We start from the raw sequence: 105,495 nt of genomic DNA, 5'->3' as shown, positions 1-105,495 counted from the left end.
TTATATATAATAAAATATACCCTTACTCTTTTATTGGAAGCAAATTAAAAAAATTTAAACTAATTAGGCTAAAGGATAAAAAAAACTTTAGTAATAAATTTAAAAAATCAATTAAACCCTTTTAAAATTTAAAATTTATTAAAAATTATAAATAAAGTTATAAAAGAAAGTTCGTATAATTTTAAAATTTTTTATTAAAAATAACAATATTAATAGATTAAAATCTAATGGTTATAAAATTTTTAAAAAATTGACTCCTATTTTTTACTAGATCGATATTGTTATTTTTTAATAAAGATTTTATAATTTTATAATTTTTGAAGCTTTTTTTAATGAATTTTGTTTATAACTTTATGGTTTTTTAATAATTTTAAAATTTTAAAAGGACTTAATTGATTTTTTAAAATCTGTTATCAAGGCCTTTTTTACCATTACTTTCATTAGTTTTAAAAATTTCTAATTTACTTCCAATAAAAGAATAGGGGTCAAATTGAATAAACAGATAGATGACTAAATTTATTACTATATTTTATATGTAAATACCAAATTTAACAGAGGGGCTATTTTGCTTATTCATCTAACAGACATAGAATAATTTACCTATTTTTTTCCTGGAGGAATTAAAATACAATTTATGATATAATACATGGGGAGTTTTATAATATTTTCATTATCTTTTATGTAAGTTGATATTACACATCAATTATGAATTTATCAAAATTGTTAATATACTGAATTGTAAGTTTTAAAATATTTATTTTACAAAATAATAAATATTTTAAATTGATATCACTCATCAAACTCAAACGTGAATTTATTGAAAACTCGATGGATTTTATATTTTGACAGTGATGTATAAAAATTAATATTTTAGAAAGGAAAGGAGAGGATTGTTAGAAAAATAGGCAAATAAAATTTAAAACTTGTGCCAGAATTTTCAAACTAAAATGAAAAGCAATTAATGTAAGGAGAGAGAAGCAAAACTACCAGAAGAGAAGAAAAGCCTTAACTGCTAATGAGAAAAGATGTGGACACGTCACCTGCCTTGCCTCCCTTAAAAGCTCCTCCTTTTCTATACCCAACCCAACCCTTCCCTTTATACACCTACATTTTACTCTCCCCCACGCGCCACTCCCCTCTTCTCTTCTCTTCTCTTGTTTTTTTTTCTTTATTTTTACCCAAAGTAGACTTTTTTTATCGAATAATTCTTTTAATAAAAGAATACTTAAAACTTTTTTATTTATGGATTTATATGTTTTCCATATCACGTCTCAGCTTAACAATATGATTAATTAATGAAGTTTGTTGGTAAAAAGGCAATAACGGAGTTTTTTTAATAAAAATTGAGAATTTAATTAAAATTTTTAAATATTTCGTGAGATTAATAAGGATTTTTAGAAAATTGAAGAGATTTTAATTAAATTTTTTTAAAAAAATTAAAAAGTATAACGAGAAATTTCAAATATTTGAAAGAGTGTAATTAAAATTTTAAGGAAAAAAAATCAAAATTTTGGATGGAACAAAACCACTTACGCCCGGTCCGCCTATGTAGAAAGGTATTTTCAGTTTTTTTATAAACCAAATGGAATTTAAATATTAAATAAATAAATTGAAATAGATTCAATATTAAAAAATCTAGGATTTAAAATTTTGAATTTTTTAAAAGTTTGTTGGTTTTCTTGACTTTAAAATTAACAAAAAAAAATATTTAGTCTTATTTTGCGGGGGGTGGTAATTAATAAATAGGAAAATAAAGCAAGATCTGCTACGAGGTTACCATCTCATAATTAGCCTTTACAACTTGTTCAGTGGGTGAGGAGTAAAGTATTAACCCAATGTATGACCTAATTACAAGTCTTACAATTATCATTGATTCAGAGAAATGTTGTTGAAAATGTTAATCAAACATCTTTTGAACTTGGCTAATCCAGTCATATTATCCTATTAATTTCAATAGCTGCTAATTATTTTTATAGGTTTTAACGTATAATATTAAAGAAAAAATCATTATATTTGAAAAATAATACAACTTGGATCGGAACCACGTCATTAACTTAAGCTTTCACCTATATATATCACGATCTTTTAAAAGTTATTTTAATTCCAAAATCCACAAAAAAATGATTATTCTAAGTAATTTGTATTTAAAAAAAACTAGTTTTTTTATGTAAGAAGATAAATTTTAATTCGGTTATTTTTTATTTGCATGTTAATACTAGATCCCATAATACATGCTTTTATTTATATATTTTTTTGTGTTTTAATTTATGTTAAAAAGTTTTAAAAATTTATATAAAATTTGATATATTTATATATTCATATTATAATCTTATTTTTAATAAAGTCATCATATCTGATTGAAAAATATCTCTGTACCAATGACATGATAATACATGAAATTTCATGCAAGAAAAACAAGAGCTATTATTAAATTAACTCTTTAGAGACATGCGCCAAAATCATATATATAAGAGCTAAATTAATAACTAAAAATAATATTAAAGGAGAACCTTGACTCATTTACTAAAGAATTATATATTAAAGTCCACTAAAGTTAATTAAATATATTTTTATAGATAATTTTTAATTTTTATAAAAAAATAACTACATACTAAATTATGATATGCTTATTATATTTTTTATATGATGTTCAGAATTAAGTATAATTCCTTCTCACTTATAAATAAAATGATAAGTGTGCTTCAATATATTTAATTCCACTTTCTCATTCTTTGATAATAATATCAATAGCAACTAAATTAAAACTTAATTGAGAAAATTAAAATTATATAATAAATATATTTATAAAAAGAATAATATAAATAATAGTTAAACAAAAATATATAAATATTAAAATTATAAAGATTTAGAGTGAAAATTAAAAAATTATTATATAATATCAAATAAGAATAACACCCTCAACATAATATAATCGATTTAAAATAAAAAAGAATTATTTGAGTCGTGAATGGTGATAGCGAATTTAAAATGGTTTAGTAGAGATCGAATGAAAATTAAAGAGACAGAATAAAAGAGAAGGAAAGAGAAAGCTGAACTGCACGCACTGAAACAGCGTGTACACAAAGTTGATAAACGAAAAGCAACTTCCTTTTAAGTACCGTTTCTCTTATTTTCTTTCTCTGCCCGCCTTCTTAATTTCATTACTTCACTTTCTTCTTCTTCTTCTTCTTCTTCTTCTTCTTCTTCGTCTTCTTCTTCTCCTATCTCTCTCCTTGTCTGGAAACTGACACAAAACGCAGGCAGATGAGTCGTTTGGCCCCCTTATCAGAAGAGCCAATAAACGAAGACGACTCTGCAAACTGTTCGAAGAAAGGCCTGTCATGGAAAAACTGGCTCAAAACTCATCTCTCTCTTGTCTTTAACAAGAAGTCTGACCTTAAAATCCTCTTAAGCGTTTTGGGTTGCCCTCTTTTCCCTGTTTCCGCCCTTTCCAAACCACCCATCAATGAGGTAAACTAACACCCTGCTTCTTTTCCTTTTTAACATTTTGCTTGAATGCATGAATTTTATTGGCATTTGGATCACTTGATATTGGATTCATGCTTTAAGGTTCTAGTCTCATTGGAGCTTGTTTTTTTGCCTCCTTTTTCCTTCTTCTTTAAAAACCATATGTTGTAAACGAGTATTTGTTTACTCTTTAATTTGGAATCTATGAAAAGTAACCAATGGCTTTGTGTTTGTGCCTTTGTGGTAAAGTGTTACTGGCAAAGAGAACAAGGTTGGGTTGGTTTCTGTAGTGCCTCTCCACTGATATGGTGGCCTCAAAGTCCCCACTGGCTTCCCACCATGAAAGCATCCAAAAGGAAAAAAAAGTAACATTTCTTTTGTGGGTCCTTTTTTTTTTAATATCAAGTTGAGTTTGTGTGAAAAGCTAGGTGATTTTTTTTAATTAATCAAAAAGTCTTTCAAATATTTTATTCTTTTACTTTTTCTTTTCCTCAAAGTGAACACATTCAACATGGAATTACTTATATAAAATGTTGGATCTTGATCCTTTCAATTATCTATTCGAGGATGTTTTTGCGAGGAATCATTGTAACAGCATCCAAATTGCCTTTGGCATCCTCTAATTAATTGCCTTCTTTTTATGAATGGACCCCCTTGACTTGTTAGGTTTCAAGTATATTTTGTTTGAAGATGTAATGAAAAAAAAAAAGATTCCAAAATTTGTAGGGCCAAAGAAAATGAAAAACAATGCAGTACTGATAAGTGTGTCTAGTTTTGCTCATGTATAACTTGAAATTAAAATTACTGAAGGAAATTTCAGATTCAACTCAAAATAATCGTCTTTAATTGAGAATCAAAACTTTTGTGCATAACAGGTATCATCTTCAGCTCAATACATTATACAACATTTTACAGCAGCAACAGGATGCCGGAAATCGGAAGGAACAGTGAAGAACATTTTTGTGACCGGGAAAGTAACAATGGCAATGGTAGATGAGCTGGGTGCCACGGTAGGCTCGGTGGCTGGAGCTGCCGGAGTTGCGCAAAAAGGCTGTTTTGTTATGTGGCAAATGGTACCTAATAAATGGCTAATAGAATTGGTTGTGGGTGGTCACAAGGTTATAGCAGGTAGTGATGGCAATGTGGCTTGGCGGCGCACGCCTTGGCTAGGAGCACATGCAGCCAAAGGTGGTGTTCGTCCTCTACGCCGAGCTCTTCAGGCAAGTAATCTTTGTTTGATTTACTTATCTTAGCTATAGGAAAGTAGTTGTCCCTTTTCTTAGCTTAAAACTATTATTGGTCCCATTTGTTGGTATAAACAATAACTGGGGCAGGGTTCCTTTTACTTTTTTTATAATTTATGAGTTAAGTTAGATCTATGGTATCTTGTGATGTTTGAGGTGTAGTGTGAAAGCTGCTTTACATGTAACTATGGATGAATTCTCAAAATGGGTTGTTTACTTATTTTCTTTGGAGGATTAATGTGCATGGCATCAATATATGAGTGTTGAAATCATTGTCTCAATGGCCAATCTAAACCTGTTTATTCTGTAAATGGATCTTACCTTAAACCAGATCCAACAACCCAAGATATCGGATCTGGTTTCCCTGACACGTTCTAGGATTTGAAATCAGTTGAATTAATTTTATTATTCATTCACATTTCACCGAGTGATATTTTCCTGCTCTGAATTATGAAATACCAAAACACATTTTGCTTTGGAAGTTGAAAAGAGTACTCTATTGTTTTGACTATCAACAGCCAGTACCTAAATGTTTCATTTGGAGATGGTCCCATTTTATAATCAGAGTATGGAATAATTCATGTAGGGACTGGACCCTATGGCAATATCAGCTGTATTTTCCTCAGCCCAGTACATGGGAGAGAAAAGAATCTCCAGCACTGATTGCTTCGTGTTGAAACTATCTGCTGATCAAGTGGACTTGGCTGATCGGAGCGATAGCACCGCGGAGATGATCAAGCATGTCATATTTGGGTACTTCAGCCAAAGAAGTGGGCTGCTGGTGTTTCTAGAAGACTCTTACTTGACCAGGATTCAGTCACCTGGAACATACCCTACATATTGGGAAACCACAATGGCTACCAAAATTGAAGACTATAGGTTAGTAGAAGGTGTCATGGTCGCACATTCCGGTCAATCTAATGTCATCATCACGAGATTCGGTGACAATTTAAAGGCAGGCCTCTCTGTTACTCGCATGGAGGAGACGTGGACCATCGACGATGTTGCATTCAACGTCCCGGGACTCTCCCTCGATTGCTTCATTCCTCCAAAAGAAGTCCAGAAAGATTTCCCCGATGAGAACTTGGATTGGAGGTCGCCTTTGCATCGGTGATAAAAAGCCGATGGTACATGGTTGCTGATTGCTTTCAATTAAAAAAAAAAAACCAATGGATTTCAATGTCATTTTAACTTTTTGACTGGAGTAGGCACTCAGATTAAGCATGTATATATATAAAATCAGATTATATATATTTGAGTCCAAGTGTTTAGGAACTAAAGAAGGCTTTCACATTCATTGAACTCATTGTGGGAATCTTTTTGTATCACTTAAAAAAAAAAAGAGAGGGTATATTTCTGCAATTCATAGTAGCTCAGATCTGTTGAATGTCACATTGTGAAGATGACTTGCATAAACTGATTAAAAACATTTTGCTATTAGTTTTCTTATATTTTAGTTAAAGAGTAGGTAAGAATGATTTGCATCGAGAATTTGGACATACGTTTGGTGAATCGACTGACAATCCAGCACCTAACAAAGCCTTTAAGTCAATATATTAATTATTTCTTTTAGTTCATATTATTTTGTGTATGTAAGAGCATTAAAAGTAGACTTAGAACGTTGTAATCTATGAATCTGAAGCTTCCAGATTAAAATATATGATATGTATTTGGCTTTCATATATTAATACTTCAATGTTGGTGTAGCTTATTATTAAGCAGCGGAAGGTGCAATAAGTTTTTACCATCATTGAGTTTATATTTGGTTGGGAATTTTTTATATGGTTTTATGCAGTAAATTTGTGAGGGGTAAATGTAAAGGATTTATGGGTCATCTATCCATTTAGATCAAAACAAATTTGGGAATTATGATACGTGAAATGGGCGAATTTTTGGCCATTGAAATTAATCTCTTCAACCTCACTTAATCTCCTACACATCGGAACCATTTTCACAAACATTTCATCACTGCAAAACATAATTCTACAGGTTGTAATGTTGGTAAGATTGATTGGGTTATTTCTTAGGTTATACCTCAACAAACAATTACTCAATTATTTAGTGGGATCATATTATTGATTGTTGAATCATGGAAGGAAGTTCAGGCTCTAAATTGATGGCTTGAATTATTCCTATTAAAAGGCACGTATAACAGCCTTTATAAAATCGATTTATGACAAGGCATGAAAAGTTATATTAATTAATTAGGAACCTTCTATTATTGAAACAAATAGCTCTCAAACCTAAAATAAGATAATGAATTGAGGAAGACAGAATAGCAAATTATAACTCAAAAGCCTTGATTTTATTTTCAATAATGTAGACCACCAAGATTTTAGGTGCCTCTCCAAGTGTTTTCTTATTTGTGAGGCTTGGACAATACTTCAAACCACAATGGAGGAATCACTAGTGTGAAACAATCAAAGCTACAAATGTAGCTACTCAGTTCTTTAAGATCCTTGATAATTTTTAAGTAAATTTACGTGACATATCTAATTAATTTTTTGTCCTTAACAAGACGTATTCAAATTAACAGTTGATGTGTAAGGTTTTAAGATAAATCCCAGGAAAAATAGTATGAGAGATGAAACTTATAGTCATCGGTTTCTATCGTTCAATCAATGTAGATATTAATGATGACACGGAATTTTTTTTTTCAATTTAGCAAGCATGATAGAAAGTGATTTGCTTTGATTGAGGAATGATTCTATCATCAAACAAATCTAAACTCATTACTTCGAGTTCAAGCTACAAGAAAACAGTCCAATGTTGCTGTATATTTTCAAATATGTTATAAATTTTTTAAAAATTATTAATCATAACTCAACACTAATGGATGTCATATTCCGAGTTAAATGTTATCTTTCACAATTTCAAAATTTAATTTATATTATTACTGTTTAAATTTTAAATATCACACAGATACCTAAAAAATTTAATTTATATTAGTACCGTTTAAATTTTAAATATCACACAGATACCTAAAAATATTAAGATACTATAATCGTATCATAATAATTATATTGATTCCAATTAATTGCAAATAACTTAACAACATAAACATCTTCACTAAACTCTCGACATCAATGAGTTTCAAAGTATCCTCCATAAATAAATATCACGAGAAATAACCCCTTTACAAACTTATACTAACAAATAATATTAAAATTTGCTATTATGAAGTTAAAAAACACACACCATATTGTACTATATATATTTTGCAGATATTATATATATCATATTTTTCATAAATTTGAAAATTTAATTATATATTTTTATTTTATTTATTTTTTAGATTTTAAAATTTATATTTATTTATTAACATGGTTAATTTTTAGAATTAAAAGTGAAAGAATTAAATTCTAAATTTATTAAAATTAAGAGGAGTTATGACAAATTTTAACCATGTAAATTCACAAACTGAAAACCAGAGAAGGAAAATGTGCAGTCGGGGATTGTTACAGATGGTACAGAAAGTAGGTTGAAGAAGGTCATATTGTTTGGTCAATGGAATCCATAGCCATGGCGTTGAGAAAAGGAGCAGTATAAGTAGAAAGGCGATTGTTTACAGATACATTACAATTTACAACCATAGTCATTTCCTCTCGCCATTTCTCTTAATCTCAGTCTTTTAAGGTTCAAACAACACATAAGAATGTCGCCTTTGGCTTTTGTTTTGACTTTGAGCTGTTATAGACGTTGGCCATCCCGCTTCAGCACCCCCTATTCTCACAACCTTCTCGTTTTATTCTCTTCAACCGCCACCACCATTACCCCACCTAACGGAAAAGAGTCGCCGTCGAGTGGACCCGCTCCGCCTCCTATCCGAGTCGCACTCACCGAGTCAACAGGTCGAGCCGTGTTCGCCACTCGGAGAATTGGTGCTGGAGACACCATCCACACTGCTAAACCCATCGTATCTCATCCTTCTCTCTCTGCCATTACCACTGTCTGTTACTTTTGCCTCAAAAAGATCAACGCTGTTACTGCGTCTCAATCTCAAGGCGTTTCCTTTTGCTCTGAAAATTGCAAAGAAAGCTCCAAGGTTAAATGGGTTTGCTCTTATTGTTATTGTTCTTATCTGGGATTTTGATATAGTAACCAATTAGTTGATGATTGAGTCTGGGCAAGTCTTTTGAGTTAGGGAGCCTATCAAATGTTTGATTATTTAGCTTCAAGAATCAAAGCTAATCAGAAGCTGGAAACTTCAAGAATGAAAATTCAAATTGTACTAATTTTATTTTGTTTTAAACTTTGGAGTATGAAATAAATAACGATATATTCCAAAAACAATTGAGTATGCTTCTTTTTGGTCTTATGCTATTAATTTGGGGTTTACTTGACATTGATTTTAGGTTTTTTATGATGTGGAGAAGAAAGCAGATTGGCTAGCTTTTGATGATTATTGCAGGTAAGAAAGTTTGCTTATTGTTGACTAGAGTGTCACTTAGATTTCCTTCATTTTGTATATGCATTGTATGCTTCATTTTTTTTTTCTTGTTTTCCCTTAGATTGAATAATTTTCCAGTAATCACTTTGCTGGGTTAGGCCATGAAAAGTTGAAAATTGTTCTGTTTATAGAAGACTGGGGTTTAGGGTTTAAGGATTTTAATAATTTAACAAACTAGCAACATCCCATGGGGAGTTGATTTCAGCAAGATTCTTGTTATGAATGGGATTAAAAGGGAAAGATATAGTGATTCCAGTGGATTTTTACAAGGTTTTAGGATTGATTTGATAGAAGTAGAGTGGTTGAGGGAGAGAGTGCAAGATATTCTTGCCTTGATTTGTTTTATATTCCTCTCTGTTAAAATCAATGCCCTGAATTTGCTTATTTTCGTCCCAAGGAGGTTTCAGGCTGATCATTGCAATCTGCTCTGCAATCATTCCTTTCAATAATTTACTATATATTCATGCTATCTTCTACCATTAAAAAGAACAATTTCCCTTTTTTTTTTTTGTCTTTTGGGCATCCAGCTCTTCCCTTTTTCTTATAATTGTTCTAATGCTTAAAATGCAACATTAAAAGATGGCAGTAGTGTTTTTGAGGACACAGAAGTTTACGTACAATGATACATATTCTACAGTAAATTTATTTTGGTGTGCTGTTTCCACACTTTCTTCTGAAAGCTGTGTTAGATTTACTTTTATCTGAAAGAAGAAAATTTTCTATCTAGAACGTGTTATTCAAATGAATGTTTCTACAATATATTTATTAAGTATTTCTTGTTTGTTGTGCTTAGAAGTTAGAACCCTGCTATTCATGCTGGTGATAAACCCTAAAGCATGATATGATATATCATAGCATTTACTTTCTTATTTCCAATTTTCTCTTTGTTAAGGACCCAAGGTCTGAAATATCCCCTTTTGGTAAAGCGGTTAGCTTGTATGGTCATATCAGGAGCTGCACCTGCTGGTATTCTCGACATACTTCAACCAGCTAACTTAACTCAAGGGATGATTTTAAAGGTGAGAAACATCCATCTATTTTGTAACAATGGTGATTTTGTTGATGTCCAAATGACAAGCATATACTGGCAGATCAACTACTGTAGTAGCATATTTGTTAACTGGTTACTAGTCCATCAAAATTATTAAAATGGCTTTGAAAAGCTATTGTTCTTTCCATCCTAAACAAACTAATTATCCATGTTTTTTTCTATTTTTAGTGCTTCCTTTTCCTTCATCCTTCAAGGAGATTCTGATATTTATTTCTTTCTGGCCTTCTCTGCTGTTTCCAACTTCATTGTGAAAAGGACTCTTTTTGAGATCATCCTATCTTGATCCATATATACTACAAAATGGTTAACAGGTATGTACTAATTTTTATGTGTGTATTGATAATTTCAGATGGAAGAGGGATTCCATTTGCTAAGAAATGCTTTGGTGAAGGCAAATATCGGAGATGAACATATGTCTTGTATCCTCCACTTACAAGAATACATGAGAATCTTTTTCCTGTATGTCTTTATTTACATGGTCCTATGCTAATTGTCTTCTTAGAGAACAGTTTTCTTTGACAGCAGGAAGTCTTAACGAAACAATGGTACACTGATGTGCTTGCACGAATTCGTATCAATGCTTTCCGTATTGAATTGGCTGCAGGTGTATATGAAGATCTTCTTTCATTAGCTTCAGCCTCCATCGAAGCTGAAGCTGCAGTTGGAAATGCTATTTACATGCTTCCATCCTTTTACAACCATGATTGTGGTAAGTTTTCTTGTTTCTCTACTAGTGATTATTGTTTACCATGGTTACTTATCGAAGTAAGGACGAGCTTTTTTCACTTATTTTAAGGAAAATGTCTATTGATAGGGATAGATAATTAGTAAGTATAACTCTCTCAACTATAACCTTAATTCTGCCGGTTGGATTTTAAGAAATGTTGCCACTGTCTCTTCTAGGAGGTCCGAAGTTCAATAACCTTCATATCAATTTGACTATCAAAAAGGGGTAAAAGAGCTTCGGATAATGAATATGTAATGAGGTCAAATAAATAGAAATGAAGCCTCTTTTAAAGTTTATTCAAACAAAAGACCTTAAATATGGTATGGGAATCAGTGAAGGTATATTGTTGTTGTGAGATGGTTAGGGTGTTTAAAAACAAAATTTGCTAATATTGAATTACAGATCCAAACACACACATTGTTTGGATAGAGAATGCTGATGCAAAATTGAAGGCACTCCGTGACATTGATGAAGGTACGCCTTCTACTGCTGGCTTTCGATATTTCTTTCTATCCTGGTCATTGGAAGTCATTTAGTTGTCCTGACTAATGGCTCCAAAAAACTGCACCAAAGGTATCCCGAGGTTACGAATGAAATTGGTGGTTGGGAATGTTGTAGGTGAAGAGCTTCGGATATGCTACATTGATGCCAGTATGAGTTGTGATGCCAGAGAAAGTCTCTTGTCTCAAGGTTTTGGTTTCAAGTGCAATTGTCTGAGATGCATGTCTGGTGATTAAGAGATCTATGATGTTCAGTCTCCTAGGATTAGAAGGATGTACTGTATTTGTATGTCAATAGTTTCTTCGACATTAGTAAGAGGTGGTAAAAGAACATAGTCCATTTTTGGTAGAAGGCTGCTTGTAATTTAGGAGCTTTTTTAGTAGTACCTAAATTGAAACAATAAATATGCAAGTTCCAAAGGAAAGAAAATGGTGGAACCTGAGTTCATTATTCAGGGTGCTGGATGGGTTTGATATATAGAACTGGAAGTGGGTCAGTCAGATTTGAGAGCCCAAATTACTTTTCAGTAATAATATTTAGATTTGCTATTTCCTTTGTAAGAATGTTTGTCTAGAGTGCAGCCTATATAATTTTGATTACATAAACATAATTAATTATTTTATATTTTATAAATGATGTGAGGTCAGTGAAGGACAACGTTGTATAAAATCAATTTTCTTACTAATATTTATTCATTATAATTATGATAAATAATAAATATTTTTGGTTCATTAGTTTATTTTTATTTCTTTCCGGGGGTTTGTTATTTTATAATATCATAATCATACCTATGCTAATAATTTGTATTATATATATATTGATGCATTCTTGTATTAATGCCCAATTCATTTTATTTTCCTATTATATCATGTTTTATATTGTGCTTTAGTTAATAGTTTGAATTACATAATTTTGGGAAAAAATGTATGTATCTGTATCAGGTTAGTGTTATCATTGTAACGTATCCATTAAAAGATATATGAAAAACAATCTATACCTATATATCAAAACAATCCCGTTGAGGGGCTTTTTTTTCATTTCATGTTTTCTTGGAAAATTACGGAATAGGTATATCATTATAATAAATAATTGTTAATAAAGAGTTTAAATATTATATTATAGTTGATTCTAAGTCAAATTCAAAACATCCAACTTGAGCTTCAACTCGCTTAGACTCAATTTGTCCAAATGGTTCATTCCATTGTTTAAAAAATAATGGAAATATGTAGAACGTGTCATTAACACTATTATATATATATGATTAATGTACACTTTAATCCCTAAAGTATATCATTTTCCTTATTTGATCTTTAAACTTTTTTTTGGCTTACTTTAGTCCCTAACATTATCAGACCTTTTCAATTTAGTCCTTTTAAACGCTAAAAACTAATGTTAGGCTATTCAACCAATCATATGATGACATGATGTCATAATAATGTCATCATCCGAAAAACTTAAAAATCTTTAAAAAATGCAAAAAAAAATATAAAAAGTCCTAAAAATGTTAAAATTATAAAAAAAAGTTAATTTCTTTTAAAATATTACAAAATTTAAAATTTATTATTTTTAAAATTTTCTAAATCAAATCTACTAGAGCTTGAACATGAGATTGTTGTCTCTTGGAAGAATATAACTTTCTATAATTGTTTTATGATTCAATCGATCGAAATTTATAATTAAAATGTATTTTTAAATGATAAATTTGGATAATTTTTTTTCAAATCATTTAAACAAAAAAATGTTAATTTATTTCAAATAATTTTTTTTAAGTATTCCAAATATTTTTTTACTGTATTGATTTGTCTCTAAACCAATATCCTATATTCGCAAATAAATTTTTTAAAAGTGAAATGTATATCTAAATATTAACATACGCATCTCTTGCCTTAAAATCTTTGAATCCAAATATTTTTTAAATTCTTAATATTTATATCACAATTACAAATCAAATGCCCACATATATCCGAATGCGCCTTCATTCTCCCTGACTCTATCACTATTAAATGTTTGACCATTCTAAAGAACTACGGCACAAACCAAAGAAAACATGTGCATGATGATGGATGAAGGAAGTTTAATCTAGACATTAATTAGGGAGTCGAGTCAAATAAACATGATACCAATATTGTAGAGAAAGTACTAAAAATTAATGTATTTTGAAATATTAAAAAATTGATATAAAGAGTGATTCAATTTTTATTAATCTATTTTTAAAATGTGGTTTTTATAAAAAGAAATATCGGATTTTTAGCTAAATACAATTTTATATCAAAATTTTAATATTTTAAATGCGTTTAGTGACCGTATACTTTATTCCAAGATATTTTTAAAATTTTTAAATTTTTACAATATTTTATAATTTCTATTATATTTTAAATTCTTAAAAAAATATAACATATTTTAAATATATATATATATTTGCATTTTTTAAAATATTGTTTAGGTTTTTTTGTGTTGATGAAATTCAATGAGATGTGGCAATTAATGGTTAACCCGATATCCCGACAATATATTTTTTTTAATGTTGAAAAGACTAAACCAAGTAGGGACTAACTGGGAACATTTGATATAGTTAGAGGATTAAGCCATAGCCTGAATCTGCGGGCAGTTGTAATACGGAAGAGAAAGAAAAATAGAAATTTGAGGATTTAAATTTCATAACTTGTTGAATTTAAAAGTTAGGGTTTTCAACAAAGCATGTAGGGATAGGGATCTATCCCAAATCTACAGTCCCACACCCTTTCTTTCCATACATATTTAAATCCGAAGTAGCAAAGATGAAGAAATAAAGAAGTCCCCGCCATGTTAGCCTCCTTGATAAGAAGCGTGAATTTTTTTTTTTTGTTGAAAGAAATGACATAAAGAGAGCCTTTGCATGAGAAGTGTCTTTAAATAACATGGAAAAGAAAATTAATATTAAACTATACCTAATTCTCATCTCATCTCATCCCTCCCTTAAATTCACCCCATTCTGCTTCTTTCTTTTATAATACTCCTTTCAATCTCATATTTATGATCCCAAACCCAACTTTTTCTTTTTTGCTCCATTAAATATTTGAATTATTTTTGGTGTTGTTGTGGTTTCTTTGGTTAGTTTACTAGTGTTAAGTTGTTAAGCCAACCATTTTATTTTGAACCAACCAAAAATGCTTTAATTTGTTGATCATACATTTCTTTCTTCTCAACTTCTCCGTTTTCTTGGAACTTGATGGGGGCCTTGTTCCTCAATTGTTTCTCTGTACCACCAACTGCTTTCAATAAAGGTGGGTCGGGGAGGAAGAAGCGCAGCAACTGTAGCAGTTTCGTACATTGCCAAGGGAGTGGTGGGAAAGCAATCAAAACTGCTGGGGTTTATTCTGTTGTGAAGGAAAGGTCCAAAATGGTTAATGGTGGTGATCGTAGTGCGGCGCTTATGGATGCTGGAAGCCTAATTGTGTCGCCAAATCAAGCTGATATTGCAGTTAAAGATTTGGTGCCTTATGGAGGATCAACTACTAGCTTAGTGGAGTTGCAAGATGGTATTGGCATTGTCAAGTTCCTTAGAGGGAAGGAGTTTTTCATTACTGGTTCTACAGGATTTCTTGCCAAAGGTACGTACCTGTTTTTCTTCCCCGACCGGGCCGGGCCAAACATAGACTTAGATAAGAAAAATAACATGTTTTCAATGTTTGTTTTCTTATATTAATTATACGCAGTTCTTATTGAGAAGATTTTACGAACTGTGCCTGATGTTGGGAAGATATTTGTGTTGGTGAAGGCTAAAAGCAAAGAAGCAGCAATGGAAAGATTGAAAACTGAAGTATGTTATGTAGAGTTCTGTCTTGCTTGCGTTATATAACATGTTTGAACCAATATTCTTTTTCCTGCTATTGAATCAAACTTTAGTCTTTGGTTTTGGTTTTGGTTTTTTTGGTTTTGTTTTAGATAATAAATGCAGAGCTTTTCAACTGTCTACAACAAACATATGGGAATAGTTACCAAAGTTTCATGTTGAGCAAACTTGTCCCTGTGGTAGGAAATGTTTGTGAATCTGATCTTGGATTGGATGATGAATTAGCTAACTTGATTTCAAAAGAAGTCGACATTATTGTGAATTCTGCAGCTAATACAACTTTTGATGAAAGGTTAATTACTTTTATTATTAAATTTAAAATAAGATTGTGTAACCTTTAAGATTATAAAATTTAATTGAAAACAATTTGCAGATATGATGTGGCCATGGATATAAATACAAAAGGAGCATCCCATCTCATGGGTTTTGCCAAGAAGTGCAAAAAACTTAAACTCTTTTTACAAGTGTCAACAGGCAAGCAATTAAACCCAACATTTCTACACATATATAATTTGAAGGATATGTAGATTTTAGCTGATAAGCAGAATATTACATGTGCAGCATACGTGAATGGCCAAAGACAAGGAAGAGTTATGGAAAAGCCATTTGACATAGGAGATTGTATTGCAAGGGAAAATTTAATTGCTGAAACCACGCCAAGATCTATACCCGAGTTAGATATCGAAGAAGAGTTTGGATTGGCTCGCGATACCAAGGAAGGTTGTCATGAACGTGAACTGGCTCAGAAAATGAAAGAATTGGGTCTACAAAGGTGAGTATTCTCATTCTCTTCTTTCCATAGTGGTTTTCTTTAAGCTTGTGAATGTGCACAATATATCATGAACATTTGGAATCATACTCGTAACTTAGAAAGTTTAATATTGCAAATCATTACTTGTCTGCTCCTCTGTGATTGGTACTACTTTTCTGTTTCTTTTATGCATTGACGTGATGATTTAACACCTGATCAGGGCTAGAAAATATGGATGGCAAGACACCTATGTGTTCACCAAGGCTATGGGAGAGATGATGATCAATAATATGAGAGGAGAAATACCGGTAGTGATAATACGACCAAGTGTCATCGAGAGCACCTGCAAAGAACCATTTCCTGGATGGATGGAAGGAAATAGGTATCTCTTGCTTTAAGTTCATATATATAATGCAATCGTTTCTAGCAAAAAATTTGAGCGTTGCGGTTTTGTTTCTGTCTTAGGATGATGGACCCAATAGTATTATGCTATGGGAAAGGGCAGCTAACAGGTTTCTTGGTTGATCCCAATGGAGTTCTTGATGTTGTAAGCTATTGTTGTCTGATTTATTCATAAATTCTGATACATTGTTTTTGATGAACTAACAATAGCGAAATCTCGGAGTACAGGTTCCAGCAGATATGGTTGTGAATGCAACCTTGGCAGCCATTGCAAGACATGGAATGACCCCAAAATCAGATATTAACATCTACCACATCGCATCATCAGTTGTGAATCCACTGGTTTTCCAGGATTTAGCCAGAATGCTCCATGAGCACTACAATTCAAGGCCTTTTCTCGACTCGAAGGGTACCCCAATCCACGTTCCGTCAATGAAGCTGTTCAGTTCCATGGAGGATTTCTCAGCTCACCTCTGGAGAGATGCTATGCACCAAACTGGATTGCCAGCATTGGCATCTTGGAGCGGAAAACTGTCGCAGAAGCTCGAAGCGGTGTGCAGAAAGTCTGTGGAGCAAGCAAAGTACTTGGCTAACATATACGAGCCATACACATTCTATGGAGGAAGGTAAGTCAATTTTTACATTAAATCTCAGTTTCAGCCATGGATTTCTCATTTGCATATAATCTTCAAATCTTGGTCAACTGACAGAGAAAAAAAAACATTAAATCAAACAAATGTTAGGTTTGACAACAGCAACACCAAGAGACTACTGGAGACCATGTCTGAAGAAGAGAAGGTAAGCTTTGGATTTGATGTGGAAACCATAGATTGGAAAGATTATATAAAAAATGTGCATATTCCTGGGTTAAGGAGGCATGTAATGAAGGGCAGAGGGATGTGTTCTTCACCTATTAGCTAGATTTTACAGTAATTATGTATGAAATAAATGCTTATACATTTTCTTTATGTTACAAAAAACCAAAGAAGGCAGAGAAGTCTAGCCTTCTTATTCGTGATGTAATTTAACTCTCTTGGGGGTTTTTATCATTAAAGTTCATCTTTCTCTTCTTCTTCCTTATATATATATATATATTAATCCATCCAACGACACAATCTAAACAAAATAGCTAATAAAATCCATTGCAACATTGAATCAAATCCTACTTTTCAATTACAAAATAAACTTAAGTTTCTTTACCGTACAATCACCACCTATACCAATCTGCCACACAAATGCAATTAATACAAAGATTAAATCAAAGGGAAATATAAACAAATGATTTTGGATGATTATTTTCTAAATCTTACTTGTGGTGGGGTAAGGACTAAAAGCTGGAGAAGCAAACGCGAGGAAATCAGAATCATGTTCCAAAATGTCCACTGCTTTTGCATCTAAAGTAATCACGGCTTTAATGGCTTTACCCTAGTCAATCGCTTTTGAAACGAAGGCATTGGCAAAGGAATAATAGCGACTCTCACTCCACCCCACACTCGACGAAGTTGGCTGTCCCCACCGAAATCAGCTTCGTTTCCGTCGAGAGTATTGGACTTCAACCAACTGGTGCAATCGAAGAACTCCACTTCGCCTTGTGGGGCAATCTTGTGGGGCAATGTCCGCCACCTGATTGTGTTGAACCGTCATGAATTTCAACGCGTCCCCACTTTGCAATACGGAAACTTAATTGTTGAAAATGTCCATTGCTTCTCTCACCAACTCTATGTCTCTTTCAGTCGAGTTATATGTCGAAATGGCGGCGCAATACAGGGTCGGGTAATCTCGGCTTCATTCTGGTTCGTAAATTCACTGACTGGGTTAAGACCGACGGTTTTGAACGTCCCGATCCGGCTCAAGAAGTCAACATGCAGGGCGAACTCAGAACATTTTTTCTGGAAATTTTAATTTTTTATGCTCTATATCTTTATCATTTTTAAGGAATTAAATTGAATTTTTATGATTTTAGTGGTGGCCAAAGTTTAATTTTAACTTTACTAATTTTAAATTTTAAATTTTTTTAAAAGGCTAAATAATAGTTTTTCATTTTAAGAGAGGTCGGGGCCCTGCGAGCCCCCCTAAATTTGCCTCAGCCAACATGGCGTCATGCCGTATTTCCATAGAAATGCAGTGAGAGTTACGGTTCAAGTGGGATGCTTGAGACGTTTGCTTTTGGTCTTGAGCTTTAGAGTGGTCGTGGCATGGTTTCTGAACATGAATCTCCTTGTGATATGCCACCGTTCTTGGAATCAAAGGCTTTCGATTAAAGGTAAGTAGTTTTGTGGGGTAGACTCTAGTGGCAGAAACAACCGTGATCCCACGTCTAACATATATGGGTTCGTAATTCTCCATTGGAATCTCGATTGAAAGCCACCCAACTTTTGAAGAAAGCCGAAATCGTTATCCCATCGATGCCCTTGTGGGAACCACACAAGGCAATGGCGATCTCGACAGAGTCGAATGAGTTGACTTGAATGGCAATATGGGGCGGTGTTGAAGTTGGGATACTGCAAAAGCTTTGGCATGGAAGCAATTGTTTCAATGACTCTAGCACCGTTTGCGCCATGCAATCAGCTAAGCAACCCTTGACCCTAGCTTCAACATCTGACACTCCTTTATTGTAGGAACTAATATATAGGTTTTCGATTATCCAACCAGACAAAAGGTGTATTTAGTTTTAGTTCTAAAAAATACTTTTGGGATAAAAAACACTTTTTAGACAAAAATATTCCTAAACAAGCTATTTTTTGGAAAAAAATACTTCTTTTAAGTGAAAAATTAGCACAAAAGTACTTTTTTGAAAAGTTAGAAATTTTAACTTCTCACTAAAAATGTTTTTTTTTCCTCAAAAGCACTTTTTAGCTACACTAAGCCAAAGTGTAAGATTTAGAGTATGAATGAGACCAGGGTCTTTGAGATGGAGAAAACCCAAATTCTAAGGCTTCCTAATCCTAGATAGGGTTGGATTCTTTTAAAAAATCGATTTCGAATGGGTGAAATTATAAAAATAATTTGGTCAAGTACAATTTGAAAAGTAAATTAATCTAATTTTGAGATATTTACAAAAATGACTTTCAATAAATAAAAAATAAATGTAGTAAGATTTAAGTTTAAACTCAAAAAAATTAATTTTATTTGCTTCAAAATAAAAAAAAATAAAAGAGTTAATGTAATCTTATTTGTTTAAAAAAACAATTAAATTAAACTTGAGGTGGGGTGAAATCGAGTCAAATCTTCTATTAAATTTTGAGTTTGTGTTAAAGGTGAATTTTATTTTCTTAAGAGTCGGAGTTGGATAGATTAATCAAGCTTTTGGTTGGGGTTGGGGTGGGCAAAAATTTGCCCCGTACCGTTGCCATCCTAATATGAATTCACATCTCCAAGTCAACATGCTCTGTTAGTACACTTAATTTTTTAATTCTTTTATTGATGTGGCATGTCATATCAATATTATTAATGATCAAATTAGTCAATTGACGATTTTTGTTAACAAAATAACTAAATAAATTTTTTTGTGTGATTAATATTCCAGATCATATCCTTCAAATTTTCAATAAAATTATGCAACTTTTTATTCCTTTTGAAAATTTGTAAGTTAAGACATCATTATGCCAGTTCTTTGATGATACGACCCTGCCCTGGAAACATTTCTTGGCTCGACTCACGAGCGAGGCTCGTTATTCTCACAAGCTCGTCCCAGCTCAATTTGGGCGGATTCTAGCTTATGGAGCTAGAATGCAATTTATTAAGTTTGCATTTAGATGATGGAATAAATAAGTTGCTGATTAGTTAATTAAATAAGTTAATTAATTTGTTTAAAAATCTGGACATTTTTATTTTAATGTGTCTTAGTTTATTACCTATTAAATAGATGTCTAATAGTTAATTAAGTGTGTCTAAATTTAAGACAAATTTAATTCATGTTGTCAATTAATTTTTCCAGACGAATTTAATGTGCAGGATATTGTGTACTTTGGACGAATTTAATGCTGTTAATTAATGTGTTTTGCTGCTGTTGTTTAATGCTGCTGTTGTTTAAATGCAGAATGTTAAACATGTCATGGTTCAGCCGAATTAATGTGTGAGATTTAAGCTAAGTAAATTTGTTGAATTTGCTAGGACAATGTACATGGACGGCAAAGAAGAGGTGGACAACATCATGCATAATTTGTGGAACAAATTAAGGAAGCATTTGACCAACATCATGCATAAGTCATGGAAGAATTTGAGGAAGCATTTGGCCAACATCATGCATATGAGGAAGCATTTGACCAACATCATGCATAATTCATGGAAGAATTTAAGGAAGCATTTGGCCAACATCATGCATAATTTACATGATGTGATCCTGATCGCATCATGTAATGTCACAACCCAACGCCGTCGAGATTGGCCTAAACACGAGGGCCCCAAGTGCAAGATGAAGCTAATTTTTAGCTCATTTGAATTTCTTTTCGTGTGGTTCAACTCATTCGAGGTCAAGTTAGCTCATTCGTGCTCAAGTCAGCTCATTCAAGCTCAGTTTAACTCGTTGAGCTCGTTATTAGCTCTTTAGCTCTTTTAATTTAATTTGCCGGAATAAATTAATTAGTTGAGTTAGTTATTTCAGCTCAAATAATTACTAAGTGTTTAATTAAGAAATCTGGACATTTTAATTATGTTTGTTTATTGCATGTTTAAATTGTTTTAATTATTACCTAGCATAAATGTGTTTGCCTTATTACAATTATTTAATGTGTGCGATGATGATACCAATGAAATTTAACACATATTTATAGGCAAAACAAAAGGGTAGCCGAATGGGTAAAATTGGAAGCCAAATTCGGCCATGGTGCTTCCTCAATTTGTTCCTTAAATTATGCATGATGTTGGCCAAATGTTTCCTTAAATTCTTCCATGAATTATGCATGATGTTGGTCAAATGCTTCCTCAAATTCTTCCATGAATTATGCATGATGTTGGCCAAATGCTTCCTCAAATTCTTCCATGAATTATGCATGATGTTGGTCAAATGCTTCCTTAATTTGTTCTGGAAGAATTTGAGGAAGCATTTGGCCAACATCATGCATAATTCATTGGAAGAATTTGAGGAAGCATTTGACCAACATCATGCATAATTCATGGAAGAATTTGAGGAAGCATCACGGCCGAATTTGGCTTCCAATTTTACCCATTCGGCTACCCTTTTGTTTTACTTATAAATATGTGTTAAATTTCATTGTAAGGGGGGAGAAGAACCTTGAATTAATGTTTTTACATTTTGTGAGATTGTTTACAACTCTCATTGTTCTCCAAAGACTCGTTTGACTTATCAAGTAACCCTTGTGGCGTCAACCCATTCTTCTTATCCGAACTTATCTTAGCTTAAATCTCACACATTAATTCGGCTGAACCATGACATGTTTAACATTCTGCATTTAAACAACAGCAGCATTAAACAACAGCAGCAAAACACATTAATTAACAGCATTAAATTCGTCCAAAGTACACAATATCCTGCACATTAAATTCGTCTGGAAAAATTAATTGACAACATGAATTAAATTTGTCTTAAATTTAGACACACTTAATTAACTATTAGACATCTATTTAATAGGTAATAAACTAAGACACATTAAAATAAAAATGTCCAGATTTTTAAACAAATTAATTAACTTATTTAATTAACTAATCAGCAACTTATTTATTCCATCATCTAAATGCAAACTTAATAAATTGCATTCTAGCTCCATAAGCTAGAATCTGCCCGAATACTTAGGAAAGGTTAAATGTTGTATGGATGGAAAACGAATAAAATGGAACTTTGACCCACTATCAAAGATGATAGGAACCTCGGTATAACTTGAACGCCACACTTTGGATGCAAAGTGATAAGTTCGGATAAGAAGAATGGGTTGACGCCACAAGGGTTACTTGATAAGTCAAACGAGTCTTTGGAGAACAATGAGAGTTGTAAACAATCTCACAAAATGTAAAAACATTAATTCAAGGTTCTTCTCCCCTTACAATGAAATTTAACACATATTTATAGGCAAAACAAAAGGGTAGCCGAATGGGTAAAATTGGAAGCCAAATTCGGCCATGGTGCTTCCTCAATTTGTTCCTTAAATTATGCATGATGTTGGCCAAATGCTTTCTTAAATTCTTCCATGAATTATGCATGATGTTGGTCAAATGCTTCCTCAAATTCTTCCATGAATTATGCATGATGTTGGCCAAATGCTTCCTCAAATTCTTCCATGAATTATGCATGATGTTGGTCAAATGCTTCCTATTCACCTATCATCCTCAATACACTTCATAACCCCTTTTGAACTAAATTTGAGCCTTTATCCCTTCTTTCTTAACCTATCTTCGACAAACCTTGATATTACTCCAATTCACGATCGGGTACATCAACGACTCGACTCTCATCACCGAGGCCGGGGCGTATCATTTTAGTGCATGGACAATTTATGAGCAATTTAATTTTTCATTATTTATCAGACTAAATAAATGGATATGAATAAAAACAATTTCTACGCAACGTGCTTATAATCCATCATTTGTCTTTATATTATTCTACCATATGTAATTATTTATCATATTTTTAATAAAATTAATTAAAAGTAAATTCCTTATTAATATATACTACCAAATTTGGAATAAAAGAAATTCGTTAGTAATCTTATTCAAAACTAAAAATTAATAAATTATATTTTTTAATATTTTTTTTGGCAAAGTTCTGAGATTCTCCACTTTTTATTTTTATTTTTTGAAAATGCATTTTTATTAATTACATTTAGCAGTATAATAAAAAATTACAAATCTAATAATTTAAGTACGCTGTAGTAAATTTGATTTGAATATAAGTAATACTTTGAATATACCAATAAATTTAAAAAAAAATGTATAGGTAATTTAAACAAATGTAAGATCAGTAAATTAAATTAAATTTGAATTTTTTTAATTTTAAAAAAATAATATTATGTTGAAAAATGAAAATATGATATTATCTAATAAAAAGTGAAAAAATTAATTAATATATGAACTTTTAAAGTATTAAATTTATTTACTTTTTTTACACAAAATATAGATTTCAAAATAAAATTGATTTTTTTTTAAACCTCAACATTACATCGAATAGCGGTTCATATATCAAGGGTTTTAAATGACAATAATCCCTACCATATTTGTTCTAAACATTGGTTACAAGAAAATATATTTCAATTTAGAATTTAAATTTAATTTTGTTTGCTATAGAATTATATAAAATTTAGTAATTATAAAAACGTGGGAATAATATTTTTAATATGGCAGGGTTTTATATAGAAATGATTTTACATGACAATAATCTCAACTATATTTTGTTTAAATTAATTATGGCCACATGCCACATAGTCGAAGACACGATGATTTAAAATAGTGGTTGGTTTTTTTGGGAAAAGGAAGAATTTTAGAGAAAATAAATATTTTTTTAAAGAAAGAAAAAATAATAAAAATGAAAAAATGTAAATATTAAAATCTAGATTTTGGGTTAATTTTGTTTTAGGATACACGGTCATGTTCAATACTTTAAATCGTTATTTCATTTATGCAATATTTTATTTTATTTTATTTACACAATTATATTTAATTCATTTTCTATGATATATTTTAAAATTAAAAATAAATTTAGTTTTAATGGAGATACCATTAAAAGCCTAAGGGTGATATACCAGATTTTAATGGAGATTGGTTAAGAAACTGACACATTATATCACATAAAATAATATAATAATAAAATTTGAAGTTGACAACTCTGCATGTAATAATAGCTTAATTAATTTAAAACAATGTCAAAATCAATATTACATGAACCAAGTAGAAGATGGAATAATATATTTTTTGTTTCGATATTCATCCCAGGACTCATTCTCCTTTTTCTTTTCTAATTTGGTTGAAATTTAGATTAAATTAATTGAATATGACGACAACAAAAATTAATTGATTAAATATATATATTTTTTTGTAAATATAAGGAAATACGTTATTTTTAGAGAAAGTGTTAAAACGCATCTAGCTAAACGAGCTTTTTTACTGATATGTTAGATAAAACGTATTTAGTTAGACTCTCTTTTTTCGTAATTATCAAAAAACGTGTCTAATTAAATGTACTTTTCTTGACATTTTAACAGGTAGGAGTCTCGACCCCCTAAAATAAAATGTTTTCTATTTAGACCCTTTAAAAATTTTAAATTAATAAATATAAAATTACACTTTGAGTCTCCTAAAAATGATAAAATTTTAATTTAATCTTTTAAAAATTATAAAGATATAGTCTATTAAAATGGTGAAATTATATTTTTATTATCGTAAAAATTATAATTTAATTTCGGTCCATTAAATTTTTTTTTTCACTTTGCCCCTATTAGCAGAAAAACTCATCTACTTAAGTGTGTTTTCACTCTCTTTTTAAAAAAAAAACTTAAATTTCTAAATTTAAAAATAAAGAAACCTATTTTATCAATTAATATTTTTCAATATATTTAACTAATTTAACCTGAAATTTAATACCATTCAAGTACACCGTTTCATTTCTATTTTATATCTCAAATTTTATTGTGAATAATCAAACGAAAATAACTCATTAATAACTTAAATTTGGAACTTATGAATACACCGGGAACCTAAATGGTAGAAACAGCTATGCAAAGCAATTTTTATTTTTAAAAGTTAAAACACTTCTGTTTTTAATAAATTTAAAATTTAATCATTATATTTTTACTTTTAAGAATTTAATTCTTTTATTTTTTAGATTTTTAAAATTAAAGGTTAATTGTTAATATTGTTAAAATTGTTTTATTAAAATTAAGTTTATTACAACTTCATATTTTTTGATTTCATTACTATCAAATAAGTATTTTTTATTTTAAAATATTACATTAATAAATTTAATAAAAAATTATAACATTAACAATTTCACTTAAATTTTAGAATAAAAAAAAATCGAAATCTACTTATATCTATGATTTTAAACTTATTTAGAATGTTCTAACTTTGAAGTTTTACTCCGCGTGTGGTTGCTGACCGTTCTAGTGCCAGACAGCCGGCCAAAGTCCAACAAAGAAAATTCATGGACCTAAAAAATCTCAAATTAAAAAAAAAGAAGAAAATCAAACAGAAAATGAACAAAACTATTAATGGCTCATAGATTAGATTTATATTTTCTTTATGTACGGAAATTTGGAAAGGAACAAAAAGATTTAGCCAATTTCCTCAAAGTTTCCTCCCAAGTCGAAGAAGAAGTCCTAATAATTTAGGACTGTTGGGGTGGTTTTCGTTTCCGTTTTGTTTCCTTCATTTCTGCTTCTGATCCCCCGTTTGTAGGAGGGAAAAGAAGAGAGATTGAATGGAGAGTGTAGTATGGCAAGGGTTGGCTTTATCTGGAATTTTCTCTTGGATTGTAATTACTTGTTATTTCGATGTAACGAAAAAGATTAGATCTTTGCTGCAACCTTGGGTGTCTCACCATGTTGTCTCTGGCACTTCTATCATCCTCAAGATCCAGGTTTGCACCAAAATAAACAATACCCAGATTCTCATTTTTCCTTTTTCTTTCATCATTTGTGTTCTTTTTCCTCTCTAAGCTTTTCTGATTATACTAATTGTTTTTTTTAATATTTTCTTAATTCTTTTGTCAGAAACATCAGCATAAATTCTTGGATGCTCTCTTTTCAGGGTTGTCTTGTATAGTTTCTGTGCCCTTTTACACTGCGTTTCTTCCTTTGCTTTTCTGGGTATGTTTTCTATTTTGCTTTCTCTTCGCGGATAATTTTGATTTGTAATTTTTCTCATTGGTTATTTCCTTTTATGATGTCTCCAGAGTGGGCATGGGAAACTGGCTAGGCAGATGACCCTGTTGATGGCTCTCTGCGATTATTTAGGGAACTGCATAAAGGTTTTTGTTTTAAACATGGTTTCATCATTTCTTTTTGGGTAATGTGTTGAATGAAGTCTTAGAGTTAATATTGATTTGGTTTTCTGATTGTGGAGTCTGTGGTTTTAGGATGTGGTTTCAGCTCCTAGACCAAATTGCCCTCCTGTTAGAAGGATAACAGCTACCAAAGATGAAGAAGAAAATGCTTTGGAATATGGGTTGCCTTCTTCTCATACTCTGAATACAGTGTGCTTATCAGGGTATGGATGTTTCCTACTTACATATAACTTTTGATTGGTAGCTTTTCTAGATTTTGTGGTCCTTATTTTATTAATAAGTTTTTCTCTAAATGACTTTGAGAAAATTAGTTATGTAGACGCAAATATTAAGCCATGTAGGAAGTGCGTCGAGGGTATCTACTAGGTGTGACTGATTTGCTTATTACCCTTCAATATTTCAAGATACCTAGCTCACGATAATTATGAACGTAGAAACTTCATAATTCTCATGAGTTGAGAATCGGAAAACAAGTTGAAAACTTAAAGAAAAGCCATAGGTCTGATGGATTGTCTGCCCTTTACAATAAATTAAGTGCCCTTATATTTTTCCTTGTCAATTTATTGGCTGGTATTTTCCAGATTCCTTGTATGCTATGTGCTATCCTACACACAGTGTGAAGATGCTTTTGTGAAACTTGGTGCAGTCACCCTTGCTTGCTTGCTTGTGGGTTTCATTGGCTTTGGTAGGTTAATTTTGTTCAAAAGTTCTTGATTTTACTCTTGGCTTTCCTTATTGCAAATATTAAGCTGAATTTGGTTTCATTGGTAGGAAGGATATACCTTGGCATGCACAGCTTGATTGATATAATTGGTGGTCTTGTCTTCGGGTTTATGATTCTTGCAATCTGGCTAACAGTCCATGAATATGTGGATGCCTTTATTGTCTCTGGACAAAATGGTAAGTAGACCTACAGTCGGCAAATTTTTGCTTCATAGGCTGAAAGAGTCTGTCCAAGCAGGTTGAATTATTATCAGTCCAATTAGGTGAATAGAGATCTAAACCAAGGACTATTTTCTGCATGAAGAGGAGATGCGTGCCACAACAGAGGCTAGCTTGTAGTTCCTGTGATGATGTGAATAGTTTAGTCAGTCTTCTATTTCCCTACCTTTGGTTCTGTTGATTAAAATGACCAGCAGCCTTCTTTACTTACTAAATATGATTGGTAATCTTAATGCTTGAGACATAATTATGCTTCTGGTTCTAGTTAAATTTTTTAATGTTGAAACATAATACATTTTTTCTATATTGTTTATGCTTACTTTTCTGTTGTAGTTACATCATTTTGGGCTGCCCTGAGCTTCCTCTTACTTTTTGCTTATCCCACTCCTGAGTTTCCAACTCCAAGTTTTGAGTATCATACTGCCTTCGACGGCATTGTGTTTGGAATTGTAAGTAATTTATCACCCATATGGCATTGATACAATTCTTAGCTACTCTGTTATCGCCAGAATTGTTGTAGGAATGCATCTTTGATGAATTACTGCCTCTAAAGTTAAATTAGCAATATTGAATGCATACAGATGAAGAACAGAGGCATGAAAAAACATGAAATTGGTATTCGTGAGAACTTAGATGCATGGCTTTCATTTAAGAGAAGGAAATTAACTGTTTCTGGGGCAGATGCTGTATCATCCTGTTTTGATAACATAGCTGATAATGTTTGGGCCTTGACAATGTCAAAGTTGGCCTGTACTGCTTTTGTTTCAAATCATTTGCTTATACAAACTTCATTCTTGTCAAACAACTAGTATATGTTTACAGTTAGAAATATTTAGAGGTGAATTTATGGTATACAATATAGCTTATAGAATTCCCACATTAGACTCCTATCCGTTGAGTACAAGAAAGTTAGCTTTGATATGTCAGGCTCTTTCAGGAACTTAGGATTTGCATGATTTACCACACCAAAGAGAATTTCCCCTTGCTTCTTTCCAAAAAGCCTATGGTTAGATAGGAAATCACCATTTCTCAGCATTTTCTCTCTTGACAGCATTAGGGGAGTGCCAGTTGCTGTATCAAAGATACTTTCTGAAGCTGTTGGGATCATTTAGAAGATGCATCAGGAGAAATTTTAAGCTAGGGTTCTGCATTTTGACTAGTATTATTGGTATGAATACATGGATATCAACATACATTCCAACACAAAAAAGATGATGAAAATTTATCAGTTAGAAGGAAAGTAACTAAGAAGTTATGAAGGTAGATGTGGTTGGTGTTCTTCAAACATACTGTACGGTGTTTGGTACTATTATAATTGTAAACTACCACATCTTGGAAATTTACCCGGAGTGCAATTCTGCACCTTGTTATTGGAATTGAATATGGAATAGAGATAGTATTCATTGTTTCTATGAAATGCTTCCTATTCAACCTATTGTGGTTCCTTTACATCTAGTGACGGAGATAACGTCTCCGTCATCCAAGTGGTATTGTATTCAGTTCTTCTATTTCAGTGGCAGTTTGGCACCCTACCTTGTTGATGAAACAGATCAACTACTCTACTGGTATCGTAACCTAGTCCTTTGCTTTAAAGCATGTATTTATAGGAGCTGAAAGGTAATTCATTCAACTGCAAAGACATGCATGTTACTTCATAAGTGAGCATCATTCATTGAGATAATAAAATTGTTTAGTAACTTTCTCTTATGGAAACAAAAAATGTAGAATATTTGCATCGACATTCATCTATTTGACCTGAAGTGTTAATGTTGAGCAGGTGACCGGGATTCAACAGACATATCACCAGTTCCACCATGAAGCTGTTCCACGAATATTTACCTCGCAACTCACGATCCCTACGTTTTTGGGAAGAATGCTAGTTGGGATACCGACAATCCTGATTGTCAAGTTCTGCAGCAAGGCTCTTGCGAAATGGATTCTCCCAGTAGTGTCAAACACATTGGGAATCCCAATAAAATCAACCAGCTACATCCCAATGCTTAATGGTTCAGCTACAGACAAGAAATCCAGTGAGATAAAGCAATCAAGTTATATCCACAAGATGTTATTCTTCTCTCAACAAGATTTATTTGATGTCGACACTGGTATCCGATTCCTTCAATATGCAGGCCTTGCGTGGTCCGTGGTAGATCTTGTCCCCTCCCTCTTCTGTCACCTGAGGTTGTGATGCTTCTCCTTGGGATTGGATCTACTTGATTAGCCTGTTTTAGTGGCAGCTTACAGCTTATTTGTAAATTTACATTTTTTTTTTTTGGCTTTGCTTTTGTTTGGTACTGAATTTGCCCATTATCTTTATGTTAATGAAATGGTCTCCAAGGGTAGTTAAGCAAATTATTTGCCTCATCTTCCGACTGATCTGCCCTTTGGAAATATTTTTAGTCCTTGGCTTCATTCCAAATTGACGATATCAATCCTTTCTCTGTTGCCCATAATTTCATAGCACTTCCTGGAGGCCATTTGCCAATCACAAATTATATCATTCGTCACCCAATTATTAGCTTTTCAATTTTGTAACTACCATTTTCGGTTAAAGTTTGTTTTTTCTTAATTGGTATAATATCAGATTTAGTACCTTTTTATTATTATAAATTTTAATTTTAATTTTAAATAATTCAAATTGATCAAAGATAATATTTCCTTTTGAATAAAATTGTAAATCCAGGTTTCATAGTTTTTGGTCAGAATCTCTCTACTTAGCCGTCTTCATTTCTTACTAATTTAAGATCACTGTTAAGTGAAAATCAGAATTTTGATTTAAAAAAGAAAAAACTTTGGGTTGGCTTGATTTTGGAGGAATTTTGGGTGTGATAAGTCAATTAGTTTCCCCCAATCCTCTTCATATTGATCTACACCAACATCTGTTTCCAGAGTAAGCTTGATCTCTTTGGATTTCTTATTTTACTTACATATATGCTTCTTCTTTATTCTTCAAAGCCTCTTGCATATTTGCTATTGGTACGAGTTGAGGTTTATTTTTTTAAAAATAGGTTCTTATTTAAAATTAGTATTAGAAGGCACATTTTTTTTTGATAGAAATTAGAAGGCACATTTTGTATGCAATGGAAGGAGGTTGAATTGCCATAAATTAACCATTTTTTTTCACTGCTTAATCCATTTGCATAGTGTAAACAGCATGTTTGAATTTACTCCCTATAAGATTCGATCAATAAATACAACCAACACCAACTCCGTATAAACATCATGCCAACACAACAACAAAAAACCCAATCAATAAGTACAACCAACATAATAACAACAAAAGTTGTTTCGAAGAAGCTAAATTGAGCCCGCAAACAGAAAAGAGAAAAGCTAGTATTCAAAAAAGAAATTGAAAAAGAAAGAGAAGGGGACTTATCTCTGTTTGAGTTCGGGCTTGGAGCTTTGGGATTCTATTCGGCCAAGAAGAGCCACATATCTCATACCCAAGACGATTAAACGACGGATGTGGTAGATAGAGTGAAGATAAGTTCAAAACTGACTTGTTATTTTTGTGATTTACAAGTGGGTTTCAAGATCTGAATCGTTAGATTGAAAGAAAAAGGAAAGGAGCATTGCATGGTGGCTTTTGAGACAAGTAGTGCTGTTGGAGTGCGGTGGTTAAGAAGAGTAGCACAAGGAAAGAGACGAGAAAATATAAAAGGAACAAAATATAAGGGCGGAAGAAATGAATTCAATAGTGGAGTAATTAAATTACATTGGACAAATCAACGAAATAAAAATAAAAATTTAAGAAATACTCTAAATATAATTCATCCTTTAGATAAACGACTTGACACAAAATCCCTCTTAAAAAAAAAAGAAATGTAAAAAACTATTTTATGATTAAGTAGATGTTTTGATTCATTATTAGTTATAACTATTTTGATTAATTTTTTTTTATTTCCATATTATTTTGAGGAGGGTGAAAGATTTTATCTCTATCATTGATTTCGATTCTTGACTAAGTAAAATTTAAATAAGTATACAACTTCAATCATTTAGTCACATTAATTTTTCATATTTGAATAATATATTAATTTGATTAATAATCGGTATGTTTCTAATTTATTGAAAATATTGAATCAAATCGAATCTAATCCGCCAACAATAACATAGAATCTAAACTCATTAAAGTTACTAAAAAGCAATTAAAAAAACTACCATGGGTATTTTATGTAAGAAGTTTTATTTTTATAATAATAACTACTTTGACGGTTTAGGAAAAAGAATAATAAATATTTAGAATGACACTTGAATAAAAATGGATTTTCATCATTGCTATTTATTTATTTTTAAGTGATTTTTGATGAAATTAATCACACTCGAATATAAAGAGAAATAAGTTTCTCTTAAATAATGTAATACTTTCAAAAAAATAATAAAAAGTTATCAAAATAACTCTTCAAAAGGTAGATATAACTTATCTTAACAACGTGACATGAAAGATCATTGGTCACACACATGTCATATACCCAAACATTTTGTTTCTATTTATATTCTTTAAAGAATATATATACGCCTCGTTGACAATGTAGCAATGAATACTATCTTATTCGGTATTAAAACAAATCAATATTATTATAATATTTGGTTTACAAGCGCAGCAAAAAAGTTGCTAAAGACAACGCCTCCAAAAAACATGACTTTTAGCGGCATTTTTGAGAAAGCGTCGTTAAAAAACGTGACCTTTAGCGGCACTTTCCATACAAACGCCGCTAAAGAACGTGACTTTTAGCGCCACTTTTCATACAAACACCATTAAAGAATATGACCTTTAGCGGTGCTTTTACAAAAACGCCGCTAAATATCATGTTCTTTTGCAGCGTTTTTTGTAAAAAGGCCACTAATTTTAGCAGATTTCTAATATCCTATTTTATTCATAGACAACCCTTCTTGTAACATTAAATTCAACCAATAACAGCAAATCTAAATGATACTTCAAAAATCCAACAAAAGATATATTATATAAATTAATAAATGAAATAACAAAATATTCTTACAATAATGTTAAAAGTTATATTGTTAAAACATTCTTACAATAAGAAAATAAATGTCTAAGATGGTGGATTCTGTGACTGCTGAAACATCTTCATCATATTCTAAAGCTGTAGCTGGAGTTCGTTGTATTTTCTGCTTCCCTTGTTGTTGCCTCATTTTTAAGGTGTAGCTGGAGTTCTTCATATTTCCTTTGAACCTCTGCTTTTCTCGATGCTGCCTCCGCTTTAAGTTGAACAATTTGCTCAACTGTGCTCGCTTGCATCTGAGCCATCTGATCTCTTAACCTCTGAACTTCAGATTGAGCTTGACTCCCCGAAGGCATATATTGTTGCGAGCTGAATCCAAAATATTGGGTTGGGTTAACACCAGATCCTTGAAATCGAACCCGACCATACCTTTCAAGACCCAAAACTTCAGTAATAATTTTGTTATCAATGTCCTCAAGATTAACAGAACTATCACTCGAAGCAATCGCTTCATACTCCGCCTTTTTATCTTTTAGTTTCTCCTAATAAATCAATTAAAGAGTTAGAAATGAAATATATGATAAAAACAAATGCAACATAACTTAACATTATTTAAAACTACTAACGGAGAATTAAACCATTATAATTAAACATTATAAATATTTAAAATAAATCAAATTTTATTAAATAAATATACCATAATTTCTCTAGCTTCAAAAGTCATTGGAGATCCATCTTTCTTCCTATGTGTAATGTCAAAAAGCTGAAGGCGTCCAACTTTTTGACCAGACGAGAGTTCCTACAATATAGTAGTGAAAATATTATTTAATAGAAAGTAATTAATATTTGACACAATTAATAAATTCAAAATACCTCAGTCTCAGTACACAAGCAAAACTTTTCGACCCTACTTTGTGCGTGAATTTTTGTTTTTGCCTGCTGCTTGTTCCAACTCGCTCACGGTCCTACATTATGAAATTATTATTACGTATATAGTAAATACTATAAACCGAAATAATTATTAGAGTTTGGAAGTACGTAATACCTCTCTTTTCTTTGAATTCTAGAATCTAACCACATTTTCCCATTGGTACCTCATCATTCCTGGTGAGACATTTTGTAATTTCTCTTCGAGGCTTATATCTTTCTTAAAATATTCTTCTTTTAAAGTGTTTTTATGGTCTCTTCATTTTTTTCCCAATGCCTTCTTGATATAAGTATCCGAGACCTCTAAAGCAAACCTCTCCTAAAAAAACACAAGTTTAGAAAGTAAATATAAATGAAACTTAAACCAAAGTATTATAAATTACATTCATGTTTTGTTACCTTAATACTATTGAGAGCTTGATTTTTGTTACTATCAGGCATTTGATGCCATGATTCGTAGTTGATATTGTAACACCCTTAACCCGTATCCATCGCCGGAACAGGGTTTCAGAGCATTACCAAAATTTACAGATCATTTAACAGAAATTTCGCTTCACATAACATTCATACCTGTAATTAATCAAATTTAATCATAGTGTCCCTTATGTGAGCCATCGAGGCTCAAAATATATATCGGGACTTAACCAAAAACTCGAAAATTTTTTCAAAAATATTTAAAATTTTTCAACACTGCAGGGGTCACATGGCTGTGTGGCCAAGCCGTGTGGTTCAAATAATACTCATGAAGCTATATTCATCAATTTACAAGGTGAATAAATCCACAGCATCACTTGTACATATCATCTCTAGCGTAGTAAGATTTTAAATAATTTTAACTCTTCCTAGTTTCTTTATTTTCATATGTATCTCTTTAATTTCCACACTCATTCCTTATGTATAACACACCGGTCATAAGCATACTATACCATTATAACCACAAGCTAGTGCAGTTGAACATAACTCTTTTCAATTAATCATATGATAAGCCATTTCATAAAATATTGCACAACTTAAAACTTGCCATTCTCTCACGATCACAAGTATATTTTCATTTGAGTACTTGCCCTTTCAACACATCATATAAATAAGCATATTACCATTTAACCAATAGCTTGGAACTTGTCTAAGCATCAACAGTAACACTTGTTAGCATACTTAAACATATTCATATAAATTCAACATAGATAAACTTATTTTCTCATCATATTACACTTGAGTTTATTGCTCATATTAACATACATAATTTCTTTATAGCATATCAAAGATAATCACATTTTTACATGTCATGATACCTATCATTCTTTTGCTGTTTCTTTATAAACATATATCATTCATTTCATTATATCAATATTTCACGCACCATCATTTCTATATATTTCAGGTATATACCTATGATAATTCATTTCAAACTCATGTTATCTCATATCAGAACTTTACCCATTGAATCATTTAAATATCAATGGTACACTTATTTTAGATCAATATCAATAATAACCATAAGTCTTCCAATACTATTTTCATATGTCATTTACCAATCTTTGTCAAATTAGAGAACGTCTTGCGGATTTGAGTCTGTCGTTTGCTCAGTGCCACGATTCGCAACACAGTATGGAAACACCATACCTACATTTCACAGCTTGGTATGGAAATACCATACCTACGTTTCACACTTTGCCATGAATCAACCATGGTCTTATCCGTCAATTCATCACTGATCACTGAACACTTTGCTATGTTTGGCACACTATATCATTTTTCCATGATTGGCACACTTTATCACTTTTCCATAGTTCAACTATGGACTTGCACTTCCACACTTTTCACTTGTCACTGATCAGATAAGTGTAGCTAAAGTTGCCACTTATCACTTGTCACTTGTAGCCGAAGCTATCACTATTCACTGATCAGGTAGCTGGAGCTACTACTTTTCACTAATCAGGTAGCCGAAGCTACCACTTTTCACATTGTACACACAAGGCGTACATTTCCTTTTCAAGTGTACACACAAAGTGTACGTTTCTTTTTTAAGTTGTACACACACAGTGTACATTTCCTTTTCCAGTTGTACATTTTAGGTACATGTATCCTTTTCAAGTATCACCCTTTCAGGTGAAATTCCTTTTCATAATGAGATCATAAGATTACTCCTTTTGGAATAACCTTTACTGCAACACATGCAAGACCTCATTTATAAGGGTAATCACCTGTCCAATCGGAATTCAATATTCGAACGGATTCTTGTACCCTTTTTATCAATCACATATATCATATGTTAACATTTTCTTGCTACATATTCATGTCATTTACATATCATAATTCTCACAAGTCAATAATCAAATCAATACATTTTCATACTTAATTAAGTTATATGAGCTTACCTAGCTAAATTACAGAAATATCAAGATTTAAGAGTATTTTGGTAATTTTTTATTTTTCCTGATTTTTCACTCGATCTTGATCTAAATTAATAATTTCATTCAATTTATTAATTTAAATGCTAAAACAATTCATTTTCTTCAATTTGGTAATTTTTTGATATTTTTACAAAATTATGCCTAAAGTTTTACTCTTATTCAATTTAGTCCATGAACCTAAAACATGAAAATTAGCCATTTTTAAAGTAAACCCATACTAACTGAATATTCATATAATTTCCTCCTCCTCTCCATTCCACATCCTTAATTTATACATAATTCCACTATTTACTTATATGTTCACATCAAGCTGTCTACTTGAGTCATAGTCACTAAATTATTTATATCTTGAGCTACAGAACTCAAAATTAAAATCTGCTAATCTTTCCTGAAACTAGATTTACATATCTTGTTACCATAAAATTTTTAAAATTTTTGGTTTAGCCAATAAGTACAGTTTATTCTTTAAAATCATCTCTGTTCTACTGTCTGACAGTTCTGACCCTTTTTCACTAAAAATTAATTATCTCCTCATACAAGATTCGAATGATGTTCCTGTTTGTTTCTTTGAAAATAGACTCATTTAGGATTCTAAACATATCAATTTAAGCCTGTAATTATTTTTATCCAATTTTTGATGATTTTCCAAAGTCAGAATAGGGGAACCCAAAATCAATCTGATCTTGTCTAACTAAATTTGTTATATCTCATAATTTACTATTCCATTGCTTACACCATTTCTTCTATGAAAAACTAGACTCAGTAAAATTTAATTTCATATTTTATTAAACTTCTAATACAATTTTCAGAATTTTTGGTGATTTTTCAAAGTTAGACCACTGCTGCTGTCCAAAACTGTTTTAGTGCAAGATATTAATTACCATGTTTATAACACCTTTATTTTCTTTCTCTACACTATTTCTCATCACTTTCTCTTGTTTTCTCTTCATTAACATATCAAGAACATAGGACCATATGTAAGGAAACTCTACATTAACATCAATCCCATGCTTTTTCAATAATATCAAACTTAAAAATATATTGATATCATGATGTTCTTACCCTTCATCTTGATTTTCTCTTTCCTCTAGCTTCTATTCCTTGAATCCAATTTGATATTCTAACTCCCCATAGTCTCCTTAACATTTTTCTCTCTTGATAGCTATGAAAATTCTTTTGATTTCTAGGTGAAAATAGTAAATTTTTGGTGGAAGGACTAAATTGTAAAGAAAAGAAAACTTTCTTTCTTTTTCTTCTCTTCTAACGTTTGCATGCATGGAAAGATGATGAGAATTATTCATCTTTCCTTCCTTATATACTAAATAAATAAAAATAATAATAAATATCTCATTAAAATATTAATAAAATAATATTTATCTAATTAACTAATTTAAAATATCATCAACATAATCATTACATTCTAGAATTCTCTCTCTTACTAATTGACCATTTTTCCCTTCATGATCTTTTAGGATTTCATCCTTGAGTCATCACTTAATTTGGTAAAATTATCATTTAGTCCCTCATAATTTTTTACCTATTCAATTTGGTCCTAATTCATCTATTTTCCTTAATTTTTATATCATTCCACCCTTAAAATATTTTCACTATTGGTCTTTTAACTTTTTCATATTTACACTTTTACCCCTCAAATTTTGAGTATTTACTTTTGTGCAACAAGACTATTCTCATCTTTACAATTTAATCCTTTCTTGAATTAATATATCATAATATACTTCCCAAGGTTGACACAACTCAAAATTTTCCTTTTTGTCACTTTATTTTCTTATTTTACTATATCAACGATAATATCTTATTGTAAAAATTTTCGGGGTATTACATTTAGGCAACATATTGGCATTTCGTGCTCTAATGCCCAAATATCCTGCTAAAAGTTGAGCTTTTGATCCAACAGGCTGACCAAGATTATTTCTAGATACTTTGACACGCTCAACAGGATTTAACTCGTATAAATCTTTAAGTAGCGTAGGTCTTCGACCTCTGCGCGTCCCACAACTTTCAGCTGAAAGATGGTATATTATAATATAAGAATTTGAAAAAGAAATCAATAATAAAATTCAACATGCATGAAAATTAAATTTAACATTACTTTGAATTTTTGCAGGCTCATCGGATTACTTTGAATTTTTGCAGGCTCATCAGGTGTTTCCGAAACATTCGAAGATCCAATAGCAGTCTGTTGTTCACTATTTGTTTCTTCCGAATTTGGAGTATTCTGAACAATACTTAGATCTCGTAATCTTCTTCTAGGCATTTTTTTGTAATACATAAAATAGTTTAAATTTTAGTAACTAATTACAACAATAATAATACATATAAAATAGTTGAAATATTTAACAAGACTAAGATTTAAATTATAATATTATATATAATTAACAAATTGTAAAATCTTACTACATAATTCGTAAATATCTTCATCCACATCCTGGCGAACCCATTAAAATAGTCTACTAGTACTAGGGATATTTTCTTTTAAGTTTTGTTCTGGAAAAAGAAAAGTTTCTGATCTTTCGACGATGTCATCTCTACTTCCATTGCCCATGTCAAACAAGTCTCTAGGGGTATTTTGGAGTACAACGTACCAACCCCATCAGTTGGATCTTTCGAATAAAAAACTTGTTTCACTTGAGAAGAAAATACATATAGCTTGTCTATCAATTGTTGTCCAGTGTGAATCAAGCGAGAGAAATTCACCATTGTAAAACCAAATTGATCTTTTTTAATTCAGCGAGTAGTATTAACATCAGCCCAATCACATTGAAATAAGAAAATTTTCCATTTGCTATAGTAATCCAACTCAATAATGTCAGTAAGAAGTCCCTAATACTCCACATTTCCCTCAACAGGATTACTGTCCCTAATATTAGCATAACTTGTAATTGAAGAATTAACAACAATTCCATAATTTTGAGTTCTCTTCAATCTCTAGCGATACTTTGTATGAAATCTGAATCTATTGATGAGGAAGACACTATATCTTTTTACTACTCTATTCGGACCTTGGGAAAACCATTTAACTTCGTCATTGACGTCCTTCCCACTACAAACCTATTGAATCGAAAGTAAATTGAGTAATTATAAATGTTACGAGAGAACATTATTATTTGATACAAAATATCGTGATTATGTGTAACTTATTAACTTCAGTTGCATACTCTTTGGCTTAACCATTCATGAAAAGATCCTGTGAATAACTTAGTAATCTCTCGATGTTGTAATCTTCGGGAGCATGAACGAGATCTCAAGATTTGTTTGTACTCACTATGTTAAAAAGAGGTTTAATTGGTTAGAAGATAAACAAATAAAAAAGATGAATATTTATCAAATTCTATAACTTACTCCCGTAATGGTTCAAATGAATCGTGGTGAAAAAGAACATATCGATGTGCTTGTATCCAAGATCTATCATCTAATTCTACAATTTCAACTTTACCGATTGGTTCTCTATAACTTTGAAATAAATAAGTTTCGGACAAGTTATGATCAGTGAGCCCAGCATTTCTACTTGGTCTATTCAGTCTTGTTTCAACATCTTCTAAATATCTAGAACAGAAAGTCATACACTCCTCTGCAAAGTAACCTTCAGCAATTGATCCTTCTGGATAACGCTTATTACGATAATAAGACTTCAATTTGCATAGGAACCTAAACACGATATACAACATTTTCCAAAGTTGTAACTAAAGGTATAGAGGTGAATGAATGAATACTTTACAAATAAATTAACATCTTTCTATAGGATACATCTATCGATAGAAAACTGGTCCACCAAGTATTGCTTCATGAGGGAGATGGATTAGAAAGTGCACCATAATAGTGAAGAAGGAAGGTGGAAAGATATTCTCCAAATTGCATAAAGTCAAAGCGGCTCGATCTTGTACTTTCTTAAGTTCTTCAACATTCAAAACTTTACCACAAATAGCTTTCATTATATTGGATAGTTCAATTATACAGGACGTCACCCTTTTTAACATACAACACCGTAAAGCAACTGGCAGTAAATCTTGCATCAAAATGCGATAATCATGTGATTTTAAAAGATATAGTCTTTGATCTTTAAGACTCATGCATCGAGATATATTTGATGCATACGCATCTGGGACCTTTATATCCTTCAACACCATGCAGAACACTTCTTTTCTTTCTTCGACATTACAAAAATAGAAGATGACAATCGATATTTCCCATTTAGAAGTACTTGGGGATGAATATCACGCCGAATTCCCATGTCAACCAAATCAAGTCGACTCTGAAGATTATCTTTCGATTTTCCATCAACATTCAAAATTGTCCCAATGATGTTCTCACAAACATTCTTCGCAATATGCATGACATCAAGATTGTGTCATAAAATGTGATGTTCCCAATAAGGCAACTAAAAAAAATATTTCTTTTTTTCCATAAGTCTGTCTCATTAGGATCATCCTCTTCATCAGATTCATTCCTCGATTTTCTCTTTGTTTGCGCGTTGGGTGGTTGATTCATCTTTCCATAACTGAATTTATATCTTTCAACATGAACAAGATTTTAGATCCAATGGTCTGCTCAAGAGCTTCTCTGAACTCTTCAGTACCGTCAAATAGAGTCCTCTGAAATCTAAATCTATGATTTCCATCTAACCACCGACGATACCCCATATAAGAGATCACATTATATAACTACTTCGAACATGTTTGCGCAGCACAACAAGAACAAGCATAACGTTCTTTGGTACTTCAACCATATAAATTGGCATACGCAGAGAAATCATTAATAGTCCACAACAAAGCTGGACGTAAATAAAAGTTCTCCTTTCTCAGTACATCATATGTCTCAACACCCACCCATAACTGTTCTAACTCTTCAATAAATGACCACAAATAAATATTAATATCATTTCCGGGACCTTTCTCTCCAGGGATAATCATAGATAAAATAAAAGAAGATTGCTTCATGCAAAGCCATGGAGGCAAATTGTAAGGAACAAACACTACAGACCAAGTACTATACAAATTGCTTATAATTTTATAAGGATTAAATCCATATAGATGCTAGCCCAAGCCTCACACTCCGCGGATCACTTGCAAAGCTTGGAAATTTACTGTCAAATGATTTCCAAGCTAAAGAATCCACAGGATGCCTTAATAATCCGTCATCAGTTCATTGATCATGATGCCATGTCATAGACTCGGCTGTCTTTGATGACATGAAAAGGTTTTGAAGCAATGGTATTAACAAAAAATATCGCAAAATCTTTATTGGCTTCTTTCTTGACTGTGCCCTATATTCATCCTCATTCACATCTTCTGTATTTCAATTTATCCAATGATATTTACTGCAAACTTGACAAGACTGTTGGTTTTTCTGATCACCCTAGTACAACATGCAGTCATTTGGGCAACTATGAATTTTGTTGTACCCAAGGCTTAAATGTTTTATCAATTTTTTCATATCTTTGCATGAATGAGAGATTTTTGCAAACGGAAACATATCTCTCAAAAACTCTAACAGCATTGTCAAAGAGTTTTCGATCCACCTTCCCAAACATTTTAAGTGAAAGAGGCAAATGCAGAAGGACATTTTTGAAAATTTTGATCCCTCATAGAGTTGTTCATTCATTTCATTAAGTAACATGTAGAACTTCGCCGCTTATTCATTTGGCTCTTCATCAGGTACACTTCTTTCCCTTTAATTATACTCTTTCAATTTATAAATTTATAAATTTTATTTAAAATTCAAGGTCATTGTGTATTTGACAATCAAGCAGTGCAATTTCATTAAGTATACAACCAAGTATACAATAGTATCATATGAATTGAGACAATATATAATACAAACATACAAATTATTTTTTAAATAGAGTTGCTACAACACTGCAAAAACGACAAAATATAAAAAAATGCCGTGCATTAAAAAGCGTGTCAAATTTAATATATTTTTAAATAAAAATAAAATTTTGAATCAATATAATAGAAAATTTAAATTTATTTAAAATTTACATGATAGATGAAATTATATTAATAATTTTAATGGTTGGATTGTAAAAATACTAACCTTACAAAAAAGAAATAAAATATATAAAATTTTAGTTTTACACTAATATAAGTAAATCATTTTAAAATTGACAAATAATGAAATACGTTAAAACAAAAAAATAAAAAAAATAAAAGATCTAAAATCTGATAATATTTAATTAAAAATTTATAAGTAAACAAATATCATATTATAATATACCTTAATTGTTTTATATTACATGAAATAGTAATATATTATTAAATAAATAAAAATAACTAATTGTATATCTTTGAATAATAATCATTTATATTAATAAAAATAAAATTTTAAAATCAAAACTAATTTAAATAATAAAAATTGGATTAAATAATCAAAACTTCTAAGTAGAGTTGGGAAAACATGCTTGAGCTAGAAAATTCGTTTGTATCAATTCGAGTCCGTAATAATCTAAGTTCGAGAAAACCCGAACCTGTAACAAATCCGAATCAGAAAAAATCCAAGCTCGTAATAGATTCGAGTCCGAGATCAATTTGACTCGAGCATAAGATAAACCCAATCCTGTAACATGAAAAAACTTGATTTTATAACTCAATGAGTCTAATAGATATGGTTTGATGATAACTTAAGTTTAAAATTAAAAAAAAAAAGAATAAAAATTAAAAATGATTAAAATAAAATATAATGCTTAAATCTATATCTCCAGTAACTAACAACAGAGTTTAATTTTATTTTATTTTAAATTTATAAACCCTAAACAATGTAAATTGTAATTTGAAACACATTAATTAATACAGTTTTGTAGTGAGAGAATGGATACTACTAAAAATAAAATTTCAATATTTTAGTTTAGTTTTTCATTTTGGAACTTGAAAAGAATGCAGGATTGTTGAAATTTATTGAATTTGAATTTTTATTATTTATAGTGGAAGTTTATAATCGTTCTACCTTAAGTTTACTCTAAAATTAGAATCTACATTCACTTATTAAAAATGTATTATAGCGCTTATTAATTGAATTTTACTTAATAAATAAAAAGAATGGTTAAACTTCTAAAAACTCTAAAATTAATTTCTCTAAAAAACGTCAATGGATGTTTCATGAAGAATCCCTAAGGAGGCTGCCCACCCCACTGAAGTCCTTATTCAACATGGACTCTTTACGCATCCCCACATTTTTTTTACCATTTCTGTCATCCCAAATATTTTGTCCTAAAAACCATCATTTCTATTATAAGATTCCAAAACCTTTGGAAATGAAAGAGTCCTTGTTTAGGATTTCTAAAATTTAATTTAGATTAGCATTCCTATCGCAAGTCATCTACAAAATGGTTAAAACTATCTTAGAATGTCTAGAAAATTAAAATAAATCTGTGTTATGGAATCATTAATAACTTATGATTAAGTAATCTCTCTATGAAAGTCCTAATTGATTTTCAGTACACATGGATGATTGGAACATGAAGAAACCAAGTCTTCGTGAAAAACTTGAAAACCAATCAAACACTCCAAAAACAAAGTGTAGGCCCAAATCTGTCCTAAAACGCAAAGGAAGAAGCAAAGTGTAAAAGCAACAAGCAACGAAACCTTCAAAAAGTGCATCCCATGGAAACAGACAACAAGAAGGAAAAATATGAAACTTGGGCAGGCTGAAGACTTAGAAACTAAAAATCAAAATGACCATTAAACCTCATCAACACAGAGAACGACACAAGTAATTTTTGAAGATTAGGAAAAGAGAAAACAATAGCCACAAACAACTTAAAGCTCATGGTAACCGAAAAGAATACCAGAGAGGGACACTAGAATATCCCACTAAAATCACTCCATTGATATTGAACATCCAAAGCTTTCCTAAAAATCGTAAGTAGAAAAATGATACATACTTAGTAGTGCTGCTGGCTTTTTTGCAACATCCTTCTGAACTTTCAATGCAGTTCCATTTTTCGAAGGCTGCAAACTAACCTGTTCAAAGAAATATCACCATTCAGAAGTAGTATGAAAGCAGAGTAGTATCAATTAATGAAATTGGGTAAAAAGTAAATGAAATGGCAGGATAAATAACACAGAATGCAAATACTTTTACCAAGACACCTATACCAACTAAACTAAACATTCGCTTATCAAACACAAGACCAAACATCCAAATTTGAAACATCAAATAGTTTCTACTTACAAGTTAGAACTATGAAGAATGTCCAGAAAATTAAAATAAATCTGTGTTATGGAATCCTTAATAACTTATGATTAAGTAATCTCTCTATGAAAGTAATCGTTTCAATTTCAAAATGTTCTATTAAAATTCTCTTACACAAATTCAAAAAAGAAAGCAATCTAAAAATTCAACACAAATTCAATCCCAAAATTTCTACTAAAAATTTAAAATATATACCCAATCCAAAAATTCCTAAAATTCATTATTGATGAGCCATTCATTTTATAAACAAATAACCCCAAAAGTAAACCCATTTTATAGTTCCAGCAAGCAAACTAAAATATAAATTTCGATGATCAATTTCTGAGAAAGTTTGAAGCCAACTTTACAAAATCTAGACATATTCAGAAATAAGTTGGGTAAAGAAAAGAACAAATTCCCAAATCATAATAGAGTGAGTTTAGGGTTTTAATTTTTTTCATAACGGAGAGCGAAATTTACGGACTAGTTGCGGCAACGAATAGCGACAGTGACGGTGATGCAGCAAAGGGGTCGGTGGCAGATGATGGCTAGGGATTTTGATTTGGGAAAATTTAGGGATTAGGGAAAATTTAGGAAATTGGGGAAATTTTGTTGGGGGAAAATTAACAAGTATCGGGTATAAGGATTGGGATAAAATGGAAGAAAGCAAAACGATGCCGTTTTGGTTTAAAAAAATTGAATGTTTGTGGCGTTTATAAAAGCACTGCTAATGCTGATCTATTGCGGGGTTTATAGGCTAGCGCCGCTGATTCCCCTAAAGCTAAAACAAAAACGACGACGTTTTGGTTATAATAATATTTTTTCTACGTTTTTTCCTAGTGCCGCTAATGCCACTAACTACATAAAACGGTGTCTTTTTAATTAATCTAAATTGTTTTTTACGGCATTTTCTTAATAGCACCACTAATGGTCAATCTATTGCGGTGTTTCTACCATAGCGCCGCTAATGCCACTAAAGAAGCAATTTAAAACAGTGTCATTTTAATCAAAGTAAATTGTTTTTTGCGGCGATTTTTACAAAGCGCCGCTAATACTCAATCTATTGCGGCGTTATTGTCAAAAACACCGCTAATGCCTTTGACAGGAATAAATTTCTATAGTTTAATTATTTATTAAATTCCTTTAAATTAATTTTGTTTTATTTCAAATAATATATTTAATTTGTACAATTTTATAATTGTGTACGAAAATAATTTTAAAAAATGAAACCAAACTGAATTACGAAGACTTTGTGTCCACGAGTTTAATTTTTTATGCACCAGATAAAATTTATCCAAATTGATTTTGATAAAATTTAACTTCTCAAATTTTATCCCTAAACCTTAAATACTAAACCCTAAAACATAACCCTTAAATCTTAAACATTAAACCCTATATCGTAATCTATACACCATGAACCATAAATCCTAATTAAACCCTATATATATATGTACAAAAGTAATTAAAAAAAGAATCTTATTGCTTACCTAAACCTTAAAAAAACTTGATTTTTTGTCACTTTTATTAAAATCTCTAACCCTTAAACCCTAATACCCTGACCCTTAAATCCCTAAACTCTAAACCATAAATCTTAAAGCCTAAAGCCTAGACTCTAGAACATAACCATTAAATCATAAACCCTAAATCCTAAAATTATATATTATAATTTATACACCCTAAACCTTAAATCCTAATTAAACCATATTATATTATAAGGTACAAAAGTAATTAAAAAAAGAATCTTATTGCTTACCTAAACCCTAAAATGACTTAAATTTTTTGTCACTTTTATTAAAATCCCTAATCCTTAAACCATAATACCTTAACCCCTAAACCTTAAATACTAAGGTTGTAACTATAATACACTAAACCTCAAACCACAAATCCTAAACCATAAACCTTAAAACATTAAACTCTAAACCCAATATACTAAACATGTAACACCCCTAACCTGAATCCGTCACCGGAATAGAGTTACGGAGCATTACCGGAGTTACCGATTCATTTATCAGATATTTCATTAATCCGATATCTTTTCTTTTCCACGTTCAAGTCTTGTATTCAAGTCATCCGGATCTTTATAAAGAAATTCGACCGTCGTTTTCATTTATTTCATGTTATAATACATTCAACTAATGCTCTAAACAAAATTATCATTTTACCCCTAAACTTTTAATTAATGACGATTTCATCCTTAGGTTAAGATAAAATAAAATTATTGCAATTTAATCCTTATTTCCAGCCGTTATTCTTACACAAATTGATAACAACCTATGAATTCTATAAAATGTCAGAATTTTCCATAATTTCAGCACATTTCAATTTAATCCTTAAAACATGTTTTTCCCTGATCTTGAGCTAAATTAATAATTTCATTCAATTTTTTAATTTAAATAATAAAATAATCCATTTCATGCAAATTGGTCATTTCTAACGTTTTCTTTACAAAATTGCCCATAAAATTTTACTTTTATTCAATTTAGTCCATGAGCCTAAAACATACAAATTAGCCATGCTAGCTGAATATTCATACATATTTTCCTCCTCCTCCTCTCCATTCCACATCCTAAATTTATATAACATGCAACAAGTAACATTATCAATAATTTCACTATTTACTTATGTATATTCAAAACTGTCTATTTGCTTCACAGTCACTAAATTATTTATATCTTAAGCTACAGAACTTGAAATTAAGATCCGCTAATTTTCCCTGAAACTAGACTTACTTATCTTATTACCATAAAATTTTCAGAATTTTTGGTTTAGCCAATAAGTACAGTTTATTCTTTAAAGTTGCCCCTGTTTTGCTGTCTGACAGTTCCGACCCTTCTTCACTAAGAGTTAATTATCTCATCGTACGAGATTCGGATGATGTTCCCGCTTATTTCTATTGAAAATAGACTCTTTAAGGATTTTAAACATATAAATTTAATCCCTTAATGATTTTTATCCAATTTTTGATGATTTTCTAAAGTCAGAACAGGGGAACCCGAAATCATTCTGACATTGTCTCACAAAACTTATTATATCTCATGATTTACAATTCCATTGCTTACACCGTTTTTTCTATAAGAAACTAGACTCAATAAGCTTTAATTTCATATTTTATTCATCCTCTAATTAGATTTCTAAAATTTTTGGACATTTTTCAAAGTTAGACTATTGCTGCTATCCAAAACTGTTTTAGTGCAAAATGTTGATTTTCATTTTGCCCCAAATTTCACAGTTCATACAATTCAGTCCTTACTTAATTAACCCCTCAATTAAACTAATTTTCTCAATTAATACTTTTCCTAGACATTATAAGTTATTTCATAACTATTGAAATTTAGAATTTCCACATAAAACTCTGACTTCAAACTCTTTTACAATTTAGGTCCCAAACATTCACTTTCTATTCAATTCTTTCAATAAAATCAGCATATAAACAATTTAAAGCTCTAATTCTATATCAAATCATCATATACTTCCAGCACATATTCATAGAAACTTTCAATTTCTTTCACAGAATCAAGAACTAATGAATTCAACAAATAGACCTAGTTGTAAAAGTCACAAAAACACAAAAATTTCAAGAAATAATCAAGAATTGAACTTACTTGAAGTAAAAATATGAAAAAAAAGCTTAAGGGAACTCTTCCATGGTGTTTGTGCTGATGAGAATGCAGAAAAATAAAGAGAAATCTAGATAATTCCACTTTAGTCCTAGCTTAATTAAGTAAATTTTGCAATTTTCCAATTTTGCCCTTATTTTCTTGGTGATTTCATGCTCTTGCCATCCAACCCAAATAGACCTTGGGTCTATTTGCCTTTTAAACCTTCTTTCTTTTATCATTTAAGCTATTTAATCATTTACCACAATTTTGCATTTGATACAATTTAGTCCTTTTTGTTCAATTAGCTATCAGTACTTTAAAATTTCTTGACGAAACTTTAATACTAACTTATTAACACTCCATAAATATTTATAAAAATATTTATGGCTCGATTTAAAATTCCCGAGGTCTCGATACCTCATTTTCAATTCTAATTATTTTAATATATATATTTTTTGTACATTTCACTATTTCAAAATTTTTCCTAACTTCACATTTAACTTATACTCACTAAATTAATAATATTTCCTACTCATTTGTCGGATTTAGTGATCTTGAATCACTATTCCGACACTACTAAAAATTAGGCTGTTACAACTCTCCCCCCTTTAGGGATTTTCGTCCTGAAAATCTTACCAGAATAAGTTGCTTTCAACACTCATAAAACACCTTTACTAACTTCTCAGAATCACAATTTGATTTAACCTCGAATATCTTTTTCCATTCACCTTTGAACTCTAGAACACAATGTTGGAACATACTGTCAAAATTCTAAATTACCCTCTCAGGGATACATATACTCAGCTGATCTGTCAAATGAAAACTCTGTACCTATTGAAATGATCATACAGATCTTTCTTTGTCAAATGAACAACCATAAACTAAATAACATTTTCCTTTCCGATGTTAATGACAATCCCAATTCGAAATCTATAGTCATTCTATCTCATAACACACTAGTATTATCATTGACTGCAATAATCCTAAATGTTCTTAATGTTCGACTTACTTGCTAACAAATAGACATCTGAACATGAACTCAAAGATATTATGTAACGCTCGTGCAATCACTAGTACATCTAACTCACAATAAGATAATAAAGATCTTGATAATTTCTCAAAGAAAGCCAGAAGAAAAACACTGCTTACCGACTCTGGACTTCCATCATAACAAAGATAATATATTTCCCGTATGTATAAAACAAAATCATAATCAGTAGAAACATAAGAATAGTCTCACATAGATTTTTAGCATTAACTTCATTTCCAACATATTAAAATAGAATTCCAAGAAGATGAAGAAATGACGATCATAAACCGACCAGACCAATAGGGCTTTCGTCTAACATCATAATTAACTAGCATTCTCAAAACATCAGAACTCCACCAGAGACTGAACAACCACACACACATATCTCTGAGGATAAAAGAATATATAGAATACCCAGAAAAGATGATCATATTCATTTCAACTGTAACTATCACACACAGACATCTTTACTACTCAATTATCATTTTTTTTTACTAATTCTGTCATCATGAACCCCGCATTATTCCATTCACTAACGAAAACCAATTCGGGAAAAATTTCAGCAAACACATACTTCAGACATTGTATCTGAATAAGTCGACTAGCCGAGGTTAACTTTTTCTTTAACCGTGACATTACATAATCTGAAAGATCTTTAGAATAATCTGATATGTTTTTTTTTAAACTGTATTCACTTGTCAAATTATTTTCAACTCCGTCTGCATTATTAATTATTCCATTACTGTACTCATTAGTTTCACATTTGTGAACTTATTCAACATTTTTTTTTTGTAAATTTTCATTATAAAATACTACATTGGTTAGAGGGTGAGGTCGTAAAGCCTCTAACTGAGTTCTCATAAATACACACATATAACTTAGCGTTTATCATCAACATCATATCATCACAATTACATAATTCACTTCAAACAAATTAACATACATGATTATGTTACACGAACTTTTCAATTATCCATTTCAAACTAGTGTACTTAAACATGCATTCCATGAATTTTGAGTAAATTTACTCATAGCATTTACTTAACCAAACAAGTCAGACACATAATATCATATGAATGCCACACAAACATAGATAAGTTTATCACAATATAAACTTTCATTTCATTCACGTTTCATCATTTCTCAACTTTTGATTATCTCATTTCGTACATTGTCACATACATATCATGAACTTCTATTCTTACATTTCTAAGTTCCTTCTCATCATAAACACATTTCAAATATCTCAATATCACTAACTCATACTTCTCTTACCATATACATAATTTAAATTTAACATTTAATAATAAATAATTTGAATTATAGGAATATAATCGTACGTTGAGTATGTTTGTACTCAGTGGTATTACCATAATTCAAATTATAAATACTATAATAAATAATAGACATCAAACATGTAACAATATAAGTCATGTGTGTTAATTATGCTTTAATTTCATATCTCGGCAATAGTCTTTCATCAAATGACATCATATATCATCTATATTATCTTTAATCAATTCATGAATCTTTGGAGCAAGCTTTCAATCTCATATCTCTATTTCAATTCACAATTCACATTTCTTTTCATAATTCCACTTTTTCACACTTTCTATAGTTTAATCAATCAAATTCATTCGATTTTCTCATTTCATTTACTCAACCCTATTAACATAACTCGGACTCAGACAGATACACGGATCCAACCAAACACACCAGTAAGGCACATTGTGCCTAAAACAGTACATAATACCTGATAAGAATACGACACATAAGTGCCTGAAATACGACACATAAAGTGTCTGATCAGTAAAGCCGACAAATCCCGTACACTTCCAGTTCCTATGGCATGCCAATTATATCCGACTAGTCCGACAAGTTAATAGGGAATTCAATTCTCATTTCAATTTCACTTAATATTCATATTTACCCCTATTAACAAGACTCGGACTTTGGCGGATACGCGGATTCCATCCAAACACACCAAAATGTCCAACCAAAACACACCAGTATCATATAATCCTCCCAAACACACCAGAATAATACAATCCATCCAAAACACACCAGAATAGCACAAAGTGCCTCTTCGGATAAATCCGAAGGATATAAACATCAGCATATCCAAATCTCATCTCCAAATCCCTTCTCAAAATCCTATGGCATGCCAACTATATCCGACTCAGTCCGGTACAGTTAATAAGGTATTCAATCACTTTCCAGTTTCCAATCAATACACATTTCAATTAATCACATATTCATATCAATTTCATCACATTCCCAATCAATAAAATTTTCAAATATGATATATATCCAAAATTCTATTTCCACATCAATCACATATATCCATACAAATTTAATTCAATATTGATACTTACCTTAAAATTTTACTTACTATACACATAAATTTAAATATAACATTTATTCATACCTTTATGAGTTCCGACTCATCATAATCTACTTTTGCTCACATATTTGAGTATCGCTTTCAACATTATCGTAATTAGCTCGGTTGGGAAAGTATCTCTATCTTTAAGTAAAATAAATCTCATCAGAGCTGGAAGATATTAAATTATCTTATCACAAGTTATATAATGGCATGTATTTCTAGACTTCACATATGCTACGTTCGGTCCGAGAACCGACTAAACCTTAGCTCTGATACCAATAAATGTAACACCCCTAACCCGAATCTGTCACCGGAATAAAGTTACGGAACATTACCGGAGTTACCGATTCATTTATCAGATATTTCATTAATCCGATATCTTTTCTTTTCCACATTCAAGTCTCGTATTCAAGTCATCCGGATCTTTATAAAGAAATTTGATCATCGTTTTCATTTATTTCATGTTATAATACATTCAACTAATGCTCTAAACAAAATTATCATTTTACCCCTAAACTTTTAATTAATGACGATTTCATCCTTAGGTTAAAATAAAATAAAATTATTGCAATTTAATCCTTATTTCCAGCCGTTATTCTCACACAAATTGATAACAACCTATGAATTCTATAAAATGTCAGAATTTTCCATAATTTCAACACTTTTCAATTTAATCCTTAAAACATGTTTTTCCCTGATCTTGAGCTAAATTAATAATTTCATTCAATTTTTTAATTTAAATAATAAAATAATCCATTTCATGCAAATTGGTCATTTCTAACATTTTTTTATAAAATTGCCCATAAAATTTTACTTTTATTCAATTTAGTCCATGAGCCTAAAACATACAAAGTAGCCATGCTAGCTGAATATTCATACATATTTTCCTCCTTATCCTCTCCATTCCACATCCTAAATTTATATAACATGCAACAAGTAACATTATCAATAATTTCACTATTTACTTATGTATATTCAAAACTGTCTATTTGCGTCATAGTCACTAAATTATTTATATCTTAAGCTACAGAATTTGAAATTAAGATCTGCTAATTTTCCCTGAAACTAGACTTACTTATCTTATTACCATAAAATTTTCAGAATTTTTGGTTTAGCCAATAAGTACAGTTTATTCTTTAAAGTTGCCCCTATTCTGCTGTCTGATAGTTCCAACCCTTCTTCACTAAGAATTAATTATCTCATCGTACGAGATTCGGATGATGTTACCGCTTATTTCTATTGAAAATAAACTCTTTAAGGATTTTAAACATATAAATTTAATCCCTTAATGATTTTTCTCCAATTTTTGATGATTTTCCAAAGTTAGAACAGGGGAACCCGAAATCATTCTGACATTGTCTCACAAAACTTATTATATCTCATGATTTATAATTCCATTGCTTACACCGTTTCTTCTATAAGAAACTAGACTCAATAAGCTTTAATTTCATATTTTATTCATCCTCTAATTAGATTTCTAAAATTTTTGGATATTTTTCAAAGTTAGACTATTGCTGCTATCTAAAATTGTTTTAGTGCAAAATGTTGATTTTCATTTTGCCCCAAATTTCACAGTTCATACAGTTCAGTCCTTACTTAATTAACCCCTCAATTAAACTAATTTTCTCAATTACTACTTTTCCTAGACATTATAAGTTATTTCATAACTATTGAAATTCAGAATTTCCACATAAAACTCTAACTTCAAACTCTTTTACAATTTAGGTCTCAAACGTTCACTTTCTATTCAATTCTTTCAATAAAATCAGCATATAAACAATTTAAAGCTCTAATTCTTTATCAAATCATCATATACTTCCAGCACATATTCATAGAAACTTTCAATTTCTTTCATAGAATCAAGAACTAATGAATTCAACAGATGAACCTAGTTGTAAAAGTCACAAAAACACAAAAATTTCAAGAAATAATCAAGAATTGAACTTACTTGTAGTAAAAATATGAAAAACCAGCTTAATGGAACTCTTCAATGGTGTTTGTGCTGATGAGAATGCAGAAAAAATAAAGAGAAATCTAGATAATTCCACTTTAGTCCTAGCTTTATTAAGTAAATTTTGCAATTTTCTAATTTTGACCTTATTTTCTTGGTGATTTTATGCTCTTGCCGTCCAAGCCAAATAGACCTTGGGTCTATTTGCCTTTTAAACCCTCTTTCTTTTATTATTTAAGCTATTTAATCATTTCCCACAATTTTGCATTTGATATAATTTAGTCCTTTTTGTTCAATTAGCTATCAGTACTTTAAAATTTCTTGACGAAACTTTAATACTAACTTATTAACACTCCATAAATATTTATAAAAATATTTATGGCTCGATTTAAAATTCCCGAGGTCTCGATACCTCATTTTCAATTCTAATTATTTTAATATCTATATTTTTTGTACATTTCACTATTTCAAAATTTTTCCTAACTTCACATTTAACTTATACTCACTAAATTAATAATATTTCCTACTCATTTATCGGATTTAGCGATCTTGAATCACTGTTCCGACACCACTGAAAATTAGGCTGTTACAAAACATTAAACCATAAACCTTAAAACCATAAACCATAGACCTTAAACCTTAAACATTAAATCTTAAAATCTAAACCCTAAAATAAAATTATTATTTTTTATGGCTTGACCTTTACCGTCGTTTTTATCACAAACGCCGTTATTGCTTGACCTTTTGCGGTGTTTTTATCACAAACACCGCTACTGCTTGACCTCTTGCATCATTTAAGGTTTAAGGTTTAGGGATTAGGGTTTATGGTTTAGGTTTATTGTATATAGTTTATGGTTTAGGGTTTAGAATTTATGGTTTAAAGTTTAGTGTTTAGGGATAAATAGATGCACAATCAGAAATTTTTTAGGGGCTGAAATCAAATTGTAAGTAAAAAAATGCAATCTCATCATTTCGATAGCTTATATTATTATAAATTTTAAATGATTAAATCAAATTTTATCCATTTTCAGAAGGACAAAGTGCAATTTTACCTTTAAAATTTTAAAAAATTTCAAAAGGCCTAAATGAAAAAATTTTCATTCTAGGGGGGCCAAACCCTTTCAACCCCCTAGTTATGCCCCTAAATGTATATTAATTATAGGGTTTAGGATTTTATTGAATATGATTCACTTGAGATTGTAAAAACTTGAATTCAAGTTGGATTTGTGAGACGTAAAGTTTTATTTAAGTTAGATTTAATTTTATAAGATCCAAATTCCTAAATTGAGGCATTCAAAAGTAGCTGATTAAGTTTTATTTTGGGATTTTGGGGAGGAGGAATTGATTTTGGGAAGAAGATCAAGGCATTTTGGGGATAACAAAACGAAGTCCTTTCGCAAAAAATAATACATATTTGCGGCGTTTAGATAAAAAAAAGGCCACTATAGCTTAACCTTTTGCGGCGTTTTGACCAAAAACGCCACTATTGATCAGCTTTTAGCGGCGTCTGGACCTAAAATGCCACTATTGCTTAATTGCTCAACTTTTAGCGGCGTTTGGTAGAAAAGCGCTACTATTGCTCAACTTTTTGCAGCATTTTCCTTCTAGCACCAATAATGTATAACATTTGCAACGTTTTTTGTCTTAGCGTCACTAAAAACACAGCTGGAGACCTAGTTTCCTGTAGTGATTAATCGATAAAATTCATACATTGTGTTTTACTTTCTCAAATTTTTCCTTCTTTTACAATTTCTTTCAATGAAGTGTCAAATCTATATGAACGAAGCCTCTCTGATACGGGGTTGCGCGCGGACCAAGATCGAGTTGCCAAGTCACGAGAAACTCCTACGAAAACCCTAAACAATTAGATCTGAAACGAAACAGAAAATTAAAAGATTAGATTTTTGAATTTTCAGATCTGAAATAAAATCCCCAAATCAGCAAAGAATCAAATTGAGAATAGAAATAAGTGTTAGGGTTCTTGAAACCCTCAAGGAGATTGTGATTCTGCCCAATTGAACACCAAGATAGTTTTCCCCAAATTTCGACAATCTAATTTCACCCAAAAAGAGTATGGAAAAACCCTAGAATTTGGGAATTTTTGGGCTGATTCCTTAAGATAGAAAAAGGCTGAAAACACAATAAGAACAGAAAATAGATTAGATAATGATTCAGCACAAGTAGAAATAAAGAAAGAATTGACAGTAAGAAATTAAAAGATAAGTCCTAAGAAGCCTTGAAATCCCGAAAGATCTCACAACTCCCTTCAAACGGCTCTAATCTCCCCTCCAAAGAATATCAATGGCAAGAAGAAGGTTGAAGATGGCTCCCACAATCAAAAAGATTGTTAAAACAACTTCTAAAGAAAACTCAAGAGAAAATCCTTGAAGAACTCAAAGAGAATTTTCACTCAAATCAAATCTGAAATTTTCAATGTAATTGTAATGTAATGTAGGGTGGCTGGCCAAGCCATATAAATAGGCCTTTCAAATGTTTTCCTAATTTAATTAGAACACTAAAACTAAAACTAAAAAAAAACTCCTAATTATTTTAATATGAAAATTCGGCCAAGGGTCTTTTATTTGGGACTCTTGGACTGAATATAAAAATTTAAACTAAGTAAAATAAATAAATAAATAAATAAAAATAAAACTTTACAACTTGGGCCACTTTGACAATTTGGCCTGATTTTCAACTAAGTATGGGTGGATTTCTTGATTGGGCTTGGAATCTTCTTATTGGGCCTTGCCCTCAAGAATTTGGGCTTTTGTGACTCGTATCATTCCCCCCTTCCTCAAAAAGATTCGTCCTCGAATCTAAAAAATCAAATGAACTCGACTTTCCTCTATCGAACGGGACTAATGGCAATTGAGTCCACTGAGAAGAATAGCCATGAGATAGTAAATAGCAACGGAAATAAGCTTGTAGTCCAATCATAAGCATAATAGAACAGGTATAACGCATGTGAATGGATAGATTCAGATTACCATGCAAACAATCTAATTTACTCACCACTGCCTTGTCAAATATTTGAAACAAAGATGGACATGTTTTAAGGCATTCAGTCGTCTCACATTGTTCCCACAAACCATGAATAAATTGCGAGTAATAAATCAAATGGTAAACATAATCGTCACAAGTAGGTATTTGAAAAGATTTACATGGTTCACAGAGTTGCATAATCATACCATGCATTAATCGACGGTCTATAGATTCACTCACACATGCATTATCAAAAACAAGAATCTTTTTTATCAACTATCAAAACAGATAGATCATCAATAAATAAAATAGGACAGTCAAGCACGTTTCGATCTAAGTGTTCATCAACACGATCTTTATCACTATCCGAGGAGTACAAAAGTGTTTCAAAGGTTTCAAGCATCTTACCTCGATAAGCAGAAGAATAAGGGTCGATTTTACCTTTTTCATTTAAAACAAACCTTCGCTCATCGGGGGCATAGTGTAGTCGAATCTTCGTTGTTGAGTTAACGTTTGTCAAATGGAACTCAAACTTCATGTACAACCACATAAACTGTTTAAGGCACAAATATAAATTGAAAACAAATTTGGAAAATTTCGTTACCTTATTCTCCAAAACAGATTTGGACAAATTCAAGGATTTTACACAAGGTAAATCAAGAGAATAACAAATCACGCTTCTTTTCGTAATGACTTTATCAACCACAATCGAACAGTAACAATTAATTGGATCAAAATGAGGGGATCTTTTAAGAACTAAGTCACCAAAAGTTTTATCAATAATTTTCAAATCCGGTTTCTAAAATTTCCTTACCTCGCTTACCTTCGGGATCATGTAGTGTGATTTCATCTTTGCTTAAGTTGATCGTATGAAAGCGTCTTTCATTTGAGAGGTATTGAAGTTGAAAGTTATCTTTCGATCTTTCGGGAACCTGAAAAGTAGCAACACAAGAAAAATTCATATCTTGGTTAGTGGAAACATTCCTCACTACCCTTTCCACGTCTTTTTCTTTTGTTTCTTTTTCTAATTCATTTTCTCTTCTTTCTTCAATTTCTTTTTCACTCTCAATCTCTTTTTGCTCTTTTTCATTCTCTTTTTCTTTTTCCTCACTTGTTTTAACAGAATTTTTCAGTTTGATTTGGTCCTCATGGACTTGTTCCAGAGTGAGCGGCACTAAGGTGAGTTTCTTTCCTTGATGCTTGAAAGAATACCTATTGGTACGACCATCGTGAGTGACTTTTCGATCCAGTTGCCACGATTCTCCTAGCAACAAATGGCAGGCTTGAATAGGCATTACGTCGCACACAACTTCGTCTTGATACTTACCGATAGAAAAGGCGATGCGCACTTGTTGAGTGACCCTAAATTGGCCTTCGTTGCTAAGCCCTTGTAGTTGATAAGGTTGTGGATGCTTGGTAGTGGTTAAGCAAAGCTTTTCCACCATCGTCGTGCTGGCTATGTTCGAGCAACTTTCACCATCAATAATAACTCTACAAAGCTTACCTTGTACGTGGCAGCGAGTATGAAAGAGATGTTCTCGTTGCTGCTCGCTCTTTGGTTTTGCCAAAGATGATTGTCCATGATCATGACAATCATCATCCATTCTAGGGACACGTTGAGGGTTGCACCTATGGGGCTGGTTATCCCTATCTTCCTTAATTGGATCTCGATATTGATGTTTTTGATTCACTCGTACCTCATTCAAAGTAGTATTCAATGCTTGAAGTGTAGCATTTATTTGTGTGATTGCAGCAGTATGTCTGTCTAACTGTTGTTGGACTTTCATAAGTGCATCATTATTATCACCTTTAGACATCAAAACCTGTAAAAAATAAACACTCAACACTCAAAAATAAAAGTTATCAAACCTCACCATTAATCACTCAAAAAGAAAAATCAAATTCTCAATGAGGTCGAATTCAATCTTGTGAGTTCTTTATCAGAGTTTATATCAACCAATTAGAGAGTGTGAACCAAACTACCAAAGAATCCTAATTTGCACTAGGATGCCAAAAACTGACGAGACACCAATTGATTCGTGTTGCACCGAGGAAGAATTGGGCACACGTTTAAATCCTACTAACACAAAAAACAAGAAGGTGTTAGATATTGTAAAGGGAGAATAAAAAGCAAACAAATGAAAACCTACAGCTAAGAATCAATAAAAATTGTTGAAAACAGAAAACCCGAAAAACTGCGGAGTAACTTGACAACTTCGTTCGAGGTGTTCCCGATCTCAAAAATCACAAAATTAAATCTGAAATGTCTTCAAATATTTAATTTTTGATCTGGAAAATTTGGGCACCAAATTCAACCCGCTGAATATTTTTTTAATTTTTTATTGGATTTCGTCTTTTTTCAATTTTTTGACTTTTTCGACTTATTTTTTTGCGGGAAATATTTTTGTATATTCAATAACAGTGCCAAAAATATGTATGTAAAATTTCAGATCAATCAGAAAACGTTTACCCACTCAAATGAATTTTTTTTCAAAAATTTTTCTGGGTAAAACTGCTGTTTGTAATTTAAAAAATAGAGATCAGTTTAGAAATCAACCAAGAACACCCAAAACGCCCAAAATCTGATACCAAATGATACGGGGTTGCGCGCGGACCAAGATCGAGTTGCCAAGTCACGAGAAACTCCTACGAAAACCCTAAACAATTAGATCTGAAACGAAACAGAAAATTAAAAGATTAGATTTTTGAATTTTCAGATCTGAAATAAAATCCCCAAATCAGCAAAGAATCAAATTGAGAATAGAAATAAGTGTTAGGGTTCTTGAAACCCTCAAGGAGATTGTGATTCTGCCCAATTGAACACCAAGATAGTTTTCCCCAAATTTCGACAATCTAATTTCACCCAAAAAGAGTATGGAAAAACCCTAGAATTTGGGAATTTTTGGGCTGATTCCTTAAGATAGAAAAAGGCTGAAAACACAATAAGAACAGAAAATAGATTAGATAATGATTCAGCACAAGTAGAAATAAAGAAAGAATTGACAGTAAGAAATTAAAAGATAAGTCCTAAGAAGCCTTGAAATCCCGAAAGATCTCACAACTCCCTTCAAACGGCTCTAATCTCCCCTCCAAAGAATATCAATGGCAAGAAGAAGGTTGAAGATGGCTCCCACAATCAAAAAGATTGTTAAAACAACTTCTAAAGAAAACTCAAGAGAAAATCCTTGAAGAACTCAAAGAGAATTTTCACTCAAATCAAATCTGAAATTTTCAATGTAATTGTAATGTAATGTAGGGTGGCTGGCCAAGCCATATAAATAGGCCTTTCAAATGTTTTCCTAATTTAATTAGAACACTAAAACTAAAACTAAAAAAAAACTCCTAATTATTTTAATATGGAAATTCGGCCAAGGGTCTTTTATTTGGGACTCTTGGACTGAATATAAAAATTTAAACTAAGTAAAATAAATAAATAAATAAATAAAAATAAAACTTTACAACTTGGGCCACTTTGACAATTTGGCCTGATTTTCAACTAAGTATGGGTGGATTTCTTGATTGGGCTTGGAATCTTCTTATTGGACTTTGCCCTCAAGAATTTGGGCTTTTGTGACTCGTATCACTCTCAAAATAGAAAAATTTACAAACCCTTTGACCCAAAGTTTCAAAGACAGTTGAGACCTCAGTTTCGCATCAACAGAGGCTGGATTTTGATGAAGAACTCCACAGTTTCACCCTCAAATTACAGCAAAGTTATGAATATAGCTTGTCGTTGTCCACAACAACTTATTGTACATGCATGAAACAAACAGCAAAACGTCATTAAATGTTTGCTGCAAAAGGCAACTATTTATAGCAAAGAAAGGAAGGCCCCGCCTCCAACTGCTCACTTCTGCCGTTCCCTTGCATATTTTTGTTACAGTGAATTACTTGTCTTCTTCTCTCTTTTCGCACTGAAATCAAGAACACTGCCCTTGATTTGATTTGATTTGATGTGACTTTATAATATTATATATAATAAATTCTGTGGTTTACCGCATAAATGGTTCCATTTAATGGATTATTCTTTACCGTAAGTTTTCGGCAGGCATTCTTAATTCGGAAAATTAAAATAAGTAGCATTTCCAATATATTTTTTCAAGAACGCGACTTGAAATTGGAACAAAACTCTAGTTTTGGCTTCTCTTTTTCTTGTTATCTCATGAATATGTACTGATTAACTGCAGTTCCTTACCAGATATTTTGGTGAATGCTCCATTCCAAAAGGATTGCCAGATCTGTGTAATTAATTGGCAAGATATATCATATCTTGTACGAAAATAGACAAGTTTTTATAATATTATTACCAAGTACAACATTAGGTTGACTAAAACAGTAGTTATATAGGGATGTCTTGTTTGAAACATCCTCAACTTTCCTATATCTTTATAAACTTGGGCTGCGCTTCAAGAGTTGAAAAATGTAAGGCATGGAGATGATGTAAGAAGAAGCAAGGAGGAATCTCGGTGGCATACATGGGGAAGTCCAGGCATCCATCAGCCACTGCTTTTATTTTATTTTATTTTATTTTGGTTTTCTGGGATAATAACTTATAACAAAACCTTGAGATATGTAATATTCTTGTACTGATTGGGACTGAATATTTTGTTGCTGCAATCTTTCTCTTTTTTGTTCCTTGGCTTTTTTTTTTTTTGATCGCTCAACACAACACTTTCAACACCATTATTACATAAAAGAGAAAACAACACTAACATCATAAGACATAAACTGTCAGACTGTGGTGGGAAATGTCTCTTTCTAACATTTTATTCCCACATCAGAGATATGATATAGCTCATGAACTGGTGGAATATATAATTTTTTGAGTGAGGCCTTAAATTAGTTTATGGATACATATACTTAGGGAAATTGAAACCATTTTGGAACTTAACAAACATAGTCAGAATTGGAAAACACTTGAAAGCAGTAAGGTCATGGTGGAATGGGCAATTCATGGATCTTTCTTCATCTGTAATTTTATGTTTAAAAATAGAAGCTAACTGGAAAGAATTTTGTCGGTGATGATTGGGCAACTGCGTTTCCTTTTAATTCTGAGTTATTTCTGTTAATATCTCCCTTTTTCCTTGAAATGCAGCATTTATACATGTTAGAGATACATTGAATCGAAATGGTTATTAGTTGCCAATCTTCCATACTGCATTAACAAGTCCTTCTTCCTTAAAGCTGCAGCAGCTTGAACAAACAGTGCACTCCCTTCCCAAAATATGTCATGTGCCTGTAACTTACATATAATCCTCATTATATTATACTCACTATTACTTATTATTGCCAACATGTTATGATTTACTTCACTCTCATTACCCACCACTAGTAATACATTCTTGTCAACTGACTTATTTCTCATCTTGTATAAAACATGGCATTTCTTTCGTAACATATTTTGGTAAGGGGGAGTGCTATTTGTACACTTAAGTGCAAGTGCACTCTTTGTTCGGCACGGAGAGAGAGAAGAAGCACTTGTATTCTAGAGAGTTGTTAAGAAGAGGACTTGTAAACAGTATCTATAATTGAGCTTTTAAGTCAATACTCTCCAAAACATCTTAAAGGTGAAGGAAACCTAAGAATCTTACAGATTTTCTTAGGCTTAACTCCACAGTCTTCCGAACATGGAATGTCGTTTTTAAGGTTAACACTACAACCTTCTCAGCATGGAGTGTTGTAATCAAGGAATGCTCCTGCCAATCTTCCTAGGCTTAGCTCCATAATGTTCCAAATCTAGAAGGTTTTTTGGTGAGGAGAAAAAGTGTTGCTAACAAGTGAAAAAAAATGTACAAAGAGAAACGGGGAGAAAGATTGGAGCAAACCTTTTAACATTGAGTGCGACAGTAAAGGTGAAAAAGGGCTAAGTGTGGTTGGGATTAAGGCGGAGCAAATGAAATGGTTGAAAGAGCTTTTAGAGAGAGTTTAGAAGTCTAAGAAATTTGTCAAAACGCCAAAAGCCCACTCACATAGACTCCTATTTATTAGTTTAAGAATAATAGTTACAAAGTTAAGCAATTAATAGCAGTAATGTGATTAATTTTTCGATTACAAAGAGATTAAGGTTGGAGAAAAGAAAAGGTTGAAAGAGCTTTTAGAGAGTCTAAAAGTCAAGAAAATCGCCGAAAGGGGAAAAAGTTCCTTAGAAGTTGTTATAGGTTTATTAATTACAAAGCTAAATGATTAATAAGAGTGTTGAGATGAATTTTCCATTATAAAGAGGTTAAAGTTGAGCAAATAAAAAGGCTGAAAGAGCTTTTAGCGAGAGTTTAATCAAGTTATGAAAATGCTGCAAGTCCCCTCACAACTGTTGTTTCTAACAAAAATTATTCTATGCTGATACTTTTCTTGAAAATGTTTTTGTTCTAAACAATAATTATTCTTAAATAATATTATTCTAAATAGAAGTTTTTGAATATAATTGCTCTTCAAATGCAATTATTTTAAGCAAGAGTTGTTTCGAACATAAATTATTTTTAAATGGTAACTACTCTTAATTACAACTTTTATAAAATAAAGTTCTATTTTGAAACATAACCATTGGCGAATCTAAGGGGTGGTAGGAGTCCCGACCCTCCTAAAATTTTCTTTTTAACCATTTAAAATTTTTAAAATTTTAAATTAGTAAAATAAAATTACACTTTGACCTCCTCTAAAAATGATAAAATTTTAATTTAATCATTTAAAAACTACACTTTTACTATCATAAAAATTATAATTTGATTTCAGTCTCCTAAAAATATTTTTTGACTTCACCCCTAAATAACTATTCTCAAACAATGATTTTTATGAAGAAGAATTATTATAAACATAAGTTATCTTTTTTATTAACATTTGTTATTGCGAAATCAACTATCTACATTTTTTACTGCATGAGAATTCTGCAAAAAAAATACAGTGTGGGATAGAGAAAAAAAACGATAGAATAGTTATGATTTTATGATTTTGTAATCCTAAAAAGGGAAAAAAAAGGGCATAAGTTTGTCATGTCATCGTCCTTTATCCCCAAAAAAAAAGGGAAAAATGCTATTACTTTTCTCCGAAAAAAAAAGGGAATAACACGATATTGTGCTTCCTTAAAAATTGAGAAAAGCATGCTATTGATTTATTTTAGTATTATTTTTCTTAAAAATTTGATAATAGCTATCCTTTTGTTCAAAAAGAGCATTCTATTGTGAACAGGAATAGAATGTCATCATTTTTTTTTAATCTAGGAGGAGCTTGTTATTTCTTTCCCTAGAAAATACCATTACTTTTATCTAAAATAAATAAATTAGTATAACGCAATTATAATGCCGAAATATACAACATATATTAATATAACCACTTAGGTTTTCTTTACTTCATTATTGTAATTTTTTATAATAAACTTTTGTAAAAGTTATTTTTAATTAATTAGACACCTGTGAATGTTGAACTCTTTTTAACCTTATTGCATTGTAAAGTTTCGTCAACTATCTCTACAATCACGAATGTTTAGTTCTTTGTTAAACAAATCAATCAAACTAAACTAATGTATCTACATTGTGATTAACATATGAAAAATATGGCGTTTTGTTGGATGTTCCTATTAATTGTCCTAAGTTAGGACGCAAGTTGGAATTTGGAACAAAAAAAGAAATCACAAATAGAATATAAAAGGAGAATAAGGTAAAGAGAAAAATCAACAAACAATTTTTTGCCAGAGATTTTATTTAACAATTTATCCAAATCACATTAAGATTCAAATTTTCACTACTTAATAATATATATATGCAAGTATGACCAATTCATAAACCATTGAAATACAATATTAAAATACTCACATCGATTGCTTGGTGAAGATCAACTTGATAATGAGTGAATTTTGTTTTAATGATGCAAACAAGAAGATTTTAGTTGCAGGAGAGAAGAATAAGAAAAGAAAATGATTTTATTATATTTTATTCTTGGGAAGGCAAAACGAAACATGAAGCTTTAAAGATAAGATGGGAAGGCAAGGCATGCCATGCCACTAATTAAACCACCACTTCCTTTGCAGAAGAAATTTTAAGGTACAAAGGACAATTCACTAAAATTATATTGAGCCGGTGAACACTTCTATTTGCCAAAAAAAAAAAAAAGTAATCATTTTTCTATGAAACAAAGGTGTTGACATATTACAAAGCAGATAGATCAAAGCAAAGATCCCTCAATCAAAGAGAATTTACCTTAAAAACACAGGGAGCTTGATCTATCATTCTTACAAATACCTTTTATCTGTATCCATCGGCTTCTCAAGAGTCATTTTCTTGGCCATCTTCATGACCTAAACAACAGGTAGCCGCTTGTTATTTTACATATACAACTAAACCCAGCACAGATACATACGGACTCTCTTGCATATATTGTGTCATTTAAAACTGAGGGTGCATTACATCATACCTTAAAAGTGTTAACGTCTAGGCCTTGTCTGGAACCGGAATTCAGCTAACAGTGCTATATGATCAGAGGACCACTCTGGAGAAGGAAGGGCAGTGTCTTTCCTCAAGCTATCCTCATCCAAGAGTTCCAATAATGCCTCCACTGTTAAAGAATCCGCTGAAAGTACAAAACAAAATACTCATAAGCATCTGCATCAACCTAAGATATCATATATCTAAGTACACAAGAATCTCAAGTCACGGCATTCAAGATAAATTATAATTTGTATATGCACTATCCAATCCAATCATCCAAGTGTTTTGAAAGAACAACACACCGGTGTAGAATATGTAATCCAGGGTGCCGATAAAATCTCTTGTGCAATTTGTTAATAAAGGTTCATTAGTTGTGATGTCCATTTTTCTTCTCTGATGTTCCAAACCAAGACCAACACCTCTCGCAAAGGGTGAGTAGGCACTAACCTATTCAAAGAAACAAATTTTGTCAAATACAAGCTGTGATTAAAGTAATAGGATTTAGAAAAAAAAACATAAGCTACTTATTGAAGCACTAAAGAGAGTTTACCAGTGGCAACTGATGAGTCAACTTGCTGTGAGGACGCAAAATCGCAAGAGGATCTACCAATAATTCTGGATGCAGTGGATCTACCTTTCCCATAGCAAGAAGTGAATGGGGAGCACTATGAAAAATACAACAATACACATAATTTGGAAAAAGTCTAATGCAACAAAATGGTCTTAAAGCACTACATAATCTAATATAATGTAAAGGATAACAGTATTACCTCCCAGGAACTGAATTAAAATCCCCACACACCAACATTGGAATGTCTGCACTTGCAGCTATTTTCTCCAATCCCTTCAAGAGGGTATGCACCTACAACATTATAGAGAGAACACAAAATAAACGATTATTTTGAAATACAGATACATTTATGTATAAATAAAGAAAGAAATTAAAGAAAAACTAAAACCTGCCAGATTTTGACATCCTTCAACTCTGGTGGAACATTTACATGTGTATTTGCCTGCACTCCAAAACCAGGAATGATAGGAAACAATTACATGATGCTTGTAGACTAGAAACTACAGAAGAGTTGCAAAGAATATAAATGAACAACTAAGCTGTCTTTAGATAAGTCAAGTTTCATGAATGTAAAGAATAGCCAAACTTCTAGAAGAGATGAGTATGATAACATTTCTATTCCATCTTTGAAAAAATAAAAATGGAAAGGAGTAGGCAGAGAGACTAAAAGAACCAAAACACAATAAAGAGAGAGCACATAGTAACCAGCCAATCTAATCCAAATTGGCATTTGGTTAGTCAAAATCAAGTATGCAGAAGTTTAGTGGGATTTTGATGCTTCTTATCTATGTTACTTGAACTTGGGTGAGAGTGTTGGATGATGTGTTTGACACATGCATGGTCAGATTTTTCTAAGTTTGTCCATGTATTTGGAGGATCCTTAGAGGTCACATCCCCATATCTATGTGCCGGACACATGTACATTAACAAAAATGAAGAGTTGGAGCAACATAGCTTCTAATTGCTGGAATGTGTTGTTCTCAAGCAAACTTTTTAGCTGGCCAACCTAAAAGATCAAAATCCCATTATACAAATATAGGAACACTCATTAACCATTTTGGGTACATTACACCAGCTTTCTGCATCACAACCTGCCTGCCGCCTGCAGAACGGTTCACACCTGTATATGGATCTAGAGAAATCAACCTGCCTATAGAAAGCAACAAATTACACACATCCATGGCTACGAAACTAGAAATACACTACTTTAAGTAAAGCTAGGCAGACCAAGAAAAAGTTACTCTTCAAATCCTCTAGCAACAAATTCAACAAGCTGTGCAAAACTTGCCTTTTTACGTTTCAGTTTTAGATTATATAGGACAAAACCCAGGTAACATAGCCCATTAGTTGAACTCAAGCCTATAAGGCTAAAGATACTCCCAAACTATCCTTTATTCATTTATTTCAGGGCAGAACAGCCGCAGCAAGATCAAAGCATGTTCAACTTGCCAACAGCCCAATAAAAAAAACCCTGATATGATATCATGTTTTGACCATGAATAAAGCATGGAAGTAAAATAATGTGAACTAGAGAACATATAATAGAGAATACCAGACAGCATAGAAGAATAAAAAGAACAATTCATACCACACAAAGAAGCTGTCGCTTCCCAGGATTGTCAGCTCCCTGATTACTAAACTTTGCTTCCAGAACCACAATTAAGGCGACATTATCCTGCAGATGAAGAAGAATTTACATGATATGATCATTTATGTACTGTTAGAGAATGAATACAGATCAAAATTAGCTATAATAGATTTATTACCTTAACCAAACGATTTAAAGCAGCTTTCTTCTGAGTAGTTTGAACTGCAACCTCAGTCAAGGATTGAGCAGCCTTATTAAATTCAACCTGCAAAAGACATGATTTACTTTAGCAAAGAAAAACAAAATAGAATCCCATATACCACATTAGAAATACTTCCGAACCTCATATTTTTTGACATGAGAAAACCTATCTCTACGGAAAAAAGTAGCACAGCCATCAATTGTATGGATATTTCCACCGTAAACCTGTGTCATAAACAACATAAATTATACATTAAAGAGTAATATCATTAAACCAGTGAGATGGGTATCTGAGGAGTTCTTAAGCAACCTCATTTGTCTTCCTCTTGTATAAAGCTTGATACCCATGTTTGTCCAGCTCAGGGGCGAAAAATTCCTCGAAATGGTCATTTTGCACCTGAAAAGATGAGAACAGCAGGTAATTAGGCACACGCTTTGTTCACCTAGATGACTGAAGGCTGAAGATGATTTCTGGCTGATGATGAGTTGAATCCACCTAAAGAAATTCTGGCCTCCCAAATCATTTCTCATTCAACTATGGTCTCTTCTTTGTTTTCAGGAAACTCCATTATTTCTTAACAAAGATGGAAGAAGAGCAAACTGACTTCCTCATTAGCATCGCTCATCACTACTTCCACTCTTAGATCAAAAAATTATGGAGGCAAATAAAACCTTTTAGGTGCATTTATATATATAGACATACACACAGACAGTTTGCATTTAAAAGAAAAAACAAAGGATACAGGTGAGCATTAACCCAAATCTAAGAATGACAAAAGTGCACAAGATCTACATCTCCAACCAAAATAAAATAGTAAACAATAAACATGGAAGCAATTTTTTATCATGCAATAAAATTCAAAGTTATCTCTCAGATCAAAATGGAATTTTAAAAGGCAGCCATCATCATTCATCAAATGCTAACTGAAAGTATTACCTCTTGAAGACAAACAATGTCTGCACGATAACCAACAATTTCTCGCAACAAATTCTGTCTGCGGTATGGCCAAGAAAGAGCCCATGATGGACAATAACTGTATAACTCACTACTGGCATATGTGTCAGACAATATGTTGTAAGACAGAACAGTAAAAGTTCCAGAAGATGAAATACGGCCATCCGAATCAAGCTGTCCCATCGTATCAGTTCCGCTTACTGGGATCAAGCGCCGAGGAATAGGGGAAGGTGCAGGAATAACACGAGATGTCAAAATAGTATTGGGATGTCCAACAGGTAGTTTCATTTCCATATCAACAACAACACACTCAAACTTGAGAACATGGCCAATATCATCTGCTGAGGGTGTATATGTTTTAGAGCGTCCAACTTCAAACCAGGTTTCACCACCACTCCTCTGTGTAACTGCAGCAGGATACAGAGATGTAGAACCATTTGTCAAGCTAGCGCTTGAAGCTGAACCAGTTAAGGTAGCATTAACAACTCCAGACCCTGTGCTATTGAAACGGCCAAATATCTCTTCTTCCTCATTTCCATTTTCATTTACAGAACTAGCAGCATGGTCATGCAGAACACGGTGATGCTGCCATGCATCTGAGAAGCACTTTGGAGAGCAATGGTAACTTTTAGCAACAGGTATTTTAGCCTTCACACAACCTAGGCACTGCAATGTGGCTTGCTCAGAGGGATGGACACTACAGACAGCAACTTTCCTATCACTTTGTATGCGATACCTGTGAAATAGAACCAAGAAAGTAACATTTTGTATTAGACATGTAACATAAATGGAAAATTGTCCTGCTATATGAGTATTCACTTGATCCTGGAAGAAGACAGCATAATCAGATGAAAAGATCTTAAATCACAATAATAGGTGCACAGGATACAGGCAAGATACTCTCTTTCCCAAATAGCAATCCAGCAATTATAATAAGAATGCATAACATCCTCATCTCAAAGTTCAGTAAAACTACAAGGTACCTAAAGTATGCTTCAACCATTAACAGACATAAATAATATCTTATAAGGGTTAAATATTTTTGTCTTGCTACGAACGATCTAAAGAGTAACCAATGACTAAAAAAATCAGTTAATTCAACTTTATATTACCAATTGCTACATGCAACTGATGTCAAGGATAGAGATCTATGAACTTTTGTGATGAAAAATATTGTAACTACAACGACTTTCTATTACCTTTCAAGGCATCTCTAATACTTCTAAGAATGTAACCAGACTTACTTCCACCCATGATTTGGTTTAAATAGGAAAAGCTTAAAATAGGCAGGAACATATTAATTGCCTCCTTACTACCTTTTCAACCGTTTACATTGGCTGATTAATATGCATCCAGTCTTTTAACTGCACAATTCCTTGTTCATATAACCAAGATTTAATGTAACGTACTTCTCAATCTAAGTTGAAACATTCTAACAAGTTTCACAGAGATAAAGATGCCAGGGCGTCACAATAATAAAAACACCCACAACAATTATTATTAGTGACAGAACATTCTAGCTAGAAGAGCCTGTTCATCATGGAATGTTGTATCCATAAAGTGTCATTCCAATTTAAGCAGAGACAGAGGATGACATCAGATAGGTGAACAGCGCAAACTAAATCCAAGTAAAACCAAACAAATGGCATGAAACTTAAAGCCATAATCGGAATCAAGAAACTACTACTTAGGCTTCAAAAATTACAAAACCAAATCATCAAATTAAAAGATTAATCCAGCACGTAAAGTAACAAAACACAGACTGCAATCAAGTCAAAAGCAATCACAGTATCTCCAATAGCACAAGCAGAAAGTCTCAACTTATAAACCTCAATTCCATACTTTCCTCCGTGTAATTATTTCTAACCGCCCATCAAAGAAGCTCCATAGAATGTATTTACTTAGAACAATAAAATATATATTAACCAAAAAACTAGTTCAACCCAATTGACCTAAACGAGACTACCAAAACACCGAAAAAAAAACTAATAAAAAACATAAAAAAAGGCAGAGAAGTTTCGTAATACAAACACTTACCACCCACTAGAAGAGGGGGGGGAGAAACTTTAATTTTTAATTAAAACACTCACCAGGCATAAAAAGGCTCATATAAGATTAAATGAAACCTGTTGACGGATTTAAAAACACTTACCACTTGTACCTCAAGAAATGACCATCAAGAGGGGCCGACTCAGGCACGTCATCGGTGGTAACGGTCTTGTCGGGTCTGCGTAAAAGCAAGTAAGGCGTGAGCTCGCAGCCAACAATTGGTATATCAGAAGGGAGGTGCACCCGTAGCACGCTCAGCATGCTTTGACTTTTACGGCTTCCTTTGTCACAGTTCACAACGGTCACTGCTTTTTAAGCCTATTGAATCCAATCCCACACTAATAGTAGCAGCAGAACAAGAAATGACCTCGAAACGATGAGCAATCCTGTCAGGGCGGAGTCCAGGCGGATCCGCCATTTACTTGAGCAAAGAACAAGCCAGCCTTGACCCGAAATCACCCTTTCTTTTATTTTCTTTTTTCCCAATCAAACAAACCCTCGAAAACCTCTTAATTTAATCTTAAAAATAAAATGCAAAGTTAACAACAGATCTTGTAACAAAATCTAGGGTTTCGAAAAGAAATGATAAAACGAATGAAAAAGAATGGAGGAAATAGGAGATCGAATGATAATTAGGGTTTTACAGAGGAAGTGGAAAGGAAAATAAGAGAGACAAATTAATTATAATATAAAAAATTTGAACGACGAAAAATAAAATAGTAGCAGTATTTAGTTTAGAAAAAGTTCAAAAAAAAAAAACAGAAGAGATCGAAACTTAAAAAGTGGAAGGTGGCGCGGCGAGGCGTGGTGGGGGTGATGGCAATGGAGCGGAAGGGTGGCTTTGTTTGGGTTTTCCCCTCGTTGATTCGGAGTTCAGCTCTTTATATTAAAAGATGAGAGAAAGGCGAGGGAGTCGCTGTTTTTTCATTTTTATCTTTCAAATTCTTTTTTTTCTTTCTAGTAAATGACAATGTCAATCATAAATGATGATCTCCATCTTTGCTTTTTATTTTTTTATTTTTAATTATCCATTAATACTAATAATTGAAATATATTATTATCTGAATTTCATTTATAGAATATATATTCTTAGAATTTATTTACTTTTATCAGTTCTATTAGTTATAATTTTTTTCTTTTACATTTTTTTAATTATTATTTTTATAGTTTATAGGTTTAATATGGCATAATGACAAGTTTAGTCCTTATTTTTTACCAATTTTGTCACTTTAACCTAATTTTTTTTAATTATCACTTTATCCTAATCTATATTTTATTAGCACTAACGTGATAACCTATGTGACCATCTACGTGTATTTCATTATTGACATGAATAATTTTTTAAAAATTGTTATAACTTTTTTTGTTTTTAAAATTTTAGGAAGTACACACGCTTCAAGTTGACATGTTAATGTTGTTAAGTTGTTTACAGTCCACTCAACTTTTTCACCTTTTTGAAGGTAGATGGTCAAAATAATAATAAAAATTATGACCAAAATGACAAAAGAAACAAATATTAAGGGCTAATTTTATCATTATACCTTTAGGTGTTTCATTTTATGTTTTCATTTTTTTTTTACTTATGTAAGAATTTAAATTCTCCTACGGTAAAAATCATTCCAATATTAGATTTTCAAATCATATATATATATATAATATCAAAATACATAAGTTCATATTGTGACAAGTGTCGCAACCTTATTTTTTCTATTTAATTTCCATATTTTTATTTTTATCTGCTAAATAAAATTTAAATAATATAAGTAAAATAATTTAAACACATTTTTATCTTAATATATTACAAAAGTCAATTTTAAATGAAAATTGCTATTTGAATTTATATTTTTTTTAAAAATAATTATTACTTAAATAGATTATGCAAATCATATATGTTCGTTATGTAGTTTTTTAGATAATATTTTAATATATGAATTGTTATCTACATATTTATTTAAATATATTACAAGCAATAGTGTAGAATAATATATATATATATTATAACAATGTAGTTTTCTCCAATTTTTTTTCATTAAATTCTTGTTTTTTATTTAATATTTTTCATCAAATTTGATATATTAATACATAGATACAACTAAATATATTAATGGACGAGGTTAATATGTTACCAAATTGATATTAAACAATCCCTATATATACTTCAAGAGTTAATATCAATAATTCTATTAATATTTAAAGATCTTAATTTCAATAATCCATAAATTTAAAATATATATTAACTATTCATGTTTTTAAAAACATTAATAAAATTAAATTAATTCATATAAAAATTTTAAAAAATTTTACAGAAGGATGGATATAAGTTATCTTAAAATTTTTAAATTTAAATTTTAACTCAAAAACAATTATGAAAAATAAAATTTGATATCAATCAAACGTGAGCATATAAAAGAGGGTTAAAATCCTTCATTGTTTACATGTAATACTATTTAATCCTTCAGTTTATTGCTTAACCAAAGAGACGAGTATGAACTCTCAAAGTACAAGGGATCTAAATAGAAATTAACCCAAAAACCTAAAAAAGTCATTTCCCTGCGGCCTAAAAATGGGCAGTAAATTTTCTTCCAATTTATTAATATTCTAAATTCCTTACTTAAATTAATAAAACTATTTATATTATGTATTAGATTAGTTTTAGAATTTAACCTAAAAAAATTATTTTATTTAGATTATTAAATTGCCAAATTGTAATTACTTTTTATACCTCACGTATATTTTTCGTCTCTTAAATACATATTTAATATAATTATTTAATTAATAAAATATATTATGATATTATTGGTATATTTTTTAAAAAATTAAAAATTATTATGTAACTATAATGAGAAAAAGTTTAAAGAGATTCATTAAATTTTTTTAAAAAAAATATCAATCACCCGTAAATATCTTAATTTTAAAATTCAAAATATTGATTTTAGATAATAGTTATAAAGTTGATTGAACTAGAAGTAACAGAATCTGAATAAGTTAAAATTGTTTTGGTTTGACAATAATGGTGGAATGCTTCAAAATATAGAGATTAAATTATCATCTTTCTCAGTGTTGTGGGAAGATAAGTAATAGCAAAGATTGGCAATGCAATAATAATTCCACGGGAACTTCTTTCTTCCCACACCAAATGGGAGGTAGCAGAAGTCGTGGCCATTGGCCTCAACTTAAAATTTCTTTTCCAATAACCTTTCAAGCCTGAATTTTTGTTGAGATTTTTCTATAGGGGCGAAACTAAGATTTTTATTTTAAGAGAGGTCATAATTAAATTATAAAATTTTAAAAAATTAAAATATAATTTTATCATGTATTAATTTATAATTTCATATTTTTTAGAAAGATTAAACATATTTTTTTCTCACTTGAGGTAAAGGACAATTTTACATATATAAATTTATAATTTAATAAGTGTAAGGGAGTTAAACTGTAAGTTTCTATGTTTAAGGAGCCTATCCCTTGCATTCGCCTCGATTGTTGGCAAGTCACCTTCCATTTACCAATATTTTTGCTTTATTAAAATTAAATATTAAGAAATTTTAAATTTAAAAATAGTAGTTTTTAAAATTAAAATACTATTCAAAATATAATTTTTAAAATATTGTTAATTATTAAACAAATCATTACTATTCTTCTAATAAAATTAAAATACTATTAAAAATAAAAATTTTAAAATATTGTTAATTAAGAAACAAATCATTACTATTCTTCTAATAATAATTTTAAAAATATTGTTAGAATATTTGTAACTCCTTCAAAATATAATATATTAAAAATATTAAAAAAATTAACCAGTTCACTGAATTTATTTATAATAATTTAAAAAACAAATATTGTTAAATATATTTAACAGTTTAAAATCATATTTAAAATTTTAATATATTGTTATGAAATAAAAAATGTTTAATTTTTATTTTATTTTTTGGTCAATTTTTTTCTTGAGTGTTAATGCAAATATGCATGCATGTTTATTGTACACAATTAAAAAGAATAAAAATATATATTATATGTTTTTCTTTTTGATGAAGTTAATTTTGTTAATTGTGTATGATTGAATTAAATACTGCAAAGCTTTTGTTTTTAATATATTTTGGGACCAGTTTTATTTTTTTTTAATTTTTTAAATATTTTTTTACTAATAAATAAATAATTTCATTATAATTCATGCTAAGTGAAGTTTTTTTTTTCTAATTGTAAATCATTATATGAATATTTTATTAATATAAAAATTCATAATTACTTATATTAAATATATATTTTTAAAAATTAAATTGCCAAACAAATTAAAAATTAAAGTTTATTATGTTATAATTTATGCTAATTACATTTTTTATTATAATGATTTTTAGGCTAATTGTAATTTATTATAATAAAAATTATTTTATAGGATTGAGTTTCTAAAAAATTAAAATATTTAAAAAAAATATATTTAAAAATTAAAACATTTATTATAATTATAAATATATTTCATAAATAAAAAATTGATGGATTTCATAAACTATTTTTCATCTATGTTTAATACAGGAAATTCTATATATCATATTACATATAATAATTTAAGACATTATTTTATCAAATAAAATATTAAATTATAAATATATAAAAGAAATTATAAAATTATTTATGATGTAAATCATAAAATTATATTTCTACAAAATTATAAAATAATTTCAATATATACGTACAATCAAACCCGTGCATTGTTGGGTAAGAAATCTAGTTAATGTAACACCTCTAACCCGTCTCCGTCGCCGAATCAGGGTTACGAGGCATTACGAAACCAAGCTCACATAAACATAACTTTAATATCTAATTCCAAATGCAAGTCCAATTCATGAACATATATAATCAAATTCAAGCATGGAAGTTAAACTCTTTTCGCATTGCTATTTACACAATAGGATTCAAAATTATCCAAAACATTATCAAGCCTATACATGCCATAAGATCGAGTTCAAATATTTAACAAAATACCAAAAGAAGTCGATAGTGTGATGGACTGTGCTGATGATCCCCGAGCTCGTAACGCGTCTCCAAATCTATAAAAACGAATGAACGAAAGCAAACGAAGTAAGCTTTTATAGCTTAGTAAGTCTCCAGCATAACTAAATGTATAATTATAAACACATAATTATTATAACCTTTTTAATCTATTCTACTGAAATTTCAACTAACACAACCAACTAACATTCATACATTATTCTACTCAGACCATTTCATTTATAGTCAGATATGTATACCTGTCGGATGAATTCAGTTTAATATATATATTATACAAAACAACATTACAATTGAATGTATACCACCGAGCATATATATACATATTATATACATATCAAACCGATTGTATATGTACACTCATGGTAAGTTCTAAATCAATTCAAATTTAACACAAATATATATACATCAATCACATCTTATATTTGTTTGTATATAAATATACTCATTACGAATTTATACCTGAATACCTAGGTAACACATACATTCGAAATACACATATATATATATCTCAAATGCATACATGATTAATTATCAAACACATAGGCTCAACATATATATGTTTAACTACCACATATCACCATATGCATTTATAAATTCAGCAATCACATATATCTAATGTACATATGTATTCATCGATTTCATATAATCACAAATCATAGATATATCCATTGTATATTCTAACACAATTTAAACAGATTCACCGGCATTTTGCCTGCTAGGCTTAAAGCCTGATTCAGTACACCGGCACTTAGCCTGCTAGACATATAGTCTGAAATGTATCACCGGCATTAAGCCTGCTAGACATATAGTCTGAAATGTATCACCGGCATTAAGCCTGCTAGACTTAAAGTCTGAAATGTATCACCGGCATTAAGCCTGCTAGACTTAAAGTCTGAATTACTTCACCGGCATTAAGCCTGCTAGACGTAACGTCTGTATTACATTCAATCACTTTATAATAATTCAAACTAACAATTTCATATCTTCACTACCATTCAAAAAAACTTTTACGTGAATATACATACAAAATCGAAACTTTCACATACATATATAATTCCATACCAAATTTCGATTCAAGAATTTATACATGTGCATTTATACATATTCGAATCTACCATATGAATGTATAATTTCATACTCAATTTCGAAACAAAAACTTGTACATATATAAATGCACAATCAATCCTCGCATACTTATATAATGACATAACTAAATTCAATACACAACACATACATGTATATTTGCATGCTTATTCGACTTTATATATATATATATACATACTTATATAATCATTCAAACCATATATATATATATACCTATATCTTATACATACCTTTGATTAATCCAATAATTTATACAAGATCATACTTGTATATTCGAACATGTTATATACAATATCTATAGTCCAAAGTTTATTCAACTATTATACTTTAAATTATAGCTCAATCATAAGATAAAATTAGTATGCATGTATAAATATTAACTTAATAACTTTTAGTTGCTAATAGACTTACCTCGGATATCAGCAAACACGATCGACTATTCGATTACCTTCGATTTCCCCCGATCCAAATTCGTTTTCTTCGTTCCTTGATCTAAACATAGTCAAATTTAACCCTTTTATTCATCAAATCATTCAATTTTATCCAAAAACACTTAAATGGGCAAATTACCATTTTGCCCCAGACATTTTACACTTTTTGCAATTTAGTCCCTATTGCATAAAACACAAAATACACAAAATCTCACAACACTATAGTTAGGCCGAATCTTCCTTGTATTCATACAAGTCCATACATTTCATTTATTTCACATTTTAGTCCCTCAAAAATTTATTTTCACAATCTAGCCCTAAATACTCAAATTCATCAAAAATCCCAAGACAAAACATGTTAATCTAAGACATATCTTTCATTATTCATCATCAAACATCACAAAACACAAACATTCATCAATGGCATAACTCAAGATATTCATCAAAATCAGAAATTCAAGCATGGGTCAGGTAGTATTCAAAGCAACGATCTCAAAAACGTAAAAATCATCAAAAACCGAAACCAAACATACCTTAAATCAAGCATCAAAGATGGCCGAATAGCTTGGTTGTTCTTCTTTTATTTTCTTTTCTTAGTTTCGAATAGATGGTAAGGAAATAAAAGATGATGGTGGTCTTTATTTGTTTAAATTATAATATTATAATATACTATATATTATAACATTTGTAATTAATATAAAAACTATATATATTATACACATAATGCGGCCCACTATTCTTTTTAATGGTTAAATTGAAAAACTAAACCTCCATATTAAAAGAACAACCACTACTCAGCCCCTTTTAAAAATAACCAATAAATTTTTATTTTACGCGATTTAATCCTTTTTATTTAATCGGACACTCAAACGGCGAAATTAAAGCACGAAATTTTTACACTAGTAAATTCACACATAATAAACACAAAAAATAATATAAAAATATATTTTTTTTTCAGACTCGGATTTGTGGTCCCGAAACCACTGTTCCGATTAGGGTCAAAACCGGGTTGTTACAACTCTCCCCCCCTTAGGGATTTTCGTCCCCGAAAATCTTACCGGTGAATAGGTTCGGATAACGCTTTTCATTGTATCTTCTGACTCCCAAGTTGCTTCTTCAACTCCATGTTTATGCCACAACACTTTAACTAACGGAATTTTCTTATTTCGTAATTCTTTGATCTCACGAGCCAGAATGCTAATCGGTTCTTCTTCATATGACATATCAGGGTTAATTTCAATCTCCGTCGGACAAATCACATGTGAAGGATCAGATCGGTATCTACGGAGCATCGAAACATGAAATACATTGTGAATCTTTTCTAGCTCAGGTGGTAACATCAATCTATAAGCAACCGGTCCGACACGCTCTATAATCTCATACGGTCCAATGAATCTTGGACTCAATTTGCCTTTACGACCGAATCTGAGTACTTTCTTCCATGGTGAGACTTTCAAAAACACTTTATCGCCGGTCTGAAATTCTATATCTTTTCTTTTCAAATCCGCATAAGATTTCTGACGATCCGATGCTGATTTCAGACTGTCCCGAATCACTTTCACTTTCTGTTCGGTCTCTTTAATCAAATCAACCCCGTGTATCTTATTTTCACTGAGCTCGGTCCAATACAGTGGTGTACGACATTTACGACCGTACAAAGCCTCATAAGGTGCCATTTTGATACTAGATTGAAAGCTGTTATTATAAGCAAATTCAATCAAAGGTAAATATCGTTCCCACGTACCTTCAAACTCAAGAATGCAACATCTCAACATATCCTCAAGTATCTGAATGATTCGCTCGGATTGACCATCTGTTTGCGGATGGAAAGCTGTGCTAAAATGTAGCTTCGTACCTAAAGCATCTTGTAATTTCTTCCAAAATCGCGATGTGAATCTCGGGTCTCTATCTGAAACGATAGAAATAGGCACACCATGCAATCTCACAATTTGAAAAACATACAATTCAGCAAGTTTATCGAGTGGGAAATCCGTGCGAATCGGAATAAAGTGCGCCGATTTTGTCAACCTATCAACAATAACCCAGATTGCATCTTTCTTGCTCGGTGTCAACGGTAAACCGGATACAAAATCCATCGTAACTCTGTCCCATTTCCATTCAGGTATCATGATCGGCTGCAGCAATCCAGAAGGTACCTGATGTTCGGCCTTTACTTGCTGACATATTAAACATTTCGAAACAAAGTCAGAAATGTCCCGTTTCATTCCATGCCACCAATAGTGTTGTTTCAGATCATTATACATTTTTGTGCTACCCGGATGAACATAAAATCGACTATTATGGGCATCATTCAAAATCATCTGAATTAACTCTGGATTTTTCGGAACACATAATCGGTTTCTAAATCTCAAACAATTCTCAGCATCAACTAGAAACTCTGAATCAACATTTAAGTCACACTGAGCTCGTTTTGCAATTAAATCATCATCGACTTTCTGGGCTTCACAAATCTGTTGAATAAATAACGATTTTGCTTTCAACTCAGCTACTATCACACCATCGTCAGACATAGCCATATGCGCGTTCATTGCACGCAAAGCAAACAATGATTTTCGACTTAGGGCATCAGCAACAACATTAGCCTTTCCCGGATGATAGTCAATCACAAGCTCGTAATCTTTCAACAATTCCAACCATCGACGCTGTCTCAAATTCAGATCTTTCTGAGTCATCAAATATTTCAAGCTTTTATGATCGGAATAAACATGACATCTTTCGCCAAACAGATAGTGACGCCATATTTTTAACGCAAATACAATAGCGGCCAATTCCAGATCATGCGTCGGATAGTTCTTTTCATGCGGCTTTAACTGTCTCGAGGCATAGGCTACAACTTTGCCTTCTTGCATCAATACACAGCCCAAACCATTTAAAGATGCATCACTATAGATAACAAACTCTTTACCCGATTCGGGTTGAACTAGGACTGGAGCTTTGGTTAAAAGAGCTTTCAACTGATCGAAACTTTTCTGGCACTTTTCTGACCACTCAAACTTAACGTCTTTTTGTAGTAGCCTTGTCATCGGGGTCGCAATCATAGAGAACCCTTTCACAAAACGTCTATAATAGCCAGCGAGCCCCAGAAAGCTTCAAACTTCCGAAACATTCCTCGGAGGTTTCCAATCAAGTATAGCTGAAATTTTACTCGGATCAACCCAAATACCCGATGCTGATACAACATGGCCCAGAAAACTGACTTCACGTAACCAGAACTCACATTTACTAAACTTTGCATACAACTGCTTATCTCGCAAAGTTTGTAACACAAGTCTCAGATGTTCAGCATGCTCATTTTCGTCTCGAGAGTAGATCAAAATGTCATCAATAAATACTACCACAAACCGATCCAGATACTTCCTAAAGATCCGATTCATCAAATCCATGAAAATAGCAGGTGCATTAGTAAGTCCGAAAGGCATAACAAGAAACTCATAATGTCCGTACCTCGTTCGGAAAGCAGTCTTTGGCACATCAGAGTCTTTAACTCGCAACTGATAGTAGCCTGATCTCAGATCTATCTTTGAAAACACAGTAGCCCTTTTCAACTGATCGAACAAATCATCAATCCGTGGTAACGGATACTTATTCTTTATAGTCACTTTATTGAGTTGCCGGTAATCAATGCACATTCTCATCGTTCCGTCTTTCTTTCTCACAAATAGAACTGGTGCACCCCAAGGAGAGAAACTCGGTCGTGCAAAACCTTTATCAGTCAGCTCTTGCAACTGTACTTTCAATTCTTTTAATTCGGTCGGTGCCATACGGTACGGAGCTATCGATATGGGAGTCGTCCCTGGTACTAACTCAATACCAAACTCTACCTCTCGAATAGGTGGCAAACCCGGTAATTCTTCGGGAAACACGTCTGAATACTCACACACTACTGGTACAGATTCAATCTTCTTTTCGGTCACTTTACTATCAAGAACAAATGCAAGGTAAGCTTCACAACCCCTTCTCACATACTTTTGAGCCGACATCGAGGATATTATTGCTGATAAACCATTCAGATCATTAGATTCGATCCGAATAATCTCATCATTCTGACACCGTAGATCAATAATTTTCCGTTTGCAGTTTACAATAGCATCATGCAGAGTTAACCAATCCATACCCAGAATTATATCGAACTCGTCGAATGGTAACAACATCAAATCAGCTGGAAAACATAAATCTCGAATCATCAACGGACAATTCTTGCACACTTTGTCAACCAAAACACATCGGCCCAGGGGGTTCGATACTTTAATTACAAACTCAGTAGACTCAACAGGCAAAGTCTTACTGAATACTAAAGTCTCACACACATAAGAATGAGTCGAACCAGGATCAATCAATGCAATAACATTAGTATCATAAAGAGTGAAAGTACCAGTAATAACATCTGGAGAAGAAGCCTCCTCTCGAGCACGGATGGCATAAGCTCTGGCAGGTGCACGGGCCTCAGATCGAATTGCTGTGTCCCTGGTTCCTCTCTGACTACCACTTACATTACTCAATTGTCTCGGCGGTCTACCTCGGACCGGCACATTACTCGGTCTGGTATCCTGCACAGTGTTTTGCTCAGCTACCATCGGACACTCTCGAATGAAATGATCTTTTGAACCACACTTGAAGCAAGACCGATCATGGAATCTGCAATCCCCAGGATGCCATTTCCCACAATGCTTGCACTCTGATCTATTTTGTCGAACACTACCAACGCTAGCAACTGAAGTAGCTCGTGAACTCACAGGGGGTCGATCTCGATCATACTTAGGAAACCCTGCAGTAGCTTTAGATTGGCTATGATCCTCTCTGAATTTCCTTGAGGTCGACTGAAATGATTTACTGAATGATCTTTTACGAGAATCTCGAGCTTCATAGTCAGCTTTTCTCTTCTCTTTCCCGAGCTCCTCAGCTTTACAAGCTCGTTCAACAAGTACTACGAACTCTTTTATCTCAAGTATACCAACTAACAGTTTAATATCTTCATTCAACCCATCTTCAAATCTTCTACACATGATAGCTTCAGTTGAAACACACTCTCGAGCATATCTACTAAGTCTCACAAATTTCCGCTCATATTCTGTCACTGTCATACGACCCTGTTTCAGTTCAAGAAATTCCTTACGTTTCTGATCAATGAATCTCTGGCTGATGTATTTCTTACGAAACTCAGTCTGAAAGAATTCCCAGGTCACGCGCTCTTTCGGAACCACCGATACTAGTGTATTCCACCAGTGATATGCAGTGTCCCGTAGCAAAGATATGGCACATTTCAAGCAATCATCAGGGGTGCAAGACAACTCATCAAACACTCGAATAGTATTATCAAGCCAGAATTCAGCTCGCTCAGCATCATCATCATCAGTAGCTCTGAACTCTTCGGCCCCGTGTTTTCGAATTTTGTCAACCGGAGGCTTAAGTAATCTCATCGGATCACTTACTTGGGGTATAACAGGAATCAAAGATGGATTAGTCGGGGGTGGAGGTTGTTGTGTAACCGGATTAGTTCGGACATAATGAGTAAACCAGTCATTCATCATTTGGTAGAAGGCTTGTTTAGCCTCTCCCTCCTGGTTACTCGAGATTGGTCGAGAATCTACTGGCTCTGTCCCTTGCGCGGGAGCAGGCGCTATACTCTCAACATCATCAGCTACGGCTCGTTCGGGATCTATTACTATACGAAAACACATTTTTAGACGTCAACAGTCATCACACTATCTCGATATAAAAATATGGCATGTATAGCTAGACTCATACACGCTACGCTAGTTCCGAGAATCGACTAAACCGTAGCTCTGATACCAATAAAATGTAACACCCCTAACCCATCTCCGTCGCCAAATCAGGGTTACGAGGCATTACGAAACCAAGCTCACATAAACATAACTTTAATATCTAATTCCAAATGCAAGTCCAATTCATGAACATATATAATCAAATTCAAGCATGGAAGTTAAACTCTTTTCGCATTGCTATTTACACAATAGGATTCAAAATTATCCAAAACATTATCAAGCCTATACATGCCATAAGATCGAGTTCAAATATTTAACAAAATACCAAAAGAAGTCGATAGTGTGATGGACTGTGCTGATGATCCCCGAGCTCGTAACGCGTCTCCAAATCTATAAAAACGAATGAACGAAAGCAAACGAAGTAAGCTTTTATAGCTTAGTAAGTCTCCAGCATAACTAAATGTATAATTATAAACACATAATTATTATAACCTTTTTAATCTATTCTACTGAAATTTCAACTAACACAACCAACTAACATTCATACATTATTCTACTCAGACCATTTCATTTATAGTCAGATATGTATACCTGTCGGATGAATTCAGTTTAATATATATATTATACAAAACAACATTACAATTGAATGTATACCACCGAGCATATATATACATATTATATACATATCAAACCGATTGTATATGTACACTCATGGTAAGTTCTAAATCAATTCAAATCTAACACAAATATATATACATCAATCACATCTTATATTTGTTTGTATATAAATATACTCATTACGAATTTATACCTGAATACCTAGGTAACACATACATTCGAAATACACATATATATATATCTCAAATGCATACATGATTAATTATCAAACACATAGGCTCAACATATATATGTTTAACTACCACATATCACCATATGCATTTATAAATTCAGCAATCACATATATCTAATGTACATATGTATTCATCGATTTCATATAATCACAAATCATAGATATATCCATTGTATATTCTAACACAATTTAAACAGATTCACCGGCATTTTGCCTGCTAGGCTTAAAGCCTGATTCAGTACACCGGCACTTAGCCTGCTAGACATATAGTCTGAAATGTATCACCGGCATTAAGCCTGCTAGACATATAGTCTGAAATGTATCACCGGCATTAAGCCTGCTAGACTTAAAGTCTGAAATGTATCACCGGCATTAAGCCTGCTAGACTTAAAGTCTGAATTACTTCACCGGCATTAAGCCTGCTAGACGTAACGTCTGTATTACATTCAATCACTTTATAATAATTCAAACTAACAATTTCATATCTTCACTACCATTCAAAAAAACTTTTACGTGAATATACATACAAAATCGAAACTTTCACATACATATATAATTCCATACCAAATTTCGATTCAAGAATTTATACATGTGCATTTATACATATTCGAATCTACCATATGAATGTATAATTTCATACTCAATTTCGAAACAAAAACTTGTACATATATAAATGCACAATCAATCCTCGCATACTTATATAATGACATAACTAAATTCAATACACAACACATACATGTATATTTGCATGCTTATTCGACTTTATATATATATATACATACTTATATAATCATTCAAACCATATATATATATATACCTATATCTTATACATACCTTTGATTAATCCAATAATTTATACAAGATCATACTTGTATATTCGAACATGTTATATACAATATCTATAGTCCAAAGTTTATTCAACTATTATACTTTAAATTATAGCTCAATCATAAGATAAAATTAGTATGCATGTATAAATATTAACTTAATAACTTTTAGTTGCTAATAGACTTACCTCGGATATCAGCAAACACGATCGACTATTCGATTACCTTCGATTTCCCCCGATCCAAATTCGTTTTCTTCGTTCCTTGATCTAAACATAGTCAAATTTAACCCTTTTATTCATCAAATCATTCAATTTTATCCAAAAACACTTAAATGGGCAAATTACCATTTTGCCCCAGACATTTTACACTTTTTGCAATTTAGTCCCTATTGCATAAAACACAAAATACACAAAATCTCACAACACTATAGTTAGGCCGAATCTTCCTTGTATTCATACAAGTCCATACATTTCATTTATTTCACATTTTAGTCCCTCAAAAATTTATTTTCACAATCTAGCCCTAAATACTCAAATTCATCAAAAATCCCAAGACAAAACATGTTAATCTAAGACATATCTTTCATTATTCATCATCAAACATCACAAAACACAAACATTCATCAATGGCATAACTCAAGATATTCATCAAAATCAGAAATTCAAGCATGGGTCAGGTAGTATTCAAAGCAACGATCTCAAAAACGTAAAAATCATCAAAAACCGAAACCAAACATACCTTAAATCAAGCATCAAAGATGGCCGAATAGCTTGGTTGTTCTTCTTTTATTTTCTTTTCTTAGTTTCGAATAGATGGTAAGGAAATAAAAGATGATGGTGGTCTTTATTTGTTTAAATTATAATATTATAATATACTATATATTATAACATTTGTAATTAATATAAAAACTATATATATTATACACATAATGCGGCCCACTATTCTTTTTAATGGTTAAATTGCAAAACTAAACCTCCATATTAAAAGAACAACCACTACTCAGCCCCTTTTAAAAATAACCAATAAATTTTTATTTTACGCGATTTAATCCTTTTTATTTAATCGGACACTCAAACGGCGAAATTAAAGCACGAAATTTTTACACTAGTAAATTCACACATAATAAACACAAAAAATAATATAAAAATATTTTTTTTTTCAGACTCGGATTTGTGGTCCCGAAATCACTGTTCCGATTAGGGTCAAAACCGGGTTGTTACAGTTAAACATATATTATTGTATTTTAATTTCTTAATCATATTATTTGTAAGATGTTATACATTTTTTTTAAAAAGTTTAAGAAATTATTAAAAACAATTTAATGAATAATACAACTAATACGTGTATCATAAGAGTAAAAACGACTAAAATATGTATATATGTTATCTATTAGGTTGATACTTCCTTTAAATAAGAAGTATGGCGAGTCTAACATTAATATATCTAATATTTAAATTTAAAATTTATATATATTTATTCTTTAAAAATTACATATTTATTTAAATGATATGTTTATAAAGATGTTTATATCTTTGAGCATTGCCTAAAGGAGCCTTACTAAGTTTAGGACTAGCTCACTAGCAACTGATGCCTCGCATAATATAGCTTATGTTCATTTTCGACACATTCAACACATAAAGCTTCACCTTTTTTACCTAGCCAATACATCGTATCATATCCCTTTCTAGCATTGATGATACGCAAAGCATCATCAAGTCTATTTAAGTCTAGCCATTAGATCCACAAAGTCCAGTTCTCATCTAGTTGGACGACTTTTGTTCTCCTTAAGCTGCCTATCAAGGATGAACACCCTATTGGACATGTACAAAGAGGTGGGAATTCTTAGGTAGCCCAATCCTTGCTATAAATACCCCATTCATTGAGCAAGGAAGGCAAGACAAGCTACCACTTAACCAAACTCTAGTAAAATTTCTCCTACAGCATGACTTCGTATGATTTCATCGTCGTGTGAACAATTATCTCCTCTTCCTAATCTTCATTGTATCCACAATTTGGTGAAATGAGTGTGGATGAAATGTCTCAAAAAATCAAAGTACCATAAGCAACCCTTCACCCAAGTCATTCACTCTGGCCAAAAGAGTTGTTCTTAACCAAACATATACCTATATAATCCTTATAATGATATGTGCAATAATAGTACCATCAATATTCAATCCAACAACCTAGGTATTACAATCCTTATTGAAATCATCAATTAATTTCCTTTACTGTATTTCCCCGCTCTCGAAGATCAAACCACTTAAACCCCATCTCTAACTCTAACTCCCAACAGTACATAAAGTTACTGGAAGAAATGAGATCATTAAAATACCAAATGCAACAATAACAACTTTGATATGACCAACAGTACCAACAATAACAAAAGCAACTTTGTTAGAATGCAAAAAAAACTAGATAAGCAAATAAAACCCCTTATGGTTAATGACATCATGGCGAGCCAACTTTGTCCTTTAATGTTCAAAGACAAGAAAGGAACAAGCATGCAAAATACTAGCCACAAGCAACTTTCCCCCAATAGCAACCTAACCTTGTCATGATAAGGTGGAAGTCCTCGAGAGAGATATACAAGCTCTTCGGCTAAATACGGATGATATGGATTGAATTAATGCTCAAATAACCTTTTGGCTCCCAAAGTAGCAACTAAATAAATGCCACCAAAATTTAGACCGCTAAAGGAAACTTACAAGGGAACTAAAGACCCAACTGAGCGTCTTGTACAAAATAAAGATTGTACAGACATGTTAGGTGCTACATATGCTAACAAATACAAAGTTTTTTGTGTATGAATTTAAGGAAGAATGTGAGGACTTGGTATTTTTCAGCATCAAAGGGCTCTACTCACAATTTTGAACAATTGGGTTTTCAATCTAGGGTGTTTTCACGTATTCCAAACAAAATGCTCCAAATAACTACAAGCCTCATTTTCGTTTAGCAAAGAAATAACAAGCCTTTGTGAGACAATACTAAATGCTTTAATATGGAAACCAATGAGACTAATGATTTGAAAAACTAGAAGGCAATTGGTATGTACATAACTGGTGTTAGTCATGCCCATTTGAAGTACTCTATCACAGAGAACAAACATCAACATTTGGTTAAATCTTTACGAGAAAACCTACAGATACGTTGAGATAGCATAAATGAACTTATCCAATGCGAAATTCTTTTACATGATACTCAATTTCATATCACCAAAGGATTGAATGCTTGGGGCGAGGATGACCTTCCACCAGAGAACAACAAAGAGAACATCCTAGTTTGTGAGCAAACTTGGGGAGTCAACTTCACTTTCACTCTCCTGATTCGCAAGGAATGATGGAGCTCGCTACGAACCATACAATGCAAGGAGATAGGGTCTATACAACAAGTCTAACAACTACATTACGCTAAATGCTTCATGGGCATACATTCTAAGCCAGGTTTAGAACCAAGGGATCCTTGAGTGCCTACCTCTAATGAAGCCAAATTGCCAAGGTTTTCAAAACACTGGTCAGACAATTTGTTAATTGGTCCAACTGGTTCAATCGATTGAATTAAATAAATCACTAGAAATTCATAAAAATAAAAAATAAAATCTGGTTCAATCGGTCCATACTGATTTCTAGGTCAATCAATCTGATACCTGTCTTCAAACCAGTACCCTAACCAAATCTTGGCCCAACCAATCTGATCAATTCATCTAATCTAGTTGAAACAACCATGCAAATTGCCTCAGAAATAGATGTATAAAGCAAGTAGTGAGACATGTACAACTTAAATAGTTTGTAGTTTAAGAACCTTGTTGCAAAGAAATAAACAAACCTAGCCCCTTGAGCGAAAGATAGACGAGAGAAAGCTTAGGGAAAGAAACCTTTAAGAGGTGCCATATTGGACCTGATAGATGTCTATGGAAATGGGTTAGGAATTGTTAGTTTTCAACTTCTGAAGCTCATAACTTTGTATCTCACGTGGATCAATATCAAAAGGACGACATTTGGGAGGTGACATGAAAGTTTGTGGGTTTGCAACAAGTACAACACTTTCTATGGATCATGTTGCATGAGAGGCTGTTGACTAATGTTGGAAGAAGCCATCGAAGGATGACAGATGATCCAAATTGCAAACTTTGTAGTGCTCCTTTTCAAACATCATTGTATACACTTAGAGACTATCATGTTGCAAAAACATTTTAAAGGCAGTTGGTTCACCCTTCAAATGCATCCACGTTCTTTTCACTTCGTATGAAGGAATGGCTAGTGGATAATGTTCTTAATGAAAGTAGTATTGTCTTAAAAAACACCGATTAGGAATCCTTTTTGCTATTGGATGTTAGAGATCATGGAAACAATGTAACCTTCCCATTTTAAGAAGGAACATTATAGTTTAGAGGAAATAATTTTGTATCATGGGCACAAAACATTTAGGAATAACAGCAAGTCAAATATCTGTGTTTTTTTGGATTATTTGAATTGGAATATGTAAAGTTGCCAAAAATTTAGAATTAACGTATATTACTATCCAAATCTAAATCCGATTTAAATATTATTATTTGTTAGATATTTGAATTAGTAAAAATTCAAATCTAAATCTACGAAATAATATAAAATCAAACAAAAAATAATCTTATAAATTTCATTTATGATTAACAATAAATAAATACAAATTAACAAACAAATTAAATTTGACAATTTCACAACAATTTAAACATACCTAACAAATTAAAAGTTTCATAACAACCTAAAAAAAAAAATCTGAATTTAACATTTTTAAATCATATGTCAGATATTTACACCCGCAAAAATCTAAGTATGAATTTGTGAGATAATAAAAAATCAAACAAAAAATTATTTTAAATAAAATTTATTTATAGTTAAATAAATAAATGTAAATTAACAAATGTACATAAATATCAATTCACACATATTAAATATGATAATTTCACAACAATTTAAATAAAACAACTTAAATATAAGAATTTCAAACAAACTAAATGTTCCATAACAATACCAAATATTGGAAGTAAATATTTTCTAATTAATAGATTCGGATATCCACAGTCAAATAATAATTTTAATATTCAAATTCAAATATTATTTGACTCTATAAAATTTAATGTGGATATCTATTTGTGGCAAAAGATTAAATTAAAAAAATGGACAGTGAATACAAGTTACGTGGGGAGTGCCGAGGATGGGATGGACCAAATTAAATGCAGATGTTGCATTTCAATTCCAAACTCCCAGAGGGCTTCAGAGAGATCGTACAGGTGATGGGGTTGAGTAGGAGCAACGGCTGGCTGCACCAACGTGGAGAATGCTAAAATGCGGGCTATTCTAGACGGTTTACACTTCACATAGGAGATGGGCAGGTAATTGTGGAAACTGACAACAAAGGTGTGGTACAAATGCTAAGTGCGAATGCCCATGAATCTAACAATCAAGCACTGGCAAGGAGAATTATGGTGGTATGCAGTGGTGAGTGGGAAGTGTCCTTTGCACATATGATATTGAAAATTCAGAGGAAACAGCAATAAACTTAATTTAATCCAAACCCCAGAAGGTGTAGATACAAAATAGCTGATATATTGGTTCAAACTTCAAAACGAAAGCTATATTTATTACATAAAGCAGAGAAATGAGGAAGATGAACAAGGTTTGGTGACTGTTTCACTAACTGCAAGGCCAGGTACACTGACAAGTGAAACGATTGATAAATGTCTGAACGCAACTTCCCTGGCTTCCTGGGAAGGATTGACCACATTGGCTGCTGCAAGTTCCAGCGTCACAAGAACCATCACCAGGGATTCGTCCATGGCACATTTCTTGTCCATGGACTTCATGCATCATCATACAAACTGCACCAAAATTACATGAGATTAGTAAATAAAAGGTGACACAGAAACCTAACTATGAAACGAATAAAAGACCTGAGGAAATAAGGAGGATGGCAAAGAACAATCTGAAGGAGAGCTTCGACATTGTCTGAAATCCAAGATGTTTGGGCATGGAAGAAATGAAAATGGTGGTTGGTAATTTATAAGGTAGATTGGGACAGGACATGTTCTGTAGGGAATCAAAGTAAATCAAATCTTGACTGAAAGTTTTGGGATCTTCTTCAATAATTCCTTGATTTGAGGCCAAGTTTATTCCTTCCCTGTTTTAATAAACTTCCATATATAATAATGGATTCTGGGAATGTATTTTCTGCAGCAATGCAATCTAGTACTTGAAATATCAGCTATATTTCCTGTTTATTTGAGGAATCTCATAGCTTTCTCTTTTTTTAAGCATTCCTTAAGTGAAAAGATACGAGGCACAAGTACTGCCATTTGCCTCTGTTTTGTAATGGAAGACCATCGAAATAAAATAGAATACTTCTTAAAATACATTTTCTATTTTAATATAATATTTAAAATCCAATTCTTTAAAAAAATTGAAAATAATTTTATGGGGCGCCTAATTCTTAAAATTTTTTAACTTGTCATGTAATTAATTATTTAATTTCTAAAACAGATTGTTTTATATAATAAACTTTACACTAAAATTTTGACACTTGACACTATTCTAGGATCGAATATAAGAAAATTTCGAGAAATTTTAGAAAATGTGTCAGTTGAAGAATTTTTATGAAAGTGAAATTGATATTGGAGATAGAAAGCAATAAAAAAGAATTGTGGATGGGAAAATATGGAAAAAAAATTAAATGCAAATTTGACTCAATGAGAAATGTGAATTATAATGATTACTTGGCACGGGGATAATTTGGAATATGTATTGGTACGAAGAAAGGCATTTTTGAACTAAATTAGAAAAGATTTAAAAGTAAAAGGATTAAATTCTAAATTTTTTATTTTTACTCAAAAAAAAAGGTAAATGTATAATTTTCCCAACTTAGGATTATTATTAAAAGATATTTAAGTTCATAAATGTTTAATTGTTGTAAAGAAATTGTGCTAAGAGGAAAAAAGGGGTCAAATGAGAATTTTGCCACGGAAGAGTATTTTTGTCATCTTTCAAGTACTTTATATTATAAATGTTATTTTCATGAGTTATTTGATGATACATGTGATACTTTTATAAGGTTATTTTGATACATTAATACGTGTTTTCTTGTTTCTTTTGTCGTTTTTAAATTATCATTTAAAAATTATAACATTTAAAAGATTTTATGATGTTCTTATTAAAAGTGGTAAATTTAAATACAATACAACCGTGGAGGATAAGTGGCATCTACTCAGTTTGCAATTCCCAAAATGAAGTACTGTATAAATTAAGTGGGTTTGATAGGAGATGATTAGCCATAACTTTTGTTACCGTTATATGTGTTTGAGGCGGTTTTCTTTTGCCATTGCATCCTTTCTTTGTGGAGGTTCTCAATCCTTGCAGAGTTACACAAGGTTAATTAATGGGACCTCTTGGTGGGCAATGGTGACTTACTTTCTGTACTGTGGCCAAAAGGGGGAAGAAACTTCAGTTGATGTCTTCAGATGAGCTTTACATATTATTCCTTGTTGCTAGCGGGATCTATCAGAAGGACTTTATGATGCTAACAGCGATGCTAGACAATACTAGGAATAATACGCATTTAGAGAGCAAAAATTATATAAACGTTCGACAATTATGCAGAGGTGGATTTTCATTTCTGACTTCCTGGTACAAGTTTAGTAGCCATCGAAGTACCTTGAAGCCTATCTTGGAGAGTAATGCGGAGATGAACCAATACCAAAGGTAATGTCAAGGCTCGCCATTAAAAGATAAATTATAAAAATAGTCATTTTTGTTTAAAATGATATATTTTAATAATTTATATTATCGTTTTGTTATGATGTTGTCACTTTATCGTTAAACTCCGTACCTCTCTAATGACAATTCAAATGCGTTTTAAATACTAACTTAAATGTACGGCTAGAATGAGAATAGATTTTTAATTAAATAAATTTAATTAATTAAAATTGTTAAATTAATTACACCTTGAACTGGAAGAGAAAAATTATTCGTCTCTTTTCTTTTTCTTTTTCTTTTTTTCTTTTCCATTTTTACTTAAAAACTATTGTTTGACACCTGATGATTCTCGAAGCCTGCATGTCTGGAGGAGGTTGCGAAGGTTGAAAAATGCTTGTTATGATTTAGGTTTTCCTCGCAAGGATGACCATCCATGCCATACATTGTTTGCAAATTGGCAGTCTGTTTGTTTGTCCACCTCCAAAGAAGAGATAGAGTCTAAAGATTGTCAGAAAGCCTTTTGGATGGGTGGTCAAGTGACAGAGGAAGGTCTGACATGGTTCGTTGACAGAGGATTTAAAACCATTGTTGATCTAAGAGCTGAGACTATTAAACTTTTATCAAGCAGCCATGAATGATGCTATCTCACCTGGGAAAGTTGAATTTATAAGATTTCCAGTAGAGGTTGGAACTGCACCTTCAATAAAACAGGTTGAGAAGTTTGCATCTTTAGTTTCAGATTGTAACAAAAGGCCCATCTATCTCCATAGTAAGGAAGGAGTATGGAGAACTTCTGCAACGGTGATGGTGGCAGTACATGACTCGTTTTGCATCTCAGTTAGCAAGTGATAGATTATCACAAGATGCAAATGGATCAGGAGATCATCGAGCCTCTTCTACTACTGAAGAAAAGCTCAAGTTACAAGAGACAAATGAGTTATTGCAAGAGACTTCGAATGGAGCACATAAGAAAGAAGCCTCCTCAGATGATAAAGAAGATAACAAAATTCGCATAACTGACATTGACCTTGTTTCCAGCCAAGTTATGGCTTCTGGGAAGCAGTCAATGTAGAAGGAGCAGTAATTAATATCTATGAGACTGCTGATCCTCTAAACGCTCAGATTCAACAAATATGACAATTGTTATTTTTTAGTCAAAAACGAAAAGCAAAAGGAGACAAAAAAAAATAATCACTTCTTAATAAAATAAGAACACAAGTTTTCAAACATAAATAACAAAAAATATAATATAAAGCAAACAAAAATAGTGCGTTCACTCCGCCATTAAATGTGAAAAATACTCACAGAATGCGCCATGTGTGGAAATATTGCTTGATGGGCTGGAACGTGAGATGGTGGTAAAAGTGTGCAACAAAACCAAGGATTTTTTTGGTTAATTACGTCATTCAATCACGTACTTATAAAATGCAAAAACAATTGATGGAATTCCTTTTATCACTAAATTAAAATGATTGATAAGATTAAAATCTTTTCAAAAGCAGTAATTCTTCAAATGAACTACAAATAGAAAACAACACATCCAAAATAACTATCGAGGCTTACTTAAGTTATGCAAAGGGTAAACCAAAAACAGCAAGACAAAAAAAACAGAGTAGAACTAGTAGCCACCCTTGAGATCATTAACAACATCGTATGGAATGGGAGTAACAGTTTCCAACATCGCACCCTCGACCATGAAACCAGGTTTTGGGCCCTCAGGCTGCCTCTTTGTGCTAATCACCTCACCCCTGGCCTTGGCCTCTGCCTTAAGCTGATCATTTTTCAGCTTCCTCAGCTTGAATTCCTCAGTGCACCTTGAAGGTTGAACATGCTCCACTCTGACATGAATCCTCTTCCTTATAATCCGGTTACCAACCTGAAAACGGCAAGCATATTAATACAACAATTACACCGCTTGCCAATTTCCCATACAAAGCACAAGCTTGAAAACTCAGCCAGGAAAAGAATATAAAAAAGCCCTATAGCAAAAAGTGAAAGGATAGCAATATTGTTCACATGATCACCCCTGAAACGCTGGGGTGTGCATCACATTTAATCAACATGATAAATCATCTTATTGAAATATACAAATTAAGCTCATCCAAAAAGAGTGATTCTATATATATTCCCCTTCAGTGGCAACTCCAACATCAAAAAGGTGCTGCACTAGTGCTGAAAGGCAGGCGAACAGCATTCACACTAATTACATCATGTATACAAGGAAATCTAACTTCGAGATAGGAGCACGGCATATTTCTAAATGGATTTTCATAATATAAATACCGAACAGACTACTATAAGTGGAGAAACAAATCCAATCGTATAATCAATATAAACAATTTCAACCACATAGCAAATATCAGCAAACAACATTCAGAAACATGAAACTTATTGCACATAAAATGCTGTATTGGGACTTAGTTGGATAAATCGTAGTGAAATCGAAACCCAAAGTACAAATAAACATAATACATCAAGCAAAAATGAAACTGAAAACCCCCAAAACGATTCGTACACCAAAACCCCCAAAACAGTACCTGCTTGTTGACCTCAACGCCGATGGCGCGCTTGGTAACGTTCCAGACACGACCAGTGCGGCCATGGTAGAACTTGTGGGGCATACCCTTGTGAACGGCACCATTTACCTTGACGTCAACATAGTCACCGATCTTGTAGGTCCTGAGGTAAGTGGACAATGGGATGTAACCCTTCTTTCTGAAGGGTCTGGAAAACAGATCCCTAGTCCGAGATCGGAGACCGTGACCAGCTGGCATTTTTCACCCTCTCAGGTTTTCCTTTCCTCGCCGGCTTGTAGAAGATAGAGATAGAGGCGTTGAGCTGTAGGGACGATTAAAACCCTAACTATGATCATTTTATAGTCGCTTTTTTGGTCAGGTTTATCTTTCTCTCGACATTTTTGGGTTTGGGCTTTGATTCCTATTTCATTCTTTGAATGATTGAGAACGAAGGATCAGATCCGCCATTGTAGGAGCTCATCCGGGCATAAAAGCCCATCTAATATGTAGATTTCTCGTTTTGGATTTTTGTCTTGTTTTTGCAATAGACCCATTAAAACCTGAAATTCATTAAGAAAAGTTATTCAAGTACGGCAAGTTAGGTTGAGTAGGGGTGTAAATGAAATATTACTGTTCGCAAGTTACTCAAGTTTGATTTTAAAATAAAATCGAACACAATTCAGTAAGTATTAAGCTAAGTTTGAGCTAAATTTGAGTTTAGAAATACTTGACTCAAACAGCTCATGAGCCTTATCAAGTTTTGTTATTTATATTATTAAATTACTTTATTATCTCTAATATATATTATTAACTCTAAGTTTAATTATCGAATCAACCTCAAGAACAAAAATTGATAAACGAGCTTAATCAAGCTCGAAATTGAGTAGCCCGATTATAGTTCAAGCCAAGCTCGATGTTCGAACGAGCTGAAGCTGAGTATCGACCTCTAAAATTTGGGTTAAGCTCGAGTTTGACAGTATTTGGGCTCAACCCAAGTTTTAACATTTTATATGGGCCAGATTTGGAATTTTAAGACTATTTTTTTATACAAACCTAGCAAAGGAGTCTAAAATTTTGTTTAAGCTCGACCTAGCCCATGAGCACCTCTAACTTGTATAGGTGGTCTAAGAGCACTTATTTTTGTTCATCAAGGAGCTTTTTTTTGTTTTTTTTGAAATGCATTAAATGTCAGATTTTACTTGAAAATTTAGAAGTGAGTGAACTAGATCTTAAGTGCAAAAGTATGACTCTAATCTAGTGAGTATTAGAACTTATAATCACTTTTTGTTCGAGGTATTAAATTAGTGGATACTCTCTATGGGCAACATCATGTTGACGTGGATAAATCAAACTATGTAAACATATCACTATGTTGTACATTATTCATCATTTATGCGTGAAGCAGTTGACACTGCTTCTGGTACCGCTCAACTTTACTTGCAAATAGCGTATCTATTCTTTCAATACATTCATGAAATTCAATGCATCCAAACCCACCAATGTTATGCATTAAACATCATATCAATAAGTATACATGCATGAGCATCAATTCATTTGCGCAAACATTAAAAAAATCATTCAAATCACATGTATATGCAAATTGAAACTCTTTTTCCTTGTTGGTATATAAAAAAACCAATTAAAACAAAATACTAATTTAAACATTTATAAAAATAAAAAAAGATAAAAGACATTTAAAGCATAATGGGAGAATAAAAATTAATGTAAAAAGCATCTTATTACATTCTCACAACAAAGCAAAAAACTTGAAGAAAAATAATATAGCAAAAAAACCATTTTATTCAAGAGTCAAGATACATGCAACAACATAATCCTATTTGCATAAAGTCACTATCTTAAAAACATGCTAAGAGGAACAGATCAGTTGTTACTTCAAAATTTGTTATAAAGAAATGTTAAAAGGGAAAAAAATCAATATTTGTATATGCACAATAATACCAAATATTTGGATATGCATGGAAAGCATAGTGATACCAAACCAAAAGCTATCAATTTGAAGAATATAGAAAAGAGAAACAAACATACAAAATATACTTCATTAGGCAACTTTATCTCTAAAATAAAATGATTGATAAGATTAAAATCTTTGCAGAAGCAGTAACTCTTCAAAATAAACTACAAAACGTAAGCAACACATCCAAGATAACTAACAAAGCTTACTTAAGTTATGCCAAGAATAAACCAAAAAACAGAGTAGATCTAGTAGCCACCCTTGAGATCATTAACAACATCATATGGAATGGGAGTAACCGTTTCCAACATTGCACCCTCGACCATGAAACCAGGTTTTGGGCCCTCAGGCTGCCTCTTTGTGCTAATCACCTCACCCTTTGCCTTGGCCTCTGCCTTGAGCTGATCATTCTTTATCTTCCTCAGTTTGAATTCCTCAGTGCACCTTGAAGGCTGAACATGCTCCACTCTGACATGAATCCTCTTCCTGATAATCCGGTTACCCACCTGAAATCCGGAAGCATATTAATACAACAATTACACAAATTTCCAACCCCCCATACAGTGCACAAGCTTGAAAAAATCAGCCGGGAAAAGAATATAAAAAGGCCCGATAGCAACAAGTGAAGATTGCAATATTGTTCACATGATCACCGCTGAAACGCTGGGGTGTTGCGTCCCATTTAATCAACATGATAAGTCGACTTATTGAAATATATAAACTACGCTCATCCCAAAAGAGTGATTATACATATTTTTTTCCCCTTCAACAGCAACTCCAACATGACAAAGGGGCTACACTATTGCTGAAAGTAGTAACGTACACAAGGAAATCTAACTTTGAAATAGCAGCACACCATATTTCAAAATGGATTTTCATAATATACATACCGAACAGATTACTATAAGTGGATAAACAAATCCAATCTGATAATCAGAATAAACAATTCCAACCACATAGAAAACATCAGCAAACAGCATTCAGAAACAAGAAACTTATTGCACATAATCTGCTAAATTAGCTACATCTTTACATACTATATCGGGACTTAGTAGGATGAATCATTTAACAATGAAATGGAGACCCAAAAATACAAATAAACATAATACATAAAGCAAAATGAAACTGAAAACCCCCAAAACGATTCATACACCGAAAGTCCATCAAACAAAGAAAAACCCACAAATAAAAACTAAAATCACCGTTGTTTCAGTACCTGCTTGTTGACCTCAACGCCGATGGCGCGCTTGGTGACGTTCCAGACACGACCAGTGCGGCCATGGTAGAATTTGTGGGGCATGCCCTTGTGAACGGCGCCATTTACCTTGACGTCCACATAGTCACCAATCTTGTAGGTCCTGAGATAAGTGGACAATGGGATGTAACCCTTCTTTCTGAAGGGTCTGGAAAACAGATCCCTGGTCCGAGATCGGAGACCGTGACCAGCTGGCATTTTTCACCCTCTCTGGTTTTCCTTCCCTCGCCGGCTTGTTGAAGAGAGAGAGAGAGAGAGGCGTTGAGCTGTAGAAACGATTAAAACCCTAACTGTGAGCCTTTTATAGTCGCTGATTTACATGACGTAGGTTTATTTTCCTCTCGACATTTTTGGGTTTGGGCTTTGATTCCTATTTCAGTCTTTGAATGATTGGTAAGGAAGGACCAGACCGCTAATTTTTGGAACTCATCAGAACATTAAAGCCCATCTAATATGTAGATTGCTTTTGGATTTCTTTTTCTTTTTCTTTTGGTTAAATTTAACGAGAGTCCCTTTAACTATTTCCTTTGTTTGAGTTAGGTATCTAAACTTTATTCCATAACTAGAGTTGGCTCCTACCATTAAAAAAAAGTCAAAGTCAATCAGGAAGCACAACATCATTAAAGTATAATTAAATAATAATTATATTAATATTAAATAAAATAAAAACACCTCCCTTACGTTTCTCTCCCTAATACAACATAACTCAACCATAGAACAACTATAGCGAAATTTACTCAACCATATGAAGCATCAGGGTTAGACAAGATAGTTTTAACGAAGCCAGTGAGCTCAATATGAATGTTCCTTAAGACTTTCACCATGGAAATGTGGTTGATCATCGATTCCGTTTTAATCTACGAAATGTTCATAGTGTGGTTCTTGGAACACTAGTCCAATCGTGACTTTAGAGGTCGATGGAACAATCCAGTTGACACTCCATTTAAGTTCACTTTCTCCTCCATTTTTTATTTTACTTAATATTAATATAACTTTTTTATTTAATTAGTTTTCAGTAACATATGAACGTGGCGCTTCCTAATTGGCTCTGACCTTTTTTTAAAGGAGTGTAACAATAGGGGGAAACTTTGATTATGGAATAAAGTTTAGATATTCGGTTGGCATTCAAATATTGCACTACTTGTGGAATATAGTGGCTTTTTTTTTTATATCTCCAACATGTTTGTTAGGAAGGATTTGGTGCATTATAGATTGCAAGGCCAACAAAATGCCCATTGCATAGTCCTACCAATCTTGTCGGGCCATGCACATTTAGACAATGAGCATCCTTTATTCAAACTTAACGAAGATTATTTTGAGCCTCCTATTTAAAACCTCAAGCTCTTTGATAACCTAAAGATAGTCAAGCATGTCAATGTCATCACTCAACTTGTAGATAAAATTGATCCTAAAGAAGAAATGTTTGTAGAACTTGTTGAAACCCCTTTTGAAACAATTATCTTAGCTCCAACTTTAGATATTCGGTTCGACAAAAAAAAAAGTTTAGGTGCCTAAAACAAAGAGCATAATATAAGGGCCTCTTGTTGAATTAAGCTTTTTATTTTTATGTTTTTGCAATAAACCCATTAAAACTTGAAATTCGATTTGAAGCAATTTCTCAAGGTTGAGAATTAAGCAAAGTCAATCTAAATTGAGGTGTTTGGGCGATTTATAAAATATAAGTTAAAAAGTTGTGGATACCAAAGTGATTTTTTTTTCATTTAATTTAGAATTTGTTTTGATTTTTTTTATGACGTAGACAAATATTTTACATTTGAAATAGTGAAAATAACTTAAAAAGTGTATGCAAAAGCATTTAAAAAATACAATATAAGTGTTATTTAAAAAAAAGATATTTATGAGAAAGACTTTGAAACTTTACTAAATAATACGAATTGTCAAAATTAATAAGAAAATTGAACCAAACCACATTATTATGGACGGTTTGAAAATTTAAAAAGAAAAATTCAATCCAACTAAACAAAACTCACCCTTACCGACAAAAGACTTGGTTTCAAAAATTTGATTGTTATTATTTCTCTTAAATTAAATTAGTATTTATAACTATTTTGCAATGTTTGTTTATTTTCTTTATGGATGTTCACATTAATCATTTCTAATTTTAAGTTATATATGAGTATAATTTTTATTTTATGTATTTTTAATATATAAATAATATGAGTATATAAAAGCACATATAACTATTATATCAACCTAAATAAACAATTTTAGAGCTCAAACTCAAACTTCTTTAAGAGTCGGTTGGCATTCAAATATTGCGCTACTTGTGGAATATAGTGGCTTTTTTTTTTATATCTCCAACATGTTTGTTAGGAAGGATTTGGTGCATTATAGATTGCAAGGCCAACAAAATGCCCATTGCATAGTCCTACCAATCTTGTCGGGCCATGCACATTTAGACAATGAGCATCCCTTATTCAAACTTAACGAAGATTATTTTGAGCCTCCTATTTAAAACCTCAAGCTCTTTGATAACCTAAAGATAGTCAAGCATGTCAATGTCATCACTCAACTTGTAGATAAAATTGGTCCTAAAGAAGAAATGTTTGTAGAACTTGTTGAAACCCCTTTTGAAACAATTATCCTAGCTCCAACTTTAGATGTTACACAAAGGGCTAGAACACTTGAATGTTTAAAGTTGAGCTCAATTTCTCAATTCACAACGTCAACTTTATCAATAAAAGAATAAACATGGTCATTTAGTAAATAAATAATCTAAAGAAGGCAATATTGTAGTCCTTCCCTCATTGCATATTTGCTAAAATGTGAGAGGAAAATAAGGCAAAAGGAGTTACCTAGTCAAAAAAATTGGTTGTTAATTATTAAGTGTTTGTTGAAATTTGTTTTGTCATAAAGAGAAGTTGGAGGCATATTTTGTTATTGGCATTTGACAATGTTAAGCGAATTATGTTTATTTGCTTCTTTTCTTGAGTTTCATGTTATCATTATTTGTTTTGCTATGGAAAACTTTGTTTGTTGTAGCATTTTACCAAAAATGCCAAAGACGAAGAATGTTAGTGCTAGGAGTTTTGCTCCACCTGTAACATCGTTTGTTGCATATTGCCAAGCAAAAAGTTTGAGCAACAAATTGTTTATCATTTTCATGCACTGTCAATTTTCAACATGGGTTTACAATATAAATAAAACAAAGAAAAATAATGTGATACCTATTAAAAAAAACTAGAAAATATGTGAGTCCATTATACTGAAAAGACTTCAAGATCGAAACCACATATAGAAGATTATAATGGTTAAAGATAAAGACAATATACTATCCTCATTTTTAAGTAAATTGAAATGAACGCTTAAATGATGCTATACAAGTTCAATCTATTTATAGTGAGTTGCATTTTTTAATGTGATTGTGGGGTTTATGAACATTTTTTTGGCAAAACATTTAAATTACTAAAAATTGAGTGTGTGTTATAACAATTTTTAGTAAGCAAAACTATTTTAGGGAAAATTTCACACTGGAAATGCGGTTATAAGGCTCAAGCCAACAACACTTCAGAGATTGATTGGACGTCGGGTAAAGTGCCACAAACGTGGGTTTGATATCAAACTTGCTCCAACAAGTACATACAACAAGTCTATTCAACATGTTCTTACCAAAGGAACACTGTAACACCCTGATACTTGACCAGTCTCTAGATTTGAGCTACAAGATGCCATATTCTTTACTAAAGCAACTATGATTAATTATACTCAATTCAAAACCATTACGCATTCAAATACAAGTAAAACATACGTATCGCATGATAAGTAACCATTTTCAAGTCTTATACGAGCTTACGAAAGCTCTTTTGTTAACCCGAGATTGAAATAAGACCAAATTTCAAAGAATTAAAAATTTTAGGTTGATGTCGTGACTTCAAGAGTTCCTCGTCGTAACTCACTCACAAGATCTCGTCACAATGACAGGGGTCCGATGTCACAACGTGATTGTCTATTTCTAGATGGTCTAAATTGGTACCTATTCCATCTACTCATTTGTACAGGTTATTACTTTCATTCATTCAACCAAGCGAAATTCCATAATTCAATACTCTTTACTAAGCATTTAACACAACTTATGCATAAACATTACTTCCATTATACCATTGCAGTCAAACATACAAGTAAATATCATGTTGATAACCATTTAACCATTTGACATACTTGCTGATAAGTCGTAATTTATACATATTTTTATCTCATGCTTAGCACATTTTTGGATGAATTATCATTAGATTTGTGGAATTTGATGCTCCTAATCTGTGAGCATAGGAGAGTAAAAATAGCGAGAAACACCAAAAACGGAGAAAATAGGTCAACGTGGGAAATCAACACTGCCTGGACTTCCTCACACAGGTAGACCATATGCCCATGTCTATTTAGCAAATTTAATACGGCCTAAGCCACCCCACACGGGCGTGGCACATGGCTGTGTCCCTATCGAGCCCAAGTCTAGTTCTACTCGGAAAAGGCCACTTTTGAGGGTTTTGAAGCATTCTAAAGCCTATATAAACACCTGAAGGACGCACCTAAAGGGGACACACGAAGTGAGAGACAAAGAATTACTCAAAAAAAGCCGATTGATTCATCTCAGAATCCAGATTCTCCTTCAAGACTGAAGATCTCCCTTCAATTTCCTTCAGGGGTTTTTGGGTTTCTTTATGTTTTGTTATTATTATTCTTCTAAGATGTTTTCTTTCACGCATATGAACTAAATTCCCTAAATATATAAGGGGGATGAAACCTAAGACGGATCTTGTTACTATTTTCTGAATTATATGATAAATACTTAATTTGTTCTTAATTATGTATTCTTAATTCTTACTTTAATATTCCTGGATATTGATTCAAAGTATTGATGTACTTATTCAGAGGAGCAAAAGTCCCTTTAAGAGTAGATCTAGCATAATTAAGCGGAGTTGATTGCACCCCTAGACATAGGGTGACATAAATTTACTAGATTAGGGTCAAACCTAATAAGGGAATTCATAGATCAAGTTAATGCAACACTAGGGGTTTTAATTAGAAATAGATTTCAATTAATCAACCCAGGGTTAGAAGTTGTTAGTCTCGAGAGAAATAATAATATAAATTAGGGACTTTTATGGATCGAGTCAAGTGAATAAATTGTCTAGTTCAGAGTCAAATAACAAGTGAAGTCTAAATGGATTCTTCCTTGGGTATTGTCTAAATCAATCAGTTTTCCCAAAAGTATTTCCCCAATTTACTTCCCGTGCATTCTTAGTTTAGTTAATTAGTTTAGATAAAACAAATCCCTTTATTTTTAGGTTAGATAATAAAAAGAAGATTAATACTAGTACTTTTAGTTCCTATGGGTTCGACATTCCGGTCTTGCTATAAGCTATACTACTGTTCGATAGGTGTGGTTGCCTTTATCGTGATAATAGTTAGTTTTCAAATACGATCAATTATAAATATAAAACTTATCACGAACATCAAGTTTTTGGCGCCGTTGCCGGGGACTAAGATATTAGGAACACTTAATTTTTATTACTTTAGCCATTTATTTTTATTGCAATTTAAATTTATTTTTGCTTAAATTATTAAAATTTTATTTTATTTGCTTCTAGCAGGTTTTTGTAGTTTATGACTAGAAGAAACCCGTCAGGACCTCTACTTTTTGATAGTGAGATCGAAAGCACAGCTTGCAGAGACCGAAGAGAAATAAGGCGAAGCCTACGATATATAGAGGAAGGGCAAGAGAACGATAGTCAAACTACAACTGAGGGGATGGCTGAAAATCAGAATAATCAGCTACCTCCTGTGGTTGCCGCAGATCTAATAAATCAGAATCCTGCTCCTCGTACTATATATGATTATGCTAAACCTACTTTAACAGGAGCTGAATCGAGTATAGTTAGACCTATTATTGCTGCAAATAATTTTAAACTGAAACCTAACACGATTCAAATGATACAACAGTTTCTTCAGTTTGATGGTTTGCAATACGAGGATCCAAACACTTATTTGGCGAATTTTCTGGAGTTCTGCGACACTTTTAAGATCAATGGCGTTTCTGACGATGCCATACGCCTTCGGTTGTTTTCATTCTCATTGAGGACCAAAGCTAAACAATGGTTGAACTCGTTACCACAAGGTCAATCACAACTTGGGAACAAATGACAGAAAATTTTTTACTAAAATATTTTCCGCCGGCTAAAATGGCTAAACTAATGAATGATATCTCTTCTTTTATGCAGATGGATCTAGAAACCCTGTATGATGCATGAGAGAGATACAAGGACCTATTAAGAATGTGCCCTCACCATGGGTTACCTCTATGGCTGTAGGTTCAGACTTTTTACAACGGTGTAAACCCCTCAACAAGACAACTCATCAATGCAGCCGCCGGTGAAACTTTAAACAACAAAACACCTGATGAGGCTTATGAATTTATTGAAGAGATGTCACTGAATAACTATCAGTGGCAAGTCATGAGAACAACGCCGACAAAAGCAGCTGGTGTTTTCAACCTCGACGCAGTTACTATGCTATCTAACTAGGTAGAACTATTAAATAAAAAGATTGACGGTTTGTATAGTTCTACTCAGGTACATCCAGTGATAAGGTGCTATTCAAATGGAGGAGGAGTACACACAGAATATCAATCCTTCAACCCTAGCACCGAGGAGGAACAAGTTCAACATATAAGTAATAATAATTCTAGACCTCAAAATAACCCATACAGTAACACTTATAATGCAGGTTGGAGGAACCATCCCAACTTCTCGTGAGGTGGCCAAGGAAATCAAAGCCTACTATATCCCCCAGGTTTTCAACAACCACCTTACCAGCAGGAAAAGAAGCTGAACTTTGAGGAGATGCTAACGAAATTCATCTCGGTGTCAGAAGCTCATTTTCAGAATACCAAAACAGCACTTAAGAATCAACAAGCGTCGATCTAAGGGCTCAAAACTCAAATAGGTCAGGTTGCTAAATTGATTTCTGACCGACCACAAGGTAGTTTTTCGACTAATACTAAAACTAACCCAAGGGAGCAGCTTAATGCGATTACCATTCGAGATGATGAAGGGTTAGTTGAACTTAAACCAGACTCGAGGCAAGGACTTATGGTAAGTAAAGGTAAGGATGAGGTGGACCACAGTGAACAAAAACTGATAAGTAGAGAATATAAACCTCGTGTGCCATATCCAAGTGTGACAAGGAAAGACCACACGGACAAACAATTTGGTAAATTCCTTAAATTATTAAAGAAATTATATATTAACTTACCGTTTTTTGAAACTCTTTCGCAGATGCCGAATACAGTTAAATTTTTAAGGGAGTTTTTAGCAAATAAATGGAAGTTGGATGAGACGTCGCATGTGGAGTTAAGCGCAGTTTGTTCAGCCATTCTATAAAATAAGCTACCCAACAAATTGAATGATCCAGGGAGCTTTACGATTCCTTATTTAATTGGTAGCTTAGATGTTAATAATACATTGGCTAATTTAGGGGCGATCATTAACGTCATGCCCTACAAAATGTTCAAGCAACTAGGTCTTGGGAAACCCAAACAAACTAGGTTGAGCATTCAGCTAGCAGATAAAACCATCAGATTTCCTAGGGGTGTCATTGAAGACGTACTTGTCAAAATTGATAAATTTATATTCCCAATTGATTTTGTTGTTCTAGACATAGAAGAGGATAGTGACGTGCCTTTGATTTTAGGACGACACTTTTTAGCAACTGTTAAAACTATTATTGATGTTGGTATAAGTGAACTCACACTTCGTGTGGGTGATGAAACAATCACTCTTCAAGCTCGTAATTCGAGTAACACATCAAATATTGAGGGTGGTTGTATAAATCATGCTACTAATACTTATCATATGGTGCAACCTTATTTGCAGGAAACACGTTCGAAGAGCATATATAAGTCATGTTCAAGTAACAACAAATGACCCATCTATGAAGAACAAAGGCTACAGATCGATGAACTAGATGAATGGCGGACACAGAAACCGAGAACACACAATAGACCAAAACCACGCCATGACGGACTCAATGTTTTATCAAATCAACTTAAGGTTGGAGACAAAGTACTATTAGATGCAGCAGACTCTCGTATTACCACTTCTGAATCTAATGGAGCGATCCCTTTTACGGTACTTAACATTTTCCCATACAGTACAGTCGAGGTAACTCATTCCAAATTCGACACTTTTAAGGTAAATAGTTCTTGTCTAAAACTTTATTTTGATAAGATTGATAGCAGGAATGAGGAGTGTCAACTCCTTAAACCACCATGACTATGCAAAATCGAGGTAAGTCGAGCTTAGATTATAAATAAGCAATTCTCGGGAGGTAACCCGAGCACTAATGGTATTGATTTCTTTAAATTTTAGTTTTTAACATCTAAATCATTAACTGAGTCTTTGAACACAGGTTTTCCAAATCCACACGACCAAGCACACGGACGTTCCTTAGGCCGTACTCATACCACGGGTGGCGAGACGGCCGTGTAAAAACAGAGCAAAATTTTTCTCAAAAC

At 32.1% G+C, this 105,495-nt stretch overlaps 8 protein-coding genes, 1 long non-coding RNA gene and 1 other non-coding gene across 12 annotated transcripts; 4 read left to right on the top strand and 6 right to left on the bottom strand.

Moving 5' to 3' along the window:
• The first annotated feature begins 3,029 nt into the window (after positions 1 to 3,029).
• Positions 3,030 to 6,074, top strand: LOC107889481 (uncharacterized). Of its 2 annotated transcripts, none has more exons than XM_016813920.2 (3): positions 3,030 to 3,471; positions 4,344 to 4,688; positions 5,299 to 6,074. In XM_016813920.2, the coding sequence occupies exons 1-3, from the start codon at positions 3,265 to 3,267 to the stop codon at positions 5,824 to 5,826; spliced, it is 1,080 nt and encodes a 359-aa protein (XP_016669409.1). In that variant the 5' UTR covers positions 3,030 to 3,264; the 3' UTR covers positions 5,827 to 6,074. The 2 variants fall into 2 exon arrangements, with proteins under 2 accessions (XP_016669409.1, XP_016669410.1); XM_016813921.2 differs by lacking the exon at positions 3,030 to 3,471 and adding an exon at positions 3,712 to 3,833.
• A 2,022-nt stretch (positions 6,075 to 8,096) lies between these two features.
• Positions 8,097 to 11,989, top strand: LOC107889482 (histone-lysine N-methyltransferase ATXR4). 2 transcript variants are annotated; one of them, XM_016813924.2, is made up of 7 exons: positions 8,097 to 8,757; positions 9,068 to 9,123; positions 10,055 to 10,181; positions 10,563 to 10,632; positions 10,743 to 10,922; positions 11,343 to 11,414; positions 11,559 to 11,989. In XM_016813924.2, exons 1-7 carry the CDS (start codon positions 8,368 to 8,370, stop codon positions 11,675 to 11,677), a joined length of 1,014 nt encoding a protein of 337 aa, XP_016669413.1. In that variant the 5' UTR covers positions 8,097 to 8,367; the 3' UTR covers positions 11,678 to 11,989. The 2 variants fall into 2 exon arrangements, with proteins under 2 accessions (XP_016669413.1, XP_016669412.1); XM_016813923.2 differs by having other exon boundaries at positions 8,101 to 8,757; positions 11,514 to 11,989.
• A 2,022-nt stretch (positions 11,990 to 14,011) lies between these two features.
• Positions 14,012 to 17,495, top strand: LOC107889483 (fatty acyl-CoA reductase 2, chloroplastic). The gene is made up of 9 exons (XM_016813925.2): positions 14,012 to 15,031; positions 15,137 to 15,240; positions 15,366 to 15,565; positions 15,647 to 15,747; positions 15,835 to 16,045; positions 16,245 to 16,406; positions 16,490 to 16,571; positions 16,655 to 17,052; positions 17,170 to 17,495. Exons 1-9 carry the CDS (start codon positions 14,650 to 14,652, stop codon positions 17,345 to 17,347), a joined length of 1,818 nt encoding a protein of 605 aa, XP_016669414.1. The 5' UTR covers positions 14,012 to 14,649; the 3' UTR covers positions 17,348 to 17,495.
• Positions 17,496 to 25,458: 7,963 nt separating this feature from the next.
• LOC107889484 (lipid phosphate phosphatase delta) lies at positions 25,459 to 29,716 on the top strand. The gene is made up of 8 exons (XM_016813926.2): positions 25,459 to 25,949; positions 26,083 to 26,178; positions 26,265 to 26,339; positions 26,448 to 26,578; positions 26,957 to 27,060; positions 27,147 to 27,275; positions 27,651 to 27,766; positions 29,095 to 29,716. The coding sequence occupies exons 1-8, from the start codon at positions 25,791 to 25,793 to the stop codon at positions 29,503 to 29,505; spliced, it is 1,221 nt and encodes a 406-aa protein (XP_016669415.1). The 5' UTR covers positions 25,459 to 25,790; the 3' UTR covers positions 29,506 to 29,716.
• Positions 29,717 to 37,453: 7,737 nt separating this feature from the next.
• Positions 37,454 to 61,017, bottom strand: LOC107889485 (uncharacterized). The gene is made up of 6 exons (XM_041076203.1): positions 60,901 to 61,017; positions 44,294 to 44,536; positions 43,520 to 43,598; positions 42,107 to 42,195; positions 37,733 to 37,858; positions 37,454 to 37,645 (listed from the first exon to the last, which is right to left on the bottom strand). Exons 1-6 carry the CDS (start codon positions 61,015 to 61,017, stop codon positions 37,583 to 37,585), a joined length of 717 nt encoding a protein of 238 aa, XP_040932137.1. The 3' UTR covers positions 37,454 to 37,582.
• A 2,634-nt stretch (positions 61,018 to 63,651) lies between these two features.
• On the bottom strand, positions 63,652 to 70,513 carry LOC107889486 (carbon catabolite repressor protein 4 homolog 1). Its single transcript, XM_016813927.2, has 12 exons — positions 69,642 to 70,513; positions 67,472 to 68,225; positions 66,845 to 66,931; positions 66,676 to 66,759; positions 66,512 to 66,598; positions 66,334 to 66,420; positions 65,134 to 65,187; positions 64,945 to 65,036; positions 64,725 to 64,839; positions 64,477 to 64,621; positions 64,161 to 64,316; positions 63,652 to 64,044 (listed from the first exon to the last, which is right to left on the bottom strand). The coding sequence occupies exons 1-11, from the start codon at positions 69,797 to 69,799 to the stop codon at positions 64,171 to 64,173; spliced, it is 1,809 nt and encodes a 602-aa protein (XP_016669416.1). The 5' UTR covers positions 69,800 to 70,513; the 3' UTR covers positions 63,652 to 64,044; positions 64,161 to 64,170.
• An 18,508-nt stretch (positions 70,514 to 89,021) lies between these two features.
• Positions 89,022 to 89,648, bottom strand: LOC107890333 (uncharacterized). The gene is made up of 2 exons (XR_001681921.2): positions 89,428 to 89,648; positions 89,022 to 89,355 (listed from the first exon to the last, which is right to left on the bottom strand). It is a non-coding gene; the product is annotated as an uncharacterized lncRNA (long non-coding RNA).
• Positions 89,649 to 92,659: 3,011 nt separating this feature from the next.
• Positions 92,660 to 94,198, bottom strand: LOC107889487 (60S ribosomal protein L21-1). The gene is made up of 2 exons (XM_016813928.2): positions 93,760 to 94,198; positions 92,660 to 93,098 (listed from the first exon to the last, which is right to left on the bottom strand). The coding sequence occupies exons 1-2, from the start codon at positions 93,994 to 93,996 to the stop codon at positions 92,841 to 92,843; spliced, it is 495 nt and encodes a 164-aa protein (XP_016669417.2). The 5' UTR covers positions 93,997 to 94,198; the 3' UTR covers positions 92,660 to 92,840.
• A 1,616-nt stretch (positions 94,199 to 95,814) lies between these two features.
• Positions 95,815 to 97,386, bottom strand: LOC107889489 (60S ribosomal protein L21-1). The gene is made up of 2 exons (XM_016813929.2): positions 96,927 to 97,386; positions 95,815 to 96,216 (listed from the first exon to the last, which is right to left on the bottom strand). The coding sequence occupies exons 1-2, from the start codon at positions 97,161 to 97,163 to the stop codon at positions 95,959 to 95,961; spliced, it is 495 nt and encodes a 164-aa protein (XP_016669418.1). The 5' UTR covers positions 97,164 to 97,386; the 3' UTR covers positions 95,815 to 95,958.
• Positions 97,387 to 103,168: 5,782 nt separating this feature from the next.
• LOC121207276 (small nucleolar RNA R71) lies at positions 103,169 to 103,275 on the bottom strand. The gene has a single exon (XR_005902367.1). It is a non-coding gene; the product is annotated as a small nucleolar RNA R71 (small nucleolar RNA).
• Between the last annotated feature and the right edge of the window lie 2,220 nt (positions 103,276 to 105,495).

Source organism: Gossypium hirsutum, chromosome A09, assembly GCF_007990345.1.
Source record: "Gossypium hirsutum isolate 1008001.06 chromosome A09, Gossypium_hirsutum_v2.1, whole genome shotgun sequence".
In the NCBI taxonomy this organism is placed as follows: domain Eukaryota; kingdom Viridiplantae; phylum Streptophyta; class Magnoliopsida; order Malvales; family Malvaceae; genus Gossypium; species Gossypium hirsutum.
Note: the sequence above shows the minus strand (reverse complement) of the source record. Positions and strands in the feature narration are given on the sequence as shown.

What these genes read in the sequence shown, in the direction of transcription:
- LOC107889481 (XM_016813920.2), top strand. Translation starts at nt 3,265, where the DNA reads ATGAGTCGTTTGGCCCCCTTATCAGAAGAGCCAATAAACGAAGACGAC. An exon ending in CCAAACCACCCATCAATGAG is followed by an intron (nt 3,472 to 4,343) that starts GTAAACTAACAC and finishes TGTGCATAACAG; the next exon opens with GTATCATCTTCAGCTCAATA. An exon ending in CTCTACGCCGAGCTCTTCAG is followed by an intron (nt 4,689 to 5,298) that starts GCAAGTAATCTT and finishes TAATTCATGTAG; the next exon opens with GGACTGGACCCTATGGCAAT.
- LOC107889482 (XM_016813923.2), top strand. Translation starts at nt 8,368, where the DNA reads ATGTCGCCTTTGGCTTTTGTTTTGACTTTGAGCTGTTATAGACGTTGG. An exon ending in ATTGCAAAGAAAGCTCCAAG is followed by an intron (nt 8,758 to 9,067) that starts GTTAAATGGGTT and finishes CATTGATTTTAG; the next exon opens with GTTTTTTATGATGTGGAGAA. An exon ending in ACTCCGTGACATTGATGAAG is followed by an intron (nt 11,415 to 11,513) that starts GTACGCCTTCTA and finishes ACTGCACCAAAG; the next exon opens with GTATCCCGAGGTTACGAATG.
- LOC107889483 (XM_016813925.2), top strand. Translation starts at nt 14,650, where the DNA reads ATGGGGGCCTTGTTCCTCAATTGTTTCTCTGTACCACCAACTGCTTTC. An exon ending in CTTTTTACAAGTGTCAACAG is followed by an intron (nt 15,748 to 15,834) that starts GCAAGCAATTAA and finishes TTACATGTGCAG; the next exon opens with CATACGTGAATGGCCAAAGA. An exon ending in GGATGGATGGAAGGAAATAG is followed by an intron (nt 16,407 to 16,489) that starts GTATCTCTTGCT and finishes TTTCTGTCTTAG; the next exon opens with GATGATGGACCCAATAGTAT.
- LOC107889484 (XM_016813926.2), top strand. Translation starts at nt 25,791, where the DNA reads ATGGAGAGTGTAGTATGGCAAGGGTTGGCTTTATCTGGAATTTTCTCT. An exon ending in TTCTTCCTTTGCTTTTCTGG is followed by an intron (nt 26,179 to 26,264) that starts GTATGTTTTCTA and finishes TGATGTCTCCAG; the next exon opens with AGTGGGCATGGGAAACTGGC. An exon ending in ATTTAGGGAACTGCATAAAG is followed by an intron (nt 26,340 to 26,447) that starts GTTTTTGTTTTA and finishes CTGTGGTTTTAG; the next exon opens with GATGTGGTTTCAGCTCCTAG.
- LOC107889485 (XM_041076203.1), bottom strand. Translation starts at nt 61,017, where the DNA reads ATGAGGATTATATGTAAGTTACAGGCACATGACATATTTTGGGAAGGG. An exon ending in GCTATTCGTTGCCGCAACTA is followed by an intron (nt 43,599 to 44,293) that starts GTCCGTAAATTT and finishes TTCTTTGAACAG; the next exon opens with GTTAGTTTGCAGCCTTCGAA. An exon ending in AAAGCCAGCAGCACTACTAA is followed by an intron (nt 42,196 to 43,519) that starts GTATGTATCATT and finishes TTCATGTTACAG; the next exon opens with GATTGGGTTTATCTTATGCT.
- LOC107889486 (XM_016813927.2), bottom strand. Translation starts at nt 69,799, where the DNA reads ATGCTGAGCGTGCTACGGGTGCACCTCCCTTCTGATATACCAATTGTT. An exon ending in AGCGACAGCTTCTTTGTGTG is followed by an intron (nt 65,188 to 66,333) that starts GTATGAATTGTT and finishes TTTGGAGTGCAG; the next exon opens with GCAAATACACATGTAAATGT. An exon ending in TTTAATTCAGTTCCTGGGAG is followed by an intron (nt 64,840 to 64,944) that starts GTAATACTGTTA and finishes TATTTTTCATAG; the next exon opens with TGCTCCCCATTCACTTCTTG.
- LOC107889487 (XM_016813928.2), bottom strand. Translation starts at nt 93,996, where the DNA reads ATGCCAGCTGGTCACGGTCTCCGATCTCGGACTAGGGATCTGTTTTCC. An exon ending in GCGTTGAGGTCAACAAGCAG is followed by an intron (nt 93,099 to 93,759) that starts GTACTGTTTTGG and finishes TGCCGTTTTCAG; the next exon opens with GTTGGTAACCGGATTATAAG.
- LOC107889489 (XM_016813929.2), bottom strand. Translation starts at nt 97,163, where the DNA reads ATGCCAGCTGGTCACGGTCTCCGATCTCGGACCAGGGATCTGTTTTCC. An exon ending in GCGTTGAGGTCAACAAGCAG is followed by an intron (nt 96,217 to 96,926) that starts GTACTGAAACAA and finishes TCCGGATTTCAG; the next exon opens with GTGGGTAACCGGATTATCAG.